This window comes from Epinephelus lanceolatus, chromosome 21, assembly GCF_041903045.1.
Source record: "Epinephelus lanceolatus isolate andai-2023 chromosome 21, ASM4190304v1, whole genome shotgun sequence".
Taxonomy (NCBI): Eukaryota; Metazoa; Chordata; class Actinopteri; order Perciformes; family Serranidae; genus Epinephelus; species Epinephelus lanceolatus.
Window position 1 is genome coordinate 565687 of NC_135754.1, and position 144179 is coordinate 709865.

Below are 144179 nucleotides of genomic sequence, written 5' to 3' on the forward strand. Positions count from 1 at the left end.
ACCTCGAACGACTTCCGGTTCAAGTAAGGAGTTAAGAGTTAGCAGTATAAAATAAGAGACTTGGGACGTACCCAGTTTCCAGCAGCCTTCAGTTTGTACAGGAAGTCACAGACACACTTACATCCTGTCTGGAATGATGTCAATTCATTAAAAAAGTGATCAGACCCATATATCAGTTTGTTCTCAGTCTCCAGTTGTTTTAATTATGATAGATTAATTTATTAAAATGCTTTACAGGTGATCTGTAGTTTATGTTCATGGTTTATCCTCCATTTGACATGAATTATCCTGTAAATCAGCATCATATCAGTTTGACCTGTCCCCTCAACTACACCAGCTAAATAAACTGCTTGACTATAAGGTTAATATTTTCAGAGAAAAAAAAAATACAAGACAACAGCTTTCATTAAGGCTCAGTCAGATACAGTCAGGGCTTCACATCTGATGTTATTTTAAGAATCCTCACATCCCACTGACCACAAGTCTCTTTGTTGCTAAATACTTCAATACTTAAGAGTCCAGTGTTAATATACAGTAGACTATGTAGCCTATAGAATGTATTTAGTCTCTGACAACTAAACTTCACAATCAGTCACACAGTTCACAGAATAAACCTTCAAATCAGACAAATACAATCTTAATCTCTAAAATTCAACAAAAATGAAAAGTTTATCTAAAACGTCATCTTGTTGAGTCAACATGTAAACCAATCAGCTGTTAGATCAGGTGAGAGCCAGACGGTGCAGTCGGTGGAGAGCAACTGCAGCGCCTGGCTCTAAAAACTGCGGGCGCCTCGCTGTCACGGCTTTATCGCCGTCCACTTTTGTAATATGTCAGAGCAAGTCGGGATGAAGTCGGACACAAAACTAACCGGCATGCATTGCGCACAGATCGCCGGTAATCGAATCTGCGCAGGCCTGGCTCATCTCAAATGAACCTATTCACTCAAATCGGCCAAGCCGTTGCGGAGATACGGGCCTCCAAAGCTCAGAATAGAAACTCAGGTTCAAATGTAGTAGGTGCATATTGGTCAGTTTGGAGTGGGAAATAGAGTAAAAAAACGAAACAGACAGTTCTGTGTGTATACCCTAAACATCAGTAGGGATTTACAGAAACAAAAAAAGATATAAGAATGTACATGACAAAAATCACATGCAAACCTGGTACAATTTTGGAGAGCTCGCCTGAATTTTCTGTACTAAAACCTCTCTTATATTGTTCTCCTTCACTTTATCAGAATCAACCTTGGCAGAGTTAATGTTCATATTGTACTATGATGTGATAGAGGTTTAGAGCTGCTGCTGCATCATTCCAAAGGGATACTCATTCTAAAAATGCTTTTTTTTTTTAGGTGAACCTCAAAATATTTCATTTGTGCTGTGTGCCATCTTCATTTACTCTTCACATATAACACATATACTGATATTTACACATCTTAACAAATCTCACAAGTGTTCCCTTTACCATGACACCAGAAGTATTCAAATAGACCTTGTGGTTGCAGAGATATATTCATTTCATTATGGATATGCAATTTTCGAGCAGAGGCGTTTTTTGACCCGTTAAAGGGTTTTTTTGGGGGAGTTTTTCCTTAACTGCTGCAAGGGTCATAAGGACAGAGGGATGTCGTATGCTGTAAAGCCCTGTGAGGCAAATTGTGATTTGTGATATTGGGCTTTATAAATAAAATTGAATTGAATTGAAAATTGAAAATAGGGTCAGGGTTTATAAGTCAGACTTTAGATGGAATTATTTTTAAATATGAGGACACATCACTGTGTCTTTTTTCATCCAGCTGTTCTGCGCTGTGCAGTTATTATCAAATAGTGATGGGCAAAAATGAACAAATAAATCTTTTTGAATGACCCTTTTAAGTGACCATTATGTGCTGGGTCAGCCTGTCCAATGTCTGAGTGCTCATCAGTCCCTGACTTTTGTCCACTTGCTGCTACTGTATGGTAGTGTTCATGCTGCCTGCTACAGTGAGTGAATAATATGTAATTGAAATGGCACTAGAACCTCTTGCTTACACTATTAGAACTAACCAATAAATAAATGGTATAGTATGGTTATGATTTCAGAATAAATGTATTTGCAAATGACATATTAACTTTATCAAATCAAGCAAACTTAGTGCCACACATATTTTGTTCTCATAAAGCAACTCCCCTCAACTGTTTGACTTTTCCAGCACATCTTGATGCAGCTCAGATAGTTTGGAAAAAGGAGGGACTAAAATATATTGGTATCATCAAAATTTCCCCTATTCAGAATATTTGAGATAAATGTTCTAAATTCCATTTTATTCCATTTTCAACTGCTTACCTGAAGCTGGGTCATGGGGGCAACAGGCTGAGCAAAGCAATCAAGATGTCCTTCTCCCCAGCAACTCTTTTCAGCCCCCCCTGGGGTATCCTGAGGCATTCCCAGGCCAGACGAGATATATAATCCCTCCAGCGTGTTCTGGGTCTGCTCCATGGCCTCCTACCATTTGGACATGCCCAGAACATCTGTAACGGGAGGCGCCCAGGAGGCATACTGATCAGATTCCTGAACCACCTCAACTGGCCCCTTTTGACATGAAGGGGCAGCGGCTCTACTCTGAGCTCTCTCAGCATGTCTGGGCTCCTTACCCTATCTCTAAGGGTGACCCCAAACATCCTACGGAGGAAACCCATTTCAGCTACTTGTAATCAGCGATCTCATTCTTTTAGTCATTACCCATAGCTCATGACCATAGGTGAGGGTTGGGATCTAGATGGACCAGTAAAGTCCAGTACAGTGCCCGCATCACTGCAGAGGCCACACCAAACGTCCAAATGTCTCACGCTCCATTCAACCCTCACTCATGAACAATACCCAAAGATACTTCCTCCACTTGGGGCAGCAACTCACTCCAAACCTGCAGGGGGCAGTCCACCGTTTTCCAACAGAGAACCATGGCCTTAGACTTGAAAGTGCTGAAAATGCCTAAAATATATTGATAGAATATGTTGGTATTGTTGGTATTAACATAATTTCTCCTATTGAAACATTAACATTAGAGATGAATGGCCCTACATGTATTAAAACTATTAAATATCTTGAAGTTTTGGTTTCTGGCTTGACCCCAAAGCAGAGACAGACACAGGTGTATGAAAACAAAAGAGTTTATTGCCAAAGGAAAAACAAATGCAGGCAGTGGAGGCAGGGTGCTGGCTGGCTAGGAGGTTATCCAACAGTGTAGAGAGCCGGTTCGCAGGAGATGACACGAGGGCTGAGCACATGGAAAACAGGGCAAAAATACAAGTGAGCACAAAAACGCACGAGGCACAAAAAACTCAAAAACCACAAAGAAGAAATCACTACTGAAGCAACACTGGAAAAGAGCACACTTGGCATTACCAAACACAGACTAAATTTTCTGGCAGAGTAGTGGAGTGAAGACCGGGTATATGTAGGCAGGTTGATGAGCTGAGTAGAAACAGGTGTGCCTCGTCAGCAGAACAGAAACAGAAAGGGAAGGGGTTAGGGAGAACACACAATAATCTACCCAAAAACCAAAACATTAACTGAATCATCAAAGATCTTATGAGATGGGGAACACTTCCACTACATTTTGGGGCAGAGCAGAGATGATTAAAATGAATGTTTTTTCCAGACTTTCTTTTAAGATTTCTTTGATTCCATCGAAATTTTCTGAGTTTTGGTTTAAAGATGTTAAAAAGTGTTTTGTAATGTTTCACTGGAGGAAAAAAAGAAACAGGAAAATGCTCTGAATAAAGAGCAAGATATAGAAGAATATTGCAAGGCTGGCAGCTGGATATGGCTGGAAAGAAAATTGTTTATGAGAGTCAAAAGCATATACCCCTTTCTCCTTTGTGGAATAGTGCAAATTCAGACAAAATTTAATCCATTGCTCACTTTTTTATCCACTGCTCATTATTATTATTATTTATTGCTGTTTCTTGTATTTTTTTTTTTTACTTTTTTGCATGCCTAGTTTTTTTTAAGTTTTTAAATTTTGAAATCTTTAATCTTACTCTTTCCCCTTTCTCAATTGTGGGATCAATAAAGGTGTATCTTATCCTATCTTATCTTTAAAACTGGAGTTATTGTTCTTGGCCCCAAACACCTCAGAAATTCTTTGTCTGATGATATAGTTTCTCTTGATGGCATTGCTCTGGCCTCTAGCACTACCGTAAGAAACCTCAGATTAATATTTGACCAAGATTTGTCTTTTAATTCCCATTTAAAACAAACCTCACGGACTGCGTTTTTTCATCTGCGTATTATTGCGGAAATTAGGCCTATCCTGTCCCAAAAAGATGCAGAAAAATTGGTCCACGCTTTTGATTACATTTCTCCTGTTTTAGCTTCTCTGCACTGGCTCCCTGTAAAATCCAGAATTGAATTTAAAATCCTACTCCTAACTTACAAAGCTTTAAAGGGCCAGTGTGTAATATTTGGCATGGTTTATTGTCAATCTGTATCTGAATCTGAATATTCTACCCATTAATATGTTTATACAAGTGTATAATCGCTATAAAATAAAATTCGTTTGGTTTTCGTAGCCTTATAATTATGCTTTTATATATATATATAGCAAGGGCCTTGCTATAAAGAGGTCGCCATCTTGTGCCGCCATGTTTGTACGGCAGACCGAGCGGACAATCCAGCCAGCCAGAGAACGTGTTTCGCGTGTATAAATGAACCAACGAAGACAGCAGAAGGAAGGAAGAAGGAGGAGGAAACAGCAGAGAGTGTTAGTAGTTCGTCGATAGAGAGTAGTGAAAAGTTTTTTTAGTTAGTTTGCGAATGGACCACACTTACCACGCAACAGGAGAGAATGAACCGGAACCGTCATCTGCGAGGAAAAGAAGACGCAACTTCACTCCTTGTGATGCACTCTCTGCGGCGCATTTCCTCCTGATGATATATCTCCCCAACGATGGTAGCAGTAGCACCGAATCCCATTCTGTGCATTCAGCCTCTCTTTTCGCCCGCTCAGCATCAAACACATGGAGTTCCTCATCTGTATGCTCCGGCTCAAACAGGTATGGCTCTGGGTCTGTGTCCGCTACAAGAAACTCTTCAAAATCGCGTTCAAAGTCGTCCATTGCAGCTACTATAGTCCAGAGATATTGCTAGGCTAAATAAACAGCTGAGCTCTGTTTACCGGCTACGCTGTCAGTCAGTGTGCAGGCTGGAGATTGGTGGAGCAGAGAGGGGAGGGGGTCCCCACTTAGAATGGTAAATGAGTATGTGTGTTTGAAGTGTGTGTTATGCTAGAAGAGTCAGAGTTTGTGACGGAGTCTTTTACCCCCTGGAGTGTTACCAGAGTTTTTGGAGTGCTCAAATAAACTAGCCTTTTTCCCGAACGCTCCTCTGGTCTCCTGCTCGTGAGGGATTCATTACAATATCGTAACATGGCTTAGATTTCTAAATAAATATTCACCTCGTCGCTAGATAGACCTACTCCTGAAAAACTTGTGCGCAAGGCTTTTTGTCCCTACGAGGCCACCATCATTTACCCAACGGGAGGGGTGAGCGAGTGAGCCCTGCAATCTAGAATTTGACCACTGATGTCACTGTTTTCAACGGTTTTCAACCCATTTTACACACTGGCCCTTTAAATGGTCAGTCTCTGTCATATCTTAGAGAGCTCATAGTGCCATATTGTCACACTAGAACACTGCACTCTGAGAATGCAGGGTTACTCGTGGTCCCTAAAGTCTCCAAAAGTAGATCAGGAGCCAGAGCCTTCAGCTATCAGGCTCCTCTTCTGTGAAATCATCTTCCTGTTTTGGTCCGGGAGGCAGACACCGTCTCCACATTTAAGACTAGACTTAAGACTTTACTTTTTGATAAGGCTTATAGTTAGGGCTGGCTCAGGCTTGCCTTGGACCAGCCCCTAGTTAGGCTGACACAGGCCTAGTCTGCTGGGGGACCTCCTATAATACACCTCCTATAATACACAGAGTACCTTCTCTTCTTCTCTCTCTCTCTCTCTCAATTTCAATAAGCTTTATTGGCATGACTGTAGATTAACAATATTGCCAAAGGCATTAAAAATTTACAAATAAAGTACAATAATAAAAGTAAGTCAGAAAAATATAAAAAAAGATTAAATATATGATATATAATACAAAACACACCAATCTACAATACAATACACCAATATATAATATAGAAAAAAAAAGAATAAAGAAAAATGTAGATTGTGAGTTACAAGGACTGTAAATATAGACAGGTGTGTCAGGTGTAGGTGTTGTGATGATTGTCCCTCAGGCTGTGGCATAACCTGACATATTTTGCTGCTGCTAAGCTGCTGACTCTGTTCTCTCCAAGGATGTGTTGCATTTTAGTTTGATCAGGCAGAGAATCAAAGTCAGTGACTTTATGTTTTATTTTTGAGAGGAAGTCGGCTCTGATGTGTTCATACTTGCTGCAGTGCAACAGGAAGTGTGTCTCTGTCTCCGCTTGTCTGTGTGGACAGAGCTCACAAAACCTGTCCTCTCTGGGCAGCCAGGTCTGCCTGTGTCTGCCCGTCTCTATGGCCAAGCTGTGGTCACTGAGTCTGTACATGGTCAAAGTCTTCCTCAGTTTCTCATCAGTCACGGTGCTCAGATATTCTGCCACCGTGTACTGTCTGTTTAGAGCCAAATAACACTGAAGTTTGCTTTGCGTTTTTGTGGTCGATGTCCAATAGTTCTTTTTGTTTCTCTATAATTTGGTGGGTCCAGATTGTGTGAGGGCTGTCCTGAGGTCTTGTGCTGTTAGAGGAGCTAAGCCTCAGGACTAGCTGGCTTCTCCATGTTCTCCTCTTGGCATTGCAGAGCTTTGTAGTGGTAGGAGTTGGGGTAACTTGTTTTAAGGTGTTTATAAAATTTGATGGCTCTTTTTTGAATTCTAATTAAAAGGGGGAATTGGCCTAGCTCAGCTCGGCACCTGTTGTTGGGGGTGTTCCTGCGCACTCTGAGGATGCTCTTGCAAATCTCTGTATGCAGGATTTTGATGGGGTGTTTGTCCCATTTTTCAAAATCTTGATTTGCAAGAGGACCCCACACCTCACTACCATACAGAATAATTGGTTCAATTATAGATTTGAATATTTTGAGCCAGATTCTAATGGGTATATTAATGTTTGAAGATTTCTTTATAGCAGAGAAAGCCCTTCTTCCCTTCTCTCTGAGATCATCAACAGCCAGGTTAAAGTTTCCCATGGACGTGATGTGTAGTCCTAAGTATGTGTAGTCGTGTGTGTGCTTCACCTCATGAGAGCCCAGGAAAAACCTGGTTTGGTTTCCCTGACCCCTGGGTCGTTTCTGGAATATCATAATTTTGGTTTTGTCCAGATTAACTGTCAGGGCCCAGGTCTGACAGAAGGTTTGCAGGTGATCCAGTTGCTGTTGTAGTGCTTCATTTGATGGAGCCAGCAATATGAGATTATCTGCAAAAAGTAGGCATTTAACCTGTGTGTCAGACAGAGTGAGACCAGGGATGTCAGATAGTTCTAGTGATTTGGCCAATTCATCGATATAAATGTTGAAGAGGGTGGGACTGAGACTGCAGCCCTGTTTTACTCCTCTACTCTGGGGGAAGAAATCTGTTTCCATGTTGTTAATTTTAACAGCACATTTCATATGTCTGTACATGGTTTTGATGATGTCATAGACCTTCCCCCCTACACCCTTCTCAATTAATTTTAAGAACAGTCCATCATGCCAAATTGAGTCAAATGCTTTTTTGAAGTCTACAAAACAAGAGAAGATTTTCCTCTTGTTTTGGTGGATGTCTTTATTAATGAGGGTGTGAAGGGCGTAGATATGGTCTGTTGTTCTATGTTTGGGTGTGAATCTGGCTCTTGCTCAGGACATCATGTTCTCTGAGGAAGTCTTGCAGTCGGCTGTTTAGGATGCTGCAGAACAACTTCCCCAGGTTGCTGCTGACACAGATGCCTCTGTAATTGTTTGGGTCGAATTTGTTTCCACTTTTAAAGATTGGTGTGATGATTCCTTCACTCCAGAGGTCAGGGAAATGTCCAACACCCAGAATAAGGTTAAATAATTTTAATATGGCAATGTTAAATTTATGGTCATCAGATTTTAGCATTTCATTTAAAATGCCATCAGGACCGCTGGCTTTCTTTGGCTGCAGTGCCTGGATTTTAGCCAGCAGCTCTGCTTCAGTAATTTGGTAGTCTAGGGGGTTCTGGTTGTCTTTAATGACTGATTCTAAAATTTGTAATTTGTTGAGGAGATTGTTTTGGGCCGAATTCAGGGGAACAGCAGTATACAGACTTTCAAAGTGATTTTTCCAGATGTCACCATTTTGAATAGCCAATTCTTCTTTTTGTGGTTTGCTGAAAGAGTGCCATTTCTTCCAGAAGTCATTGGAGTCAATGGACTCTTCAATTATTTGTAACTCACATGCTGTTCTTTTTTAGTTCTGAGTGTTTATCTGTATACTCTCAGTGTTTCCCAGTACTGGAGGCAGAGCTCAGGGTTGTCAGGTTGTCTGTGTTTTTGATTTGACACATTTCTGAGAGTTTTTCTCAGTTGTCTGCATTCTGTGTCAAACCACTCGTCATTGGTCGGGTCTTTTGGTCTGTGGTGCTGGATAAACTGGATAAGTATGCCACATGGTCAAATATGTTGTAGATGTCCTGTACAGCCTGTCTGAGGCCGTCCTGATTGAGGGGATATGAGGTGGAAAGAAAACAGTCTTAATGGGATTGAAAGATTGGATTTTTGATTGCTGTCTGGTATTCGTCTTTGCTTTTGTTTGTCCATTTATAAGGTTGTTTTCTGTAGGTCAGATTGCAGGGTTCTACTGTGTGAGGGTCGTTTGCTGTCGTTTTAATGTAGAGTGTGATTTTACTAAGGTCTGATAAGGGGGTTAAGGGGCTGACTGTAAATGCTCTCAGGTAGAAGGGGTCTAGGTCGGTGATGCCATAGTCTACTGTGCTGTTGCCAAGAGGAGAGTATGAGTGTAAAGACCGAATGAGTCCCCTCAAAGCCGACCGTTAACCATGTACAGACCCAATGTTCGGCAGAGCTGCAACAGTTGCTGCCCACTTTTATTGACGGTTTTGTCAAAGTTGTTTCTGCGGGGGTGTGAAGGGAGGGGGATGCTGACTTGACCAGGTATATGTTTGTCTCCCTGTGTGCTGATAAAATCTGGTTCTGTACCAGTCCTGGCATTCAGGTCTCCACAGATCAGTACACTTCCCTGGGCCTGAAAGTAACTAATCTCATCTTCGAGAATGGAGAAACTGTCTTCATTAAAATAAGGGGATTGTGATGGGGGGATATATGCTGCACACAGGAATACATCTTTATCTGTGGTGATAAGGTCTTTTTTGATTTTGAGCCAAATTGAAAATTCTCCTTTTTTGATTAATTCAATGTATTGTACAAGGTTTGCCTTATACCAGATCAGCATTCCCCCTGAATCCCTTCCTTGTGTTACTCCCTTTAGTTTGGTGGACGGGGACATTATCTCCATGTAGCCTGAGGGACAACCAGTGGAGACATCTCCTCTACACCAAGTCTCTTGCAATATAAACACATCTGTATTTTCTAACTCTCTAATAAAGTCTGAGGTCCTGCTCTTAAGGCCAAGAGCAGAAGATCTCAGACCCTGAACATTCAAACAAGAGATGGCAAAAGATTTAGATTTCATTTAAAACTCAAAAGGCCGCATTTGGTGATCAAAATGAGATAAACTACTAAGTCAAAGAAAATGATTTAAGAGTATCTACATGACATATTATAAAAGGTAACAAATCAATAACTGGTATATTAAATAATCAATACTTATGTACAATGTAAATGTCCTTTTTTTTTTTAAACTGTATGAGAACAAGAAATACTCTAATGATAATTCATACAGTGTTTATTGTGGTACCTGTCCAATCAGATGAGAGCAAAGCAGGCTGAGCATCTGCTGAATGTCCCTCAGTTCATTGTGTGTGGGGCTGGTTAAGGTTGGTTCTGCTGCTCTCCGGACCACCTGGGCATAACTCAGTGGGCCAGGGTGTGGCTCTTGTCGCTGTGGTTGGGGTGGGGCCCCTAGGGACAGGAGTGACTGTGGTCTGGCTTGAGGGGGATCATGGTTGCCTTGGTGGGGTCTGATTTGGACATGATGTGGGTGGGGCTGAGGGTGGTCTTGTTTCCATTGTGTTGGTCTGGATGTTGGTTGAGGATGTCTTGGTGTTCTGTGGGAGTTGTGGGCTGATGTGCTCTTTCTGCGGGCTGTGGATTGGTCTCTGTTGAGAGCGACACTTTTCAGTGTTTGGGCGAAGATGGGGACTGTGCTTTTAAACAGATGGACGTGGTCGTAGAGACAGCTGATGTCAATCAATCAATCAATCAATCAATCAATTTTATTTATAAAGCCCAATATCACAAATCACAATTTGCCTCACAGGGCTTTACAGCATACGACATCCCTCTGTCCTTAAGACCCTCACAGCGGATAAGGAAAAACTCCCCAAAAAAAACCCCTTTAACGGGGAAAAAAAATGGTAGAAACCTCAGGAAGAGCAACTGAGGAGGGATCCCTCTTCCAGGACGGACAGATAGATGTCGTACAGAACAGATCAGCATAATAAATTAACAGTAATCCATATGACACAATGAGGCAGAGAGAGAGAGAGAGAGAGACAGAGAGAGAGAGATGCAGGTAATGACAGTAGCTTACAACAACATTATTGAAAGTAATAATATTATAGTCCAGGGTGGGGTGGTGGGCTAGGTGGACATTGCGTCTCCGTGCACAGTCTCTGGACAGGCTGCTGTTGATCCTGTGGATGGTGTCAGGGTGGAAGTCTTTCCTTGGGAGCAGAGTGGATATGACCACTCTGCTGTTGGGGAAGGTGGTGGAGGCTTTCTCCATCACTCTCTTGAGTGACTCTGACACCCTCTCCTGCTGGCTCCGCAGATCATTGGTGCCAGTGTGGATGATGATGTGACTCGGAGATCCAAGCCGCTCCTCTGACAGCAGGTCTATGGCTTGGTGGGTGTGGGGTGGGGAAAAGTTTCTTTTCATTAAGGAATTTTCCATTGGAGTCGATGAGGAGGACAATGTCTGTCTTCTCTCTCTGTTGTGCTGGTCTGGTGGAATGAGGGGAGGTGCTGGTCTGTGGGCTGGATGTGGAGCTGGGGGTGGAGGTAGGTTCTTGGATTGGTGGGTCCTGGCTGCTCACAGGGTCCTGGTTGTGGTCTAGTTTTTCATCCAGGTCCTGTGTAGCTCCACCTCTCTCCTGAAGCTGTTCTGACAGAGTGGTGAGTGCTCTGCTGTGCTCCTCTCTCTCTCCTCTGAGCTCCTCCACCTCCTTTGACAGAGAGGCAAGTTCTCTCTTGTGCTCCTGTCTCTCTCCTCTGAGCTCCTCCACCTCCTTTGAGAGAGAGGTAAGTTCTCTCCTGTGCTCCTCTCTCTCTCCTCTGAGCTCCTTCACCTCCTCTGTCAAAGCTGTCAGTGCTGCTAGACGCTGCTCTCTGTCCTGATGCAGCTCTCTGATCTCAGTCCTGAGCAGGCTCAGCTCTCTCCTGCAGCTGTCCCTGTCCTGCCTCAGCATGCCCAGTTCTGTGCTGATGGTACAGGGATCAGGCTGAGCTGTGGTGGGCTGGCATGGCTGTTGGCTGATCAGCTCTCTCAGTTGTACTAGTTCTCTCTCCAGGTCTGTGAATTTCACTTTCAGTTCGGTGATGGTGCAGTTCAGCTGGGGCTCCTGGACCTGCTCTGGGCTGGTGGGCTCCTTCTCTTCAGGGGGCTGCTCAGTAGTTAGGCAGCTGGGAGCTGGGACCTGGGAACTGTCAGTGGAGCTAGATCTCTCCTGCTGGGCTCTTTCCTTTATAAGGAGGAAGTCCATCTCAAACAGTTTGAGGTTCCCCTGCACCATGATAGTCCCATTCTTGTATAAGTTTACTGTCATCATGAAAGTATCTGAATCCTCTGCTTCTTTTATTTTTATTTTCCAGCTGTTACAGATCCCCTCTTTTTTGACAGAGGGGTAGTGGGCACTGATGGCAGAGTGCCATGCTAGCGGCTGGTCTGTGAAGAGGATCAGGTTGCTGACCTCCGCGGTCTTGTAAAGATCAGAAAACAGGGTTTCTGGTCTTTCTTTTAGCAGTTTTTGTTTAAATGCCTTCCTGGCAGTCTCATTGGTTACATCAGGAGGATAGAGGAGAGGAACAGCCTCTGTGCAGCCTTTGGTGGATTCCATCAGGCTCTGCTGCTGTTGAACTGCTGCTATTTAAATTCATTGGCAACAGTTGCTAAGGGTCTTGTTTACAGCTAGCTGTGTTATGCTAGCTTAAGTGTATTTAGTGTTAAGCAATTTTTTGTTTCCTCTTTTTAAATGTTATATTTTCTCTCTGATGGTTTCACTCACTTGCGTCTTCAGCTGTTTTCCTCCTCTTTGCTTGACCTTTTTTTTTTTGTTGCTGGTTGGACAGTTAGGCTAACTGTCAGTTTGGCAGTTGGTTCGGTTGTTTTCCAGTCTATCACTGTTTTCTGAGGTTTTTGCTGTTTTTTTTTCCTTCTTGGTAGATTTTTTTTTAAAAACAACGGTTTTCTCTTCTGTTTTCTTCCAACTCTTAGAAGAATAGTAGTTTATCTCACTTTAAAACATCCAAAAAAGCAAAAATATTCAGGAGCTCATGTTCATACTCATCTTCATGCTCATGAATCTCTCTCTCTCTCTCTCTCTCTCTCTCTCTCTCTCTCTGTCTCTCCTTTGTTAACACTCATGTCCTGTTACTGCATCTCGCTAACTCGGCTCTACTGCATGTCACTAACTCGGGTTCTTCTCCGGAGCCTTTGTGCTCCATTGTCTGGCAGGTTAACTCATATCGCAGTGGTGCCTGGATGGTGTGACGTGTGTGGTTGTGCTGCTGCCGTGGTCCTGCCTGATGCCTCCTACTGCTACTGTTATCATTAGTCATACTTCTACTATGATTATACACATATGATTATTGTCACACACATATACTATCATATATTAATATATACAGTACAGGCCAAAAGTTTGGACACACCTTCTCATTCAATGCGTTTTCTTTATTTTCATGACTATTTACATTGTAGATTCTCACTGAAGGCATCAAAACTATGAATGAACACATGTGGAGTTATGTACTTAACAAAAAAAGGTGAAATAACTGAAAACATGTTTTATATTCTAGTTTCTTCAAAATAGCCACCCTTTGCTCTGCTTACTGCTTTGCACACTCTTGGCATTCTCTCGATGAGCTTCAAGAGGTAGTCACCTGAAATGGTTTCCACTTCACAGGTGTGCCTTATCAGGGTTAATTAGTGGAATTTCTTGCTTTATCAACGGGGTTGGGACCATCACTTGTGTTGTGCAGAAGTCAGGTTAATACACAGCCGACAGCCCTATTGGACAACTGTTAAAATTCATATTATGGCAAGAACCAATCAGCTAACTAAAGAAAAACCAGTGGCCATCATTACTTTAAGAAATGAAGGTCAGTCAGTCCGGAAAATTGCAAAAACTTTAAATGTGTCCCCAAGTGGAGTCGCAAAAACCATCAAGCGCTACAACGAAACTAGCACACATGAGGACCGACCCAGGAAAGGAAGACCAAGAGTCACCTCTGCTTCTGAGGATAAGTTCATCCGAGTCACCAGCCTCAGAAATCGCAAGTTAACAGCAGCTCAGATCAGAGACCAGATGAATGCCACACAGAGTTCTAGTAGCAGACCCATCTCTAGAACAACTGTTAAGAGGAGACTGCGTGAATCAGGCCTTCATGGTCAAATAGCTGCTAGGAAACCACTGCTAAGGAGAGGCAACAAGCAGAAGAGATTTGTTTGGGCCAAGAAACACAAGGAATGGACATTAGACCAGTGGAAATCTGTGCTTTGGTCTGATGAGTCCAAATTTGAGATCTTTGGTTCCAACCGCCGTGTCTTTGTGAGACGCAGAAAAGGTGGACGGATGGATTCCACATGCCTGGTTCCCACTGTGAAGCATGGAGGAGGAGGTGTGATGGTGTGGGGGTGTTTTGCTGGTGACACTGTTGGGGATTTATTCAAAATTGAAGGCACACTGAACCAGCATGGCTACCACAGCATCCTGCAGCAACATGCCATCCCATCCGGTTTGCGTTTAGTTGGACGATCATTTATTTTTCAACAGGACAATGACCCCAAACACACCTCCAGGCTGTGTAAGGGCTATTTGACCAAGAAGGAGAGTGATGGAGTGCTGCGGCAGATGACCTGGCCCCCACAGTCACCGGACCTGAACCCAATCGAGATGGTTTGGGGTGAGCTGGACCGCAGAGTGAAGGCAAAGGGGCCAACAAGTGCTAAACACCTCTGGGAACTCCTTCAAGACTGTTGGAAAACCATTTCAGGTGACTACCTCTTGAAGCTCATCGAGAGAATGCCAAGAGTGTGCAAAGCAGTAATCAGAGCAAAGGGTGGCTATTTTGAAGAAACTAGAATATAAAACATGTTTTCAGTTATTTCACCTTTTTTTGTTAAGTACATAACTCCACATGTGTTCATTCATAGTTCTGATGCCTTCAGTGAGAATCTACAATGTAAATAGTCATGAAAATAAAGAAAACGCATTGAATGAGAAGGTGTGTCCAAACTTTTGGCCTGTACTGTATGTGTATCTGCCTATTCAATATGAAATGTATTTAATGTAAAATATTTAATGTATTGTATTAATTGTATTGTAATTGGATCGTATGTCTGCATGTACGTTCTGCTTTCGGCAACAACGGTTGATACCATTCATGCCAATAAAGCTACTTTGAAACTTTGAAACTTTGAGAGAGTGAGTCTGTGTGTGTGTCTGTGTGAGAGAGAGGGAGTGAGTCTGTGTGTGTGTGTCTGTGTGAGGTGTCAGAGAGAGGGGGATAAAAAGAAAGGGATTGAAAGACAGAAATGTTTGAGCTAGTTTTTCTATTTTATTTTTTAGACCAGTGACACTGATGAAAGAGAGACAACTAGGGCCAGTGCTTCAACACCAGGGGCAGCAGCAGAGCAGGCCATGGTCATGATTGAGACAGCACAGGGAGCAGAGCAGAGCCAGGAAGAGCCAGTAGAAGGAGAAAGGCAGATGCAGGACGTGACACAGCCTCCCCCGCCAAAGAAGACAGCGCTGGAGGATCTCCTTGGGGACTCCTACACTACTCTTGAGACAGTGCAGTCCAGCAGAGGGATTGAAATGGAGATACTCTCCTACAGAAGTAGGATTCCTATCCCACTCAACAGTAGTCCACTTGAGTGGTGGAAAGTGAATGCACATGCTTACCCCATACTTGCCCCCCTTGCCAAAGCCTACCTTTGCATTCCTGCTACTTCAGTCCCGAGTGAGCGTGTCTTTTCCACCGCAGGAGACATTGTGTCTGCTCAAAGATCACTGATTACACCAGAACATGTTGATATGTTAGTTTTTCTGAAGAAGAACCAGTCGTAGGCCAGGGCCATGACCTAAGAGAGGCTGAGATAAGTTAACCTAGGGATAGAGCACTAAGGGAGTGTTCTTATTTGTGTTTGAACTGTTAGGCCTTGTGTTTCCCTGTTTGTGTGCAACTGAAACAAAAATAAATTAGTTGTAATTCTGCAGTAATATTTTTTCATCTTTTTTGATATCATATCGTGACGTATCATATTGTGACCCTGGCATATCGAGGTGCATCGTATCGTGAGTTTAAGTGTATCGTCCCATCCCTACTTTTAACGTATTCCACCGAATACCGAATGTGTGTTTTTTTTGCAATATTCGGCAGAATATATTCGGTTACCCAATATTTGGTGCATCCCTACCTCAAACTTCATTTTGTCTTGCCCTGCAAGATAAGAATTGTAACAGCCTCCTGCACTATATTACAGTATTATTATTTTAGAATGCTTATTTGAGAGTGTATGTTTTCCGGTGGTAATGTATTTCAGAGACTCGTATTTAGTTTAACTTGACAGTTGTGTTTATTTTCAGTCATGTATTATATTTTAATGTTAATTATTGTTTGAGTAAGAGATTTATTTCTTGGGGTTGAAGAAGGTTGAAGATTTGTTGAGGATGGGATGCCAGCAGCCACTGTGATAGCCAGTAGCGTTTTGTGTTTTGTGTAATAAAACGCAGTCAAGGTCTCAACCACAATCCTAAATCCTGCATCTGGTGCCTCCTTCTCTTCACAGGACACTCCACTGCAACTGTAAAGAAAAGAAGTCACAACCGGAGTCCAGGGGTAGGTGTAGAGGGAGTCTGGCAATGGATGTGCAGAGGCAGCAGGTTACATGTACATTTAGGACTTAGTATGGGATATCTCTACTGAGTTCAGGATTGCTCAAGGATATCTGAAATCATGGCCTATTTCGTGCTTAGTTCTGCCCTTGGTGATTTTTTTTTGTTGACTGCCATGTTTTCTGACTAATCTTGCTTATTTATAATAGAAATGTGTATTTCTGTCCTACAAGGGGACATACTACATTTGGTATTAGTGGAATCAAAATTTTAAAATGTCTAGTTATGCTACTGTTTTTCATATTATACAAATTAGCATCATGGGGTCTACAAGTGTTGTCGTGTTTTTGAAGAGGGCATTGAAATGTAGATGTGTCTTAAATTTGAAGTTAACCAGACTGTGATGTGTGAGGGACGTGGCCATTCAATGTTTTCACTTTTTGGGCTGCTGACTGATTAGGGCTAATTTTGTGTAGGCCCTGCCCTTTGCAAAGACTGCCCTTTACAAAGACTTTTTGACTGATGCTAGTCATTGTTTCCAACTGATCCTGCTGATTTCTAATAGAAATTTGTATGTTAGTCCTATAAGCCCCTGTAGCGAATTTGGTGATAATAGGGTCAAAATCAGAAAAGTACATGTCATATCACTGTTTTTCCCATATGCTAATTAGCAAAAAATCTTGTGGCCTTAAAGGATAACTTAAGCATTTTTCAACCTGGACCTAATTTCTCCATGTAAATTGATCATACAGACTAACAATTTTTGAAAATGGTCCAGTAGTGAGCTCTCTGCAGAAGCACCTCCACTTAGTGTTGTTTAGTTGTTTGTTTTTTAATGTTTAGAGTAGGGCTGAACGATATATCGTTATCGTATCTATATCAAGATATGAACATGCAAGATATTAATATCCCAAAAGGCAATGATATTGACGATATAATTTCCCCATGAGTTTCCCCAGCTCGACTGCATGTACAGCTCAGCCAATCACAAACATCCTTTTCACGCTTGCCCTAAATGTACAGCTAAGGCCAGCCAATCACAAACTTCATTTCCTGCTTGCCTTGGATTGACAGCGAAGCCAGCCAACCACAAACATCCCCTTGAGCAAGGGAGATGTGTTGCCGCTAGCAACTTGCTAGTACACACTACACAGCAGAAAATTTAAGATGGACGCGGAGGATGAGGTCGGTGCAGATTTGGTGGCGAAAAATAAGTCAACCTCCATTATTTGGAGGTATTTCAGTTTTAGAAAGGAGGATGTACAACAGAGCATATCATCACCTTAAACAACACCACTGAGTACTGTATGAAGAGTGCCTTGCAATAAAAGACACGGTGGGGACATCTGGGACCTCCTGTGTCACGAATTGACCTCCAGCAGACACAAAGACATTACAAACACTATAACGTACCATATATATATACATGTAAGATTCCTGTGTATTCAGTCACTAAAGAGGGCTTCCAGAAAATGGTTCGAGCTCTTGACAAATGCTACAAAATACCAAGTCCTTTGGTATTATTATGCTGTTTTGTTTTGTTTTTTAAGAATGCTTAGTTTTCACTGAACCCATAGTCATATCGTATCGTATCGAGATATCTGGCATAAATATCGAGAAATGAAATTTTGTCCACATTGTTCAGCCCTAGTTTAAAGTCCTGTCCTCCACTCTCTATACACTTTCCAGCTCCCTATGTACACAGCTCTGAAGTTTCATGCTCCTTTTATGGGGTCTTGCAGGGCATTTATCTATGCTAATTGGGGTCAACTGTCATGCGGTGTCAGCTTAGGAGGACATGGGATTTGCGACGTGTTCTTAAACTGCATAATTGTTTGCACCTGTGTTCTCACCATGATGATAAATGAACGTTGACTTTCTTAGGACTTTTCTTAAGAGCAAATTTAAGAAAAAACTAAGGAAGATATTGGTGAATAAGGCCTAATGCAGCCATCAATCAGAAAGTCTTTGCAAAGGGTGGAGACATCCTGAATGTCCTGAATGTACCCACCAAGTTCTGTTCATGTAGGTGAAAGTCCCTACATGTTACCAATCCAGACAGTACAATGTTCAAGCTATTAGGACAAACTCATTCTTCAGCCCTCTGTAGGGCTGATCAACATGACATTATGGAGATTTTCAATATCCTGCAAATGGCAACAATCAAGATAAGAAGAACCCTTCTCTCCAACATGGCCACTAAATCAGACCACTGACCCAAACCTACTTTGATCTTTCAAGATCTCCAAGACCTAGAGATGCCAAGACCCAATTCACACCCCACTGTGAACTGTTGCACCACTTGGATTAACACTGCCCCACTATTAGTCATCATAACTCACCTCCATAATTCAGTCACCCACAGACACTAGCCGTTCTACTTTGTCACTCTGATCTTTACTCAAATGCAATTTTGATTTTTTCTGAGAACAATTAATGAAGTGTATTAGTATGGGTGTTTATATAACAATACGTACTTGCCTTAGTTGTCTCTGTCTGTTTCACTCTCAAAACATTAAAGCCACTATCAGCATTGCAAAATTAGAAATAATGCAATTGTTAACTTGTAACATTTTTGATTAAAAGAGAAAAGAAATTTCCTCAGTCCTTCACTCTGGAAGGTCAGACTGGAGCTTTTAAATAATCTCTTATCTGTAATATATTTGTCTCTATGCTTTTGGCTTTTTACCGTTTTGTCCTCTGTATCAATCAGTTTTCAATTTTATTTCTAAAGCCCAATATCACAAATCACAATTTGCCTCACAAGGCTTTACAGCATACGACATCCCTCTGTCCTTACTGTGCGTTCACACCAAACGCGATGGACGCGATGAACGCCACAAGTTTCCATTCAAAATCAATGTAAATGACGCGATGACACGCGATGTCGCTTTGGGCGACGCCTGTCAGGCGATAAGAGCGACATGATGAAGCAATGCGCGTCCATCGCCTCATCACGTGTGTCGCTTGAAGTTGAAAAATTTGAACTTTTCAAGCGACATCGCGTGACGCTGTGCCGCGACATCCAATCAGCATTGATATCCAACCATTCATAAAGAAATTATAAGCAACTAACCGCAGACAGATGGACAGGCACTCTGCAGCTGGGATGGAGCACCTGTAGTTGGTGTCCAGGCGGGAGATCCTCGCACGGATACGGGCCAACAGGTCCTCAAACTGGGCCAGCTGACGCTGAAGTACCGCTGGAAACGACCATCATCCAGACGCAGCTCTTGCAGGAGGTGATGATATTCACCCAGCTGTGTGCGTTTCTGGAGGATATTGTGAACGCAGACACGGTGGCGTTTGGGTCTCCGATCCAAATCAGATGACCACAACAGATAAAGAGTAGCTAGGGTAGTTAACTCAGCCATGGTTGACGAGAAAATAGCGGGAGGTGAAGAAAATTGCGGGAGGAGGGTTGCGTCATCGCGATTGAAGCGATGATCAAAAAGGTGACATTTGTGATCAAGCGACGCGATACTCACGTTACAGGCGATGACGTCGCGTCCATCGCGTTTGGTGTGAACGCACGGTTAGGACCGTCACAGCGGATAAGGAAAAACTCCCCCAAAAAAACCCCTTTAACGGGGGAAAAAAAACGGTAGAAACCTCAGGAAGAGCAACTGAGGAGGGACAGACGTGCAATAGATGTCGTACAGAACAGATCAGCATATAAATTAACAGTAATCCGTATGACACAATGAGACATAAAGAGAGAGAGAGAGAGAGAGAGAGAGAGAGATATGCAGGTCCACGGTAATGACAGTAGCTTATAACAACATTAATGAAAGTAATAATATTATAATTATATTTCTGGCTACTGTGGTACAATATGTTGAAAGTATATATTAATGTCTGACAGTATACATATGTGACAATAATCATATGTGTATAATAACAGTAGAAGTATGACTAATGATGAGCAGTAGCAGAAGGCATCTGGCAGGACCACGGCAGCAGCACAACCACACACGTCACACTATCCAAGCACAGCTGCAATATGAGTTAACCTGAGAGACAGTGGAGCACAAAGGCTCCGGAGAAGAAGCCGAGTTTGTGACATCCAGAATGGCCAAGTAAGCAAGATGCAGTAATAAGATACGAGAGAGAGAGAGACAGAGAAGGAGAGAAGGTGCCCGGTGAATTATAGGGGGTCCTCCGGCAGACTAGGCCTAAGTCAGCCTAACTAGGGGCTGGTACAAGGCAAGCCTGAGCCAGCCCTAACTATAAGCTTTATCAAAGAGGAAAGTCTTAAGTCTAGTCTTAAATGTGGAGTTGGTGTCTGCCTACCGGATCGTAACAGGAAGATGATTCCACAGGAGAGGAGCCTGATAGCTGAAGGCTCTGGCTCCTGATCTACTTTTGGAGACTTTAGGGACCACGAGTAACCCTGCGTTCTCAGAGCGCAGTGTTCTGGTGGGATAATGTGGCACTATGACCTCTCTAAGATATGACAGAGCTTGACCATTTAGAGCTTTATAAGTTAACAGTAGGATTTTAAATTCACTTCTGGATTTTACAGGGAGCCAGTGCAGAGAAGCTAAAACAGGAGAAATATGATCTCGTTTCTTAGTTCCTGTTAGTACACGTGCTGCTGCATTCTGAATTAGCTGGAGAGTTTTTAGGACTTACTAGAGCTACCTGATAATAGAGAGTTACAGTAATCCAGCCTTGAGGTAACAAAAGCGTGGACCAATTTTTCTGCATCTTTTTGGGTCAGGATAGGCCTAATTTTCGCAATATTACAGATGCAGATGAAAAAATGCAGTCCGTGAGGTTTGTTTTAAATGAGAATTAAAAGACAAATCTTGATCAAATGTTACTCCAAGGTTTCTTACGGTAGTGCTAGAGGCCAGAGCAATGCCATCTAGAGAAGCTATGTCATCAGATAGAGAGTCTCTGAGTTGTTTGGGGCCAAGAACAATAACTTCAGTTTTGTCTGAATTTAACATCAGGAAATTGGTGATCATCCAAGTTTTTATGTCTTTAAGGCAATTATGAAGATTAGTTAATTGATTACTTTCTTCTGGCTTCAAAGATAAATACAACTGTGTACCATCCGTATAACAATAGAAATTTACAGAGTGATTTCTAATGATGTTACCTAAAGGAAGCATATATAGAGTAAATAGGATTGGTCCGAGCACAGAACCTTGCAGAACTCCAAAAAAAACTTTAGTACGTAAGGATGATTCATTATGAACGTCAACAAACTGAAAACGATCAGATAAATAAGAGTTAAACCAGCTTAGTGCAGAACCTTTTAGGCCAATTAAGTGTTCCAGTCTCTGCAGTAGAATTTGATGGTCAGTTGTGTCAAACGCCGCACTAAGATCTAATAAAACAAGTACAGAGACGAGTCCTTTGTCTGAAGCAATCAGAAGGTCATTTGTAATTTTAACTAGTGCTGTCTCAGTGCTATGATGGACTCTAAATCCTGACTGAAATTCCTCAAATAAATTATTATCATGGAGAAAATCACACAGCTGGTCTGCGACTACTTTCTCAAGCATCTTTGAAAGAAAGGGAAAATTAGATATTGGTCTGTTCACCTCTGGATCCAGGGTGGGCTTTTTTAGGAGAGGTTTGATTACAGCTTCCTTAAAAGACTGTGGTACATAGCCTGTTAATAAGGATATATTGATCATATCTAATATATGAGTGTTAACTAAAGGTAAGACCTCCTTAAGTAGCCTAGTTGGGATGGGGTCTTAGAGACACGTTGATGATTTAGATGAAGAAATCACTGTGGTCAATTCTTGAAGAGAAATTGGGGACAAGCAATATAAATATATATTAGGTCTTACAGCTGGTCTTACAGCTGGTCTTACAGGTTATATAGGTACTATCTGAGGACAGGAGGTCATGAATTTTGTCATTAAAAAAGCTAATAAAATCATTACTGCTAAGGGCTAAATGAATACAAGGCTCAGTAGAGCTTTGACTCTCAGTCAGCCTGGCTACAGTGCTGAAAAGAAACCTGGGGTTGTTCTTGTTTTCTTCTATTAATGCTGAGTAATAGTTTGCTCTGGCATTGCGGAGGCCCCTCTTATAAGTTTTGAGACTGTCTGCCCAGATTAAATGAGATTCTTCCAGTTTGGTTAATCGCCAATTCCTTTCAAATTTTCGTGATATTTGTTTCAACTTACGGGTTTGAGAGTTATACCAAGGAGCGAACTTTCTTTGCTTTGTTAACTTCTTTTTAAGAGGAGCTACAGAGTCGAGTGTTGTTCACAGCGAGCCTACGACGCTATCGACAAGATGATCAATTCGGGAGAGGTTAAAGTCGGTACGGGTAACCTCTGTTACTGAAGGACATGGTATTGAATTTAACGGAGTAATCATTTCCTTAAATTTTGTGACAGCACTATCTGATAAACATCTAGTATAGTAACTGTTGCTGAGTGGCGTGTAATTGAGTAAAAAGAAATCAAAAGTAATCAAATAATGATCCGATAGCGAGGGATTCTGTGGAAAGACTGTTAGGTTATCAATTTCAATTCCATACGTCAGAACTAGATCGAGGGTGTGGTTAAAACAGTGAGTGGGTTCATGTACACCCTGACTGAAGCCAATGGAGTCTAATAATGAGATAAACGCGGTAGCCAGGGAGTCATTATCAACGTCGACATGAATGTTAAAATCGCCTACAATAATAACTTTATCTGATTTAAGAACTAGACTGGATAAAAACTCTGAGAATTCAGATACAAATTCAGAATATGGGCCAGGAGCACGGTACACTATAACAAATAAAAGAGGTTGTGAGGTTTTCCAGATCGGATGTAAAAGACTAAGAACGAGGCTTTCAAATGAATTATAATCTAATTTAGATTTAGGGCTGATTAACAGAATAGAGTTAAAAATGGCTGCAACTCCCCCTCCTCGGCCGCTGCCTCGAGGAATGTGGGTATTATTATGACTGGGAGGAGTGGATTCATTTAGACTAACATATTCATCTTGACACAGCCAGGTTTCAGTGAGACTGAGTAAATCAATATGATTATCTGATATAAATTCAATTGTATGGTTTTATACCTCTGCTTCAGAGGAAAACATTGTACCACCACATTTACCCGACAAAGAATATGATGCATTGTTATTCATTAAACTATCCAGCATTATATAAGATTTAAAAGCTCCACCTTAAATAGACTTTAGGTCAATTTCATACATTGTGCTAATAATACCTCTCCTGACTTCAGGACTTTGACTTGAACTTTTGCTTTCTGCCAGTAAGAGTTTTACTTAAAAACAATTAAAAAGTTTTGAGTACTTCTACAGCTGCCAATAGCCTACCGACATTCTCAGGGTGAAAATAAAGCAAGGGGGGCCCCAGGCCCCCAAAACACTAAATCCACCCCTGATAATAAAAATGAAAGCACAGTGCCAGCTGAAAGGAGAGACATGGAGACATGTGTCCTCGTTCTTATAAATAAGTCCATCCAGAGTCTGAGTAAAACTCAAACTACAACAAAGTAGTTTGTAGAAGTTTAAAGAAGTCAGTGACTGTTGTTAAGAAGCTCCGCTCTTTATCTGCCTCTCTCACTGCCCTGTCAGCCTGCTGCAATCGATCCATCAAATGTGTGATTAGTAATTAGGATTGTCAAAAAATATGTTATTTTTGCTCTTAATTTTATCAGACCTACTTGTTTTTGTTAGTTGTCCCAGATATTAAAATGATTGGTGATGTGGGCTGCTTCAGTATAATCACCTGATTTGGGAGTCTGAGCTGTGAGATTTTCCCTATTCTTGCATGAAGATATGGCCCAATCAGCACCCCATTAATGAAAGACAGGAATTTATTTTAGCATTCCTTATCCAATCCACAACACCAAACCCACAAAATATGGGTTAATCAACCACCCAAACCCAACCCAACCTGCAAACCACGATGTTTACACAAATACAGTAGCACAATTGTCAGGATCAATCAATCAGAAGACTGACACACAGACAGAGACACAGACTGAACGACACAGTGTTTGGTTGTATTTGTTTGTGTATGTGGGTGTCAGGTCGACAAGGTAGAAGTTGAACTACTGCATGGAATGTATCCTATGAACATCTATGAGCAGTTCAAACACATGTGTTTGGGGTTAGTAATTTAATCCAAACAAAATTATTTCCATCTTAAAGGGCCAGTGTGTAATATTTGGTATGGTTTATTGTCAATCTGAATCTGAATCTGAATATTCTACCCATTAATATGTTTATACAAGTGTATAATCGCTATAAAGTAAAATTCGTTCGGTTTTCGTAGCCTTATAATTATGCTTTTATGTATATATATATACATATATATATATATATATAGCAAAGGCCTTGCTTTAGAGAGGTCGCCATCTTGCGCCGCCATGTATGTATGGCAGACTGAGCAGACAATCCAGCCAGCCATAGAATGCGTTTCACGTGTATAAATAAACCAACGAAGACAGCGGAAGGAAGGAAGAAGGAGGAGGAAACAGCAGAGAGTGTTAGTAGCAACAGGAGAAAATGAACCCGAATTGTCATCTGCGAGGAAAAGAAGACGCAACTTCACTCCTTGTGATGCACTCTCTGCGGCGCTTTTCCTCCTGATGATATATCTCCCCAATGATGGCAGCAGTAGCAGCGAATCCCATTCTGTGCATTCAGCCTCTCTTCTCGCCCGCTCAGCATCAAACACATGGAGTTCCTCATTTCTCAAACAGGTATGGCTCTGGGTCTGTGTCTGCTACAAGAAACTCTTCAAAATCGCATTCAAAGTCGTCCATTGCAGCTACTATGGTCCGGAGATATTACTAGGCTAAATAAACAGCTGAGCTCTGTTTACCAGCTACGCTGTCAGTCAGTGTGCGGGCTGGAGATTGGTGGAGCAGAGAGGGGAGGGGGTCCCCACTTAGAATGGTAAACGAGTATGTGTGTATGAAGTGTGTCTGTTACACTAGAAGAGTCAGAGTTTGGGACGGAGTCTTTTACCCCCTGGAGTGTTACTGGAGTTTTTGGAGTGCTCAAATAAACTGGCCTTTTTCCCGAACGCTCCTCTGGTCTCCTGAGTCTGAAAATGAAAGGTGGTCGGATTCAGAGGAGAAGGTGCTGACTGTCTTCAAGGAGAAACTGGACCTGGATCCCCACACTATTGGGATTGAAAGAGTTCAGCGTCTCAGAGGCCGTTTACACATACACGGTGATTTTGATAAACGGAGACATCTTCCTTTGTTTGTGCCCTTCGTTTACACGCAAACGGAGATTTCTCCTCTGAAAACGAGTCTTTCTGAAAACTACAGCCAGAGTGGAGATTTTGGAAAACTCCGGTTGCGCATTTGCATGTAAACGGAGATAAACAGAGTTATAGACAGCCGACATCACAGTATGCACCGGAATTTGCGCCTGTGTCAAAAGTGCGACCTATGTTGCTATGGTGACAATGGATACATGGAAGGCTTGAGCTTCTCGTTACACTGCCACCTACAGGTTTGGTATGCTCTTGTGTATATACACACGGGTAAGTGTAAACGAAGATCTTTTTGAAAACGGAGACGGTGAAATGTCCATTTATGAAAATAGCCAGCCACGTGTAAACAGCCTCTCAGAAAAGCATCTACAGCCACAGACGGTACCCATGGCAGACAACGACCTCAACCTCTAATGGTGTAGTTTCTAAGAATCAAGGACAGGGACACAATTTTGAGCAAAGCAAAAATGCTGAAAGGATCGAACATTTATATAAATGAGGACTATCCTGATTCAGTTCGCCAGAAGAGAAAAGAGCTACTGCCAAAAATGAAAGCTGCCAGAGAAAGAGGGGACATTGTCTTTTTAAGATATGACAAGCTCATCATCCACAAATGGCATTAAGGAATAAGGAACGTGAACCCACAAGGACAATACACACAAACACACACGTGATCAGTGAAAGAAATGGGACAATATGCACAGACACACACAACATATAAAGGTAAAGGTATGGTGAAAATACATTTCATGTCTCATGTCGATTGCTGCTCTCTTTCCAAAGAAACTTTGAAAATTGCACATCTGAATATTTGTAGTTTAATTCAATTTCAATTTCAGTTCAATTCAATTTTATTTATAAAGCCCAATATCACAAATCACAATTTGCCTCACAGGGCTTTACAGCATACGACATCCCTCTGTCCTTATGACCCTCGCAGCAGTTAAGGAAAAACTCCCCCAAAAAAAACCCTTTAACGAAAAAAAAAAAAAATTATTTGCTCTTTTTGAAACTCATTTAGATGAGACATTTGATGATGATGCTTTGAGCATAGAAGGATATAATCTATACAGAAAGGACAAAAATATGCATGGGGGTGGAGTTGCCTGTTATGTTCAAAATCATATTCCAGTGAAAGTTAGGGAGGATATCATGTGTAAGGAAATCTAGGTATTGTGGCTTCAGGTTAACTTGCCCCACATTAAATCAATTTTATTGGGCTGCTGCTATAGGCTACCAAACTCAAACCATAATTATTTAGAGGTTATGGGTAAGAATCTGGATAAAGTGTGTGAATTGAACATGGAAGTTGTTTTTACCGGAGATTTAAATATCGACTGGCTATCCCACAATTGTCCTTTAAAGCAACAATTGATTACCATAACTGATGCATGTTGTTTGAAACAAATGCTGACACAACCAACTAGATTAAATATCAACAACAAGGGTATCAACACTTCATCCTGTATTGATCATATCTTTTTGAGTGAAAATGATTCTTACACCAAGGCAGTATTAGTCCCAGTAGGTTGCAGTGATCATAATGTAGTAGCAATTGCAAGGAAAGGTAAGGTACCCAAGGCTAAACCAAAAATTGTGTACAAAAGATCCTACAGGGGGTTCTCTCAGGAAGCCTTCCTGGAGGATGTTAGCAACATATGTTGGTCATATATTTATGATGAAAAGGAATCTTCAACCAGTTATGGCCAAGCATGCACCTGTTAGAAAACTGGCTGTGAAAACTTATAGAGCACCATGGGTCGACAAAGAGTTAAAAGAGCATATGTCTCTGAGGGATGAGGCAAAGGAAAGGGAACAAAAACATGGTAATATAAATGATAGACAGAAATACTGTAAACTGAGGAATTATGTTACAAACCTCAACCAAAAGAAAAAGAAACAATATTATGCTTCACAGTTAAACAGAACGAGGAATGACAGTAAAAAGCTTTGGAGCACACTGAATAATATAATGAGTCGAAAGTCATCTTCACAACCAACCTATATTGACTGTGGAGGCACCTTTATTACTAAACCCAAAGAAACTGAAAATTATTTGAATGATTATTTTAGAAGTAAGGTATATAAATTAAGGAAGGAATTATCACATGGTACAGACAATAGTTTATCAGTTTCTAACATAAAAAATATATGAGAGATAAAACATGCCATTTTGAATTCAGTGAATTAAAAACAGAAACAGTTGAAAAAATTAATTAAGTTAACATGCAATGACAAACAATCAGGAATTGATTATATTATTTTTATATATATATATATATATATATATATATATATATATATTATTTTTATAATTATATAGCAAACCCTATATGTCACATAATGAATACCAGCCTGATACAATCTATCTTTCAGTCATTCCTTTGCCTAAAGATAAGAAAACATCCTTTAGGGGCCCTAACAGCCGTCCCATAAGCTTGTTACCAGCAATAAGTAAGATCTTTGAGAGAGCAATTTTTGACCAAATACAAAAATATTTTTCAGTAAATAATTTGATAACAAACTTCCAGCATGGTTATAGAAAAGGACATTCTACATGCACAGCTCTAGTTCAAATGGTGGTGAGGCGATGCAGAAAATATCTTACATCAGAATTAACTAAAATGGTAATAAACAATATTGTCCTCTCACAGCTTGACTACTTCCAAATTGTATGGGCAAATGCCACTAAAAAAGATCTAAGCAAACTCCAGCTGGTTCAGAACAAGGCGGCACGCTGGGAAAATCAGACATCTGATTTTCATGTCTTGTTACTGTACACTAGAAGGTTTCGTGTATATTTTTTGCTTGAGGATGATGATATATATGTACTGTAAAGTTTAACGTAGGTTTGTTGTTTTGTTTTGTTTTTGTCTTCTTTATGTCTTGTTTTTAAATTGTATGTTTTAAATGTATTGTTTAATGTGGACCCCAGGAAGACTAGCTCTGCTTTAGGGCACAGCTAATGGGGATCCTTATAAATAAAAACAACACCAAAAAAACTAAACAAAACGTGAGCAGAATGAAATTGTGTGTAAACTGTTCGCAAAGGGAAATTTACGGGTATTTCAGCATTCATCAGTATGTTAGCTCCAATCTTTTCGTGGGTATGAACAAAATCTACACCTGCTTCTAAATGCTTGTGTAAATATGGAATGCACATTAATATTGCTTGTAATTAATAGAAATTACAATTTTGATTTACATTGTGCTCTCTTATGTGCACAATACGCAGATGTCTTTAAAGTTAAATATGACAAAAGATGAGAAATATAACACATTAACCTAAATGAGTTGGCAATTAGCAGATGTAAGCTTCAGATAAGGTTTCTCAAAAACGTGAATGAGTTATTTATTTAAATCGACTTAATACATGTGTTTTCTACATTTCTGGCATCCCCTCCCCCCTTGAATCAATCAAATTTCTCCACAAATGTATTTTCTGTTTGAGTGGTAAGACTATGAGACCCATGTTACTGACCAAACACTAAGTTTTCAGTGATGGCTGTCAGATTGTACAGTGAACACTTACATAACAAGTACATCACCATACCCTCTGAGTTTGCTGTTGACTGTTCCAGTGGAGGAATGTCACTGTCTCCCCTGACAGAGAGGTCTTTCCGATGATGTAAGCAACACACTCATCTGAAGCAGACAGCTGTGACTTAGAGGAGCCTCCTCCTGTTGCTGTTGTGAATTTTTTGTGTACTTGTGTGGTTTTTTGCATCAAGTTTCGTGTCAAACCATTTTCATTTCACTTCTTGGATGGTTCTTACAACAGAGGACATGGAGTTGTCCCTGTCACACCACTACTAAAAGAGGAAAATAAATGTTTTAATCAACTCTACTTTACCCAAAACAACTTTAATCTCGGTGTTGGGAAAGTTTTTCTTTCTCTCTTTCTTTCTTTGCTCTAAATTCACAGGTTAACAGGATGCACCTATCCATAGTAATTATCACCTCCTTATATGGTGGTCACTGGCTATTCACGGGTGGGGATGTATGCTAATTGATGACTAGCAGGAGCGCACTGTCAATTTACCATTGATTTGCATTCATGAACATACACACAAGCTTACAATCAAATCCAAGTTTCCTGCGGGGTTCATGAATTCGGTGAAGGTTTTTTGCACCAAGGTTTTTTATGTGCAAATCCACTCAGATTTACTATCATTTTTTTAATAAAACCCATTGATTCTAACATGGTACACATACTGTATAATGGAGTGATGATTACACTGCCTCCCACACAATATGTGAATCAATTAACTGTCTTAAAAAACACACCTCATCAGGTGGTAATCCCTGCAGTCACAGTATTTACAGAGCATTTTCTCGCCATGGAAGGATCAAAGGAACGGACGGTGGAGGTGAGAACTGTGGCTTCTCCCACATAAAGATACAGGTGGGCATAGTGTAAAGAATGAGTGTCATATGGGTGAAGGATGCCTATAGGCCATGCTGAGTGCCTTAACTTACAGCTGCAGGCCTCTGATCAAACAACATGCTCTGTGCTTACCACATTTTACCAAGGGCCAGGCTGTTTCTCTAAGACCTACGTTAAAGGAAACATGTAGCAGTCTGTGCAAACTGCCAAAACTCATCAGCAAGAGGAGTGCACCTCTTTTAAAGCTCTTTGTGTAATATTAACTTGACAATAGGGTTTTTCTTATGTATTTATTTAAGTTGTATAATGAAAAACACAGACCAGAATAGTTACGTTAAGTGCAATTGAAAATGTATATTGCATACTATGTAATTTATTCATTTGTTCAATTCAAAGTGAAATGTATCATATACAATTTAAGATTTATTCTGATTCCATTTAATTTTTAGCATCCTGGGTTTCAGTATATACTGACATTGTGATTGTTGTGTCTTTGTGTGTGGATGTCAGACTTATTTACAGTGGCACTTTTTGTGTAGTGTTTGTTCATTGGTATACATTTTTTGTGGATAATTATTTGCATATATTTCTATGAATACATTTCTATGCGAAATGTATTATGTAAAGGTAAACATGGAGGGAACATCATAATAAAGAAACATCTTGTTTTTACCATGTTTTCTGTTGGACGTTTTCCCAATACTCTCAAATGATTCCTTAATTGTCCACGAGATGGCGCTGTTGTCTTCCACTGAGATTACAGAATGTCTTTTCTCTTAAAACCCAGCAAACTTTCAGTTGTCTGATGAAATCAGCTCTTTATTTTTCATCTTTAACTTAGCCATAGGCCTACACACACACACACACACACACACACACACACACACACACTCACACACAGAGTACTGGAAATACCGAAATGTATTTTGTTGTGGAATATATATAATATAAATTTTTAGTTGTAATTTACTCCTTTTAAATAAGAAATCACCCATACAAACCAACAGCATAACTCAGAAATTCTTTGAAATGTATTAATTCTACTGGCATTATTACAGGAACCATTTTTTGTCATCTAATGAACAAGGCAGCTGTTAGGCCTCTGACGTTAACACATTTGCATTTGCAAATGCCTGCACTCACATTCAACAAAAACCCAAACCATACTAACCCTTTGAACTCTGCAACAGAAATGGTCCAAATGTAACATAGCGCAATGATGTCATTACGAACGTAATGACATGATGGCATGGAAGTCAGAAGCCTTCGCTTTCTCCTGCAGTAAGAATGAATGTTCTAACTTTTATGGTTTTTATTTTAGATCAAACAACACAGGAAACAATGATGATGATGAATGATCTCATGATGGGGAAATTCACAAGAAAAGTCTGGCATAATTATGGCAAAACACTATTTGTGCACTGGACATCAGGAAAGGTAATATAAGATCAAGACATGAGGATGGGGAAGACAAGCTTTAGCTCTCTGTTACGAAAAGAATGCATTCTCTAACTATTATGTTTCTTATTTAGATATACTGAAACAAGATCATGCAAACAACAATCTCCTGCTACCATCCGCTGGGAGTCTGTTTTTAAAGGGTTAGGCTCAATGCGATCTTTTAACAGTATCTGGTGGCAAACAGTGAGGAACAAGAAGAAATATGAGAAGGATCAGCACAAAAAAACAATTGAAAGTCCTTTGCTTAAAAATAGCTTTATTCTTTATGCTTTCAAACTAGTGCAAATACTTGCAAACTGAAAACAGACAACCCTATAAGCAGACCCTCTCATATAAACACAGTAAAGCTTGAAAGCTTTTATATTCATGTTCAGAGAAATGGCCCTGGATACAGTAGGTCAACCACTTTGGTTTTTACCTAGTCTTGTTTTGGTTGTCCTCCAGTGGTCCCTCCACTCAGTCCGGTGGTTTTGCAGTCAGATGCTACCATAAGCCTATTAATGTGCCAACAGGCAAGGAGGCAAGTTATCCATACCAGTTTCCCTACATCCATTCATCCATATTCATTATTCAAGAATACAAAACCACTCAGTCAAATCTCAGCTCATATAAAGATTATCTTTGTCATCCTTATGCTGCTCGCCAGATAAAAGATTCATTCCCCTTTTTCAAAAACAATGCTTAGAGGACGATACTGCTTAATTTCTTAACCAGCGAGACTGAGGAACAAACAGAAAAAAAGAAGGTTATGGAAATTTGAGGAATTTGAAAATACATCCCCTCAGGATTAACTGTGCCCCTACAGCCTACCAACTAGAGCATCAGGATTAAACTGCAAACCAGAGACACTAAAAGCTACACTGTGTATTTCAGCATTCAACATTTTACAGCTGTAACCTATAGCGGTCACTGTCTCATGACCAACTTTACACACATACTTCATTTACCCACCTGGCAAAGGCATAAGTAAGCCTTCCAAAGAAGAAAGGTACGAGGGGACACCCTTAATTAATACCACAAAAGCACATCGTTTACTGAACAGTTATGATGGATAAAATGACGCTGCTGTCTTTCAAACACTAGAACAAGCTTATTGATTAATAGGGGTGAAGGATCTGACACTGGGTTTTTATTACTAAGTCTCTGAGATGTCCCTCTACCGGTCAGAGGCAGATAAGTGAGTCTGTCCTCTAAATGTTTTGCTCTCCATCTGTTTCAGTGAAATGGGAGATCTACTCAGGCTTCGACCCAAAGCAGTGTAATGCCAACAAAAACTTCCACACAGTCAAAGGGTCACTGCCATCCAAAGTCCTGGCCCACCATCTGATAGAAGCGCTGGTTATGTAACTTGTAGAAATCCCTCAGTCTCTGCATCACCTCAGGGTCGATGGAGACATGCGTTCTCCCTTTTGTCTTCCCCAGGCAGTGGGGTTTACTGCTGCCCTCTGGCTTCTTCAGGCAGGGGAAGCCTTTTGTTTTGTTGAAGTAAAAGTGCTTGTCTGTGATAATCCTCTGGAGCCCCAGAAAGTCCTGGACTTTACCAAGTTCTCTGGCCGGGTCGGATATGAGCCTCTCCCCACTGACCAGATGGATCTGTGTCCTGGGGAACCATGCCAGCCAGCGCTCCAGGTGCTGGGCATACAGGCCGATCCACAGCGGGCTCCACAGAGAATCGATGTGACCTAGAGACAAGCATAAGACAAACTAAAGCTCTTTATGCCAAATCATCACAACAGCCACCATCATCTCAAACCCTTAACCAACTTTTACATTTGGCTATTAGCCCAGTGCAAGATTTTTCTGTGGGTACCACCCCCGAAACAAAATGGAGTCAACTCTAACACTTTACAATGTATCTTTACTCAGTGCCGACCGCGGCATAGGCAGTACAGGCAGCTAAGGGCGTCATCAATAGGGGGTGCCACAGATGTGGGCAGAAAAACAAATCAAACGTTTATCCTTAAAAAAAAAAAAATTACTAATACTATTAATACTATTACTATTTTTTAAATATTACATAGGGCCACAACAAAATAACTACATAGCAAAGCCTACTAAATAATATAGAGGCCTTTCAGCGCTTGTATTAGTCAAGATGCTAAAAGTGAAATTTTGAATTACTTGAAAGAAAATTGATGAATCCTTCACTTTTATTACTGCTAAAACCTATTCATCGAATTGGTTATGATCCCAGCTGGCACCAGACATCAATATGACATCAGGAAGATGTTGGAACTCTTATGCTGGACAGACCTTAACTTTTGTTTGGAGTGAAAATTGGGTTGACAATATTCAGCCTTATTAGAATATCATGTCGTGGACTTCTGGTTCACCCATGCCTGGGTAAAGACATGTGTTGTGTTGCTCCTGCAGTCAAACTTTAGAAAACTTGTCTGAAACAAAATATCCCAGCCTATTACTAATGTAGGAACTGAGATAACTTCTTATATAACCATCCATCGCTGCTACATCTGATAACACGGTGAAATACGACCATGCTGAGGGGATCTCGTAAAACTAATGAGGCGGGCCTTGCTGCCTCGGACTGTCCAGAGGACGAGCCCTCAGGCGGAGACGCCCAAGACCCGGGAAACATCATGGTGCTAGAGGCGATTGCTTCCCTCCACACCGAACTACGCTCATTCAAGACGGAGACTGTGGGCATAATTGACACAAGGATTGACCAGCTCTCGACCACCATCAGGGGTGAATTAACAGCTTTTAAAAGTGAAACCAACACGGCAATTTCAGCGGTTAAAGCTGCCACTACCGAGCATGCTACTAACAAGCTCTCGGACTTGGAGCGAAGTGCGTCTAGTGCGGCTGATATAATCACGAAGTTGGAGCAGGAAGTTGGGCACTTAAACAGAGTTGTGGATTAACGAGTTGTGTCAACTCGACAAATGCACCGATCTTGAGGGGCGCAGCAGGAGAGATAACTTGCGGATCTTGTACGTAAAAGAGGGAGCCGAAGCGGGTAAGAAACCCAGAGACTTTGTTGCACAACTCCTGAAAGACGCATTGTCCCTGGGGGAGCTCCCGCTTATCGACAGGTGCCACAGAGCGCTTCGGACCCATCCCGGCGACAACGAACTGCCTCGCCCCTTCATTCTCAAAATGCACTACACTCACCAACTGGAAGAAATACTATGGAAGGCAGCTGAGATGCAGCGGATCACTTTCAACGGACAGAGGATCTGGGATCCCCCGGCGGTTGTGAAGCGGCACGCCCTGTTCAAGAGAGCAAGAGAGCTGCTCAAAGACAAACCGGGAGTGTGGTTTGGTATGGTATGGTACCCTGCAAAACTACGGGTCACTGTCAACGGCAAGGAACACTTTTTTACTGACCCAGAGAGAGCGACGGAGTTTGCAGAGCAGCACTTCGGAGCAGTTTCCACTGGTTGATACTTGGTATGTGAATCATTTGGATATATGACATGGATAAACTGATAATAATACCTATCAGATGTAAACGATTTATTCCTGTCTCTCCTGAAGATCTGCACACTTACCAGCATTAACTATACATAGAAAATGCTTGTCGAGTTCACAAGAAATTATTTTTGCTCTCTCCTACTGCGGCTGCAGTATCTGTTGACATCTCAATCCAGACATCTGGTAATCCTAAATAATCCAGTGTTCCACACTGTAAAACTGCTTACTATACCTACTACCTGATGGAAATATAAGGTCCACTTTGTTTTCTACCCACTTCTTATTTTATTAATTCATTGATTTATTTTACCCCCCCCCCCCCCCATTTATCTATTCATTTAACTTTATTAAAGGTTATTATATTACTTCATTCTCTTGCTAAACTAGCTCACATATTTTGATTCTCATTACCTAAATTGACCAACTCGATCAATATTTTACCTACTTGAAGGTTACACTGTGTCAATTTTATTTTATTTTATTTATTTTTTATTTCATCTCCTTTACTCTCAAACTCTTTGGTGTATTTTTAAAATATGGACCAAATCAGTAAGTATAAGATACTTTTTTGTGTCATCCTGTGTTGCGGTGGGCTTATCTATTTTGTTTCACAAAATTTCAATTGACTGTGGAGTTACTCTTTGTAGTATACTTACTTGAAGGCTGACAGGTCAACATATAGACTATAGAGAGGTTCCTTACACTTTTATATTACTGACGCTACATCTATACTATTTGTAAGTTTTATCAATATTATTATTATTGTTATTTGTTTTTGTTTTTTCTACTGTTCTATTGTTCTTTAGCCTCCCTTATGGAGTTGTGCCGTGCGTTCCGTTTTAGCACCGGCCAGACATTTTGGGTCTTTACTATTGTGTTGGGAGGGTGGGTACTCTGCTCTAAGATAAATAATTATTATGTTGCAATGGAAACTCAAACTCTGCCAGGCCTTTTTTTTTTCTATGCAGGACAGTGGTGTAGGCCATGGTAGTGGATAAGGAGGCCTAACTAGCACCACCTGGAACGTGAAAGGGCTGAGCCACCCAATTTAAGAGGGGTAAAGTGCTAGCCCATTTGAAATCTTTGTCCTCAGACATCATGTTTCTTCAGGAAACCCACCTAAAAACAACTCCCAAGGTAGGCTAAGGAGTAGGTGGATTGGACAAACTTACCACTCACCACTAGCTCTGCCAAAGCTAGAGGTGTAGCTATTTTAATATTTAATATTATTAATATTTCAAAGGTGTCCCATTTAGACACCAATCAACCAAAGTAGATGCGGAGGGTCGTTACCTCATTGTTACTGGGGAAATCCACTCAATCCCTATAACCTTGGTTAATGTTTATGGTCCTAATTTTGATAATCCGGCCTTTTTCAGGAAAGTGTTCTCATTATTAACAGACATTTCGCAAACTAACCTTATTATCGGAGGAGACTTAAACTGTGCCCTTGACCCTTATACGGACAGCTCCTCTAAGAAACGGGCCTCTCACTCCAACACTAGAGACTTCTTAAAGGCATACATCAACAACTCTAATCTTTCTGATGTGTGGAGATTTTTCCATCCCACAGCACGTGATTATTCCTTTCATTCGCATGTACATGATGTTTATACTCGTACTGATTATTTTTTAGTAGACTCCATACTATTGCCTCACATTCACAATCCGAGATATTGAGATATACTGATCTCCGACCACAGTCCTCTTACATTTTCACTTAATTTGAACAATTTGCACTCCTCTTGGCCATTATGGAGAATGGACCCTCAACTTGTTAATGACCCCAAGTTTTGTGAATATTTGCACGAGCAAATGAAAATATTTTTTGAATCTAATGATACCCCCGAAACCTCCCCATGTTTACTGTGGGAGACTCTAAAAGCTTTTCTCAGGGGTTGTATAATCTCTTACCAAGGCCGCAGAAACAAGCTAAATAAAGCTAGGCTTCTAGAGTTAGAAGACCAAATTCATCAGTTAGACAAAGAAAATGCACGCCACCCCTCATTGGATAAATATAAACAGATTTTGCAGCTGAGGCTCCAGTATAACCAGATTGCTTCGTCAAAGATTTCAAAATCATTCCTTTACTTAAAACAGAAACATTTCGAATTTGGGGAGAAACCGCAAAGATTGCTCGCCAGACAATTACGTAAACTAGAAAATGATCGCACAATTCATAAAGTTAAATCCAAAGATGGAGATTGTCTCACTTCAGTGAAAGATATCAACAATCACTTTAAAGAATTCTATGAAACTCTCTATTCCTCCAAAACAAATGCAGGATCCCATAGTACAGAAACCTTTTTTGAAAATATCAACCTCCCCTCTCTTACTCAAGAGGATCACACTTTCTTAAATAAAGACATTACCGTGGAAGAGCTAAAAGACACAATTAAAACTTTAAAAGGAGGCAAAACCCCAGGACCTGACGGTCTTTCTTGTGAGCTGTACAAAACATTTACGGACATGCTTACACCTTATATGCTTAAAATGTACACTCAAGCCCTCGAAAATGGGTCTCTGCCTCAAACGCTTAGTGAGGCTGTCATAAAACTCATTCCAAAAAAGGGTAAGGACCCAGAGGAGGTTGCAACATACAGACCTATTTCTTTACTCAATGTGGATCAGAAAATATTAGCTAAAGTTTTAGCAAACAGACTCAACTGATATATGAGTGTGTTGGTTCACTCAGCCCAGACCGGGTTTGTCCCCGGCAGAAACTCAGACGCCTTTTTAATATAATGTACCATACTAAGTCCAGTAGCAGCGACCTTGTAATCGTCTCTCTCGACGCCGAGAAGGCGTTTGACCAGGTAGAGTGGTCTTATTTATTTGCTGTGCTGGACAAATTTAATTTAGGAGACAAATTTATCGCCTGGATCAAACTCCTGTATAAAAATCCCAGGGCCCAAATTTTATCTAACAGAATGCTATCCTCCCACTTCAGCCTGTTTAGGGGCACGAGACAGGGGTGTCCTCTTTCACCCCTCCTGTTCGCGCTGGCCATCGAGCCCCTCGCGGTGTCTATTCGCACTGATCCAAATATCTTTGGCTCCAATGTTACAGACACACCTGATAAGATTTCCCTATATGCAGATGACGTTCTCCTGTTTATTACTAAGCCTCAATTAAGTCTTCCCACTGTTTTGGATAAAATTAACTTGTTTGGATCCTTCTCTGGTTACAGGATTAACTGGACCAGGAGTGAGTTAATGCCTGTTGGCCTGAAGGATTTATCCCTGATACAACATTTACCATTTAAGATTTCGTCTCAGACATTCACCTATCTTGGGATTCAAATCACTAAAGAATTTCCCTCTCTTTTTCAAGCCAACTACCCCCCTCTTGTGGCCAAACTCCGAACTAACATTCAGTTTTGGAGATTGCTCCCTATATCACTGATTGGCAGGATTAACACCATTAAAATGATATTTCTCCCCCAGCTGTTGTACCTTTTCCAATGCCTCCCCGTGTTTTTGCCCAAATCATTCTTTAAGAAATTAGATTCTATTATCCTCTCTTTTATTTGGGACTGTAAAAGTCACAGAATTAAAAAAGCTCACCTCTGCAAACCGAAATGAGATGGTGGGCTTGCTCTCCCCGATTTCTGTCTCTACTACTGGGCCTCTAATATAAAAATTATTTCGAGGTGGTTAGATAACTCAGCTGACCCCCCTCGCTGGCTGCAATTGGAGCAGGTGCAATGCCGCCCATATAGTCTGGGTGCAGTGATCTTGTCTCCAGTGGCTTTAGATAAATCTATCTACAGTGGAAGTGTCGCCATACATAGTATGAGCAGAATTTGGAAGCAAATTAAGACGCATTGCGGGATCAGTCAGCCCTCCTTCCTACTCCCCATTGCTAGGAACCCTTCATTCCCGCCATCCCAACTTGATAATGTATTCTTACAATGGAGGGATTTGGGTATTCGTACAATTGGCGACCTTTACCTGAACGGAACCTTTGCCTCATTTCCTCAGTTGCGAGAAAAGTATAAACTCCCTTGGAGTAATCATTTCAGGTTTATGCAAATTAGAGACTATGTGCGCACCTACTTTTCTTCTTATATAAGTGCCTCACCCTCGCTTCTAGATAGGTGCCTTCTTCAAAACGCAGGTCCTGATAGAAAGGTGTCACACTTTTATAACTCACTACAATCTGTCAAACTCCCCTCTATGTCAGCAATTAAAACTGCATGGGAGGATGAGCTGGGGATGCAGATCCCTGAAGGAGTCTGGGAAGAGAGCCTTGAACAGATCAGTACCTGCTCTATCAACTCTAGGCACTGCCTCATTCAGTTTCGGGTTCTCCACAAACTCCATTACACAAAATTAAAGCTTCACAGGTTGTTTCCAGACACTTCCCCACAATGTGATAAATGCAACATAGCTGAGGCAAACCATGTCCATAGTTTCATTTCCTGTCCCAAGTTAGAGAAATTCTGGGCAAAATTTTTTTAAAGCGTTCTCTGACATTCTCAATACCCACATTGAACCTGATCCTGTCTTTATTATACTGGGAACTTCAGATTCTATACCAGTATTTAAAAAATCACAACAGCAACTCCTTTCCTATGGTCTGATTACAGCCAAAAAATTGATACTGACTTTCTGGAAGAAAAAAGAAGTTCCCACCTTTAAGCTGTGGCTCAACGAAATGACAAATACCCTTCACCTTGAAAAAATAAAGTTTTCTTTGAATAAAAGAGAGTCACAGTTTGACAAGATTTGGCAACCCCTCGTCCATTACCTAAAAACCCACAGTGGATACTCCATATAGCCGACTGTCCAACATTATTTTTCACCTTTTTTTTTTTTTTCTTTTAATAAAAAGATTATTTTCCATTGCTACTTGTATTGTCATATATTATATGCTGAGCAGAAAAGAGAGAGGGAGGGAGGGTGGGTGTGATTAGGGGTTTTCTTTTCTATCCTGATGTGTAGGTGTCTTTATGTTGGATATTATGTTGTATCTTGTTTTGTTCTCCATTATGGAAAATGTACACTGCACTTATATCCTACATCCTGAAATGTCCTTTTTTCAATAAAATATATTTGACAAAAAAGAATATCATGTCGTGGTGACGTTTACATAATGGCATTTTGCGGCAGCGGTCCGGGGGCTCCCCAGTGATGGGAGAGTGAGATGGGCAGCCTGGCAAAGGCAGGGTGGAAAAGGAGCTCATGCCTCTTATAAAGTGCAAGTGCCCGGAGCTGCCACCCGTGGTCCCGGGCAGGGCTCGATACTTGGGATCCACTCACCTATGGTCCCACTTGGGCCTGACCTCTGTGGCCCCCCGGCCTGAACGGATGCTCATGTGCGGCTAGGAGCGGAGAGGAGCGTGGAGGTCAGGCCGGGCGGGCCGACACTGTGTATCCTAGAATGGGTGCTCAAGTGTGGGTGAGAGGAACGGAGAGGACCACAGAGGTCAAATAGTGAAATTTAAGGATGCCTTCGGTATGTTGTTAATGTGATTTTATGGGCAATTTATCAGTCGAGGTCTCCTCCTCTGCAAAGCAAACTGACCCGGTGGCTACAGGTAATAGCACAGTTTCGAAACCACTGTTTTTCCGAGATGAAGGACTGATTGTTGAGCTGCTGTTAACAGTTAATGGAGTTAACGCCGGATCCCGTTATTTAACCGTTTCAACAATAAATTAAGGAGAGTGACGGACCCAAAGCCTTTAATCTGTCTTAAATACAGCTGAAATGCTAACAAAAAAAAAATACAGTGGTGAAGTTGGGATTTTTTTTTTTTAAGTTATGTGCTCATCATCTTTTCTGTCTCTTACAGGCTGCCAGGAGAAGCGGACTGGCCATCAGATATTGTTTGTGGAAATTTGAAAATAAAGTTTGTCAAATTGACTTTTGTCTCTTCATTGTGCACATTTACACACAAAATAGTCAAGTTAGTTTTTAATGTTAGCACTGACTTCTCACATTGAACGGTGAAATATTTGTAGTTTGAAAAGTCCGACCTAAATGGATAATGGTTGTGGATAACGAAGCATATGAATACGTTTGAACGTCGCGTAGTGGTCATTTTCGATTACAGGCCAACGTCTCAGCGACGTCTTGGCAATGAGCAAACGTCCTCCCTGCTATGTGTTAACGATCTAAACTTGATACATCGGGCCAACATCGGCTATCTGGGGTGAGTGCTGATATAGAGTATAACATCACTGGGACATGTAACAGCTAAATCACTCCGCTCACAGGTGTTATAAATATAAATACAACCGTTAATTAACCAGCTGTCACACTCGTTACACTGACGCAAACTGACACTAGCGTTACACCAAGAAGATGGATATTTTCCCTAAATAACATTTGAATTAAATTATGAGTGGTCGTCAGGAGAGAACGAAGAAAAGGAAAGCCAGGACTCTTAAGTGCAGACCTCCAGGTGTGTTTGAATCCAGCCGTGCCAACATCCAGGTTTGCCAACGTTTCATCAGCCAAACTGGACGAAGTTACACAGTTGCAGATCAATGTAAATACAAAGTAGCTTGTGAGTTCCTGGCGTGTGTGCTGCGTTGCCTGGCAACAGACTGGGGGAACTGTTTTTTTTTTTCGCGGAGCTACATAACATACTTACATAATTTATTTCATCACCTTGTGGTAACATTTCCTTTCTTGGCATTGCTGTTGAACTGTTGTATAAAAGCAATATCACACTCAAGGTCGTGACGTTGTACTGTATATCGTCACATGGCTGTAATTGTCTTCAACACTCGGCCTGCGGCTTCGTGCCACAGTGCCCATGACCGAATCACAGATATACAGTATCACTCCCTCTTGTGAGATAATGCTTAATTACATATACAGTACAGGCCAAAAGTTTGGACACACCTTCTCATTCAATGCGTTTTCTTTATTTTCATGACTATTTACATTGTAGATTCTCACTGAAGGCATCAAAACTATGAATGAACACATGTGGAGTTATGTACTTAACAAAAAAAGGTGAAATAACTGAAAACATGTTTTATATTCTAGTTTCTTCAAAATAGCCACCCTTTGCTCTGATTACTGCTTTGCACACTCTTGGCATTCTCTCGATGAGCTTCAAGAGGTAGTCACCTGAAATGGTTTTCCAACAGTCTTGAAGGAGTTCCCAGAGGTGTTTAGCACTTGTTGGCCCCTTTGCCTTCACTCTGCGGTCCAGCTCACCCCAAACCATCTCGATTGGGTTCAGGTCCGGTGACTGTGGAGGCCAGGTCATCTGCCGCAGCACTCCATCACTCTCCTTCTTGGTCAAATAGCCCTTACACAGCCTGGAGGTGTGTTTGGGGTCATTGTCCTGTTGAAAAATAAATGATCGTCCAACTAAACGCAAACCGGATGGGATGGCATGTCGCTGCAGGATGCTGTGGTAGCCATGCTGGTTCAGTGTGCCTTCAATTTTGAATAAACCCCCAACAGTGTCACCAGCAAAACACCCCCACACCATCACACCTCCTCCTCCATGCTTCACAGTGGGAACCAGGCATGTGGAATCCATCCGTTCACCTTTTCTGCGTCTCACAAAGACACGGCGGTTGGAACCAAAGATCTCAAATTTGGACTCATCAGACCAAAGCACAGATTTCCACTGGTCTAATGTCCATTCCTTGTGTTTCTTGGCCCAAACAAATCTCTTCTGCTTGTTGCCTCTCCTTAGCAGTGGTTTCCTAGCAGCTATTTGACCATGAAGGCCTGATTCGCGCAGTCTCCTCTTAACAGTTGTTCTAGAGATGGGTCTGCTGCTAGAACTCTGTGTGGCATTCATCTGGTCTCTGATCTGAGCTGCTGTTAACTTGCCATTTCTGAGGCTGGTGACTCGGATGAACTTATCCTCAGAAGCAGAGGTGACTCTTGGTCTTCCTTTCCTGGGTCGGTCCTCATGTGTGCCAGTTTTGTTGTAGCGCTTGATGGTTTTTGCGACTCCACTTGGAGACACATTTAAAGTTTTTGCAATTTTCCGGACTGACTGACCTTCATTTCTTAAAGTAATGATGGCCACTGGTTTTTCTTTAGTTAGCTGATTGGTTCTTGCCATAATATGAATTTTAACAGTTGTCCAATAGGGCTGTCGGCTGTGTATTAACCTGACTTCTGCACAACACAACTGATGGTCCCAACCCCATTGATAAAGCAAGAAATTCCACTAATTAACCCTGATAAGGCACACCTGTGAAGTGGAAACCATTTCAGGTGACTACCTCTTGAAGCTCATGGAGAGAATGCCAAGAGTGTGCAAAGCAGTAATCAGAGCAAAGGGTGGCTATTTTGAAGAAACTAGAATATAAAACATGTTTTCAGTTATTTCACCTTTTTTTGTTAAGTACATAACTCCACATGTGTTCATTCATAGTTTTGATGCCTTCAGTGAGAATCTACAATGTAAATAGTCATGAAAATAAAGAAAACGCATTGAATGAGAAGGTGTGTCCAAACTTTTGGCCTGTACTGTATATATATATATATATATATATATATATATGTATATATATACATATATGTGTGTGTGTGTGTGTGTGTGTGTGTGTGTGTGTAAGGGATAATAGTGAGCCGGTGACTGTTGAAAATAACTCCCAACAGGGGAAGAGGGTGGGAGTGGATGAACCCGGTTAAAGAGTACCCGCCCACAAGGAGGCAGGGATCATTTCATTGGTCAACAGTAAATCTGGCATTTTATTGGTTGTCGGATTTTGACAGGGTTGTTACACAAAAAAAATCCAAGCGCAGGGCAGAAATCTGAGAGCAGAAATTCCACAAGCGCACAGAAACAGTTTGAGCATGAGGAGAAAAGCCGAAGCTCGAGCAGGAAATCTGTGCGAGCAAATGGTAACTGAGTGTGTGCAACATGGTATCTGAGTGCAAGCACACAGTTTGAGCAGAAACAGAGTAGATCCAAGTGCAAGCAGAGGCTATCTGAGTGCAAGGGCAGGGTTTGTGAACGTGAAATCAATCAATAATGCTCTCAAACTGATAGACCACTCTCTTGAATAAAGATAGGGATAAAGCTCCATAGAAAGCACATCAGAAACAAATTCTGCAATCTCACCTTAATCTCACCTTTAAAAAAAGCTGGTTCTATCATTTCACAAAGCCCCCTTGTTAGAAATCTCGGTATTTTATTCGATCCTAATATCTCCTTTGAAGACCATATTAATAATATAACAAAAACAGCATATTTTCACCTACGTAATATTGTCAAGATTCGTCCCATTGTCTCCATGACTGATGCAGAAACACTTGCTCACGCTTTTGTCTCATCCCGATTAGATTATTGCAATACACTTTTCTCTGGCTTACCAAATTCAACCATTAGGAAACTACAACTCGTTCAGAATACTGCTGCCAGGATATTAACCAGAACCAGAAAATTTGACCATATCACCCCTGTTCTCATTTCATTACACTGGCTCCCTGTACACACTAGATCGGACTGCAAGATTCTGCTTTTAACTTATAAAATATTACACAGACTTGCACCATCCTACTTATCATCTCTACTTACTCCACATTTATCAATCAGGCCTCCACGATCCCATAATGTCGGTCTCCTGTCCATCCCCAAAATTAATAAATCATCAGCAGGTGGTAGAGCCTTCTCATACCGAGCTCCTCTCCTTCCCATTCAAATCCGTGAAGCCAACACAGTCGATTCCTTCAAAAGTAAACTCAAAACACACCTTTTTGCATCTGCCTTTAACATCACATAGTCTCTGCGCTTACATACTACATCATGGTTATCTACTACTACTCAGTCATTGTGCGCATCAGTTTATGTTTAGTTTTTTATATATACAAGTGCCAATGTTATTTTTGTTTTTCTGTTTTTTGCTTTGTTTTCATTTTGTTTGTTTATTTTGTTCTACATAGTCATTTCACTTGTTTTTATATATTTTATTTGTTGTGTTATTTGTAATTTGCTTATGTGTTTTCATGTACAGCCCATTGAGGCATTTTTTGTGATTTTGGGCTATAATAAATTTTTTGACTTGATAACCAGATGGCATTATTCTATGCCAAGATGACGTTGGCACGAGATGTTTGGAAGATGCTGGATTTTGATTACTTAACACAACTTTAAACCAACAAAACATCAGTGTCATCTGTTGTCAGTGTTCTACGTCAAATTGATGTTGGCATTTGTCCTGATATTGAAATTTGGTCACCTGACGTCACAATCTAGATTCAAATCAAATTCCAATGTTTAACGCAGTCAGTGGCCAGCTGGGAAGATTAATTTATCAGCTGAAGCAATAAGCATAATCCTGAATATGGTGGGTTTATAGGGTGACTGTTTGCATTTGATTTGCACATTTATAAATGAATATAATCTCTTCTCTGCTGAGGTTTGTTTTTCTTTTTGTTTGCATTTAAACAATTCTCCTATTTAAATATTAAAGTATATGAGATTGGTGGTTATTAAAATGTTCTTAAGCATAATTTATTTTTAATTTGGTTAATAAGCCTTAATAAGAGAGCATCTCTATTTTCTCTTGTCTACCTACTGTAAAGTGTCTTTTTCTGTTATTGCCTTCACTTACTCTTGCTCAATAGAGAAAAATCAAATACTGAGAGGGAAAGAAAAGAGTGATAAATTCAAAAGCTCCAGGACCAAGCCAGTGTCATATATAAGTAGCCATGGAGATTCCAGGTTTGCATTTTTTATGTGGTTTTGGGCTGAGTCCCTGCTCACAAACGTTGAACTCAAAGGAGCAGTAGCCTACCTGTGGTGCGATTCTTGAAGGCCAGGTTCTCAAAGGGAGGGATGTCTGGGGTCTTGGAGATGATCTGTGTGTAGTCAGATATGGCTCTGGTAACAGGGTCACGGACAACCACAATCAGCTTGACATCCTGCGACATAGCATGGACTCGGGCTGGTGTTTCCACAGCAACAAAATAACGAGGTGTCTTTTCCATCACAATCTGGCCATCTAGGGCTTTGGGCATCATACTTCTGAAAGTACAGGGAATATATTTTTAACCACTGACAAAATGCCAGTAAAACAGCAGAAACTGGTACGTTCATTAGCAACATTTGTTTTTTTTAACCAGATCATCAGATTGCACTTGCAGTATAAGATAAGATAAGATAAGATAAGATACACCTTTATTGATCCCACAATTGAGAAATTCCAGTGTTACAGCAGTAAAGGGGAAAGAGTCAGATTATAGATTTCAAAATCTAAACTTAAACTTAAATTTAAACTTAAAACTTAAAAAACTAGGCATGCAAAATAAAGTACAATAATACAAGAAACAGTGATAAATAACAATAATAATAATAATAATAATAATAATAATAATTATGAGAAGTGGATAAAAATGAGCAGTGAATAAAAATGAGCAGTGGATTAAAGAGTGTGTCCATGGTGTCCATAAAGTGTCCATGGTGCAGTTTACTGTGAGCAGTGCTGGTTATGTAGCCTGACAGCAGCAGGCAGGAAGGACCTGCAATAGCATTCCTTCACACACTTTGGGTGAATCAATCTATCGCTGTAGGAGCTCTCCAGAGCTTTTATCTCTTCCTGCAGGGGGGATGGGAGTCATTAATCCTCAGAGATGACAGCTTGGCTGTCATCCTCCTTTCTCCCACCACCTGCACAGAGTCCAAAGAGCATCCCACAACAGAGCTGGCCTTCTTGATCAGCTTGTCCAGTCTCTTCCTATGTGCAGCCGAGACGCTGCTGCCCCAGCAGACCACTCCGTAAAAGATGGCTGATGCCGCCACAGTGTCAAAGAAGGTCTGTATGTAGGTAGATATGATATGCAAGCAGCATTAAATAGTGATGAAATAAGCCAGTTGTAAGGCAGACAGCTAACAGATTAGATTTCTAAATCGCTGAAATCAATTTAACATATTTCAATTTATGTGTTAGTGTCTTCAGCTCTACAGCCTGGTCCTTTTCTCAAAAACATCACGCAGAACCACTGAACTTTATTTCAGGACCAGGAACTTCATTTTATTTGGGATTTAGTAAAGATTCTAAAATTAAGAGAACAAAATGAAGCTGATAATACAGTTTTTTCAATAATTCGCCATATTTGCCAACACAGTATAGCAGAATTGATTTTTAAAGTAAAGTTAAACATTTTGTGAAACAAAGTTTCCCAAACTTTGTTTCACCCTAACCCTAACCAATTCCACTCCTCTTGCCTAAATCTAACTAATCATATCTTGGGATTCACAAAGTAGCCAATGGAAAACAGGCAATGCAATGCGCTCAGCGATCAGAAACATTTTACCAATTAATTAAAGAACCACATAAAAAGAACCAGTACGAAGACACAAATACTTAAGGTGCACTAGAATGCATTTGCAAAATCGTGGATTAGTGACAAAGGTTTTTACAATATCATCACATTCAGGCACACAGAAGTTGCTAATGCATTTTAGTTTACACCTGTTGAAGTAACAATGGTAATTACAACAATTGTGGTTGGTTAGATTATCAAAAAAAAAAAAAATATGGCATTCACCTGCGCTTCATGACCTGCCGCTATTTTATGCATATCCACGTATGCACACACACACACACACACACACACACACACACACACACACACACACTCTGCTAACCTCTGCTAACCTCTGCCTCCACACCAGAAGCCCAGCAGATGAAACTAATTTAGAGATAAATGGGGGCCCACAAGACTGGCTGGGCACTTGGGGACACCTGCCAACACACCTGCCACACACCTGAATGACTGACCAAACACACACAGCCTCAGCAGCATGGTCACACAAAGCTCTGAATTAGCATCTCAGCTTGTTCCAACACAGCTTAAAAGCTCATACAGGTGTGTTTACAGGTCTTATCTTTTTAACTACATGTCATGTATACTTGTATACTTGTTTTCACTGACCATTTTCAAATGAATGTTGTATAGTTTTTAAAGGTAATTCCCATTAGTTTCCATGAAGTTTACTTGCAGATTTAAAAACAAACAAACATGAATTTAACTTTGACAAAAAAAAAAAATAGATTTGGTATTTACTGCGATGGATTAAGTAATACATATTAGTGTGCTTGGATTAGCAAGATATGGTTCAGCCAATGGTTTCCATTTATTTTGAGTTTTTTTATTTTAAGGTGATATGGTTGTTTAATATGACCATAAAAATACACACAAATCTGTAAAACACAACAGCATGGTTAGAGAAATTGTTACTGTGATGTCAAGTACCAAAATTGTAGTAAATGGGATAAAACAGACAACTCCTATTGGTCATTTAGGCTTTTGGCTGATATGGATTTATGAATGTCAGATTTCAATTCCCCAAACCTCCAAACAATTACAAAAACTCTCTGTTTTACCAGAATTTGTTTGTCAATCAGAACTTCTTAACATGTACAGATTAAAAATGAAAACCTTACACCTGCAAGTAGTCAACCAACATCCTAACACTCCCTGAAAAAAGTGTCAGAAATGGTTGTTCATTTCGATAATGTGGCAATTTGCCTTCTTTTGGCACAGGCAGAGCACTCTACTGGACTCCATAGGCAATACTCCACCAATCAAGAGCACGCATTCACCCACAAAGATTTGCACAAACATAGCCTGAATAGGTGCACACCCTATAGGGGCGGCTGTGGCTCAGAGGTAGAGCGGGTTGTCCACCAGTCAGAAGATCAGTGGTTCAGTCCCCAGCTCCTCCAGTCTGCATCCTCGAGCAAGATACTGAACCCCAAATTGCTCCTGATAATGCTTCCATTGGTGTGTGTGAATGAGTTAAAAACTGAGTAGCAGGTGGCACCTTGTATGGTACCCTTAGTCACCAGTGTATGAATCTGTGTGTGAATCAATCAATCAATCAATCAATCAAATTTAGAAAGCCCAATATCACAAATCACAATTTACCTCAGAGGGCTTTACAGCATATGACATCCCTCTGTCCTTAGGACCCTCGCAGTGGATAAGGAACCCCCCCCCCCCAAAAAAAAAATTTTTTTACCGGGGAAAAGAAATGGTAGAAACCTCAGGAAGAGCAATTGAAGAGGGATCCCTCTTCCAGGATAGACAGAGGTGCAATAGATGTCATACAGAACAGATCAACATGATAAATTAACAGTATATGACACAATGAGACAGAAAGAGAGACGGAGAGAGAGAGAGATGCAGGACAGACCGTAATGACAGTAGCTTACAACAACATTAATTAAAGCAATAGTATTAATTACGGATATTGTGGTACAATATGTTGAAAGCATATATTAATGTCTGATGCTATACATATGTGACAATAATCATATGTGTATAATAACGGTAGAAGTATGACTAATGATAACAGCAGCGGGAGGCATCAGGCAGGACCACAGCAGCAGCACAACCACACACGTCACACTATCCAGGCACCCCTGCAATATAAGTTAACCTGCGAGACAGTGGAGCATAAAGGCTCTGAAGCTGAGCTAGTGACATGCAGTACAGCCGAGTTAGCGAGATGCAGTAACAGGACATGAGTGTTTGTTGGGACAATGTTGTCCTCACAGAATTGCATTATAGACGACATACAATTCTGTGAAGACAACATTGAAGACAAGACATTAAAGCCTTCTTAATTCAATTCAATTTCAATTCAATTTTATTTATAAAGCCCAATATCACAAATCACAATTTGCCTCACAGGGCTTTACAGCATACGACATCCCTCTGTCCTTAAGACCCTCACAGCGGATAAGGAAAAACTCCCCAAAAAAACCCTTTAACGGGGAAAAAAAACGGTAGAAACCTCAGGAAGAGCAACTGAGGAGGGATCCCTCTTCCAGGACGGACAGACGTGCAATAGATGTCGTACAGAACAGATCAGCATAATAAATTAACAGTAATCCATATGACACAATGAGACAGAGAGAGAGAGAGAGAGAGAGAGAGAGAGAGAGAGAGAGAAAGAGAGAGAGATGCAGGTAATGACAGTAGCTTACAACAACATTAATGAAAGTAATAATATTATAGTTATAGTTCTGGCTACTGTGGTACAATATGTTGAAAGTATATATTAATATCTGACAGTATACTTGTGTGACAATAGTCATATGTGTATAATAACAGTAGAAGTATGACTAATGACTAATGATGGCAGCAGCAGCAGGAGGCATCTGGCAGGACCACGGCAGCAGCACAACCACACACGTCACGCTGTCCAGGCACCGCTGCGATATGAGTTAATCTGAGAGACAGTGGAGCACAAAGGCTCCGGAGAAGAAGCCGAGTTAGTGACATCCAGAATGGCCGAGTTAGCAAGATGCAGTAATAGGATGAGAGAGAGAGAGAGAGAGAGAGAGGGAGCCCGGTGTATTATAGGGGGTCCTCCGGCAGACTAGGCCTAAGTCAGCCTAACTAGGGGCTGGTACAGGGCAAGCCTGAGCCAGCCCTAACTATAAGCTTTATCAAAGAGGAAAGTCTTAAGTCTAGTCTTAAATGTGGAGACGGTGTCTGCCTCCCGGACCGTAACAGGAAGATGATTCCACAGGAGAGGAGCCTGATAGCTGAAGGCTCTGGCTCCTGATCTAATTTTGGAGACTTTAGGGACCACGAGTAACCCTGCGTTCTCAGAGCGCAGTGTTCTGGTGGGATAATATGGCACTATGAGCTCACTAAGATATGACGGAGCCTGACCATTTAGAGCTTTATAAGTTAACAGTAGGATTTTAAATTCAATTCTGGATTTTACAGGGAGCCAGTGCAGAGAAGCTAAAACAGGAGAAATATGATCTCGTTTCTTAGTTCCTGTTAGTACACGTGCTGCTGCATTCTGAATTAGCTGGAGAGTTTTTAAGGACTTACTAGAGCTACCTGATAATAGAGAGTTACAGTAATCCAGCCTAGAGGTAACAAAAGCGTGGACCAATTTTTCTGCATCTTTTTGGGTCAGGATAGGCCTAATTTTCGCAATATTACGCAGATGAAAAAATGCAGTCCGTGAGGTTTGCTTTAAATGAGAATTAAAAGACAAATCTTGATCAAATATTACTCCGAGGTTTCTTACGGTAGTGCTAGAGGCCAGAGCAATGCCATCTAGAGAAACTATGTCATCAGATAAAGAGTCTCTGAGTTGTTTGGGGCCAAGAACAATAACTTCAGTTTTGTCTGAATTTAACATCAGGAAATTGGTGCTCATCCAATTTTTTATGTCTTTAAGGCAGTTATGGAGTTTAGTTAATTGATTACTTTCTTCTGGCTTCATCGATAAATACAACTGTGTATCATCCGCATAACAATGGAAATTTATAGAGTGATTTCTAATGATGTTACCTAAAGGAAGCATATATAGAGTAAATAGGATTGGTCCGAGCACAGAACCTTGCGGAACTCCAAAACAAACTTTGGTACGTAAGGATGATTCATTACGAACGTCAACAAATTGAAAACGATCAGATAAATAAGATTTAAACCAGCTTAGTGCTGAACCTTTTAGGCCAATTAAGTGATCCAGTCTCTGCAGTAGAATTTGATGGTCAATTGTGTCAAACGCCGCACTAAGATCTAATAAAACAAGAACAGAGACGAGTCCTTTGTCTGAAGCAATCAGAAGATCATTTGTAATTTTAACTAGAGCTGTCTCAGTGCTATGATGCACTCTAAATCCTGACTGAAATTCCTCAAATAAATTATTATCCTGGAGAAAATCACACAGCTGGTCTGCGACTACTTTCTCAAGGATCTTTGACATAGAGGGAAGATTAGATATTGGTCTATAGTTGGCTAACACCTCTGGATCCAGGGTGGGCTTTTTTAGGAGAGGTTTAATTACAGCTACCTTAAAAGACTGCGGTACATAGCCTGTTAATAAGGATATATTGATCATATCTAATATATGAGTGTTAACTAAAGGAAAGACCTCCTTAAGTAGCCTAGTTGGGATGGGGTCTAAGAGACACGTTGATGATTTAGATGAAGAAATCACTGCGGTCAATTCTTGAAGAGAAATTGGGGAGAAGCAATCTAAATATATATTAGATTCTACAGCTGTGTTTGAGGTTAGATAGGTAGGCCTACCATCTGAGGGCAGGAGGTCATGAATTTTGCCTCTAATAGTTAGAATTTTGTCATTAAAAAAGCTCATAAAATCATTACTGCTAAGGGCTAAAGGAATACAAGGCTCAATAGAGCTTTGACTCTCAGTCAGCCTGGCTACAGTGCTGAAAAGAATCTGGGGCGCCGTCAGCCTCCATCTTAACAGGAAGAAGAGGGTGTTCATGTCCAAGGATCACGAGGAACTCAGGGCGGTTCAGAAGGAGCTCAAGAGGAGACTGAGGGAGGCCAAAAACAGCTACAAGGAGAAGACTGAGGCCAAGATGGGACAGAACAACACAAAAGAGGTGTGGAATGAGATGAGGACGATGACAGGATGTGGGAAAGCCACACCTGGAGTCAAAGGTGGCCCAGAATCTGCAACAGAGCTAAACTTAGGCCCCATTTATATGACAACGATTTCAACTGAAAACAGTAAACTTTAGTTGTGTTTTGGCCGATCGTTTACACGACAGCAGCGTTTTGGGTGCCTGAAAACCCAACGATTCGAAAACGGGTTCCAGAGTGCAACTTTTTGGAAACGTTGTCATGTAAACTTGCAATATGCAGTTCCTCTGAAAACAGAGACTTTTCGCACATGCGCATCCAGTCACTAGGCAAACCGATCGTCACAACAACAATGCCGAGCTCTGTTTGTGCTGCTCACCCTGTTGATTTGAAGTGAAGTGTAGATCTGTTACTGTAGCAACTCCACCTCATCATCCATCCAGACAAAGTTATCTGGGCATGCTTTCGCCATCGTGTCTTCTTTGTTTTGGTTTGTAATCACCATGTTGTAGAGGAAAGCGCTTCAGCGCAGGCGTATGGCGTCATGCCGTGGTGTTGCTTTGCAAATTTACACTGCCACCCATTGCCCTGGCGTGCATACTACAGCGTTTCCAGTATATTTTGCGGCTCCGTGTGAATGGGGATCGTTTCAATAACGTCGTCATATAAACACAGAAGTTTTTTAAAATGCAAGGGACAGACTTTTCCATTTTTAGAGAAACCGTAGTCATCTAAACAGGGCCTTATTCTTCAATAGGTTTGAGACAACGACACCCCCTGTGAGCTCTGTCTGTGGATCTGAGTCCCCACCCACCATCACTGTACCCATTCACACTTCTGCTGTAGACTCTGCACCCCTCCCCAGCAGCAACCTGTCTCCCTCCCCCTCCCCCTGCTCATCGACAGCTTCAGCTGACAGCCCCCCCTCTCCCCACTGCCCCCCCATCACTCCTCAGCCTCCCCTCACCCCACTGGCCCACTTCGGACACTGACACAACCACAGAGGCCACTGCTCTCTGCCTTCCTGCACCCCCTGCAGTTCGCTTACCAGCAGCACATTGGTGTGGAGGATGCCATCATCTTCCTCACTCACAAGGTCCTGTCTCACTTGGAGAGTGCTGGAAGCACTGTAAGAGTCATGTTCTTTGACTTCTCCAGTGCCTTCAACAGCATTCAACCCAGCCTCCTGAGAGACAAGCTGCTGGATATGCATCACTGCCTGGATTTTGGATTACCTCACAGGCTGGCCACAGCACATCAGGGTGGATGGCTGCATATCTGAGGTGGTGTCAAGTAACACCGGGGTGCCCCAAGGAACTGTTCTGGCACCATTCTTCTTCACCCTCTACACCTCTGATTTACGGTTCAATTCTGGTTCCTGCCACCTCCAAAAGTTTTCTGACGACTCTATAGTCAGATGCATCAGCAACAGAGTTGGGTATAACAACATAACGCGTTAGAATACTTTGACTACTTTTTGCAGTAATGAGTAACCTAACGTGTTAGTTTGCTGTTTGAGTAATCAAATACTTAAGTACATTTTCAAACAAGACATCAGTTATTTCCGTTATTTTTAGAACGCTGGTCCTTCAGCTCCGAAACAGCAACGGCTGTCGTTTGGTTCTAATAACGGAGATAACGTTAAACCTATCAGTCTGAAAGAAGCCACGGAGCTTGTGGCTCGCTACGTGGACGGAGAAATGCTGCCGTTGTCTATGGTGGAGTCTAAATAGGTGGAGTAGGACTCGCTGACAGACATATTTCAGACTCAGGACTTGCATTATGCCTGGTACACGCTACATGCTGGTACTCACCAATTATCTCTGGTCGTCTTTCACGGCGTGTGTGATGTCATCAGGTTATTCTTATCCTATTTTTATTACTTTCACTATTATTTGAGTCACTGTGTCTGTTCATGTGCCAGCCGACATGTTGTTGTAGTCACCTAAAAGCGTCAGCAGATGGCAGGAGCTACATTTGAAGTGCTATACGTAAACTATCAAGCTACTGTATCTTCCACAGGAAGTTCTGACAAATGTTTCAGAATAAAAGCCTATTTAGAAAATGGAGGGATTCTCTCAGCCGAGGTTATAAGGGGCTTTTATTTTGAAACAAGAGTTGAGTTTGAAATGACGGAGCTATATGTTAACTTTATAAAGACAACAGAGCGGATAAAAAGTAAATATAAACACAGAGGGATTAATAAATAACGGACCATCTATAATGTAGTTTGTTTCAAATGAAGCTGGGAGCCTCTGCAGTTGTGGTGAGTAAAATCCCCGCCGCTATTTGTTAATGTTATTACTTTATGTCCGACCGTGAGCATGTACCATTGTTTGCTAGCTTGATGCTAATGACAGCAACGTTAACTCAGTGGGTTGACAAAGTGCCTCTGCTGTTTCACACCATCATTTCCCCCTTTTACTCTGTGTGGTAACATCCCTAGAGGAAATATTAAAAATGCTGGGGTGTTGTTGTCATACAGTTGTCTACGGCAGCAGATCGTTCTGTGTTTCTACTGGTCAAAGTGATGGCTGTGACGGGAGAATTGGATCTCAGTGAAGGGCTAGTGGTCCATAACTTTAATTTTGGAGACAAAAAAATGTAGGCTTAGCGCCCTGTGGTCCATTGCCCAATAGGAAATGTAGAATACTCAAAAGTACTTTAAAAGTGCTTGAGTTACTTTTCTCAGGCAGTAACGTTGGAAGTACTTTTAAAGTAATTGAGTTACTTTACTCAGGGAGTAACGCAGTAAAGTAAATGGTTACTTTTCTAAAAAGTAACACAGTAACGTACTTTGATTACTTTTAAAGTAACCCTTACCCAACACTGATCAGCAATGATGAAGAGGAGGAGTACAGAGGACTGATTGAGGGCTTTGTTGCGTGGAGCAATCGAAACCACCTTCAACTCAACATCAGCAAGACTAAGGAGGTGGTGGTGGACTACCAGAGGAACCAGAGGCAACCTGCCCCAGTCACCATCCAAGGCGAGGAGGTGAAGATGGTGGACTCATACAAGTACCTTGGGGCTTCAGATCGTTTGGTATCTGTAGTGGGCTCCTCAAGACCTTCTATCAGTCTATGGTTGCCAGTGCACTCTTCTGCTTCTTCTTCTTTGTTTTTTTTAAAGATATGTTTTTTGGGCATTTTGCCTTTAATGGATAGGACAGCCAAGTGTGAAAGGGGGTGAGAGAGAGAGGGGATGACATGAAGCAAAGGGCCACAGGCTGGACTCGAACCCGGGCTGCTGCGGCAACAGCCTTGTACATGGGGCGCCTGCTCTATCCACTAAGCCACCGACGCCCCCAGTGCACTCTTCTTTGTTGTAGTGTGCTTGTGGGGTGGAATTAAGACTGGTGAGGTCAACAGGCTCAACAAGCTTGTGAGGAAGGACCTGGACAGTCTGGAGACAGTGGCTGAGAGGAGGGTGAAGGACAAAATCTGTGCAATCCTGGACAATCCCTCTCACCCTCTGCAGGATGAGCTGTGGCTGATGGGCAGCTCATTCAGCCAGCGGATTATCCTACCCAGGTACAGAACTGAATGATTCAGGCGCTCCTTTGTGCCCACAGCCATCAGACTGTACAACAGCAGTTTGGCTTAGCTACATCTAGTTCTGAACAGACCTATCTTGCATTTGTCCAGTAATGACACTTTATCTTCCACCTGTCACTTTATTCCATTCAACACTTTGCCTGCCATTTTTTAGTCACTTTATTCATCTGATGTAGCAATTTTACTGATGTAGCAATTTAATGGATGTAGCAATTTTATTTGATCTTTTATTATCTATTATTATCTTTACTTTTTATTTTTTCTCTTTAGTCTTATTCTATTTGATGTCCTTGATTTTGTCTTGTGGTGCTGTGATACTTCAATTTCTCCCCTGGGGGATCAATAAAGTATATCTTATCTTATCTTAGCAAAGGGGAGAGAGAGAGAGAGAGAGAGAGAGAGAGAGAGAGAAGGAGAGAAGGTGCTTGGTGTATTATAGGAGGTCCCCCGGCAGACTAGGCCTAAGTCAGCCTAACTAGGGGCTGGTCCAAGGCAAGCCTGAGCCAGCCCTAACTATCAGCTTTATCAAAAAGGAAAGTCTTAAGTCTAGTCTTAAATGTAAAGATGGTGTCTGCCTCCCGGACCGCAACAGGAAGATGATTCTTTGCAAGATGGCGCCTCTAGTGCGAATGCCTGTTACAGCAGCTCCTGCTCACCGCCGAGCTTTTCTCAGTCTTTTTCTTTTTAACTATCTCACTTTGAGTTTCTTTTAAGTTTGGCTAGCTAGCACTTATGTTTTGCTTTGGTATGGAGACGAAGACTGCTCTCTTTATAGCGGTCTTTCTCCCTTTTTTTTTGCTATGGATACGATCGTGTGCAGGGATCCGGCGCCCAGCCGTGGCTCCATTGTTTACACCCGGGACCAGCTGTTAGCGCTGCGTCACACCATGGTGCGGCCCGAGGAGAGGCATGACATTCCCAGCGAGCTGCGGAGAAGGAAACGGGGATGTTGCGTTGTACAAACCCATCCTCCCATCCGTCATCATGGGGAACGTAAGACTGTCCCCAACAAGATGGACGAGCTGTCGGCGCTGACTCGCCATCAGAGGGAGTACCGTGCTGGTGTTCACTGAGAAATGGCTGAACACGGAAGCACCTTCACCTTTTATGCCAACACCAAGGAGGCATACCTCTTATCCCCCCCTGCCCCCCCTGGGAAGAGCTGATCACAACCTGGTTCATCTTCTGCCTGTCTACAGACCTCTGGTGCAGAGGGAACCAGCAACCACCCGCACTGTGAAGAGGTGGTCTGATGAGGCCGAAGAGGCCCTGAAGGACTGCTTTGAGACCACTGTGTGGGAGGTACTCAGCGATTCCCATGGGGAGGACATTGACAGTCTGACATCATGTATTACGGATTATATTAACTTCTGTGTGGAAAGCACCGTACCCACCAGGACTGTACGCTGCTTCTCCAACACCAAACCCTGGATTACTCCAGATATACACTGAACAAAAATATAAACGCAAGACTTTTGTTTTTGCTCCCATTTTTCATGAGCTGAACTCAAAGATCTAAAACTTTTTCTACATACACAAAAGACCATTTCCCTCAAATATTGTTCACAAATCTGTCTAAATCTGTGTTAGTGAGCACTTCTCCTTTGCAGAGATAATCCATCCCACCTCACAGGTGTGGCATATCAAGATGCTGATTAGACAGCATGATTATTGCACAGATGTGCCTTAGGCTGGCCACAATAAAAGGCCACTCTGAAATGTGCAGTTTTGCTTTATTGGGGGGGTCTGGAGGGGTCAGAAAACCAGTCAGTATCTGGTGTGACCACAATTTGCCTCACGCAGTGCAACACACCTCCTTCGCATAGAGTTGATCAGGTTGTTGATTGTGGCCTGTAGAATGTTGGTCCACTCCTCTTCAATGGCTGTGTGAAGTTGCTGGATATTGGCAGGAACTGGAACACGCTGTTGTATACGCCGATCCAGAGCATCCCAAAAATGCTCAATGGGTGACATGTCCAGTGAGTATGCTGGCCATGCAAGAACTGGGATGTTTTCAGCTTCCAGGAATTGTGTACAGATCCTTGCAACATGGGGCCATGCATTATCATGCTGCAACATGAGGTGATGGTCGTGGATGAAAGGCACAACAATGGGCCTCAGGATCTCGTCACGGTATCTCTGTACATTCAAAGTGCCATCAATAAAATGCACCCGGGTTCGTTGTCCATAACATACACCTGCCCATACCATAACCCCATCGCCACCATGGGCCACTCGATCAACAACGTTGACATCAGCAAACCGCTCACCCACACGACGCCACACACACTGTCTGCCATCTGCCCTGAACAGTGAAAACCGGGATTCATCCGTGAACAGAACACCTCTCCAACGTGCCAGACGCCATCGAATGTGAGCATTTGCCCACTCAGGTCGGTTACGACGACGAACTGCAGTCAGGTCGAGACCCCGATGAGGACGACGAGCAATGCAGATGAGCTTCCCTGAGACGGTTTCTGACAGTTTGTGCAGAAATTCTTTGGTTATGCAAACTGATTGTTGCAGCAGCTGTCCGGGTGGCTGGTCTCAGACGATCTTGGAGGTGAACATGCTGGATGTAGAGGTCCTGGGCTGGTGTGGTTACACATGGTCTGAGGTTGTGAGGCCGGTTGGATGTACTGCCAAATTGTCTGAAACGCCTTTGGAGACGGCTTATGGTAGAGAAATGAACATTCAATTCACAACAGCTCTGGTGGACATTCCTGCAGTCAGCATGCCAACTGCACGTTCCCCCAAAACTTGCGACATCTGTGGCATTGTGCTGTGTGATAAAACTGAACATTTTAGAGTGGCCTTTTATTGTGGCCAGCCTAAGGCACACCTGTGCAATAATCATGCTGTCTAATCAGCATCTTGATATGGCACACCTGTGAGGTGGGATGGATTATCTCGGCAAAGGAGAAGTACTCACTAACACAGATTTAGACAGATTTGTGAACAGTATTTGAGGGGAAATGCTCTTTTGTGTATGTAGAAAAAGTTTTAGATCTTTGAGTTCAGCCCATGAAAAATGGGAGCAAAAACAAAAGTGTTGCATTTATATTTTTGTTCAGTGTAAAAGCTCTCCTGAAGGAGAAGCGGAGAGCTTTTAACTCTGGAAATAAGGAGGAGCTGAAGGCCGTGCAGAAGGAGCTACGGAGAAACATCAGGCGGGGAAAGGAAGGATATAAAAAGAAGATGGAGGAACAGCTGCAGCAGAGTGACGTCAGCGGAGTCTGGAGAGGTCTGAAAACCATCTCAGGACACAAACAATCAGACTCCCAGGCCAGAAGTGATCAGAAGTGGGTGAATGATCTGAATCTGTTCTTCAATAGATTTGATCAGTCTGCCCCTCCCCTGGCCCAGACATCACGGCTGCAAACCCCCTCATCCTCACCTTCACCTTCCCCCCCACCTACACTCCTGGCACACTGCTTCGACACCTCCCCCACCCCCGCACATCTTACCACCCCCCACCTCATCACCCCCACCCCCAGCACACAGCCCCCCTGCTCCAGCTTGTCCTACACTACCTGTCAGGTGAGAGATTTGCTGAGGAAGATAAAGACGAGGAAGGCTGCGGGTCCAGACGGCATCAGCTCCAGGCTCCTGAAGTTCTACGCAGATCAACTGTGTGGGATTGTTGAAACCATCTTCAACCTGAGCCTGAGGCTGGGGAGAGTACCACAGCTGTGGAAGACATCCTGCGTGGTACCTGTGCACCTCAAGGACTTGCAACTACAGACCGGTGTCATTAACATCACACCTCATGAAGACTCCGGAGCGCCTGGTCCTGTCTCATCTCCGCCCGCAGTAGGCCCTTCAATGGACCCGCTGCAGTTTGCCTACCAGCCTGGCATTGGGGTGCACGACGCCGTCATCTTCCTCCTGCGTAGAGCTCTTTCTCACCTGGAGAAGCCCGGAAGTTAATTGATTTCTCCAGAGCTTTCAACACCATACAGCCTGCACTTCTGAGGGACAAACTGGAGCACATAGGGGTGGCTAATCACCTCACATCCTGGATCCTGGACTACCTCACAGACCGGCTGCAGTATGTCAGGACCCAGGATTGTGTATTGGACTTGGTAATCTGCAGTACGGGGGCCCCGCATGGGACGGTGCTGGCGTCATTCCTCTTCACCCTCTACACTGCAGACTTTTCATACGACACCCCCATCTGTCATCTGCAGAAGTTCTCTGACGACTCTGCCATTGTCGGCCTCATCACAGATGGGGACAACAGGGAGTACAGAGAACTGAACCAGGACTTTGTGGACTGGTGCCTGAGGAACCACCTTCAGATCAGCGCAGGTAAAACCAAAGAGCCGATGGTGGATTCCCGCAGGTGCAGACTCCTCCCCCCAACACCGGTGAACATCCAGGGAAGGACATTGAGATGGTGACATCTTATAAGTACCTGGGTGTTCATCTTAACAATAAACTGGACTGGACTGATCACATAACAGCACTATACAGGAAAGGCCAAAGCAGACTCTACCTGCTGTGGCGGCTCAGGTCTTTTGGAGTGCAGGGGGCGCTCCTGAAGACCTTCTTTGACACTGTGGTGGCATCAGCCATCTTTTACGGAGTGGTCTGCTGGGCAAGCAGCATCTCGGCTGCAGATAGGAAGAGACTGGAAAAGCTGTTCAAGAAGGCCAGCTCTGTGGTGGGATGCTCTCTGGACTCTGTGCAGGTGGTGGCAGAAAGAAGGATGACAGCCAAGCTGTCATCTCTGAGGACTGATGACTCCCATCCTCTGCAGGAGGAGATAAATGCTCTGGAGAGCTCCTTCAGCGATAGACTGATTCACCCAAAGTGTGTGAAGGAACGCTATAGCAGGTCCTTCCTGCTTGCTGCTGTCAGATTACATAACCAGCACTGCTCACAGTAAACTGCACCATGGACACTTTATTGACACTATGGACACTTTATGGACACCACAGCTGTCTGCTGTTTTGCACATACAATCACTTGCACTAGATGTGCTCCCTTTATCCACTGCTCATTTTCTTTCACTGCTGCTCATTATTATCCATTTCTCATAATAATAATTATTATTATTATTGTTATTGTTATTTATCGCCGTTTCTTGTATTTTTGTACTTATTTTGCACGCCTAGTTTTTTAAGTTTTAAGTTTTTAAGTTTAAATTTTGAAATCTTTAATATGACTCTTTCCCCTTGACTGCTGTAACACTGGAATTTCTCAATTATGAGATCAGTAAAGGTGTATCTTATCTTATCTTATCTTATCTTATCTTAATGTGTGTCAGATCGGGAAATAATCAGTCTGATTAGAGGCTGCCCTACAGACTGTACATGACACGGACTGAGGCACGTTCCGGGCACTGAGTCATGGATGTCATCGTAGAATTAGTGAATCTGTGACGGATATAATTGTGAATGACCACGATGTGCCTGCATCTGGTCCCACACCACTAGGACAGCTTCATCTGCAGGTCATGAACTGTTGAATTCTTGAGTTTATTGCTTGACACTGACTGAAATATTCTGACTTTACTTTTTTATTAGTGTATTTACGCGCCGTTTATGCCCTTTTAAATATATTAATGGTAGTGCCTGCATTTACTACGTTCCTGTTTGCGTACAGTTTGGTCATTAATGGGGGCTGTCTGATTTGAAGTATGTATAAGTTATGTAGTATTCCCTTTTAATTTATTTTATATATTATCATTATGTTTTTATTTACTTTTTTGCAATAATGTTAGAATTTCTTTAATTGTTGTTTACATGATCGCCTGTTCCCAGTGGACATGTTAATCAACCATTGTGGAGGGAGCACAAGACATGCCAAAGGCTGCTTCTGTATTACTGTGCATATGATAAATGACAACGCAGCAGGGAGATGGATTTAGGATGACACTGCAATAGAGGCTGCAAGAGTTATCCTTTGGGTAATATGAAGTCAGGCAGAGAGAACTAACCAAGAAATTCCCCCTCCGACCCAGGAAGGGCTAAACAGTTAGTAATACTGATTCAATTAGAAGTTTATCCATGAATGCCAATATTGTGATCTCAAGTATTTTAGAGGGCTGCCCGCACCCAGTATCCCTCTGTCCTTCACTCACTTTAATATGAACTCTGTTTATTCTGCTTTAACTATACACGTACTATCAATTATTGTCCATGTTATATTATCTATTTATATATATATATTTATCCTTATTTTATTTTCAATATACATATACTTTTTTATCCATTTAAAACATTAATTTCATTACTTATAGAGGCTAGCTGTACACTATAACTCAGCCAATGTAAGATATAGTTTCCTAAAAGTAGAGGATGGTGAGTTAATATGAGTATGTAAATGAGTGCGTTTTTAATTGTTTGTGCTAGAAGATAATAGTATATTCTATGGCAGTCACCTATAAGACCCATGCCGAAGAAATCGCTGAGGGGCTTTTAATTTGAAATGATACAGGAAGTGTAGTAAGATAAGGGCATGATACCCACGTGAATTTATTCATTTTAATGAATGAAGATGAAGAGAACAACTTGCTTTGCTTGAAATGAGCAAATACCATTGTGAAGCAGAGGGCATAATGTGCTTGCTTGATATGGTTACATTGCCCAATTAGCCCAATGACTACTGAAAATCAAGGCCCGCTGCTATTACAGTATTATGATAATTGTTTTCCCATTAAAACGAGGGACTACAGGAGAATGAAGTAAATCACTTCACAATAATGGTGCAGTGATAATGTTTGTCTGCAGCACTGAATGGATTAGAAGACAGATTAACTTAAACAGTGAGGGCAGCTGTTGATCGGATGGCTTGCACCACTTTTGCTGTAAGGGATCCGGGTGCACCAGGGTTGACAGGCTGGAGGCAGAATGAAGCGCTGGTGTGGAGGCCTGCGGTGATGAGGACACTGACGAGGCAGAGGCTGAGGCATATCCAGGGACTGAAGCAAGGTGTGCGTGGAAAAACAGAGTAGCTGGGGACTGCGCGTGGCAATCTGGGTGCACGTATGCAAAGTGTCCCGAAGAAACAGATCATGTTACGTGTAGTTTGGGCCCATATCTTGAATCTGTACACGTCACTGAGATCGTGACTGAACACTGAAATGATAAATGAAGTTGCGCATTGACAATACTGACTTATAATGGGCGAGATTGCCTGAACGGGAGGACATGATGAGTGAGAGATGAGTCCGCTTCTGCTGAGGAATAGCACATTGGCTTGTTACAATCAACAAGAGACTGAAAGAAAAAGGTAAGATGAGCAATTGCCAGCGTGCAGATTGTGCCTAAAATGATGGCTGACAGCAGCAGAAGAGAGAGCACATTTAAAATTTTGCAGTGGCATCCTGATTTGCTGAGAGAGATCGTGGCAAAGTTTGATTGGATAACTAGAAGAGTGAACACCCATAGTCAGCTGATTAGAGGAAGCAGTGGGAGTGGGATGGAGAAATGAGCACAAAGAAAGTCTTCCTGATTGAACTTACACTGAGCTTCATTTGTCATAGCCTGTCTACTTCTTCTACAACTTCTTTATATATTATATAAAAGAAGGGGTTGTCATGACGTCATTGGCAGCATTTGAGGGGGCAGACTATGGTGTCAGTTCTATTGGAGTCAGTGAGGCAGATACTGCAAATCATAATATAATCCATCATATCTCTGATGTTTCAACTTTGACTGAAAATCCTTCCAGATTAAAAAACACATTTTAAGTGATGCTAACTGAATGTGTGCATTCATTTTTCTTGTTATTGGTCTCCAAACAGATCATGGCTCTGTCCATCAGCTGCATATTAGCCTCTGTTGGAGAGAGCCATGAACTGTTTGGAGACTTGAATCAGAATTCCAAATTTATAGTTTTTTAATGAATCAATCAATACTTATTATTTCTGATAATAAGCTGTTGCACTTTCAACTGGTTAAATGGGTTTATTTTTGTCCATGTTCTTTTTTATTACCTGACAGCAGTGAAACAAGCTGTAAACAAAGCATTCCCTTATCATCACTAACTTTTTCATATTGAAGCTATAATGAAAATTAGAAAACAAATGTCAGTTAACAAAGCCAGTCGATATGGAGCAACATTAGTAAATATTTGTGTTTACTTGATCTTCTACTTTTGGATCTGTTTTGGTCGCCAGCAACTCATTAGAAAAATATTTGGCTCTTTAGCTGTTAAATAATAAACTATGACCTCAGCTAGTTGCTGAGGCATCTGTTTGGCCTGAGTAGGCCTACAGTACTCGATTGTTAAGGTTGAATAAGGCTACAGCTGGAAAATTATTTAAAATGATTTAATAATGCAACTTTAAGTTGGTCATTATAGATCTCTTCATAGTATTAAAAATAATAATAATAATTATTATTATTATTATGGGCGGCACGGTGGTATGGTGGTTAGCACTGTCGCCTCACAGCAAGAGGGTTGCCGGTTCGATCCTGGGCGTGGGAGCCCTTCTGTGCGGAGTTTGCATGTTCTCCCCATGTCAGCGTGGGTTCTTTCCGGGCACTCCGGCTTCCTCTCACAGGTTAACTGATAACTCTGAATTGTCTGTAGGTGTGAATGTGAGCATGAATGGTTGTTTGTCTCTATGTGTCAGCCCTGCGATAGTCTGGCGACCTGTCCAGGGTGTACCCTGCCTCTCGCCCAATGTCAGCTGGGATAGGCTCCAGCCCCAGCGACCCTCAAGAGAATGAAGCAGTTAGAAGATGAATGAATTATTATTATTGAAAAAAATATAGGCCTCTAGTCTATATATTTAGATCTGGGGCTATTTATAAAACAGTGGGCCTAACCATGTTATTGCGTACAGATACAATGCAGAAAAAATAATACACTATACTCATTATTGTTATTATTATTATTATTATTATTATTCACTCATTAATCAAGTATTTGCTATCATGTCTCTGCCCACCGAATGGACCCATCTCTCACAATTTAACACACACACACACACACACACACACACACACATACACACACACAGGTAAAATAGACATACTAAAAAAATTCCAAATTAGACTCGCACAGACACTTTGTGTCTCAGTGTATTTAGATGTTTTAAATGAAAGGGGCAGGTGACTGATGAAGTAATGATGAGAGTGGATACAAGTGGGTCTCCATTAGCAATCTGTGAATAGCTACAGTACCAAGGGCCTTATCCCATTACCTAAGCACAAAGAGTTAATTACTGCCCCAGAGAGCACCACCAAAAGAAAAAAATCTATCATAAATGCAAAGAGCTTTGCACAGACACACTAACTGACAGACAAAATAGCTGTTAGTGTTTCCTAATAACCAAGCCATATCCTACGTTTGGCATAGAAACCTTTGTTATCCTGGGGCTATAAGTCTGTAACTTCAATTCATCCCTAGACTGTGATTTTTAGTTCCGTAATGTTTTCTCATAATAAGAAACAATGTCACTGGTTGACTTTAACCTCAGTGGGAGAAGCAAAAGAATAGCAATTTTGTTATTTAAAATCATAAAACAGTATCAGTTAAGAGTTAAACAAAATAGTTTGAAAGTTTTAGATTTTTATTTTCAGACTTGGACTCTGGCTTGTGTCAATGATGACTTCCTGATAGTGTAATGTTTTGGTTTATTTTGGTGCTGAGGACCAATTCAACAGCACTCTCAGTCAGGTGCACCTTCAGTGTTGTGTAATATCTGGTACACATTACACAACATATCTGTCTGTTTGGAAAGTCACTGTGTCACATTACGTGATTGTGGAGTCATAAATCGTGCCGTGACTTGGCTGACAGACATGCCAGACTACACGATGGTCCACACCAATCACCCCTGGTCGACTTTCACGACCTGTGTGATGTCATCGGGTTATTCTTGTTTTATTTTTATTACTTTTACTATTATTTCAGTCACTGTGTCTGTTCATGTGCCAGCTGAAATGTTGTTGTAGTAATGTTAAAAAGTGCCACCAGTTGGCAGGAGCTACATTTAAAGTACTGTATGCAAACATACAAGTCACTGAATCCTCCGCAACAAATTCCTGCAAATGTTTCACAATAAAAGCCTTTTTAGAAAATGAAGGAATTCTCTCCACCGAAGTTATAAGGGGCTTTTAATTTGAAACAGATACAGGAAGTGCTAAGTTTGAAATGACGGGGCAATGCATTAACTTTATCAAGGCAAACGGGAGCGGATAAAAAGTAAAAATAAAAAATACAGAGGGAATAATAACGGCCCGTTTATAATGTAGTCTGTTTCGAATGAAGCTGGTAGCCTCTGCAATTGTGGTAAGTAAAAGCCCTGCCACTGTTTTTTCATTTTCTTACTTTATGTCCGTCTCCATTATGAAGAAGTAACATTGTTTGCTAGCTTGATGCTAATGGCACAACTCACCGGGTTGATAAAGTGCCTCTCCTGTTTATTTTTCCTTTTTACTCTGTCGTGGTAACATCCCTACAGGAAATTTCTAAAAGCCTGAGGTGTTGTTGTCATACAGTTGTCTACGGTAGCAGATCGCTCTGTGTTCCTATTGGTCAAAGTGACGGCTGTGACGGGAGCAGTCGTGAATGACAAAAAGAAAATCAAACACGCTAGACTTTCTGTCGGAACGTCATGAGGCGTCCCAGATGTGGCATCGGTTGTTGTTTGACACACCACACAAGATAAAACGATGGATACCGACACAGTATGTCACTGCGTCGGGCTAGAATTGGGCTGATAGCAAGCATAAGGCTGGTAAATATAGAATTTTATTACACTAGATTTCCACTGTTTCATATTGTGAGGGATTTCTGTAGGTGTAATTCTAGTTCTCTATCGTGTCGAGACCACCGTCTCTCCACCCTACAGCTGTCCCCCACAGGGACAGCTGATGTGGATACTCTTTAAGACACACCACCTGTGGTGGCCATGGAGTGATTGGCCAGCCGTGGCTATAAGCCACCCACTGCATGGCCTCATTAATTCTTTGATTTCCATGGAAGCAAGCAGCAAAGGCATGCGTGTGCCTGTAAGACATCAGCGTTACTGTCCATTTACTTGGTGAGTAAAAGAGCTGGTCTTTGAGTCCCTCTCGAGACTGCTGCGTTACGGCACAAGCTGGTGAAAGCGTGTTGGCTCACAGCATCGGTTTGCCTACCCGTGGCCACTGTCCGCCACGTAATCTGACCTAGTTGGAGGAAGAGTGCTAGCAATTACACCTCACCTACAGCCTGCCTAAACTTAGCGTCAAGCGCTTTGTTTGTATGAGGGGTGATTAGTGCCACGAAGCAGGCTAGTATCACCACCGAATTTCCTTGGGTATAGAGTGTGATTAGTGCCACATACACAGGCCATTTTAAACTGAAATAGTTATTTGTTAAGAAGAAACAGAGAAGATGTCTGGCAGAGGACATAATTGTTTGGGCTGTGGGGTAACTATGCCTATGGAAGATGGTCATGATCAGTGTGTGGATTGTTTGGGGCTGGACCATGCACACATGGCTGCCCAGGATCCATCATCCTGCATGAATTGTTTTATTCTGCCTGCCAGGGTTAGGGAGGCTAGGGCTCTAGTGTTCCCTCGCAAACGCCCTGCCTCTGTCACTGGACAGGGGCAGCAGGCAAAGCGGCAAAGGATTGTGGTCTGGAATAACCTCATACAAAGGGAGGATTCTGAATCACTTTCCTATATCATTAGAAATGCAGCAGGGGGATCAAAGCCCTTGTCGCAGTGACAGCCCCACCCCCCAACCCTGCCTCAGAAGGGCAGGAGGTGGTTTATCCACAGAGTCCCTTGATAGAGGATGTTGAGGTGGACATTTTGGGATATAGCTCAGAGGGGGAAGACCTGCCTCCAGGTCAGAGGTGTGTGGAGGCACAGCAGGTAGAGGGGGAGCAAGAGCATTCACCTCCTTTCTACCAGCATGTCATCCGTCAGGCTGCTCAGGCTTTGGACATTGAAATGCCAGCTGAGCAGGGTCAGGTCTCCCGGTTTGATGAGGTGCAGGAGGGCAAGCCACGCTCCTTTTCCATACCTCTTTTTCCAGATTTAGAGGAACTGGTACAATTTGTCAAACCCGCTGAGGCCCATCGCTGGTCAGGGCAGTGTAGAAGGCTAGCATGTGTGAATGGTCGCAAGAGGATCGGGTGTGGGCTGCCACCTCTCATGGACCAATCTCTGGGGGCCTTGGTATCCCAACCAAGCTGCCCCAGTAAGAATACAAAGATGATGGATGACATGCCCGCTCGACTGCATGGAGCCATGGCAATCCAAGGGCAGCTGGTAAATACAGGAGCCATTCTAGCCCTGTATCAGCGTCAGCTGACAAATCAGTTAGAGCAGGGAGACTCCAACCCTGCAGCTGAAATGCAGCGAGTGTCCTCAGTCCTGGCTAAACTGATGAAGGAGCAGGCTGTGGTTACTGGCAGAGCTATGGCCTCCCTCAGGATGGTGAGACGCCACCTCTGGCTGTGTCACTCTTGGCTACAGGGGGATGATCGGGCCTGTCTGCTCAGGCTACCAGTCGTTCCGTCTGCCATGATTGGATCAGATGCCAATAAGATGATCCAGCAAGCCCAAGATGCACGCCGTAGCACTCACCAGATGTCAGGCATGCTCCATCCAAAGGCCGACTTCCATGGCGCCGCTAGTTGAGCCAACCCAGTCGGCTTCTGTGCCCCCAGGTGACCTTGGGACTCGGTTGGAGGCCAACCGGCAGGGTCAGACCAAACATTGTCGGTTCAAGGGGCAAGGCCGGGGCCAGGGGCCCCCCAAGGCCCCCCCTCAGTCCTAACAGCCTTTGGAACCCAGCCTCCCCAGGCTGTCTCTCTGGGAGACATCTGTCCTGGGAGACTCTTGTGGGGGATCCCTGGGTAATTTCCACCATGACGCAGGGTTATCGCCTACAATTTCTGCACCCTCCTCCACTAAAGAGGTCAGCTACATTTTCAGTGATAGCAGACCCACAGCGCAGGGAGATTGTGGCTGGAGAGATCAGCACTCTCCTAGTGAAAAAAGCCATCAGGGAGGACAACCAGCAGGCTGGGTTCTACTCAAGCTACTTCCTCATCCCAAAAAAGGATGGGAGACTGAGACCGGTATTGGATTTAAGGGGGCTCAACAAGTTTTTGAGGCCTCTATGCTGTAAAATGCTGACTGTGCCACAGGGTCTGGCAGGCCATCCTCCCAGGCAACTGGTTCGCAAATATCGACCTAGAGGACACATATTTTCAGATCCCGATTTGGGAGAGACACAGACGCTTCCTCAGGTTTGCTTTCGAGGGGAAAACCTTCGAGTTCTGTGTCCTCCCATTCGGAATATCCCTGGCTCCTCGCACATTTACGAGGTGAATGGACGCAGTCCTCACTCCCTTGAGGCGGGAAGGTCTTCGCATCCTCAACTACCGCGACGACTGGCTGATATGTGACTGCTCGAAGGAGCAGTGTCGCAGCCATGTGACCAGGGTACTGCAGCACTTGAAGCACCTAGGTCTGCACCAACAAAAAGAGCAGGTTGCAGCCCTCACAGGTGACAGAGTTCCTGGGCATGTGTTTGGATGCCAGAGCAGGTACTCTCTCTCTGACAGCAGGGAGACAGGCCACTCTCAGTGCTTGCCTCTCCCAGTTTCGTCTAGGAGCAGGTGTAACCTGGAGGTTATGCCTCAGACTCCTGGGATTGATGGCAGCCACAGTGCACATTGTGCCCCTGGCCCTCTTGAAAATGCGCCCAGTGCAGCACTGCCTTCTGGGTCTGGGACTATGTCCCCAGAGAGACCTGCATGTCAGAGTGCTGGTGACACGCCGTCTGCGCTTGGCTCTCTGCTGGTGGGAGAAACGAGCCAACCTGGCACGGGGCAGCATGTTGGGTCCTGTACTGTGTTGCCAGATGGTGTCGTCAGACGCCTCCCTGGTAGGCTGGGGAGCTGTGCACGAGGGTCTATGGCCAATGGCACAGTTCTTGGCGGACCCAACACATCAGTCTGTTGGAACTGAGGGCTATTCATCTGGCCTTTCTGCACTTCCTAGTAGAGCTGAGGAATTGCCATGTGCTGGTCCGCACGGACAGTAAGGCAGCAGCTGCATACATAAACAGACAGGGAGGCCTGGGCTCCCCGCGCCTGTGCAGACTGGCCCAGTCAAAATGGGAGTGGGCATATCCACAGTTCAACTCTGTAAGAGCAATGCACGTACCAGGTCAGGTGAATCTTGCAGCAGATCAGCTCTCCCAGAGAGGACCTCTTCCCTGAGAATGGAAGCTCCATCTAGAGGTTGTAAGCTTTGGTACAGCCGTAGCCAATCTTTTTGCCTCCAGGGAAACAGCTCACTGTCCCATCTTTTTTTCCATAGGAAGAGACAGTCCTCGCCTGGGCACGGATGCAATGGCACACCAGTGGCCTCAAGGCCTACTATAGGCCTCCCCTTCTTTTAGCCTCCTGCACCAATTTCTGCAGAGAGTTCGGTTGGAAGAAGTGAGTCTCATTCTGGTGGCCCCCAACTGGCCCCAGATGATTTGGTTCTCGGAGATTGCACCCCTCCTGCAGTCCATGTAAGCTCCCGGTTCGGAGGGACCTTCTGTCCCAGGCCCACGGGATTCTTCTCCATCCGTTTCCCCAGGGGCCTCAGGCTCTGGGTGTGGCCCCTGAGAGGACCGAGTTTCTAGCCATGGGGTTACCCCAATCTGTGGTTAGCACTCTGCAGAAAGCCCGGGCACCATCAACCAGTGCTGCATATTCGTAACGTTGGGGAGTTTTTCAAGCATGGTGCAACTTGAGGCAGGCTGACCCCCTCTCTTGCACGGCCCATACCATCCTCCAGTTCCTTCAGGACATGTTGGAGATGGGCAAGTCACCCTCAACCTTGAGGGGCATGGTAGCAGCCATAAAGGCAGCTTGGGTTGGATCTCGGAAACTGGCAGAATAGTGTTGCGACCTCATTGCTCAGTTCCTCAAAGGGGCCCATAGGGTTACACCATGCCGAAGAAGGCCAGCTGTCCCCCAATGGGATTTGGAGGTGTTGCTGTCTGCCTTACAGAATGAGCCATTTCAGTCCCTGGAGGAAGTCGAGCTGATATGGCTTTCCTTAAAGACTGCACTCTTGCTTGTAATCGTGTCAGCTAAAAGAATAGGCGAACTCCATGCCCTTTCAGTCCATGAAGGGTGCTGTCGCTTTTTACCTGGTAGTGCTTGGGTGTTGTTGCATCCAAACCCTGCATTTCACCCTAAGGTATGGCCCGACTCCCACACTGGTCAGCCCTTCGAGCTGCTCCCTACCACCCTCCTCAGGATGGTGAAGCAGCAGGGGATAGCCAGACACTGTTGTGCCCCGTCAGGGCTCTGACAGTGTATCTTCAGCAGACAGGGATCCATAGGAAGACAGACCAGCTTTTTGTCAGCTTTAAACCTAGCTGCCTCGGGCAACCAGTCTTCAAGTGGAGACTCTCCCACTGGATTGTGGATGCAATCCAGAGGGCGTATGAGAAGTCCGGCAGGCCGACCCTAACGGGTCCGTGCGCATTCTACCCCGGCTATGGCCACATCATGGGCCTTATGGACCACTACCGCAGGAGCAGCTGTGTCTGCTTGGTTTCCTTGCGGTGTGTCTTACAGAGTCCCCGTACAATATGTATGTAGAGTGGAGGGATAGTCTCGATAGAGAATGGATGGTTACTTTGTAACCCAGGTTCTCTGAGTGGAGAGACTCTCTCTAGCTAAAAGGCTGCTCAGAAACACGTTCCAATGAAATTAACCAATGAGGCCATGCAGTGGGTGGCTTATATAGCCACAGCTGGCCAATCACTGCATGGCCACCACAGGTGGTGTGTCTTAAAGAGTATCCATGTCAGCTGTCCCCATGGGAGTCAGTCCCCTTACATGTGGAATATGTAGGGTGGAGAACCTGGGTTACAAAGTAACCATCCGTTCAGTTTACTCTTAACTGAGCACACTCACTGAAACACTTAAAGCTAACTGACTGCACTTGCCTTTTTTACCTTTGCTATCTGTCTGAATGCTGCTTAGTGTTGAAAATTTCAAAATGACTATCTCTGCTTGACCACTAGATGACTCCAAACCTAAAGTATTACATAAAATATCTTATGCCCATCTAATAGAAGAAAAAGAAAAGCCACTGTCTGATAGCTGAATTTCATGTGTGTAGTCAAGTTTTCATATAAAACCAACAAATGGACTGCTTGTCAGTGTTTTCCTTAAATGCCCATATGGCAGTTCCAAAAACAAGTTAAGATCTGCTGTCTAAATATTAAAGCTCTATTCAGTGCTGAACTACAGGCAACTGAACCCATTTGGTTGAGGTCAGGGAAGGCTTTTGGTCATGGACATGGGTAGGAATACATAATTGTAACAGTTAAAAGTAACCAGTGTTGATTTTTTGGTAGGAGATGTGACACAAACCACAGTTTCTCCAATCAAAGTCACTTGATATGTCAACCCAACTTTGCACTCCATTTGCCTCCCAAATATGTTTTGCAACAATATCACAAATATCATGCTACTTCCACCTTAGCTATTTTAGAGAGCAGTAAATTACTGCCACTTAACATGAACAATACATGTTAAGTGGCATGTACTGTTAAGAACATGTTATTTACCCCCCACCACAACCACTACCAAAAAAAAAATATAGCTCAATTGAGTGGCAGTTTAAAAGCCCTATTTTAGCATAACATCCTTACACCGCTCATTTCCCACTGAGTGTAAGATCAAATATCCAGTATGATGAACACAGGGATAATCCAGCAGCTCAAAATAAGCCTCCGTTTGCCTTTGAGGAACCTCTCTTTTGTCATCCATTTCCCAATTTTTCAGCAAGCCTCCCTGATGAATACCCTTGGGCCAGCCAAGGCCACTGGCTACTGATCCTATGGGGGCTTAGGGTAGCTATGCGTAGGTGGGTGTAGATGGTGTACAACAGTGGGGATTGTGTGTAAATGTAAGGGGATGGACTGAGAATGGTAATGCAGCGCTGGGTCTCAGCTGGGAACAAGAGCGGCAGGTGGAGACTGGGGGAGCCAGGACCCTCTAGAGCCCCATCAGTAGCATGCTGTGTGACTGTGTGACTGTGTGTGTGTGTGTGTGTGTGTGCAGCATTTGAAATGTTCATCACATGTACAACAGGAAAAATGTAGCAAAGGACTGGGGATTTGAGAGAGTGATGGATCAAACATGTAAAATCTGGTCTGTTTATCTTTGATGGAGGATCCAAGAAGGAAACCAATCAAAGAGCAGAGTACTGACAATGTTCATCATAAACACGTGACTGCTTCTTTATGAGTCACATATGAAATTTGAGTGTGTATTTGTGTCTGTATGCATGCATGACTGTGTTATTGTGTGTGTTATTGGGGAACCGCTCATCCATTTTCTTATTAAGGCGTCGACCCATTGCTGTGCCCTGTCCACTTCCAGGGGACATCCATCATAGAGCCCCCCCAACGCTTCCCAAGCCCCAAGGGAGGGCCTTAATGAGAGCCAGATAGCCCCACCCGTCTGGACCTTATGGTGATCACCTCCAGTACAGTGCAGGAACAGGACAGACTACATCTGAACCCCTGTTACACACATAACAGACAAAGCTCAGCTTGGCAGCCAAAATTGAATCTGCTCTCATAGCTGTAATCACTTTACACTTCAGCATGTTTTGTAGAGTAAAATCATGTCAAAAAATATTAAAAATATAATCCCCCCTCTGCAGATTAATAACTCTAATTCATCAGGAAATCTGCCTACCAGTGTTTGCTGCAAATTACAGTACATTGAAAATTAAATCCATTGGCAGCGATGTTGTGATTTGCATGGTAATTATATCCATTGTACAAACACAAAAATAAAAGTAACACCATGTGCTGTGTCTCGGCAGGACAAACTACCACTGTATGGGTAAGAATTTAAAAGCCTCTCTTAACAAGTTGAATACGAATTGCAAATGAATCAGTGCCATCAAAGCAGCTAAGACTGAAAAGATGGAGTCATTTCAGCCGTCTCTTTGTGTTAAAACAGTAATTACATGGATGGAGAGGAAGAGAGACACAGAGAGAGAGAGAGAGAGAGAGAGAGAGAGAGGTGGTAAATAGTGTGAACTTTTGATGTTGCTGTTTTTTTACTTTTGCTTAGCCTTTCTTTGTGTTGTACACTATTGTTGTTTGATGTTCATCGTTATCCATATCTGCAGAAGTGCAGTAGTTTCTTCCGAGGACCATATATATATATATGTTATATATATATATACAGTACAGGCCAAAAGTTTGGACACACCTTCTCATTCAATGCGTTTTCTTTATTTTCATGACTATTTACATTGTAGATTCTCACTGAAGGCATCAAAACTATGAATGAACACATGTGGAGTTATGTACTTAACAAAAAAAGGTGAAATAACTGAAAACATGTTTTATATTCTAGTTTCTTCAAAATAGCCACCCTTTGCTCTGATTACTGCTTTGCACACTCTTGGCATTCTCTCCATGAGCTTCAAGAGGAGCTTCAACTTTTGGCCTGTACTGTATATATATATATATATATATATATATATATATATATATATATATATACATATGTCAATTTAAATTTTTTTAGTTTACACTCCAGCAGTTTGAGCCCAACTTGGTTATTAACCCCTATATTAGCTGAAGTCCTTGGTTATTCCTCATCCTTCTTTATTCCTAGCCTTCAGTCTTTTAGTCTTTTTTATCATGTAGCCAATGTATTTTTAACATGTTCACAGAGATTTAGTGCTAGTATAAGCTCACCAGCTATCTACAGCTAATAAAATTAGCCAGAGACAGCCGTCATTTCAGCCGACAAAACAGACAGCTGATGGCTAGAAATGAGAAGCTGCTTTTGTTTAGGGTACGTTGATGTAAAAATTCAAAATACATGAATAAATAAAACTAATTAAAATTACTTTAAAAATTGTTTCATTCAGCTTAATGAACTGTACCGTGTCGAATAATAAATTTGTAAATAGGCCTACTTGTTGAATGAACATATATATAACTGTCCACCACCAAAACTAAAATAAAGCTTTTGACTGCCTTGTTTCATACGTGTGCTGTTGTTCTCTATCAAGGGACTTCTTGGAATTGAACAGGAGCAACAACACTGACAATGCAACCCACTGTATCAGGTTAAGGCCATTCCAGAAAGTTGGAGTCAATAATATATTAATAAATATTGCTGCTGTCTGCTTCAAGAACAAAATACAACCTGCCCTTCTGTCTGCAGGACATAATGGTCTCCATCATGACAGAACTGAAGAAGTCAGCCTTTACACAGAAGCACACACACAAGCTCAGCTCCGATGGGTTAGAGCAAAGGTCAGAAGAGATGTCAGATTACAGTAACACTACCCCTAATCACTAAAAACACTCACCTCTACTTTATCTCCCCATTTTTTTTACCATCCACCTGGCATGCCATCTTTCAGCAAAAAGCTGAGCAATTCATAAGGGGACACGGGGCAGGGAAAATAAAACATGAGTGAAAAAAAAAAGAAATATGTCCATGCGAAACTTTTGCTTTTACTTTTCTCCTGAGGAAGATGTTCAGTCTCCATTCACACCTTCTGCAGTATCGCACCTTGCAAAGGGCTTGCTGAAGGTTAATACAGTGTAGATGAGCAAGTATATGCTGATTAGTAACTCCTCTGTCAGTCAGTCACTCACTGGTCTCATAGCTTGGAAACAGCTGTGCCACCATTAAAACGTGATAACGATCTCTGCGAACAGAAAGCTTTACCTCAGGAAATGTTTGGTTGGTTCAGAGTGTCACGACATGAACACAAATCACCACAAATCTGCATACAAAGACAGACGGACAGAGTATAGTAGCAATGATTCTGATGTAATGTGTTTCAAGAATGAAGGTATAACTGACTGGTCTGATGTGTATAGAGGTCATTAGCTGTCTGGTGTCCCATCATAAACTATACAGAGTCTACTGTACTATATTAATATTGGACGGTTTAATTATTGAAGTATTTGGCAACACAGAGACTTGTGGTCAGTGGGATGTGAGGATTCTTAAAATAACATCAGATGTGAAGCCCTGACTGTATCTGACTGAGCCTTAATGAAAGCTGTTGTCTTGTATTTTTTTTCCTCTGAAAATATTAACCTTATAGTCAAACACAGTTTATTCAGCCTGTGTAGTTGAGGGGACAGGTCAAACTGATATCATGCTGATTTACAGGAGAATTCATATCAAATAGAGGATAAACCATGAACATAAACTACAGATCACCTGTAAAGCATTTTAATAAATTAATCTAGCCTATCATAATTAAAACAACTGGAGACTGAAAACAAACTGATAGTCTATATGGGTCTGATCACTTTTTTTAATGAATTGACATCATTCCAGACAGGATATGTGTGTGTCTGTGACTTCCTGTATGGATTGAAGGCTGCTGGAAACTGTTGGGAAACTGTCCGACGTCACCGCAGCTTTTTGTCACCGCCCCCCGCTGCGGCCGCCTGCTCTCGTCTACTTTTCAGGCGAGGCGCAGTTCATCTCTAATGAGCCTATTGTCTATGGTCTATGGATCAAGGCGAGCGCTTCTTCCTACGTGCTCAAAAATGTAGGTGCTGATTGGCCGAAGAGGAGTCCTGTGTATCTGCGCTCGATTGCTCTTCCTTCATCCTTAAACTACCCGGATGCCTGTCACAGTAAATTGAAACTGAATTTTGAGAACTGAATTTGAATTGTGAGAACTGAATGTGAAGATATATAGAAATAAATTCAATTCAAATTATACTATTCAGATTCAGTTTTTCAATGCAATGGTTCAAATTAAACAATACAATTTCAAATTATGTAATTCAAATTAAGTTTTTCAATGCAATTATTCAAGTTTAGAAATTCAAATTCAAATATAAATGATTCAATTTCAAATTATGTGATTCAAATTCAGTTTCTGGTGGCACATATTTCAGCCCATAATATCAGTCCTGCTGCCTTTCGATGCTGTTTTAATAAACTGAAGGAGAAGAATTTAATATGGTATGAAGCGATGGTGGACCGCAGATACTGTAAGAATCACCCACATTCATTCATTCATAGATCAATGCAGACTGATTAACTGACTTTCCTGCTATAACCACATTAGATGTTATTAGGGGGTTCAAGGCTGAAGGGCTGACACCCTGTTATTTTTTCTCTGACTTATTTTTTTCTCTCTTTTTTTTCAGAAATGTTTTTACAAATTCCTGTGAGATGGTAAATGGCACATGGAATTTTTACCATTGGCTGGAAGATGTGTACAAATACTGCTCAAGGAAAATGACACCAATTGGCCAGATGGGGGCGCTACAATTAAGGCCCAAATGCTCAACTTTGAAAGGCCACGCCTCTCACTCTGTAAGTCTGATTGACTTGAAAATTGTCACACAAGTGCAGCTCAATATGCTCTAATAAACAGCCACAGGTACCACAGGTCCCACAGGTCCCACTACGATTTTTTTCTGCCATTTTGAATTTTTTCAAGAACACATTTTGACTAGGACTGGGTATCAGTACTCAATACCTTTAAGGTATCGACTGAAATAATCCAATACCAAGTAGTATTGAAACTGCTCTATTCAAACGAATACTTCATTCGATCCTTTTTGTACACAGATATAGAAGAATTCTGTGACGATTTCCAAGTCAGGGAGCATGTTGTCGAGATGCATCCAGAACAGTCCAAAGTATGGCTCAACTACATGCTGGAGGCTTCTGACAAAGGCAAGTGCTTAAAATGTGGAACAATTATTTTGGGAAAAACAGGTGACACATAGCATTATGAAAAAGCATCTAATCAAACAAGGAGACAACTTGAGGGTGAATAGCTGCACTGTGTTCAAGCTGCGTCTCGAGAGCATAAACCGTCCAGTACACAAGCACAGCGATGGACTACTTCAGGTAGCCTAATGGTTAGCTACTAACATTACTCATCTAGGTAGCAAATGAAGTCATTTTTGAAATGATACCCAGTCCTAATTTTCACATCTCCTAAACTGTAAGTCCAATTTGTACCATATTTTCTGTGGATCATTCTAAAAAGATATGGAAAGCTTGTTGATATCTCATTGCATCCTACTATTAAATGGAGAAACCTCTGTCCCTCCATCCGTCTGTCCGTCTTCCTGCTCACTGCTTTGACCTGCTTCTCTGAACTTGCACATAGGCTTTCATCTTGGTCATGTGCAGACAGCCATGATGCCGTTTTTGCATTTTTCCCACATTTCTACTGTTAATATTCACGTTTTTGTCCACTACCCATTCATACTGTGAGCACCATTAGCAGTGCGAGCTGCGCATGCGCGTGGGACCACAGTTTGGCTGGGAAGCCTTTATCTCCAACACTTGCAGATCGAAACCTGTATGTGTGTGTACTTGTGTGCCCATGCATGGCCCCGCGCATGCACATGCCTCCGTGCTGACAGCCAAAACTATGCTCCATGTATTTTGCCATAAAGCATATTTATTACACAGTGCATTTACAGTGCTCTCATTTTGCATCTCCTCTATCATACTGTTTTTGATTTCTTATTCCTCTATACGTAACACATCGCCAGGTATGGACTAGTTATAAAGATATTGACCAATGAACTTCAGAGAGAGCATGGCTCAGCACATTAATGGTACTAACTCCATACGTTTGAGTCAATCATCACATAACTTGCAAGAAATGCCTAAATAATACCATTAAGTCAAATTTAAAACTGCTGGCTAAAGCTAAACATAGATTCACTAAGATTGTTATTCACGTCGGCGGCAATGACACCCGGTTACGCCAATCGGAGGTCACTAAAATTAATATTGCCTCGGTGTGTGAATATGCAAAAACGATGTCGGACTCCATAGTTTTCTCTGGACCCCTCCCAAATCTGACCAGTGATGACATGTTTAGCCGCATGTCATCATTTAATCGCTGGCTGTCCAGGTGGTGTCCAGCAAACGATGTGGGTTTCGTTAATAATTGGCAAACTTTCTGGGGAAAACCTGGTCTTATTAGGAGAGACGGCATTCATCCCACTTTGGATGGAGCTGCTCTCATTTCTAGGAACCTGGCAAACTTTATTAGTAAATCAAATCCCTGACAACCCAGAGTTGAGACCAGGACTCGGAGACGCAGTCCTATACGCCTCTCTGAGCTTCTAGTTCAGTTACCCAGCCATAGTTTTCATAGCCATAGTTTCATAGTTATACAAACGGTGTCTGTCCCCCGACCACCTAAATTATTTAAATCTAAAATTGAACAAAGAGGAGCTGTGCATAACAACCTCATAAAAATTAAAACCTCTTCTGTGACAGAAAGACAAAACAGGAGAATTAAATGCGGACTGTTAAATATCAGGTCTCTATCGTCTAAAGCAGTGTTAGTAAATGAATTAATATCAGATAATCATATTGATTTACTCAGTCTCACAGAAACCTGGCTGTGTCAAGATGGCCCGTATTCTGAATTTGTATCTGAATTCTCAGAGTTTTTATCCAGTTCAGTTCTTAAATCAGATAAAGTTATTATTGTAGGCGATTTTAACATTCATGTCGACGTTGATAATGACTCCCTGGCTACCGCGTTTATCTCATTATTAGACTCCATTGGCTTCAGTCAGGGTGTACATGAACCCACTCATTGTTTTAACCATACCCTCGATCTAGTTCTGACGTATGGAATTGAAATTGATAACCTAAAAGTCTTTCCACAGAATCCCTCGCTATCGGATCATTATCTGATTACTTTTGATTTCTTTTTACCCGATTACACGCCACTCAGCAACAGTTACTATACTAGATGTTTATCAGATAGTGCTGTCGCAAAATTTAAGGAGAAGATTACTCCGTTGTTAAATTCAATACCAAGTCCCTCAGTAACAGAGGTTTCCTGTACCGACTTTGATCATTTTGTCGATAGCGCAGTAGGCTCACTGCAAACAACACTTGACTCTGTAGCTCCTCTTAAAAAGAAGTTAACAAAGCAAAGAAAGTTCGCTCCTTGGTATAACTCTCAAACCCGTAAGTTAAAACAAATATCGCGAAAATTTGAAAGGAATTGGCGATTGACCAAACTGGAAGAATCTCGTTTAATCTGGACAGACAGTCTCAAAACTTATAAGAGGGGCCTCCGCAATGCCAGAGCAAACTATTACTCAGCATTAATAGAAGAAAACAAGAACAACCCCAGGTTTCTTTTCAGCACTGTAGCCAGGCTGACTGAGAGTCAAAGCTCTATTGAGCCTTGTATTCCTTTAGCCCTTAGCAGTAATGATTTTATGAGCTTTTTTAATAACAAAATTCTAACTATTAGAGGCAAAATTCATGACCTCCTGTCCTCAGATAGTACCTATCTAACCTCAAACACAGCTGTAAGACCTAATATATATTTAGATTGCTTCTCCCCAATTTCTCTTCAAGAATTGAGAGCAGGGATTTCTTCATCTAAATCATCAACGTGTCTCTTAGACCCCATCCCAACTAGGCTACTTAAGGAGGTCTTTCCTGTAGTTAACACTCATATATTAGATATGATCAATATATCTTTATTAACAGGCTATGTATCACAGTCTTTTAAGGTAGCTGTAATTAAACCTCTACTAAAAAAGCCCACCCTGGATCCAGAGGTGTTAGCCAACTATAGACCAATATCTAATCTTCCCTTTATGTCAAAGATCCTTGAGAAAGTAGTCGCAGACCAGCTGTGTGATTTTCTCCAGGATAATAATTTATTTGAGGAATTTCAGTCAGGATTTAGAGTGCATCATAGCACTGAGACAGCACTAGTTAAAATTACAAATGACCTTCTGATTGCTTCAGACAAAGGACTTGTCTCTGTACTTGTTTTATTAGATCTTAGTGCGGCGTTTGACACAATTGACCATCAAATTCTACTGCAGAGACTGGATCACTTAATTGGCCTATAAGGTTCAGCACTAAGCTGGTTTAAATCTTATTTATCTGATCGTTTTCAGTTTGTTGACGTTCATAATGAATCATCCTTATGTACCAAAGTTTGTTTTGGAGTTCCGCAAGGTTCTGTGCTCGGATCAATCCTATTTACTCTATATATGCTTCCTTTAGGTAACATCATTAGAAATCACTCAGTAAATTTCCATTGTTATGCGGATGATACACAGTTGTATTTATCGATAAAGCCAGAAGAAAGTAATCAATTAACTAAACTCCATAACTGCCTTAAAGACATAAAAACTTGGAGGAGCACCAATTTCCTGATGTTAAATTCAGACAAAACTGAAGTTATTGTTCTTGGCCCCAAACAACTCAGAGACTCTCTGTCTGATGACATAGTTTCTCTAGATGGCATTGCTCTGGCCTCTAGCACTACTGTAAGAAACCTCGGAGTAATATTTGATCAAGATTTGTCTTTTAATTCTCATTTAAAACAAACCTCACGGACTGCATTTTTTCATCTGCGTAATATTGCAAAAATTAGGCCTATCCTGACCCGAAAAGATGCAGAAAAATTGGTCCACGCTTTTGTTACCTCTAGGCTGGATTACTGTAACTCTCTATTATCAGGTAGCTCTAGTAAGTCCTTAAAAACTCTCCAGCTAACTCAGAATGCAGCAGCATGTGTACTAACAGGAACTAAGAAACGAGATCATATTTCTCCTGTTTTAGCTTCTCCGCACTGGCTCCCTGTAAAATCCAGAATTGAATTTAAAATCCTACTGTTAACTTATAAAGCTCTAAATGGTCAAGCTCCGTCATATCTTAGTGAGCTCATAGTGCCATATTATCCCACCAGAACACTGCGCTCTGAGAACGCAGGGTTACTCGTGGTCACTAAAGTCTCCAAAAGTAGATCAGGAGCTAGAGCCTTCAGCTATCAGGCTCCTCTCCTGTGGAATCATCTTCCTCTTACGGTCCGGGAGGCAGACACCGTCTCCACATTTAAGACTAGACTTAAGACTTTCCTCTTTGATAAAGCTTATTAGTTAGGCTTATAAGCTTATAAGCTAGTTAGGGCTGGCTCAGGCTTGCCCTGTACCAGCCCCTAGTTAGGCTGACTTAGGCCTAGTCTTCCGGATGACCCCCCTATAATACACCAGGCACCTTCTCTCCTTCTCTCTCTCTCTCTCTCGTATTCTATTACTGCATCTTGCTAACTCGGCCATTCTGGATGTCACTAACTCGGCTTCTTCTCCGGAGCCTTTGTGCTCCACTGTCTCTCAGATTAACTCATATCGCAGCGGTGCCTGGACAGCGTGACGTGTGTGGTTGTGCTGCTGCCGTGGTCCTGCCAGATGCCTCCTGCTGCTGCTGCCATCATTAGTCATTAGTCATACTTCTACTGTTATTATACACATATGACTATTGTCACACATGTATGCTGCCAGATATTAATACATACTTTCAACATATTGTACCACAGTAGCCAGAACTATAACTATAATATTATTACTTTCAATAATGTTGTTGTAAGCTACTGTTATTACCTGCATCTCTCTCTCTGTCTCTCTCTCTGTCTCATTGTGTCATACGGATTACTGTTAATTTATTATGCTGATCTGTTCTGTACGACATCTATTGCACGTCTGTCCATCCTGGAAGAGGGATCCCTCCTCAGTTGCTCTTCCTGAGGTTTCTACCGTTTTTTTTCCCCGTTAAAGGGGTTTTTTGGGGAGTTTTTCCTTATCCGCTGCGAGGGTGATAAGGACAGAGGGATGTCGTATGCTGTAAAGCCCTGTGAGGCAAATTGTGATTTGTGATATTGGGCTTTATAAATAAAATTGATTGATTGATTGACAGGTACCAGCAACATACCCTGAAATTTTCATTTAAATCAACTACTACGGGGCACCAAAAATGCAAAAAATGGACAGGTTAGACTAGAAATCAGAAATTGTTTGTCCAGTCATTACAAAACTTGCATTATATATGTTAAATAATAATGTTGAACCACATGTGTAAAATCATTTAGAAATTGGTCAAGGGGTTGTGCCAACAGATCCAAACAGCTGAATTGGCATTTTGCAAAATTTGGCCATAAATCATCACCATTTGTACAATTTTTTTGACTGAGCTTGCCCATAAAAACCTGGTGTTTATATTTAATTCAGGCATCCTAAACTGTCAAAGGTCTTGATCCTAGCAGCTTTCAAGTTTTAACTCTTTATGCTGGCTTGAACCCTCGAATCTTGGACTTCTTTCTTTTGTATTAATATATATCGTATATGTATTTTTAACATTAATACATTTTGGCAGGAAAACAAATACACATTTGGGACCACCATAGTAGTATTCATAAATTCATAAATGATTCTGAAAAGTGAATGTAAAAGTATTTCTATTTATTTCACGCATTTATTTTTTTTCTCACGTATGCTGTTTGTCACCTCATCTATTTGTTTCTAAGCCCCAACTCCCCTGAGATGTGGATTTTCAGCTGACCAATGGATTAATGGATTCCTCTCAAGCTATATACAGAGATAAAAGGCTGTGTGTAACATGACCCCTGTGGTTCTATGAGGAGGATTATGCCAATGTCGAATAAAGCTTCCTGCTAATTGTAACAGAAGCTGAGCTGACCAACACTAACAGCTCTTATGCTGGAATCAACCCAAGGTCAGGGTGAGGAGATAGAGCTACCGATCCCAGACAACACAGTAAGGAGGAAACTTCCTGTCCATCTCAGGGCTCATCACAGCATTGTTACGGATCTAATCTCCACTTCAAATGCCATTAGTGGATCTCTGTTAGGGGCAAATCTCAATTGCCCCAGTGAAGCTAAATGTTATTTCACACTAAGAGAGACAAGGAAGGATTTGAAGGAAGATACACTACATCTCATCCTCTTTTATTGATCATGATAAGGTTGGAGAGAAAAAAAACATCTCCAGATACATGTCATGTTGATTGTGTAAGCACTATAACTGATCTTCCACAGACTGCATGATATCAAAGTGAACTGTTGTCTTGAAGGATAATTCAGTATAACCTTGGTCTTATTTTCATATACTCTGCCATAATTCATAACAGTTATATTGACATAGTACTTACTACGGTAACTGCTGAAATCTGTGAATGTGGTGAAGTCACTTAAAAGAATGGTCAAGAAAAACAAGCAGTCAGATGAACACACTGTTTTTACACAATACCCAAGGTTAGCTGAACTTTCTGGATGTGAAAAGGAAGGAAACAGTGAAATTATAACTCAAACTGTTGTAAACACCTACCCACAGTTTGGTGAAGGTCACAAGACTTGTCTACTTGCTTACTTGTACCGTGAGAAATTAATCAGTGAAGATTAACACTTGAAATATTTGTAAAAGTCTTTACAGCAAAGGGAAAAAAACACTCTACAGTGTGTTTGTTGTGTGTTTTTTTTATATTCTTCCACTATTAAGGCTTGACAAAGCTGTTCAGTGCTTTTTTATTACAGTCCAAATAGAAACCACTTAAAAAGCTAAAATAAAATAAAATAAATTAGGAATGTATCAAATGTTTTTTTCTTTGTTTTTTTACATTTTAAGATTCTATTGAGGTTTTTGAATGAAGCTTGTAATTGTCGTCATTTTTTTAGTCATTGCTACCAAATAAATCCTCCAGCTAAATCCTCAATTTGAATAAAGTGATCCGTTAATTAAACTATTTAGTCCTTTTTTATTAAATTAAATCAATTTTCTTAAATGAATATAACTCATCACTTTCATCAACATAAATACGTAGATAAGTAGTCAGCAGGATAATCCACTCCGATCGTAAAAGAATAATTAGATAATTATAACCTTAAGCTTAAAGTAACATTTTACAACAGAAACAGCAATAAAATGATCACATTTCAAATTGGTATTTTCATTTTTTTTAAAAATCTGAACAATCTGGTGCAGAAGTTTGGTATATCTGACACTTGTTGGGCAAAGGACAGGGGCTGTAATTTATAGGTAACAATGCCCCAGTGTGAGAAAAAAGTTTTTTGACAGCAGTAAAAATGTTTGGCTTTTTTTTTTTTGAAAGGCCAAACATCAACGAATATGGACTAAAGAAAAATATTTGGTTTGATAAAGATATGTTGTAAATTTTGGAGCAAATACATCTTTTTTTTCCCATTAAATTTTAACTTTTGGACTTAACAACGCACTGGAGTTACTGGATGTATTTGACTGTCACACAAGCCAGAAACAATTCTACCCAGCCGCCACCGGAATCTAATTCTACAAACAGTATAATACTAATGATATTACGGTAGCCTAATCTTTATCTGCAACTGTGCAGGAATACTGGATTTAAACAGAATAAAAAGACATACAAAAACAAAAAATAAAAAGTTGCACATCATGTTAACTTAGAATTTAAATATCAATGTTATAAATAAACTGTGAACTATTTGGTGCAGCCCTAAAATATGACTGAAAACGTGTTGCAAGCTAACCTCCCTCAAAAATATGACATTAGACAACACATTCTCAGTCCGACCTTGTCACATATCAACGTTTGATCATGGACTGTCCACATCAAGATATGATGTGCAAGGTAGCCTGGGTGTATGAGGTGCCTCCAGGGACATTATTCAGAATTACCTCTCACACATACACGTGAAATGCTCTTACATACACTACTGAAACACTCGCACACAAACTGAAAAATTATTTGATCACATACACTACTGAAATGCTCTCACACACACTACTGAAATGTTCTTACATACACTACTGAAATGCTCTCACATACACTGAAACACTCACACACTTCTGAAACGCTCTTACATACACTACGGAAACACTCTTACACACACAACTGAAACGCTCTTAAATACACTACTGCAATGCTCTCACACACACTATTGAAACACTCTTACATACACTACTGAAACACTCACACACACTACTTAAATGCTCTTATATACACTACTGAAAGACTGTCACACACACTACTGAAACGCTCTTACATACACTACTGAAACACTCTCAAATGTGCGTACTGAACGGTCTACTCGAATGGTCTCCGTTGACGCCAGTATATTCTGAAGTAATGTCGCTGCTTCGGTTAGGCCACTTGCAGGCTGTTGGGCAGACATTAGTGTGACAGACCATGTGGCTGACGATCAACAGCCATTCACCTTCTTATTCTTCGTCTTCTTTTTTTGGCAGTTGGCTTAGGTGCATTACTGCCACCTTCTGCAGCCCTTCACCTGTGTGAATAGGCTCTATACACGGCAGCTGATGACGTGTTTTCCAGTAAAACATAAGGCTGCCTGACAACTTCCACTGAGTGTAGAGCCCTTTGCTAATATAGGAATGCTCGTCATATTGTAGTTTAAAATGGCGTTAAAACTAGATTACTTATTTTCCAATACATTTTTGTGTATTTTGTTGTTTAAGTGTCGATGTTTACCTTGTGGCATGACCGCAAAATGAGGTAAATTGTCTTTTCAAAGAAGGGAGGACAGCACATCAGGACACCACTGCCGCGCACCGCTGTGTACAGCTTCGGCTAAGTTTAATTCTGTTCTTAGTGTCCACACATTTCCCCAAGACACTGAACTACAAAAGAGGTGGGTGGTCCAAATAAGATGCTACAACTTCACCATTACGAATCACACCAGAGTCTGCAGCCGACATTTTCAAAGTACAGACCTGATTGAGCTTTCAACTGCAGCTGGACGCTGAAAAATGGAGCTGCCCCATTACTTTTTCAGTGGAACAACTTTACTCTGCCTGCCCAGGGCCGGGAGTTTGGCAAAGAACAGAGTGACCAGACACAGATATAGACATAATCCAAACTGAGGACCCTCCCATGGGTGTACATTACCCAGACCACGACGACTGCTCCACTACTGAGCCTGCTGCACTTCACCTCGCCCTGGACCATAGTGAAATCTTTCGAGCAGAAATCGCGAGCCTACGTTAACAAATGGAGGAAATGGCTCTCAGCAACAAGTTTGGGCTGGAGCAGTTTGCTGCCTCAGATGATGACATAAGATTTTACACAAGGTAAGCTAAAATGTCAGCAGTGTTTGTCAGATTTATATGAAAGTATTTATTCTGGAAACATTGGCATTAAATAGGCAATTTTGTGTTTACCCTCTTGAAATGTTTTATGTACTGTCATAATATGTTTTATTGTGATATAAATTACAACTGTGATGCTATCATTATGCAATAAATAATCAGAAAGGCTATTGTGCCATGAGGGAGCATACCAGTCAGCTTAAAGGTGCTGTGGGATTTGCAGGTAGAGAACACCTCACTCTTGAGTAGAAGAGAGTTTGGTGCCGCAGCACCACTTGAGTATCAGAGTAGTTCTGAGAAACATCTGGTAGGTGAGCCGTCATTGTCTCCTCAGACAGCCAAATGCCTACAGCTCCAAGTACAGTATACAGAAAGTTAGCAGAAGGAAATAAAGTACAATTAATGTTGTTGTAAGCTACTGTCATTAGCGTCTGTCTTGCATCTCTCTCTGTCTCTGTCTCTATTTCTGTCTCATTGTGTCATACGCGGATTACTGTTAATTTATAATGTTGAACTGTTCAGTACGACATCTATTGCACGTGTGTCCGTCCTGGAAGAGGGATCCCTCTTCAGTTGCCCTTCCTGAGGTTTCTACCATTTTTTTCCCCTGTTTCCCCACACTGCCAGTGCAACAGTAAATTTATTCTTCTCTTGTCCTTATGGAGTGATAAATATAATTCTCAAGATTTGGCATTGTTTTGGTTTGCAATACAGCATTAACTTTCAGTGATTCCTTTTACTAGGATTAAATCAATCACAGATTTTCCGGGAGAATGGTCAAAGACCACCTATGGGCCTTGGAAAGAGGCTACCAAGAGATCTCTCTATCTTAAGCTTGATAAGCCATATTAAAGATTTCTTGCCTCTAAAACTTGATGTAGGTTTTAAACATTGGACACATATGAATTTAAACTTGTAGGAGGAACACCCCTTCTGAACTCTCCCAAAACCTAAAAGAAAAAGGGGTGAGATGGGTCAATTGCTTTGGCTGTTTCACCTCAGTCCTAAGGAACTCTTTCACAGTCATACTGGCATCAAGGGTTGCAAAGGTGTCAATTGGAAATGACCCAGACCTAAGTTGTTGTTTTTTTTTGATAATGTCTTGAAAAATCCAGGGTTGTTTCAACACAGCAACAATTTTTTTTTTTATATGCGTTAATAATAACTTTGATGATAATATTGAATGGCCGACGAGATTGTTTTCAACTTTATTATAAGCAACAGCCATAGCTAAATAGATGAGTTTCTGTTCGGCCTGCAACTCCGTCAAAGATTCATTGAATCCAGCGGCTGCCAGCCACTTGTCAAAGTGTCCGCAGTGCAGGGGCTCTTCAGCTGAACCAAGAGACTTTCCGCTGCCTCAAATCACCGACATGTGAGGACCACCTAAAGTACACCGCCTTCAGGCTCCGCCACCCCTCACCGCTGCGTTCCAGTTTGTATCACCCTGCTGGAAGGCTGTGAAGTGAAGCCAGGAGTCGCCAGCGGCAGTCCAGGGTCCCCGAAAAACGTCCGGCTGAGTCATCTCTTCTCAAAGTAGGCCAAATCCCCCTCAGCTGATGCAGCCGCTGTGTTGTGATAAGAGTTGATGATGAATAGGAGACTTAGTTATTCTGATCTTAACTATTCATTTACTCAGTTGTTAAAACATTTAGCCCTAAATAAATCTTTATTTATTGCCAAGTTGTTGTCTGTGAATATTTCTTTTGAGTGGGAACGAATATTACTGTATAGAGAATTCATAACCCAGATATTGAGATTGATTCATTATTGATAAGTGTACTAACAAATTAATAATTGGTTTCCAGAGTTATTAATTTGATTAGTCGCTTTCCTCCATAGGAGGATGGTGCCCCAAATTTTATTACGAGTGCAAATATTTTCTAAAGGTATTGCTCCTACAAACTTTACGCATCAATTATTTAGTAATAATGACTTTAAATCATTCGATCAATTAAGGGCAGATTTTAAAACAGAACTATATAGACACCAACAGTTAAGAAGTTTTATATTTGAACAACCAAATAGGAGCATATTAACAGAGCCCTCTCTCATAGAACAATATTTATCAGAAATTCAGGAAGGTAATCATATACATAAACCAATAATTGTTATATATAGAATCCTGGCTTCAATGACTATGGATAATACTTGTCATGTGAAAGAAAAGTGGGACAACAGGAAAATAGTGAAGATTAGTGGCTAAAGATCTGTGCTCAGATATATACAGTTACTAATGCCAATTTGTGGTGGGAGTTTGAGTGGAAGATAGTCAATAGATTTTTTAGAACACCTCAAAGTGTGGCAATGAATTCAAATCAGACAAGTATGTGCTGGAGTGGTGAGACCATAACTACTCATTTGCATATATTTTGGCAATGCCCACTGTTAGATCATTTCTGGAAATCAATCTTTACCACTGTGAGTATTAGATGTAGAACTGGTAAGAGACCCTCTGATAGCAGAAAGAGAGACAGAGAGACAGAGACAGAGACAGAGACAGAGAGAGATGCAGGACAGACGGTAACAGACGGTTGTTGTAAGACAGTAGCTTACAACAACATTAATGAAAGTAATAATATTATAGTTATAATTCTGGCTATTGTGGTACAATATACTGAAAGTATATATTAATATCTGATAGTATACATATATGACAATAATCATGTGTATAATAACAGTAGAAGTATGACTAATGATAACAGCAGCAGGAGGCATCTGGCAGGACCACGGCAGCAGCACAACCACACATGTCACACTATCCAGGCACCGCTGCGATATGAGTTAACAGTCTCTGGCTTTTGTTTGATAATGAGTGTCAGCAAAAAAAAATTGTTGCACATTTTGTAACACTGAACGTCCAGCTGAACTCTGTTCAAACTTTAATGCTATATATGAAAAAAATAAAAAATAAATAAAAATCAATTGTCAAATATTGAACATTGAACAGCCAAATTGGTTTCGTCTGACATAGTTCTGAGTCATGTACAGCCCTAATATCAATATAGCGATGTCACTGTGTTCCCGCATGTCATCAATTACTTTGGTGAGAACAATGTTACCATAACTGATGGAAATGATTGACAAAGTTTGGATAAATCAGGACAGCCTCTAAGATACAATAAAATGTACTGAGAAGTGATAAAGAAGAACATACACTTTAATTTAAAAAAAAAAAATTCAGCTACTGGTTTTTTTCAGTTTGAGCAGCCAAAACAAAGATATGTTTTCTGTTGTCGATTTTGTGTACTCTGGGTTTGTGCTGTCTGTCATGAAGTGGTGTGAACACATCATTAACTGCATTAACCTGCATAAAGTGACCTGGAGTCAAAGGTTAATTGACAAAGCTGACAGTGATGTCAAGTGGCCCAACATGCATGAGTGTGACATTCCCATCACCTGGTGTGACACACACACACAGCAGACAGGCTGCACATGCTGGCAGACAGGATAGGCTACAGAGGCTTTTCCACTACCTTTAGATTTGAAAAAAAATTTCTGGCTCTGTTTACATCCCACAGCTTTGACATATTGGTGTGTTTTTTGCATCACACCAGCATAAAAACACCATAATGGGTGGAAATGTATCCTTTCACTTTATCTCTTCATCTGTCATCATAGGTTAGGTTAGGTTGTTGCTGATATGCAAAAGAGGCCCCCAGAGCTGAGCCAACATCATTATTGAGTCCCAGTAATATACCATAAGCTGGTTAACAGCACGCCACACACGAGAGATATAGATGCATTTTTAATCTGGCATTTTTTAAGCAGTTTTTGGGTTTATATGTGCCTGCACTTACAGAACAGACAATGAGAAAAAGAAAAATTAAGCCTAGAAATCTGAAATCCTGGGTGTGGTTTTATTTCGTTTAGCTTCCCAAAATCCTCACTAAAAATGTTTAACCATGCTAGAATTTCACATTGTGTGGACATTTACATTATGACATTTTGCAGATGTTGGCTTTGTTCACCTGATCGGTATTACACTGACGCATGGAGACAAACAGGAGGAAACACCATCATTCTACTTACGAACAACTCATTAAACCTGTCAGCATGCCACCACCCACCTCTCCATCTGAGTGTGCAAGCTGTCTCACTCTTGGCCAGAAAATTGCTGAGAAAGATATCCATCCTCTTTTGGATTAAAGGAGATGAACAACTCCGCGTTTTCCTGATTAGCATTGACCCTGCTAACACTATAGTGACTGGTGGGGAACTTGACTCCATGGTGCCTTGCTCAGAACCAGCTCCTGCCCAGATTGGAGGTCCCTGGTTAGCTCTACCCCCCAGCAAATGGAGCCCTGTGGACCACTGTTCATAAGAGCACACATAACAAAAAGAGCCCCCAATCCATCTTGTCATACCAGGACATCCTGCTGGCCAACTGATTTAACGCCCTGGATGAGCAGGATTTCCCTCCACTGAACGGGGGCCTCTGGTCCCCCTCATCGCAGCAGCTGGACCTGCTTCCCGCAGGAAGCCTGTCTTTCCCCCGGCAGTCACGCTGGCTCAGCGAGGGAAATCTGTCTCTACTGCAGCAGTTACATCGGCTCCGCCAAGGAAGCCTACTTTTCCCTCAGCAGTCAGAATTGGTTACTTCTCCACATCCTGTGGCACATCACACTTTGCCCACACAGTCCCACTTCACAACTGCGATCATAGGAGACTCCATTGTCTGGAATGTCCGAATAAAGTAAGTGAAGACGTCCTGTTTTCTGGGTGTGAGGGTCCAGGAAATAGCCAGCATAATCCTAGAGATTACATGGGAACTTCAGAGGTTGGAGCAGATTATTGTCCATGTGGGAACTAATGACATCCCAAATTAACAGTCTGAATGGCTCAAACTGGACGTCATCCACTTGTCAAGGATCCTGGAGCCTTTGAAGTGCTGCGCTTACATCTCTGGCCCAATTCCTTTTTTTTTTTTTTTATTGGTGATTTCAGGTTTTTCCAACAACAATAAAGAAATAAAAATAAAAATTTAAAAAAAAAGAACAAACAGGTTGACTTAGGGTATACATTAGTACAAGACAGGATTTTATATTCACACAGTCAGTGAGTTACATTTCACAGAATATGAAGTCCACCTTTCCCAGTATTTTGTATACTGCTCAGACTGTAATCTTAAGGTGAAGGTTAGTTTTTCCATACGATGTATATCATCAACAATTGTGGTCCAGTCATCCCTTGATGGCAGCTTTGTTTGCAGCCATTTCCATGTAATGGCCTTCTTGCTCGCAGCCAAGAGTACTTTATAAAGATACTTATCCTGGGCAATGAGTCCATCTGGGATTTTACCCAGATACATTGCAATAAAGGAAAACTCTAGTTCTAGTCCGAAAATTGTCTTTATTTCTTCAGCAATCTCTTGCCAGTATGGTTGAATAAGGGGGCAGGCCCAGAATACATGATAGTGGTCTGCCATTGACTTTCCACACTGCCTCCAGCATATATCCTGACCCCGGAAACCCTGCTGTTTAAATTTCAGTTTTGGAGTGATAATAAAATCTTATTATGTTCTTCCAGCAGAATTCTCGCCAGGCTCTGGAATTGGTGGTCCTGGCCTGACCTTCCCAAATATCCCTCCAGTCATCCTCAGATATCTCCAGGCCAGACTCCCTCTCCCATTTCTGCTTAACCTGGAAAGTGGAATGGCTTTTGGAGTTTTGTAGTCTTTTATAAATTTGTGATATTAAGTGTTTGCTGTCTTTAGCCTTATATGCATCAGTAAATATATTAATCAAATTGGATTCAATATTGTCTAATTGTTCGATTTCTTTATTGAAATAGTCTCTGACCTGGAAATATCTGAACATATCTTCTCTTCCCAGTCTGTATTTATTTGAGATGTAGGTAAAAGACTCTAAGCCATTCTCACCTGCTATAGTGCAGTACGCTGTTATACCGTTATGTGCCCACTGCCTAAATCGCATATCTAAACCCAATGGTATAAACTCTAAATCATATGCCACCCACTTCAGTATTCTTGCATGTTTCTCAAGGTGGAGCCTTTTACAGGTTTTAAACCACACCTTAAGGGCGACTCTGGTCCATTGGTTTAACTTGTCCAAGTAAGGGTAATGATGTTGACAATCACCTAATATTGACTGTGCTGGTGATTCGAATTGTATTAATTCCAAATCTTTCCATTTGGCTGAATAGTTTGGATTACACCAGCATACCAGTGGTCTCAGCTGGGCGATCTCTGGCCCAATTCCCACTCTTCGCAGAGGTGGGTAATTTCAGTCGCCTTCTTAGTTATATACCTGGCTGTCAATGGCATGCAGCAATTACAATGTGACCGTCATGGACAATGTTTATTTGTTTTGAGAGTGTAGACAATTTTTCTGGAGGGATGGACTCCACCTAAATAGAGCCTGCTCCCGCATGCTAACGACAAACATATCTTACTGATTATACACTCTCTAGCCCCTATCTAACCATTCTCATGCACCTGTCCACTTCTGTCCAAGCCCCTCGCTTTCCTCAGGTGAATGGTCCTGCAGTGTTTGATATCCTTTGGTTCCCAGCCACTGCCAGATTAGTTCTGCTGATTTAATTACTGTATATAACAGGCATGGACCCCCAAATATACAGTACAGGCCAAAAGTTTGGACACACCTTCTCATTCAATGCGTTTTCTTTATTTTCATGACTATTTACATTGTAGATTCTCACTGAAGGCATCAAAACTATGAATGAACACGTGGAGTTATGTACTTAACAAAAAAAGGTGAAATAACTGAAAACATGTTTTATATTCTAGTTTCTTCAAAATAGCCACCCTTTGCTCTGATTACTGCTTTGCACACTCTTGGCATTCTCTCGATGAGCTTCAAGAGGTAGTCACCTGAAATGGTTTCCACTTCACAGGTGTGCCTTATCAGGGTTAATTAGTAGAATTTCTTGCTTTATCAATGGGGTTGGGACCATCAGTTGTGTTGTGCAGAAGTCAGGTTAATACACAGCCGACAGCCCTATTGGACAACTGTTAAAATTCATATTATGGCAAGAACCAATCAGCTAACTAAAGAAAAACGAGTGGCCATCATTACTTTAAGAAATGAAGGTCAGTCAGTCCGGAAAATTGCAAAAACTTTAAATGTGTCCCCAAGTGGAGTCGCAAAAACCATCAAGCGCTACAATGAAACTGGCACACATGAGGACTGACCCAGGAAAGGAAGACCAAGAGTCACCTCTGCTTCTGAGGATAAGTTCATCAGAGTCACCAGCCTCAGAAATGGCAAGTTAACAGCAGCTCAGATCAGAGACCAGATGAATGCCACACAGAGTTCTAGCAGCAGACCCATCTCTAGAACAACTGTTAAGAGGAGACTGCGCGAATCAGGCCTTCATGGTCAAATAGCTGCTAGGAAACCACTGCTAAGGAGAGGCAACAAGCAGAAGAGATTTGTTTGGGCCAAGAAACACAAGGAATGGACATTAGACCAGTGGAAATCTGTGCTTTGGTCTGATGAGTCCAAATTTGAGATCTTTGGCTCCAACCGCCGTGTCTTTGTGAGATGCAGAAAAGGTGAACGGATGGATTCCACATGCCTGGTTCCCACTGTGAAGCATGGAGGAGGAGGTGTGACGGTGTGGGGGTGTTTTGCTGGTGACACTGTTGGGGATTTATTCAAAATTGAAGGCACACTGAACCAGCATGGCTACCACAGCATCCTGCAGCGACATGCCATCCCATCCGGTTTGCGTTTAGTTGGACGATCATTTATTTTTCAACAGGACAATGACCCCAAACACACCTCCTGGCTGTGTAAGGGCTATTTGACCAAGAAGGAGAGTGATGGAGTGCTGCGGCAGATGACCTGGCCTCCACAGTCACCGGACCTGAACCCAATCGAGATGGTTTGGGGTGAGCTGGACCGCAGAGTGAAGGCAAAGGGGCCAACAAGTGCTAAAAACCTCTGGGAACTCCTTCAAGACTGTTGGAAAACCATTTCAGATGACTACCTCTTGAAGCTCATGGAGAGAATGCCAAGAGTGTGCAAAGCAGTAATCAGAGCAAAGGGTGGCTATTTTGAAGAAACTAGAATATAAAACATGTTTTCAGTTATTTCACCTTTTTTTGTTAAGTACATAACTCCACATGTGTTCATTCATAGTTTTGATGCCTTCAGTGAGAATCTACAATGTAAATAGTCATGAAAATAAAGAAAACGCATTGAATGAAAAGGTGTGTCCAAACTTTTGGCCTGTACTGTAGCTTCTTCCCCTATTTCCCCTCGTTCAATTTCTTTAGATGCCAAGTCTGCACATTATAATCCTCAGAATGGAGGTGGGGTTTTGGCCCTTGGACAGATGTAGTTGATGACCCCTGCTATACAGCAAGGCTGTCCAAAAAACTAATATCTTTAGGCATAACAGGGTTCCATCCAACCTCATCACCATAAAACCTAAGTCTGCCAGTTGTTGTAATAATTCATTGGTAAAGGGTTGGTTAAAAGGTCTGTTGAGATCTTTTATTTTTAATGATTTTATTTCTTCCTGTGATTTAGATTTTATTTTTCTGGTGGAAACTTGGTCAGACACTGCTGCTCCTCTCACTGAGGCATGTCCCCATGAATATACATTTTGGAACTGCCAAAGGTTACTTGGATGAGGGGGAGGACTAGCCATCATCTATAAGGCCAACCAAAAATGTACACCCATTGCTGGTAGTAATTATAGCTCTTTTGAAGGTTCTCTCATTCACTACCTCACACCCCACTGTCTTTTTTGTTTTGTTATATTGCCCTCCTAAATCAGTGGGTGACTTTTAAGCTGACTTTGGTCTCTTCTTGTCCATTATTACCACTACTCATTAGAAAAAAAAGTTTTACTATTAGGTGACGTAAATATCCACATCAACATCCAGAATGACAAGCTTGCATCTGAGCTTCTCGATCTTATCCATACTTTTGACTGTAGTCAGCATGTCTCTGGCCCTAACCATCAACATGGTCATTCTCTCAATTTAATCATTACTTATGAGTTAAATTCTATAAAAGTCCAGACTATATGCATGTTTCGACCCATCACATCACAGACCACTGAAAAATTCTGTAACACCTATAAGGCATCCCAACAGCTTGATCTGCTAGAATTTTCATGTTCTGTGGAGAAGCTGGCTACTACATTTATTCAGTGATGTGTTGCCACACTGGACACTGTAGCTCCCTTTAAAATAGCTAAACCAAGTCTTGCCTCAAAGAAACCCCCTCCATGGTTTAATGACAGGCTTAAGGGCATTAGTAGGGCATGCAGATGTGCTGAACAGAAATGGAAAGCATCTAAATTATGTAGCAATTTCAATTCCATGAAAGAGCTTCAAAAATAATTTAATAAAACTGTAAAAGAAGAAAGAATGAAAGATGGGAGACATTTCAGTCTTTCTTTGTCGATAAAGTCTCCAGCATCAGAGCCCAAATCATACCATCACTGTCCATCTCACCACACAGTGAGGTGCATCAGACTTTTGACACATTTTATTTGATATCCCAGTCAGATCTACTGAGGATGATTAATGGCATTAAATCTTTCACCTCCCCTTTGAATGTGTTAGCAACCAATTTTTTAAGAGCGGTCTCTGCCTTTTAATCTTCAGATATTTTAACAATATTTAATAAGTCCTTATCTTCACAAGTTGTTCCTCCAATTTTTAAATCAGCAGTTGTTCAACCCCTTTTTAAAAAATCTAACCTTGATGCCGATAATCTTAATCATTTTAGACGCATATCCAAATGACCATTTCTTGCTAAAGTACAGGAGAAAGTAATATACTCTCAGATATTATCCTTCATGAATGAACACTCACTTTTTGAGAAGTTTTAGTCTGATTTTCAGTCTGAAGTCATCATAGTACAGACACTGTACTTATAAAAGTTATGAATGATATTAGGAGCAATTCAGATGCTGGCTGTTATACTGCTTTCATGATGCTTGACTTATCTGTTGCTTTTGAGACTGTAGATCATGGCATGGCACTGTGTAGGCATTACTGGGGATGCTTTAAACATACAAAATATGTAAGTATTTGTTTAATTGAATCGTGTTTTATAGTTTATTTATAGTTTGACTAGAGCAAGCTTATATTTAATAACTTATTTTGTCAAATTGCAAAGAAAGTTCGCTCCTTGGTACAACTCTCAAACCCGAAAATTAAAACAAATATCACGAAAATTTGAAAGGAATTGGCAATTAACAAAACTGGAAGAATCTCGTTTAGTCTGGGAACACAGTCTCAAAACGTGTGAGAGGGGCCTCTGCAATGCCAGAGCAAACTATTACTCAGCATTAATAGAAGAAAATAACAACAACCTCAGGTTTCTTTTCAGCACTGTAGCCAGGCTGACAGAAAGTCACAGCTCTATTGAGCTTTGTATTCCTTTAGCTCTTAGCAGTAATGATTTTATGAGCTTTTTTAATGACAAAATTCTAACTATTAGAGGCAAAATTCATGACCTCCTGCCCACAAATGGAACCAATATGCCCTTAAACACAGCTGTAAGACCTAATATATATCTAGATAGCTTCTCCCCGATTTCTCTTCAACAACTGACCGCAGTGATTTCTTCATCTAAATCATCAACGTGTCTCTTAGACCCCATCCCAACTAGGCTACTTAAGGAAGTCTTACCTTTAGTTAACACTCATATTAGACATGATCAATATATCTTTATTAACAGGCTATGTACCACAGTCCTTTTAAGGTAGCTGTAATTAAACCTCTACTAAAAAAGCCCACCCTGTGTCCTGAGGTGTGAGCCAACTAGACCAATATCTAATCTTCCCTTTATGTCAAAGATCCTTGAGAAAGTAGTCACAGACCAGCTGTGTGATTTTCTCCATGATAATTTACAGTATTTGAAGAATTTCAGTCAGGATTTAGAGTGCATCATAGCACTGAGACAGCACTAGTTAAAATTACAAATGATCCCCTGATTGCTTCAGACAAAGGACTCCTCTCTGTACTTGTTTAGTGCGGCATTTGACACAACTGACCATCAAATTCTGCTACAGAGACTGGAACATTTAATCGGCCTATAAGGTTCTGCACTAAGCTGGTTTAAATCTTATTTATCTGATCGTTTTCAGTTTGTTCATGTTAATGATGAATCATCTCTATGTAGTAAAGTTTGTTTTAGAGTGCCACAAGGTTCTGTGCTCGGACCAATCCTATTCACTCTATATATGCTTCCTTTATGTAACATCATTAGAAATCACTCAGTAAATTTCCATTGTTATGCGGATGATGTACAATTGTATTTATCGATAAAGCCAGAAGAAACTGATCAATTAACTAAACTTCAAAAATGCCTTAAAGACATAAAAACCTGGATGAGCACCAATTTCCTGATGTTAAATTCAGACAAAACTTAAGTTATTGTTCCTTGGCCCCAAACAACTCAGAGACTCTTTGTCTGATGATATAGTTTCCCTGGATGGCATTGCTCTGGCCTCTGGCACTATCGTAAGAAACCTCGGAATAATATTTGACCAAGATTTGTCTTTTAATTCCCATTTAAAACAAACCCCATGGACTGCGTTTTTTCATCTGCATAATATTGCGAAAATTAGGCCTTTCCTGACCCGAAAAGATACAGAAAAATTGGTCCACGCTTTTGTTACCTCAAGGCTGGATTACTGTAACTCCCTATTATCAGGTAGCTCTAATAAGTCTTTAAAAACTCTCCAGCTAATCCAGAACCCAGTGGCATGTGTACTAACAGGAACTAAGAAACAAGATCATATTTCTTCTGTTTTAGCTTCTCTGCACTGGCTCCCTGAAAAATCAAGAATTGAAATTAAAATCCTACTGTTAACTTACAAAGCTTTAAATTGTCAGGCTCCATCAAATCTTAGAGAGCTCATAGTGCCCTATTATCCCACCAGAACACTGCGCTCTGAGAATGCAGGGTTACTCGTGGTCCCTAAAGTCTCCAAAAGTAGATCAGGAGCCAGAGCCTTCAGCTATCAGGCTCCTCTCCTGTGGAATCATCTTCCTGTTGCGGTCCGGGAGGCAGACACCGTCTCCACATTTAAGACTAGACTTAAGACTTGCCTTCTTGATAAAGCTTATAGTTAGGGCTGGCTCAGGCTTGCCTTGTACCAGCCCCTAGTTAGGCTGACATAGGCCTAGTCTGCTGGGGGACCTCCTATAATACACCGAGCACCTTCTCTTCCTCTCTCTCTCTCTCCCTCCTTTGCTAACATTCATGTTGAAGACTGTTTCCTGGTCAAAATGTGTTTCCCCTTACATAAACCTGAGCCAAACCCTTAGCCCTACAGCTATCCACCGAGGGGAGCACTATCCATTAACAGAGGGAAAACACTATTTAACAGGGGAACACATTTTGATACAACACTGGCACAAATCATGGCTAGCTTGCTAATATTAGTTACCATTTTTAACCTTCTTTTGTACAGCAATTGCAAAATCATTTGCAGATTTATTTTGATCTCTTCGGAGACCGACAACTACACATTAAATTGACAACTTGCCAAAGACAAAAAGGTAAAACAAAATTCAACATGTCATCAAAAGGTAAACATGTACAACAGGTTGCAATCTCACTCTCCTTTTGTCTGTCCCTGTGTACGTCCCATACATTGGTCAGTTCGTTCAGCGCAATGTATGATGGGATATAGTGCTTGCTTAGTTACCATTGGTTGTACACCATGGATGCATTAGCAGAACTAGAAACAGCATTTGTGGCAGGGCCCTATTCATTCCACATGAACTCAAAAGGGTTCATCTGCCACGTATAAAATTACCCGAACACTACTTCCACATTGCGCGGACCTAGAGACTTACAGTGGCCAAGAGTGACTAAGTGCAACTGAGCATCTATTTCCACCAGCTGTTGGGATTCACTTGACCACAGATGATTTGTCTTTTGTTAAAATCCAAACTGGACATGTGAATGCTTTTCCCTCTGCGTCTTGCCATCTGAGATAGTGATTGAGACTGCATGTTATTTGTTCTTCAAGCAAAGGACAGCCGTCTCCACAGGGTGCCTCAGTGTCACACCTAAGAGACCAGTCGGCAAACTCGATTGGACAGTACTTTCACATCGACATGCGACTCTGTGATGTCACCAAGCAAACTTTACGAAAAGTTCTGCTCTCTTCACGGTCTCTGTCCGCTCTCTCCTGAGCCACTGACTGGATCAGACTCTTGCTCTTGCCCCTGAACCTTTGAAGGGGGCACTTGCTTCTAGACTGTTGCTCTTTCTCCTGAGCCACTGACCGGCTCTTGCTCCTAAGACTCTTGTTCTTTCTCCTGGACCATGACCATATTAGGATGTACGCAGGAGGACCTGCTACGCCCTTCCCCCATTCTCTCCTCTACATTCAACAGAAGAAGCAGAACCTGGAGACCAGAGAAAAATAGTGTGCCAAACACAAGGTTTGCAACTAACTTTCCAGCAACAAGGAGAATCAAGTTGAGTTAACACCCCAACGTCTAACTCTGCAAAGACACGAGCGACCGGCCTCCTCGGATCTGCATCTTCTGAACAAGGACACAGCAAAGACTGTATCTGGCACCACAGCTCTTTCCAGCCTTCCCCTGCCGGCTAACAAAAGCAGCACACCACAAACCGACTCTTTCTTCCATCCATTCAAGAAGTGGTAATGTAACAACTGGGCAAAGCATTATTACAGTTGTATAGGCTAAGCAAGACCGTTTAACTTTGTCAGTTGTGATCTAATGCAGATATCAAATTATTGTTGCAATTGTTTTCAGTAAGGTTATTGGTTAGTTGGCTTCACCAAAGCTAAGTGATGTTAGTTTGCAAATGCTTTTTCACAGACAGCCTTGCATGCAACTAAACATCCTCTGTACTCACCCAGAACCTTCGCAACACATATCGTATACACTCGCTCACAAGTTGGCTTTCAACATAGCTACATCCAAAGAGGCAATTCAAAGTTCCTGCTTCTTTTCCTTTGTCTTTGTTCTGACAGACCACACAGTCAGGCAAAACCTCCCCTGATTTTGGTTATAGTTATAAATTTAGCTATTAAGCAAAGTTCCAAATTGATAGTTTAGTGAATTTATGAGACTGACATCATTGACCAGCTATCATTTTTCCCTTTTCAGGAATGGTGCCCCATGAGGAGATTTAATATAAATGAAGTCACATTTTTTAACATAATTAATAATTATCATTAATAATTATTAAGTATTACCGATAGCCATTTTGATACTTAAATTGGAGATCTATTACAAGGCTTAGATCCCAACACAGCAAAATGGCTAACTTCCTGTTTAGCGCTTCGCTAAGTTGAATGTGTGAAGATTTTTGGGCAGCTGTGGCTCAGAAGGTAGAACGGGTTGCCCACAATCCCCAGCTCCTCCAGTCCGGGTGTCCAAGTATTCTTGATAGGTGAATGTGACGAGCAGTGTTAAAAGAGTTTGAGTGGTCAGAAGACTACAAAGGCATTATACAAGTGCAGGTCCATTTACCATTTAACTCTGCAGCTCTTCTAGACTTTTGAGATGTTATCAGACCAAATGGATAGAATCCTGATAGTGAAACGTGTCATTTCCGGAGGTTGTGTCGCTAAAATAAATGCATCTACTAATTTACTGACGTCTCTTTCACAATGTAAGTCTTTGGGAAAAAAGTATTTTTTGGCTGCAGGGCATCTTGTGACGGAACCCAATAATTGCAGTACCACTGTCTGGCCACTATGAAAATTGGCTTCAAAGCCTGGTGCAAGTTCTGGGGGCCTGTTCTTCACTACTTTTCATGAAGCTTTCTGTGATACTTTGAGTTGACTATAAAGGTTATATGAATTACATACATATAGTACATTTAGACAGCATTACAAAATGGCAAACTCACTCTATAGTGGACTATACGGTGAGTACTAAGGGATTCTGGACATTGTCTAAATGTTGTTTTTCTATGTCAAGCTGATGTTGGCATGTGATGTTTGGAAGATGTTGGATTTTGCTTACTTAACAACACAACTTAAAACCAACAAAATATCAATCTCATCTGTCATCAGTATTGACATTGGCACGTTGCACTGACATTGAATTTTGGCGACCCAATGTCACAACCTGAATTCAACCAAATATCAATACCAGTTTGGTTTGAGTGACTTGAATCTGGTTCCCCTGAATCTCATTCATGAGTGCATGGGTTCCAAGTTTTCATAGAACAGGCTGAGAACAAAGCCACATGACAACAGTAACATCTGGCTCAGGCTCCAGAGATGATTACTGTGCTGATCTGTAAGAACTTATCCTGCAAGGCCTCTCTCCCTATTGTACACACACATGCACGAACACACACAACAAGCACTGTGGGCACATGCATGTACACATGCACAGATTGGCATAGCCAGATGGCAGAGTCTCTTTGACTGTCACCTAAATCTTGGCAGAATAGCTGTTGGTATGTTTGGGATTGCAAACACACAAAGACCTTCATTTCTTCCATTTAAAGTTGGAGGGTCCTATGTGGCTCTGTGACTTGGGTAGTTTGCAATAATATTATAACTTCCTTCTTGTACAAACACACAAAAAGCAGGACTTGAGCAAAAGTCCATCATTTAAATAACAAGGAGAGTCAGTCAGTTCTTTAGTTGAGCATTGAGTTACAGTTGGTGAATGTGGAAAAAAAGCAAAATGGAGTGAGAAAATATTTCTTGCTTTTAGGAGAGTACACTTCAGACAGAATAAGGCAGATCCTTCCTTAACTACAGAAGTAAACATAAAAATAGGACACTAGGTGATACTGTCAATGACTTTTCTACTCAGCGGAATATGTGCGTACCTGTACCACTCCAGTCCCCGTGCGTAATGCCGGTCGAAGAAGTGCGGCTCTGAGCCCAGGGCACGGATGTCTGGGTGGAGTCGGAGAAACTCCAGCAGAGCCCTGGTGCCTCCCTTTTTAACCCCTATGATCAGAGCCTGGGGTAACCTCCGGGTGGCTGTCCAGTCTTTCGCCGAGCTGTTCGCCTCCAGCCTGGGATAACCGCTGAGCGCGCCTTCGCCAACCGCGACTGTAAACTCCTTGGTCACACTGGATCCGTTTCTCTCGTACGGCCATCCTGACCCTGACACAAGGAATTCATGTGTGGATGGCTTGATTTCCGACTTTTCTATTAGCTCCGACTCGCAGCATCCGGTGAGGAGATAAACCAAGGAGAAGCACAGGATGCTCAGAGAGGACGCGATGGTGAGCCGATGGAAGAGCCGCCGCAGGTCCGCGCTCGGATGGTGGTGATGATGGTGGTGGTGAAAAGCTGCCATCCCTCAGAGATCCAGGTGAGATAGGGTGCCATTCTACCCCAAGTGCAGCTCACACCCCTTCATACTCTAACGCCGTCAACACAGCGCTTACTCTTGGAGAGTCTCTCTCAGTGCGCTCCGCTGCCTCCCTCCTCCTTCATGTTGCGCGTCCGGAGCGCACCGAACACCCCCCCCCCCCCCATCATGTTAGCCTTAGTAAATGAGAACTAGTTTTTGCGTGACATGCCGTGTGTGAGCCCACTTAATTAAGCTCTAATGCCTGAGCCGGACTACTGCCGCTATTGTTCTCTCTTTCCACTCCACGGGATTACTCTGCTGCTCTCTCTACCACGGCTCATCCCACAGGGGTTCCATCCAGCCAGGGATCTCTCTGTCTGTGTCTCTCTCTCTCTCTCTCTTTCCCCCTCACACACTCTCTCTCTCTCTGTCTTTCTCTCTAGATGACTTGGATGGCCTGTGGTGTGTATAATTCCAGTACTATTTATTGGGGGATGAGACAGATCCAGTGGGTAGACGGTGGTGTCCTATACACTCATATGTGTCATTATCACTCTCATCTAGAGTGACTGATCTCGATTCTGTCACATATTACGATGTATGCTCTGCAGCTATGTGCCATTATCTCTTGTGTCTTACAGACACTTTTAGAAATTCTCTGATCAGTGGATCCAGAAATGGATCTATGAGCAGGTAAACAGGGTTCACTGGTGCCATTTGAAACTGGGTTTATCACACACTCAGCTGACACTGCGCTCTAAGACCAATCACATAATTGGCTTAGTGGTCAGACGGCATTACTGTATGGTGCAGCTGCCAGTAGTCAGCTGATCCCGACCTCAAAGGGCAAGACCCACATCATGTAGAAGTGTCTTACGATCTTAGAATCAAATTAACAATGTGAGTTGCAGTAATTCCACTTGAGTCCCTATCACATTTTCACCCACTTCAACAAAAACAACGTTATAATTATAGAATTTTAAACAACTGACACGTTCTGGAAAAAAAAAAAACAATCTGCTGATATACTGTTTTTAATCAAAGAAAAGGTTTGACTTCATTAGTGGATGCATTAGCAGAGGTGTGTGTTGTGTGTTGCAGTCTCCTGTTAGGGAGCTCTACAATGTTGGCTTTTATTATTGCAGAGTGCGAAGCTAAGGTATGGATAATAGCTCATAGGAGACTCATTAGTTCCCCCTTCCAACCACACATGCACATGCACATGCACGTACTTGCACACACACACACACACACATTCATTCACACACACACACACATAATTCATGTTCCATTTGGCTTACCCCTGTCATTATCCCATGGCAGATGTGACCCGTGCCATAAAACCACTGCAGTGTCCTGCAATGAGAGACTAAAAGATCTGCCATCCAGTTTCAACAACAAGATAAAACTTTGTTTCCTGTATCTATAACAAGCAGACAAGGCAGTCCAACAACACACTCACCAGATATGACAGAATAAACTGTATCCCTATGAATATAATATGTGAGCTATATTATGATTTTATGACAATGTAATTACATTTGTATGCCATTATTTTTTATTAGTTTTCATCTAGGCTAAATAAAAGAGTAGATATAATCTAGTCTGATAAATATGTAGAGTACTATTAGCTAGGGATGCATGATATTGAATTTTTTGCTGATATCCGATATGCCAAGACATAATAACTCATTTGGCTGATAGGTAATATCAATATTGAAATATCCACTTTTGTTTCCCCAATTAACATCATATTAGGCATGCATGCTCTTATTGTGATGGCCCGCCAGCAGATTGGGACATGAAATACAATGCTTTTCGGTGAATGTAATATTCATTTTCTTCTATTCATAGATAAGTTATCCGTATATTACATAATTGTATAATATATGTTATAATATTTATTATGTATTATATATATATATATATATATATATATATATATATAATATTGTAAATATTATATTATATAATATTTTCTCACTTTTTTCTTATTATATTTATACGTAATTGTATTAAATCTTCTAATTTATAACACAATTATATTATATATATACTATTACTATACTATTATTTGAATACATACCATTATATAGATATATGTGTATATATATATATATATATATATATATATATATATATACTATTTCATAAATATAGGATTTATATATATACTATTCCATGTATATATATTATTCCATAAATATAGGATTTGAGTGTGTGAAATTTATAGTTATTTTGTACAGATAATTTATTTTATTTTTTTTACTTTGTGTATTAAAAATATGATTGCATTATTTAAGAATACAGATTAGGGGGTAGAATTATAAAAGTTTTTACTTCATTCTACTCCTTTTCGAGCATGTTGACTTATGTTGGATGTAACTTTTCTTTTTAATTGTTTGTCGTTTGTTTTGTTCTTTTTATTATTATTTTCTATTATTAATAGTATTATTTTCTTCTTCACTTACTTTTTTGACTGATTTCAGTGCTGTATGGTTCACATGTTCGAAATTAAAAAAAAAAAAAAAATTGTGCATTGTGATGCATTTACAGTTCATTTAAAAGCTGATATCGGCGGATACCACTGACATGCCGATATTCTCAGCATGTTGGATGGTCCAGATAATTTTAAAGCCAATATCAGCTGATACTGATGACATACAGTAGCTGACATTATGACATAAATGATAAATGGTAAATCGGGCTAATGTAGCAGCTAAGATGCCACTAGCATGCGGGGCTCCAGCTAATATACTGACTGAAGTATCTTCTATTGTTCTATTTCATTAGCTGTCACTATACAGCACTCATTCAACATATCTGAGTTTTCATCCACAAACAGTAGACAAAGACTGGTTGAGAGATTTTGGTTTCAAATGTGAGCAACAACAGATAATATGGGGTTACATCTATTGATTTTATGTTGATTAGAGACTCCTTGGTTTTGGAGTTTTTGTTCTGTATGTGTTATGTTTAAGTGACTTGTTGTTCAGGCAGGTTAAAGGTACATCTTTACATCCCACGATGAGTACTCCTTTCAAAAGTAGAAGCTATGGCTAGTGGTTTAGAAGTCCAATTTACATCTTGGAACTGCAGAGGATTGCGAAAACTTAAAGTAAACCAAGCAATAGGAAGATTAAAAGATAAACAGTCTAAAATAAATTTTCTACATGAGACGCATTTAGCAATGAATGAAAACACTAGAGTTAGGCGGAGGTGGCAAGGGGAAATATTTTCTGCACCGTTTACAACACAGTCTAGGGGGGTTATGCCACTTGTGCATAAGTCCATCCCACTGAAAGTTACCAACGTAATAGCAGATAAAAGGGGCAGATACCTGATAATTCAGGGCAATCTATACACAGAATATTTAAATTTGGTCAACATTTACGCACCTAACAATGATGACACCAGCTTTTTCAGAAACTTTCAGAAACTTTCTTCTTACTCTGTCAGCTAAGCGTGTACGTCATCCCGTGTATTGTTCTGATTGGTCATAGTGTTATCCAATTGCGTACAGTGATATTTACAAATGCATGCTTGGTGCCGCCCCTCGAGTTGGGCCATTTTCATTACTCATGGCCAGACCCCAAATCTTTCTAGATTTGGGTCTGGATTTCCAGGCTACCGTTATCCCTGGGGATAACGGTAGCCTGAGGAGCTGGTTGGTAAATTCGGTGTCCCCCATAAACATTTTTTTAAATATCTTCAATTAAGGAGTTATGTTAAGGGTAACATGAACCAATCCTTGAATTGTCCCCTTAGAAAAAGTTCTTAATGCTTTTGGAAGGGGTATAATTTCAGTTTTACAACATGTTAACAGAACATTCCCGGGATTCCTCAGATTCTAAACTTAAAGCATGGAAGTCAGACCTACAGGAGGACCTAACAGTGGAACAGTGGCGTAGGATATGTAAGGCAGCTCATACTCAAACAGGTAATACATACCTAAAACTTCTACAATTCAACTGATAACACCAGAAAAATTAAACAAATTTAACAGCAACATTTCTGACTTATGCACCTGATGTGGTGAAGATAAAGGTACGCTTTTCCACTGTTTATGGTTGTGCCCAAGAATCAGGGAGTTTTGGAAAGAAGTTGATTTAACTATCCAGGAGATTCTTTCAATAAAATTAGATCGGGAATCTAAACTTTTCTAATTAGGCCTTTACCCAGAGAGGCACAACATAAAACAACATGAACAACTCTTTCTCAACATGTGTTTATGTATCATAGTTAAAAAAAGTTCAGGTTAAATCCAGCTAAATGGGACAACTACGCCACCTGCTGTCACAAAGTTTTACCTGCATGAGTACTAATAGCAAAGGATTATGGGTAATCCTCAAAGCAACATGAGGTAACGTGTCTGTGAATGTCCGTGGGCAAAACAATGTTAACTAACTTGATAACTATGTAAAAGTTTAGCTGGCTTCACTTGGTTAGATATTGTGTGTGCTAGAATATTTTCACCATGTTTTTCTTAAGTTGACTATACGTTTTTTATGTGTTTTATCGTTACTAAAAAGCTCCACTGTGTAGCTAGTAATCGTTAACACGATGCCGTCTTTCCAGACAGAACAGGTGCTGGTTGCCCACGAGATGACGATTCTACTCTACATTGTCCTTTGTTATGAATGCAGGTATGTTACAGTATGTCGCTCTATAATGTTATATTTGAAATATGCAAATGCGTTACGTTTTGCGGGTTGTTTGCTAACAGTGTTTTGTACTGTATTTGTTATTTCTGAAGATGTGAAATACTGAAAAAGAGGTAATAATAATAATAATAGATTTTATTTGTAATGCACTTCTCATCCTTGGATCTCAAAGTGCTACAGGTTTAAAATATAAAAACATATGAAAACCCCCCCTATAATTAGCTTAAATTAACAGTCAAGGCCTTTTTGAATAAAAAGGTTTTCAGGCTTTCTCTAAATGAGTACAGTGGGGTAACAGTCCAGTGTTATAAATTTGCATTATTGTAATATTGTAATATTTTCTTGTATCTTATCCTCACATAAATTAAAAGGGGGACAGTTTGTTTTCTTAGATTTATTTTATTGACTAAATCCACTATACGATCACAATATTATATTGTACTGAGTGTATAAGATGTATGGATGGGTAATCCTCAAGCAACGGAGGATTTACGATGAGACAGAGCATGCGTTGGTTGTCCACAAGATGACGATTCTACTATACTTCATTGTCCTTTGTTATGAATGCAGATGTGGAACAAACCTGCTGTTACCACACGCCTGACCAGCTCCCGAAGAGTCATTTTAGACAGAAGACATCTCACAAGCGTCACATTTACTGCAAGCAAAGAGAATGATTGCTTTAACATGGAAAAGCATGGGTAAACCAAGTATTGCTCAATGGTTTAAAGAATTAACTTTATGTCTCTCTCTGCAAAGGATTACATATACCCTCAAGGACAAACAAGATGTGTTTCAGAAAGTATGGGGACGATTTATACACTATATTGAGAACAATGATCTGTCACATTTAATGCACGAATAATGTTTCAACCCTCTGCATAAATAAGTCCTTCTTCACAATCATGGACTTTTTAAATTCTGAATGGACTCACATGGACTAATGATCTTAATGGATATGACCCTTAACTGCCATGTTTATGTTTGTTATTTATAAGTTTATTGTAATTAAATATATTGTTTTTATAATACTAAAAATCAATGCAAATATTGTTAGAAAAAAAAGAAGGTAAATGGTAAATGAACCTGCATTTATATTTCTAGTCATCCGACCACTCAAAGTGCTTTTTACACTACGAGTCACACACACATTCATACACTGGTGGCCGAGGCAACCATACAAGGTGCAACCTGCTACTCTGTTTTAACAAACTCACACACCGATGGACAGCCATCTGGAGCAATTTGGGGTTCAGTATCTTGCTCAAGGATACTTCGACATGCAGACTGGATGATCGAACTGCTCATCTTTCGATTGTTGGACGACCCGCTCTACCTCTGAGCCACAGCCGCCCCTCGTACGTAGAACACTCACAACTACCAGAATGCACTGGACCGTACCAAGCTCACGTAATCTGAGTCTGAAAAGAGTATGGCAGCCAGCTGGTGACAAACAATCTCATATTACAGTTACGGTAAACTAAAATAATTTCTGAAAATATTTGAGGTGAGAAACACGCAGGTCTGAGAAATTGGTCTTTCTCTTGAACTGCCTCTATACTCTTTGTGTCTGTGGAGGTGGTGATACCAAAATGTGGAAGTACAATCTATAGTTTGCGCAACAGTCCTGGAGCCAACGTCAATGAGATCTGGGCTGTGGTAAGGTGGATTTAAGTTTACCACAGTTTATTTACACAGACAACACATTCTCACTCTGACCTTGTCACATATCGACATTTGGTCATGAACTTTCCACGTCGAAATAAGACATGCCAGGTACCCTGGGTGAGTTGGTTGTTGACATTCTGGGATGCCTTGTCAACTTCAGCCTGTTACATAAATTGATTTCAAAATACATTTCCATATTCATAGAAAATATACAGTTTGCATACAGTCTCTTTAACTTTTGAACTTTACAACAAATGGAGTTACTGGAAGTGTTTGACTTTCACACAAGCCAGAAACAATTCTACGCAGCCGCCAGTGGAATCCAATTCTAAAAACAGTATAATACTATTAAGGTAGCCTTATCTTTATCTGCAGCTGTGCTGGAATACTAGGTTTAAACAGAATAAATAGACATGCAAAAAAAATGTGCACCTCATGTTAACTTAGAATTTTAATATAAATAATATATATAAGCTGTGAACTATTTGGTGCAGCCCTAAAATATGAATGGAAGAACTTGTTTCAAGCTAACCTCTCTCAAAAATATGACATTAGACAACACACTCAGTCCGACCTCGTCCCATATCGACGTTTGATCATGGACTTTCCACGTCGAAATATGACATGCCAGGTACCCTGGGTGCGCTGGTTGTTGACATTCTGGGATGCTATGTCAACTTCAGCCTGTTACGCAGCCTGTTAATTGTCTGATTTCAAAATACACGTCCATTTTCACAGAAAATGTACAGTTTGCATACAGTCTCTTTAAAGATAAATGCACTGCGACAGTACAACACCGCAAATTGATGTTTTTGTTCCTTCAACAACACACGTACATGGCTGGGTTTAGGAGAAAAAAATGGGATTTGGCTTTACAATCACACAGGAAGCAAACACTGTCCTCCAAGGTGAAAATCACTGTTTGTTGGACCCAGTGGTGTAGTGGAGGGTATAGTCAGGTGTACGGGGTATATCCACTTGTTTTTCTATACAGTGACAGTATACCCACCTATCAGCTAAACAGCCATTGTAATATATAGGACAGTATGCCCACTTCCTCATCGGTAACCTACCTATCTACCTAGTAGTACACCCACCTCATCAACTACCACTACACCACTGGTTCAACCTGATCTCACAGAAATACGTGAAATGACCACGACCTCTTAACACCGCATTCTGTGGTGGCAGCACGTAATGGGTTGAAATTACGTGCTGCCACCACGAAAACAATGCCAATGTAAAGTCAATTAGGATCCTCTCCCGTGGTGGACACACGGATTCCCTGATTCAATTACGTCACGTCAACCTCGTTTTCCTCAATGATATCTTTAACATTCCTGTATACACACAAAACGCGGAAGTGTTCTTGATATTAAAACGGCAAATATATTCCTCTGTTATAATTTCCCACCAATAATAATAATAATGATAATAACATGATAGTTCGACTGTACTAGATATTTGTTATAGCCTATTCAAATATTCAGTCCCAAAAATGCTGTTTCTTGAGAACTTGCTAAAATATCTGAAATTAACCATCATGCCTACTTTTTCTTAACATATTTCATCTAGGTGCAGTGTCATTACTAGTTCAGCTTTACTAGACATTTGATATATTCAGTAGATCTATCTAAAATAACTACGATTAGCCAACATCCTTGCTTCTTTTCTTAACATAGTTCATCTAGATGCAGTGTAATAACCAGTTTGGCTTTACTAGATATTAGATATATTCAGTAGATCTATCTTTTTACGACCCTATTTTACAGCAAGCCACAAACAAACCTACTGTCCCAAAAACGCTGTTTCTAGCGTATGAGCTAAAATATCGAAAATTAGCCGACATCTTTACTTTCTAGTAGTTTCTAGTTCGGCTTTACTAGATATTAGATATATTCAGTAGATATATCTTTTTAGAACCCTATTTAGAGCCCTACTTTGCAAATCAGAAGAACTACAACTATGTTGCTGATATGTATCAAGCTGCATGGTGCGGTCCCAGGGAATTGTAGTTTTTAAGAAATCGAAGTGTTTTTCCTAGATTTGGAAGTTGTAAACACTGAATTGAGAGTACACTGTGGACTTTAAGGGGATGGTAAACACACTAGTAATAAATATCTAATTTCTAAATGGGTGGAAATTAATTTTATCCATATTTTACCCATATCTGACAGCACCCCCAGTTGTTGACTACACTCACATGATAGTTAAGGTCAAGAGCTCTCTATAACAGTTGGTCCCATGTCTGTACCCCCTTTAGTTGCAGAGTTATAAGCCCTCAAACATGCACTGAGGTCAAGGTTCAAAGGTGAATGGCTGAAAGCAGGAGCCATGTAGAATCATCATACAGACATATGTTACTCTCCAGACCTTTCCAATGATGTATTTGGTTTAGCTCTACGACAAAGTTTTGATTTTTTCATTTTTTGGACACAAGCCATGCCAGGTGTAGTTTCATAGAGCACTGTGAAGGCCCAGTGTATAAAATGAGTTTTGTTTGTTTCTTTGCTTTTTTTTTTTTAATCTTTTTTACTGTCGATAGTTACTAAAATGAGTCGTCCTCAGATAATACAATACTACTAAAAAGTAAAACCAATAATAACAATAATGAAATAAGCAAAAATAATATTAAAATTATATTGAAATTTTAAAATCTATTTACAGAGTGGAATGGCAGCCTAATAGATAACTTAGATAATATTTATTATTGTTTAAACACTTTATTATTGCTTAGATACTATTTAGCCTATTATTGTATTTACTTGTTCTACTTTTGAGTAATTTTCCGAAAAGATACGATAAAATAAAAAAAAAAATATTACAGACTATAGAATAGGAGACAACCTCTCCAATGTCTCATGTCAATTAATTAACACTATTTGTCGGCTTTTTATAATGCCTTTTTTTTTTTTTTTTTTTTTTTTTGCTGCTGTCTCCAGTTGAGAGTGGTGATTTGCTAAATACGTTCTACAATAATGATTAGATTAACATTTGGTCTATAATATTGTTGGCTATATTACGCATTTTAATTAAAAAAAACAGAAGAATAAAAGAAATAAACTGAAATAATTACTGGAAACTTTTCTTTTATTGATACTCACACACATTGAACACGTGATTGAATGAATGAATGATGAATGAATGAATGAATGAATGAACATTGGAAGTGGTTCAGCCACAGTCCCGTCGGCTGGCGCGGTCACATTGAGATTACATTTGTTTTTTATTACTAACAAAATGTTTTTTATTGACCGTATGAATGGTTTCGTTTTCAAATAAATATATGGAAACGAAAATATGCTTTGATGTACTTTTACAGAGTTTTGCAATTTGTATATAGCCTACCTGTATCAAAATGTCTAATTTTCAGCAGCGGTTTGTGACAGCTGCCACGGTTGGAGGTATAACCAGAGGGGCAGCTGTGTCTGTGGCGCTGGCTTGGGGTCCGCTCTCCCCTGGTGGAGTGGAGGGTGGCCGGGTTGCCGGGGGCGGACGGCTCTCTGGTTCTTCCATGCTCAGCCTTATTTTTCTCTTCTTATTTATTTATTTATTAGTGGTGTTTGGATTCGGTTACGGCAGACGGACGGCAATCTGAAATGGAATGAAGCCCACAGACGGCAGACAGTAGCTACAAAACAGTAGTGGAACGCGCCCCATCTGCCCACAGCACAATTCTCTTAAAGCCCTACGCTATCAAATGCTGGCAAAATACATTTATTTTATTTTATGGCCTTGACATTAACCTGCTATATTGTTGAGTTATCAAGGACACTTCCACGTTTTTGTGTGTATACAGGAATGTTAAAGATATCATTGAGGAAAACGAGGTTGACGTGATGTGATTGAATCAGGGAATCCGTGTGTCCACCATGGGAGAGGATCCTAATTGACTTTACATTGGCATTGTTTTCGTGGTAGCAGCACGTAATTTCAACCCATTACGTGCTGCCACCACGGAATGCGGTGTTAAGAGGTCATGGTCATTTCACGTATTTCTGTGAGATCAGGTTGCACTGGTTGGACCCATCCACCACCCTACCCACCCACCCTACCCAGCCTTAACTTAGATTGCTGTTCAACTGCGTTTCCCCGTGACACTGCCAGCTGCCATTACACAATAACGCTGACCGGCTGATTATCATGTTGAAGTAATAGGACTTTTTTTTTTTTTTTTTTTTTTTGGTCAGTGTCTGACACCGGAAGTCACTGACCAAGCGACGGTTTTCGATGACTTCAGAGTAAGACCAGGTTGACAGATATGTCCCACATTGTTATGTTACAAAGCTGATTGAAAATAAAAAAGTATCGCTTTAACTCCACCTGACTGAGACATCTTTAATAGTCATTGGAAATAAGAAAGGCCCAAAAACTTCAGTGAGGTAACAGTGGCAGAAGAAAAATAATTCTTGACATGTGGTCTGTTCATGGTGTTTTTAATAACAAGGACAGATAGACAGACAGATAGACAGGCAAAACAGACATATAGATAGTGTGGGTGTAACGGTTCACTAAGTCTTTTGTTTTTCATACAAAGCAGTAACTACTGTCAAGCTGAAATGGGCTCGTTAAAGTCTGGGTAAGGCAAAATTAGTGATTTCTTTCTAAACACATTATACATGTTAGAAAATATGCTACTTGTTGAAAATGCAAAAAGACTGAACTGTGTAGTACTGAACTATGGAGTTAGATGATTAAAATGTTTTTCATCATTTCTATGTCCAGGATTTTTTGGGTAAGCCTATAAGCTTGCTTGATGACGCACTATAGCCATCTTTAACATGACCCTCCTCTGTAGTGTCAGTGTCATTTTTACCACCCACTGTGCTAGTTCTCTGAGGTATTTCGGTCTAATAAACACATGAATACACCCCAAACACCAGACCTGTAAGTTATTAGAGGATCTTCTATTTATGGCGTAATGGCGTTCCCAACTATCTTGTAACGAGCTAGCTTAGTGTAGCTGCCTCCTAGTGTGTCTCACTGCAGTAGAATGTTCTGGTTTAGGGGTGGGAGGGGCAGACAGCATGTTGGCTGTTCCATCCTTTGGGCTGCCTTGACGAGCACACTGGCAGTATATTAAACACAGTTTAAGCTGTACATTTTATTTTCCAAAGGTAATCCATAAATGTAAGCCCTCTGCTCTTTGTTTCCCTCTGCTCTGTTATCAGGCTGACGTGCTGACGTATTGCGGTAAGCGTGTTGTGTCATTTCCGGTGTTTGTGTGAGAACATCTCTGTGCTGCTCTAGTGAACTCTACTAGCCTGCTTTCTGCTTTCCTCACTTCAGTTGCTTAACATCTAATTCAAGTCTTAACCCACACTAGTGGGACTTTCTTGCTAATCTCTTATCAATCAATCAATCAATCTGAAGAAACATAAATTTAAGGTCTGGAGCTGGGCCAGAAAGCTTGCGACCTCGTTCCCTACCTCTTGAACAAACTTTCTTTGTTTTCTATCAGATATCAAAAACTCAAATACTCAGAGGTCAAAAAATTACTGGAGACACGTAGAATCAGGTACAACAGAGTTTAATGTGCACGCAGACATCAGCACATCAACTCAATGAGTCATGCTCCGGAGCAAGACTGGAATTTCTTTGTCTGTGCACTCGCTTTTATTGTGAAGATTTCCGCTGAGTCGTCTTTTTCTTTAACCCTACCCACTTGGGACTGACCATAACAGTATCACATTTCTGCTGAGTCTCCACTTTTTTCTTTCATCCTACCCACCATAATGGTGTCACATTTCTCCGTTCTTCCCCTGAAGCCAGCCTATCTACTTGCACTCGTAAAGCTTTCCTGGGCAGTCTAGGACCGCCTCCTCTAGAGTCATATCAGGACAAGCTGGAATTCCCCCAACTTTCTACCAATGTTTCTGAGCCCATCCTCATGCTATTTTTAAAAAATGATGCACAGTAAATCCTAGGTACTTCTCCACCACAATACTTAAGTGCTCAATGAGTGTATGTGTGTCATAGGAATACATGAAATAATAAACCGGTGTGTGACTTGTCAGTGCACAGAGTACATTGCTTCAACACGTATATTTAAAGGTCAACTTAAAGGTACAGTATAAACACTACAGTAAATCAGTACATTACACTACAAATCAATCAATCAATCAATCAATCAATTTTATTTATAAAGCCCAATATCACAAATCACAATTTGCCTCACAGGGCTTTACAGCATACGACACCCCTCTGTCCTTAGGACCCTCGCAGCGGATAAGGAAAAACTCCCCCCAAAAAAACCTTTATCGGGGGAGAAAAAAGCTGTTGTTTGCATGTTATTAGCCTTGTTAGCTACATTAGCTTAACAGTTAACAATGGCTTTTCCTTCTGCTCTTTCTTGCTCGGTCTGCCAGATGTTTAGTTATGCCTCTACCTCCTTTAGCGACAGTGGTAATTGTAACAAGTGTAGTTTATTTGCGTTGGAGGCAAGGCTCAGTGAATTAGAAGCGCGGCTCCGCACCATGGAAAATCACTCGGTAGCTGCGGTAGTTAGCCAGCCCCCTGTAGCCGGTGCGGAGCCACATAGCATAGCCTCTGCTAGCGGTCCCCCGGTAACCCCCGTGCAGCTGGGAGGCTGGGTGACTGTCCCGGAGAAGCGTAGTTCCAAGCCGAAGCCCACGATTCACCACCAGCCTCTTCATGTTTCTAACCGCTTTTCCCCACTCAGCGACACACCCGCTGAGGAGAAAACTCTGATCATTGGCAGCTCTATTCTGAGAAACGTTAAGTTTCAACACCAGCGGCCATAGTCAAATGTATCCCTGGGGCCAGAGCGGGCGACATTGAATCAAATTGCTGCTGGCTAAAAGTATATGTAGATTTAGTAAGAGCATTATTCACATCGGCAGCAATGACACCCGGTTATGTTAATCGGAGGTCACTAAAATTAATGTTGCCTCGGTGTGTGAATATGCGAAAACTATGTCTGACTCCGTAGTTTTCTCTGGACCCCTCCCAAATCTGACCACTGATGACATGTTAAGCCACATGTCATCATTTAATCGCTGGCTGTCCATGTGGTGTCCAGCAAACAATGTGGGTTTCGTTAAAACTTTCTGGGGAAAACCTGGTCTTATTAGGAGAGACGGCATTCATCCCACTTTGGATAGAGCTGCTCTCATATCTAGGAACCTGGCCAAGTTTATTAGTAATTCAAAACCCTGACAACCCAGAGTTGAGACAAGGACTCAGAGTCGCAGGCCTACATGCTTCTCTGAGCTTCTAGTGCAGTTAGCCACCCATAGTTTTATACAAACGGTGTCTGTCCTCCGACCACCTAAATTATCTAAATCTAAAATTAAACAAAGAGGAGTTGTGCATAACAACCTCATAAAAATTAAAACCTCTTCCGTGACAGAAAGACAAAACAGGAGAATTAAATGCGGACTGTTAAATATCAGGTCTCAAACATCTAAAGCAGTGTTAGTAAAGGAATATATGGGGCATTCTACCGATTTTGTGCAAAGTGCTGTCCCTTAACAAAAAAACAACAAAAATAATAAAATTGAGTATTCAGACATAGATATTTACAAAGATTATGTTATGACCTATTTAAACCCAGGACATTAAACGCAAAGGGAAAAGCTAAATATATACAAAATCACCATTTATAGGGTACTTTCTATTGGGAAGTAGCTGTCCCAAACCCTGACCTCTAAAATTCAATTCATGTAAATAACACTTAAAACATTTTTCATATTTTTTCCAAAAGTGTAATTCAAAACATCTTTGTGATCAAGTTTAAACAGAAGTTGAAAGATTTAGATGTATGATGGGATTAATTTTTAAATTAAGAAACTATGCTAAAAAAATAGTGTCCCTTGTTTTCATGTCACCACCGAAACACAAGAGTTTTAATGCACTGGTTGAGTCTGGATTTTAGCCACACCCCTGAATTTCTGAGAAGGGGGGTAGTGCTGCACGCCCGTCCCACATGGCTGCATGGTAAATCGCTGACTCCCTTAATTTTTTAAATAAATGTCTTCCAAAGTCTGAAAATCAGTGTGTAACTTTTAAAACTGTCACTACCAAACACATGTTCTCTTCAATTTTCTAAAAATTTGGGGGTCTTATGCAAAATATTATGTTTTTCTGTGTGAACAACTCTTCAAACATGTGCTTGTTAGCCATGTGACTGCTAGCATTCTTCAGTTATCTTGAAAAATAGCTAGGATTGTCACTACCGAAACAGTCACTACCAAAACCTATGGTAAAGTTTCGGTAGTGACATGATAATTTCGGTAGTGACAAAATGGAATGGTCAGTAGTTAAACCCCATAATTTTGTGGTCCAAAGTCTTGCTCTTCTCTGCTCTGCTCTACTCTACTCTACCCTGGTCTACTCTACTCTGCTTTACTCTATACTCTACTCTTCTCTACTCTGCTTTAACTCTATTCTGCTCTACTCTGCTCTGTTCTGCTCTACTATACTCTACTTTGCTCTACTCTGCTATGTTCTACTCTTCTCTGCTCTGTTCTACTCTGCTCTACTCTACTCTGTTCTACTCTGCTCTACTTTGCACTTCTCTGCTCTACTATACTCTGCTCTACTCTGCTCTACTCTACTATACTCTGCTCTACTCTACTATGCTCTGCTATACTCTATACTTTGTTCTACTTTGCTCTACTCTGCTCTACTTTGCACTACTCTACTCTATTATACTCTTCTCTACTCTGCTCTACTCTATTCTGCTCTGCTCTGCTTTGCTCTACTCTGTTCTGCTCTGCTCTACTTTGCACTACTCTGCTCTACTATATTCTACTCTGCTCTGCTCTACTATACCCTACTCTGCTCTACTCTACTCTACTATACTCTGCTTTACTCTGCTCTAATCTATTCTGCTCTGCTTTGCTCTACTCTACTATGCTCTGCTATACTCTATACTCAGCTTTACTCTGTTCTACTCTACTCTGGTCTACTCTACTCTACTCAGGTCTACTCTATAATCTACTCTACTCTTCTCTACTCTGCTGTACTCTATACTCTACTCTATTCTGCTCTACTCTGCTCTATTTTACTCTGCTCTACTTTGTTGTACTCTGCTCTGCTCTACTCTGCTCTAGTTTGCTCTACTCTGATATACTCCGCTCTACTTTACTCTGCTCTACTATACTGTGCTCTGCTTTACTCTGCTCTACTTTGCTCTACTCTACTATACACATATTCAGATTTAGAGAAGAATAGGATAGTAGGTTTCCCACCCGATATCCCTCCATTAGAAGGGATAGAATATGAGATGGATGTCAGACCACCTAGGTGGAAGGAAGTTCAGGAGGTGGTCAGGCGTGCAAAGGCTTCTTCAGCCCCAGGGCCTAATGGAGTCCCCTACCGGGTTTATAAAAGTGCGCCTGATACCCTTAAATTTTTATGGAAACAGCTAAGAATAGTTTGGGAGAAGCAAGTTATACCAAGAGCATGGTGTAGGGCAGGGGGTGTCCTCATTCCTAAGGAGAAGGCATCTGTCAGATTTTCTTTAGTGTAGTTGCGCAGAGATTAGCTAGCTACTTAGAAAGGAATAGCTTAATAGCTACCATGGTGCAGAAGGCAGGAATACCAGGTTTTTCAGGGTGTTTAGAGCATATTAGCATGATCTGGCACCAGATTCAGGCAGCGAAGATTAAGAAAAGGGACCTGCATGTAGTATTTTTAGATCTTGCAAATGCGTTTGGTTCAGTACCGCATAGCCTCATTTGGAGTGCGTTTGACTACTTCAGAGTGCCACAGGTAGTTGTTAACTTAGTGAAAGCATATTTTCAGGATATTAGGTTGTGTCTAAGTACAGCAGGTTTCACAACAGGTTGGCAGAGGCTAGAAAATAGGCATCATGGCAGGGTGTACAATTTCTCCATTAGCATTTACTATGGCAATGGAAGTAATCATCAGGGCTTCTAAGTGGGTGGTAGGTGGAGAGAGATGACAGAACGGGTTGCGTTTTCCACCAGTTAGGGCTTACATGGATGACATGACACTGGTGACCACAACAATGCCATGTACAAAGAGGCTACTAGAGAAGGTAAATAAGAACCTCAAGTGGGCCAGCATGAAGATCAAGCCTAGTAAATCTAGAAGCATCTCGATACATAGAGGGAAGTTAAGTGATAGGAAGTTTGTCATAGATGATGAGGACATCCCAACAATTAGGGAAAAGCCAGTAAAGAGCTTAGGTAGGTGGTACAATGTGGAGTTGAATGATGAGGAACAGGTGGTGAAATTTAGGAAAGATGTGGCAGAAGGATTGGATAGAACAGATAAATCCGAACTTCCAGGAAAGTTGAAGTTGTGGTGTTTGCAATTTGGGCTGTATCCTAGGTTAATGTGGCCAATGTCAATTTATGAAATTTCAATATCCGTAGCGGAGAGAATTGAAAGGTCGGTTAGCTCCTATATTAGGAAGTGGTTGGGTGCTCCTAGGTGCCTAAGTAGTGTTGCATTGTATGGAAAAGGGATACTTCAGCTGCCAGTATCTAGTTTAACCGAGGAATTTAAATGTACCAAGGTCAGGACAGAGCTGTTGTTATCTGGGAGTAAGGACGTGGTAGTTAGGAGTGTGGTTCCAAATCCAACCAAGGGGAGGAAGTGGAACCCAAGATCGGCAGTTCAGGAGGCAGAGGCAGCTCTCAGGCATGCAGAGATTGTAGGTAATGTTCAGTTTGGCCGGGGAGGCCTGGGGCTTGGCTCAGGCAAACCGGTATGGAATAAAGCAGGTCTCAAAGATAAAAGAAAGCTGGTTGTAGAACAGATACGTAGACAGGAAGAGATGCTAAGGGGTGCAAAGGTAGTGGCCCAGGCTAAACAGGGACAGTGGTTGAATTGGGAAAGTGTAGAGAAGAGGAAGCTCAGTTGGAGGGACCTGTGGAGTATGGAGGAGAATCGTATTAGATTCCTGGTAGGGGCTACATACGATGTGTTACCAACCCCCCAGAACCTAAAACTGTGGGTAAATGAGGACCCATCATGCCCATTGTGTTCACGTACCGCAATCTTAAAGCATATTTTGTCAGGCTGTAAAGTTAGCTTGTCACAAGGCCGATATACATGGCGACATAATAAGGTGTTGAAATGTTTAGCTGCAGGCATCGAAGGGAAACGAAGACAGGTGAATTCAGAAGGTGTTAAGGATAGGAGTTTAGTAATTCAGTTTGTCCGTGAGGGAGAGAAACGCAGACGAGATAAGTTAGTGAGGAGGCAAGGGTGTGGCCGCCTAGAAGGTGCTTGTGATTGGGAAATGCAAGTAGATTTAGGGGGAAAGCTTGTTGTTCCCCAGGACATAGTTTGTATCAGGCAGAGGCCTGACTTAATGTTGTGGTCAGTGAGTCAACGAATAGTTTATGTCATTGAGCTGACAGTTCCTTGGGAAGACTCAGTGGAAGAAGCCTATGAAAGAAAAAAGCTTAGATATGCAGACTTAGGAGCAGAAGCTGAGCAGCGAGGATGGAAGACTAGAATTTGTCCAGTGGAAGTGGGGTGCAGGGGATTCATAGCAAGATCAGCTGTGAGAGGCTGCTTGATTGGGGTTAGTGTGATACCAAACTTTCAGTTGGAGGTAATGGTGGAATTTAAATAAATCCACTTTTGTTTGGAAATCACTAGCTATATTAGTGGGGGCGAAAGTGAGACCTTTAGAAAGAACAGAGATGTGGCTGCTTGAAAGTGGGATGCCTGAGATGTTAATCACCTGTTCATTCTGGACTTGCTCCTGGTGTATTGGCCATGGCTTGGGGTTTCTGAGTGACCTGCCTCTGCCTCGTCTGGTCTTCCTCTTTGTCTTCTTCTTATTCTGTTGTCCTTCTTGGGTCTGGTGTCTAAAAAAATCAGTAGAGGGAAAGTCCTCCATCTCAGATTGGTCCTCATCAGTGCTTGGAAGTTGAAAAGAAACTGCTCTCCTCCTTTGTGGCTGGGCTTTGTGGCTGTATCTTCGCTGCCATGTGTAGACTTTGTCTTCTTTATAGTCAGACTGATCTCTCTTGAATTTAGTCAGTTTCACTTGTTTGACCTCAGACTGAGTCTGTGAACACCTATGAAGAGCAGGGTGTGATCAGTAGCCAGGTATCATGTCAGGGAGAGGAAGAGATGGAGTATGGGTCTGATTTGGAGTCAGTATCAGATACTGCATCTCTCTGTGAAGCAAACAGAAATATGGATTTATATTCTCTAGAGGACATAAATAATTTTCTGGATGCTACATACAAAAAGTCCTGTAATGTGAGTGATTTTTTCAGTAACATTGATAAATTCATAAAATCTGTTAGCATGCTGCAGAGATTAGTAGGTTTTGACATGTTGGATGAAAAGAAATGCTTCCGCCTTAAAAAGCATGTGACGGAAGAACAGGGAAAAGGTAAAAAAAACATGTAAGACAGGTAGGAAGAACAAAAAGTAAAATGATCATGTGTCACCATGGTTTTCCTCTATTTACTGTCTCTTGTTTGTTTCATTCTGTCTGTCTCTCCTCTCTGACCTTTTTATGCAGAGCCTTAAAATAGGGTCTTTGAATATTAATGGTGGGAGGGACAGACATAAAAGGGCGTTAATTTCAGAGGTCTCCACTCAGAAAAGGCTTGATGTGCTATTTTTGCAGGAGACACATACAAGTCCAGCAGATGAGACAAATTGGAGTTTATGGTGGGAGGGCTCCTATATCCCCAGCCATGGCAGTAACATTAGTGCAGGTGTAGCTGTGTTGTTTAGAGCCACTACAAATGCTACCATTTTGTCCTTTGCTGAGGTGGTGAAGGGGCGGCTGTTAATTGTTAGGGCAGAAATAGGGGGCTCTGTTTTCTGTTTTATCAATGTATATGCCCCAATCAAGGCCCTGAAAGAGTAGCTCTTTTTACCCTGCTGAACAACAAGTTAAGGAATGACCATCAGGAGCAGTTGATCTTAGGTGGTGACTTTAACTGCACTATTTTTACTGCACAGGAGAAAGGGTCGAGTCTTGCTGGTCATTTAACAATAAGCTCCTCCAAGATGGGACCTTCTGTCAGAGTTTTGAGCTTTTTTGGCAGCAGTGGAAAAACAGAAAGCACAAGTTTAGTTCCTTGAAGCTGTGGTGGGAGCTTGGGAAGGCACAGATTCATGTCTTCTGTCAACAATATACCTCCCATTCCACTGCTAAGATCAAGGCAACAGTCCAACAACCTGATGCCAGTATTAGGAACATTGAGGAGGGGCTACGGAGGGACTCTGACCCCATTTCTGGTGACCTACTACAGGAGAAGAAGCAGGAGTTACGTTCCGTCTTGAATGAGAGAGTGAAGGGAGCTCTTGTCAGGGCCTGCTTCGTCCAGCTTAAGGACATGGATGCTCCGACTTCTTTCTTTTTCAACCTGGAGAGGTCGGTGGCACAGAGGAAGCAAATGACTAGCGTTAAGCTTCCAGGAGGCAGAGTAACCACCAGCCCGGGCAAGATGAGGCGTCATGCGATGGATTTTTATGCTGATCTCTTTGGGGCAGAGCCATGCAGCATGGAGTGCTGTGAGGAGCTCTTGGACAACCTTCCCCAACTCAGCTTGGATGAGAAAGTGGCTCTGGACTGTGATCTGACTCTGGAGGAGCTGACAGGCGCATTTAATCAGATGTCATCAGGACGGGCACCAGGGATCGATGGCCTCTCTGCTGACTTCTTTAAGGGTTTCTGGAATACTCTTGGTTCTGATTTTCATTCTGTTCTGATGGAGTCTTTCAAAGAGGGAACACTTCCTGTCTCCTGTCAATGGGCAGTGCTTCCTCTGCTGCCTGAGAAAGGAGATCTGGCCTTACTCAAGAACTGGAGGCCAGTTGCTCTACCTTGCACAGATTACGAGGTGCTTTCTAGAGCCTTATCCAATAGGCTTAAAGGCGTCTTGGACATCATTGTGCATGCAGATCAGACCTACTGTGTACAGGACAGGGCTATCATGGACAACATCTTTCTCATGCGTGATGTTATTGATTTGTGCAGGACTCATAGTAATGTTAATTTTGGTATTGTCTCTCTAGATCAGGAGAAAGCCTTTGATCGAGTGGACCACTCTTTTTTGTTTTCTGGACTTAGGGCTTTTGGTTTTGGTGATGTTTTTTTGAGTTGGATTGGTTTATTGTATAATGGTGCACAATATATGGTTAAGATGGGGGCCGGGCTGAGTCGACCAGTCCCTGTGCAGTGAGGGATCAGACAAGGCTGTCCAATTTCAGGACAATTAGCCATCGAGCCCTTGCTGTGCAGGTTGAGAGGTCGGCTCAGTGGTCTCTCCCTGCCTGGGTCCATAAACCCTGATCATCATCCTATTGTCTCTGCCTATGCTGATGATGTCAACGTTTTTGTCACAAGTCAGGAGGATGTTCAGTGTTTACAGGATAGCCTGTCCCTCTATGAAAGAGCCTCGTCTGCACGGGTGAACTGGGCTAAAAGTGAGGCTTTGTTGGTGGGACAGTGGAGGGATCAGGCATTTTGGACACTGAGGGTTTCCAAGCAAAGAACTGGGAAGGAGTGAAGGAAAAGGTGTGTGCTCCGTTGTCTAAATGGAAATGATTGCTGCCCCAATTGTCGTAAAGGGGAAGAATTCTGGTTGCTAATAACTTGGTCGCCTCGACTCGTTGGCACAGACTCATTGCTTTGACACCACCAGCAGGCCTGATAGAGGATATTCAAAAAAAACATTTTGGACTTCTTCTGGTCCGGTAAACACTGGGTCCGGGCAGCAGCCCTCTACCTGCCTGTGGCTGAAGGGGGGCAGGGGCTTATTAACATCCAGGCCAAAATCGCTGCCTTTGGACTACAGACTGCACAGAGGCTACTTTACAAGTGTGGCCCCACCTGACTCAATACAGCTCGTCTGCTGTTGAGGAGAGCTGGGCGTTTAGGGTATGATAAACAGCTTTTCCTGCTACAGCCTAAAGGTATGGATACTGCTGGGCTTACACCTTTTTACAGTTCTGTGCTGCAGGTATGGCAGATTTATAACACCACACGTGCCACCAGTGTGACTCCGGGAATGTGGGTGTTTGAGGAGCCTCTGTCTTTTAATAACTTTCTGAAGACTCAGACACTGCAGTCTGCCAGTCTGCGAGCCAGTCTCAGAGTGGCTGGCTGCACCAAACTGGGCCATCTGATGAGGATGACGGCAACATCAATGGATGCCTTGAGAGAGAGTAGCGGCATCACCTCTGTCAGGCTCATCAGCAGAGTGGTGGAGGAGGTCTGTGCTACCCTGCCACAGCCCCTCAGGGAGTTTGTGGAAGACCGGCCTCTGTGTGGCCAGTGGAGTGAGGAGTCAGAGTACAGTTTCCCCACTCTGTTCATCTCCCCAGCTGTGGGGGGGGGGGGGCAGCTGTTGTCCTTCACAACACCTCACCTGGACACGTTTCAGGATGCGGGGAAGAAGGACATCTACCACACCCGTGTCAAGGTCCTGAATCTGCGGTCGTTGGATGGAGTGAGAGAGTCGAGGTGGGCTGAGTTTTTTGGTCCAGATGATTCCCCGAAAGGCAGCTGGCGGTCCCTGTACAAGCTGCTTGTTGAAAAGTGGACAGCAGAGGATTGTACACGGTGCAATAGCTACGAACAGATACAGAGCGCACCTTGATCCGGAGCTGGGGGAGGGCTGTCACTTCTGTAATGTAACAGAGACTTTGGCACATTTATTTGTGGAGTGTTCACGGTTGTCAGCTCTGTTTGACCTTTTGAGAGGGTGGTTTTGGGGTTTTGGGGAGGTCTTTTCTTTTGCTCTGTTTATTTTTGGCCCTAGGTATTCAGTCAAAAAGACATGTGTTCATGTAATGCTGAACTTCATCTGTGGTTCTGCTAAGTTGACTATCTGGCTGACACTCAAGAACCAGCTTCAAGATGCCGGCTGCTTGGAGCCAGTGCTGGTTCTAATGGGACTACTGAAAGCCCGATTGAGAGTTGAGCATTCATACTATAAGATGATGGACAATATGCTGGCCTTCAATAATACATGGACTGTTGGGAGGGTTTTGTGCTCTGTGGGGGATGATGAAGAGCTGGTTGTAAATTTCTGATCGCACAACACTTTTCTGTGTATAATGGTTAGATTTATGCTGTATTAGGTCCTGCAATGGTCTAATAAAGGGTTTTTGAAAACCAAAACTATATTCTGCTCTGCTCTGCTCTACTATACTCTGCTCTACTCTACTTTGCTCTTCTCTGCTCTACGCTATTCTGCTCTTCTCTGCTCTACTCTGCTATACTCTGCTCTATTTTGCTCTATTCTACTATACTCTTCTCCACTATACTCTACTATGCTCTATTCTGCTCTACTCTACTCTACTCTACTCTGCTCTCTCAAAAATTATATTGTTTTATTGACCACAAAACATCTGTCTTTGAATTTGTAATTCCCACCATAAGGCATACATTTGAGGAAATATGATGCAACCTTAAAAACAGAATAATGGTCACTACTGAAACAGGACAGTCACTACCGAAACACTGGGTGTTTTGTAAAAAATAAAGTATATTGAGTTATCAGCTAAAGTATTATGATGCTAATCAGTGACATTTATGTTCTGTTTCATCAATTATTAACTCTGAAATCAATCTGATCAGTGTTATACATTTTACAAAGAAAGATTGCATTTAGATTTTGAAGATATAATTCTATAATTTGAACTTCAAAACTTGTTAAAATATTAATTTTTATAGATTTAATTGTGAAAACCTTAAGTAAAAATTTGTAAAAATTTAAATCTTTAGACAAGGGAAGGAACAAGCATAACAGGTTGATATATATTTTTTTGTATAAAATAATACTATATGTTTCGATAGTGACAAATTTTGGGAGAGGAAAAGCATTCCACACAAACAGTCTGAAAATACAATATAAAAATTTACAGTCATTTTACTAGATATGTGACCTTTACATATGATACAATATATATATAGGGACAAAGTTTTGGAAATAAAACATACAAAATTTAAAAATATTTCCAGCCTAACTTTATACACATTAGGTAGAATGCCCCATATATGAGATAATCATATTGATTTACTCAGCCTCACTGGAACCTGGCTGTGTCAAGATGAATATGTTAGTCTAAATGAATCCACTCCTCTCAGTCATAATAATACCCACATTCCTCGAGGCAGCGGCTGAGGAGGGGGAGTTACAGCCATTTTTAACTCTAGTCTGTTAATCAGCCCTAAACCTAAACTAGATTATAATTCATTTGAAGTCCTTGTTCTTAGTCTTTTGCATCCGACCTGGAAAACCTCACAGTCACTTTTATTTGTTATAGTGTACCTTGCTCCTGGCCCGTATTCTGAATTCTCAGAGTTTTATCCAGTTTAGTTCTTAAATCAGATAAAGTTATTATTGTAAGCGATTTTAACATTCATGTTGACGCTGATAATGACTCCCTGGCTACCATGTTTATCTCATTATTAGACTCCATTGGCTTCAGTCAGGGTGTACATGAACCCACTCACTGTTTTAACCATACCCTCGATCTAGTTCTGACGTATGGAATTGAAATTGATAACCTAACAGTCTTTCCACAGAATCCCTCGCTGTCGGATCATTATTTGATTACTTTTGATTTTTTTTTACTCGATTACACGCCACTCAGCAACAGTTACTATACTAGATGTTTATCAGATAGTGCTGTCGCAAAATTTAAGGAAATGATTCCATCGTCGTTAAATTTACTACTATGTCCTTCAGTACCAGAGGTTTCCCATACCGACTTTAAACTCTCTTGAATTGATGATGTTGTCGATAGCACTGTAGACTCACTGCGAAAAACACTTTACTCCGTACCACCTCTTAAAAAGAAGTTAACAAAGCAAAGAAAGTTCGCTCCTTGGTATAACTCTCAAACCCGTAAGTTAAAACAAATATCGCGAAAATTTGAAAGAAATTGGCGATTAACCAAACTGGAAGAATCTCGTTCAGTCTGGGCAGACAGTCTCAAAACGTATAAGAGGGGCCTCCGCAATGCCAGAGCACACTATTACTCAGCTTTAATAGAAGAAAATAAGAACAACCCCAGGTTTCTTTTCAGCATTGTAGCCAGACTGACTGAGAGTCACAGCTCTACTGAGCCTTGTATTCCTTTAGCCCTTAGCAGCAATGATTTTATGAGCTTTTTTAATGACAAAATTCTAACTATTAGAGGCAAAATTCATGACCTCCTGCCCTCAGATAGTACCTATCTGCCATCAAACACAGCTGTAAGACCTAATATATATCTAGATAGCTTCTCCCTGATTTCTCCTCAGCAATTGACCGCAGTGATTTCTTCATCTAAATCATCGTGTCTCTTAGACCCCATCCCAACTAGGCTACTTAAGGAAGTCTTACCTTTAGTTAACACTCATTTATTAGACATGATCAATATATCTTTATTAACAGGCTATGTACCACAGTCTTTTAATAATGTAATTAAACCCCTCCTAAAAAAGCCCACCCTGGGTCCAGAGGTGTTAGCCAACTATAGACCAATATCTAATCTTCCCTTTCTTTCAAAGATCTTTGAGAAAGGATTCGCAGACCAGCTGTGTGATTTTTCTCCATGATAATAATTTATTTGAAGAATTTCAGTCAGGATTTAGAGTGCACCATAGCACTGAGAAAGCACTAGTTAAAATTACAAATGATTTTTTGATTGCTTCAGACAAAGGACTCTTCTCTGTATTTGTTACACTAGATCTTAGTGTGGCATTTGACACAATTGACCATCAAATTCTGCTACAGAGACTGGAACATTTAATTGGCCTAAAAGGTTCTGCACTAAGCTGGTTTAAATCTTATTTATCTGATCGTTTTCAGTTTGTTAATGTTCCAATGAATCATCCTTACGTACTAAAGTTTGTTTTGGAGGTCCATAATCCTATTCACTCTTTATATGCTTCCTTTAGGTAACATCATTAGAAATCACTCTGTAAATTTCCATTGTTATGCATATGATACACAAGTGTATTTATTATGTATGTATCAATTAACTAAACTTCATAATTGCCTTAAAGACATTAAAACCTGGATGAGAACCATTTTCCTTATGTTAAATTCAGACAAGACTGAAGTTATTGTTCTTGGCCCCAAACAACTCAGAGTCTCTTTATCTGATGACATAGTTTCTCTGGATGGCATTGCTCTGGCCTCTAGCGCTACCGTAAGAAACCTCGGAGTAACATTTGATCAAGATTTGTCTTTTAATTCTCATTTAAAACAAATCTCATGGACTGCATTTTTTCATCTGCGTAATGTAGAAAATTAGGCCCGTCCTGACCCGAAAAGATGCAGAAAAATTGGTCCACGCTTTTGTTACCTCTAGACTGGAGTACTGTAACTCCCTATTATCAGGTAGCTCTAGTAAGTCTTTATAAACTCTCCAGCTAATTCAGAATGCAGCGGCATGTGTACAAAGAGGAACTAAGAAACAAGATCATATTTCTCCTGTTTTAGCTTCTCTGCACTGGCTCCCTGTAAAATCCAGAATTGAATTTAAAATCCTCCTGTTAACTTATAAAGCTCTAACTGGTCAGTGGTCATATGGTCATATCTTAGAGAGCTCATAGTGCCATATTATACCACCAGAACACTGCGCTCTGAGAATGCAGGGTTACTCGTGGTCCCTAAAGTCTCCAAAAGTAGATCAGGAGCCAGAGCTATCAGGCTCCTCTCCTGTGGAATCATCTTCCTGTTGCGGTCCGGGAGGCAGACACTGTCTCCACATTTAAGACTAGACTTAAGACTTTCCTCTTTGATAAAGCTTATAGTTAGGGCTGGCTCAGGCTTGCCTTGTACCAGCCCCTAGTTAGGCTGACTTAGGCCTAGTCTGCCTGGGGACCTCCTATAATACACCGGGCACCTTCTCTCCTTGTCTCCTCTCTCTCTCTCTCTCTCTCTCTCTCTTCTTCCCCGGAGCCTTTGTGCTCCACTGTCTCGCAGGTTAACTTATATTGCAGCGGTGCCTGGATAGTGTCACGTGTGTGGTTGTGCTGCTGCTGTGGTCCTGCCAGATGCCTCCTGCTGCTGCTGTTATCATTAGTCATACTTCTACTGTTATTATACACATATGATTATTGTCACATATGTATACTATCAGATAGATAGATAGATAGATAGATAGATAGATAGACAGATAGATTCAGAGGGCTTACTGAACTGAATGTTGCAAATAAATACCCCTAAAACAGTTAACTGTTAAGTAATAAGTAATTATGTAATAATGTACGCACATTGCTCCGTGATGAAGTGGTCGTCTATAAAAGCGTTACCCTGGGGTCAGGACCAGAGCCCAGGCAGTAATTCATCATCTGAAACAGGGTGTGAACAAGCTGATTAATACACTCCTGCATCACAGTGTTTGAATAGAGGGGGTTATAGAAATGTGTATATTTTTAAACCTAACATGAGTCAGGGTGTAATTCGCTTGTTCTTTACTCTGATAATGTTTTGGATGTGTGTGACTTTACATTTCAATGACATGTCGTCAATATTTGGATGCTTCTATGTTTTAATCCACTGGGATCGTCTTTAATTAACCTATATGTCATCAACCCTGGGCCTATGAATCCCTTACAGCCAGTTTGTGTGCATCTTTCATCCATCCCCTGAGTGACAGCCTAATTAAAGTTAAGGTAAGGGTGTATATTATCAAGGCTACAGCTATAAGTCACCCAGTGGAGAGTTAGGCCTTCTTTACACGGATACCGATACAAATAAAAATGGATTTTTATTTATCCCGTATAAAAAAAAATCCCGGGTTTACACAACCAGTTGTGAAAATGATATCCCTGTTTACACGATAATGCAGAAACGGCAGCTTTTTGCTGCAATTACCATGTCAGGCTAGTATGTGGCAAAACGCCATATGTCAAACACCATAGAAAAACATTCTGCGCATGCACAGTGATTTGTTTTATTCTTGGCGCTAGTGATAAAAACAATGATAAACTACATTTTAACCTTATGTAGCATAGTTAGCTTCTATGTACTTACTAACATTGGGCACAGCAGACGTCTTTGTGCACTGATGTAGCGGTGATGTTGATGCAGCAGTGCTAAATTCATTTGTAAGCTCGTACGTAGTCCCAAAAGTGCTAACAAAACATAAAGAATCCGGCATATATCCGCCATTGTTGTTGTGGTTTCCGGGCGCCTAATGTGCATGCGTGAACTGGGTTGCAATGTTATCATTTTCCAAAATCTCCGTCCCTCCTGTTTACACACGTCTCCATAGACACGGATATTTTTAAAAACTTTCACCTTGGAAGCCGTTTTTGAAAATCGCTTTTGTCAAGAAAAAAAAACACCGGTTATGTGTAAATTATAGGTGCAAACAGAACAGAACCATATAGACAGGCCTTTATACCTGCAAGCCAATCACTGACACAAACTAATGAACCACACTCAATGACCACTGATCTCACTATCCATTTCAAACACAAGGACCTGGTATTAACTTCTCTGAGTACTACAGGCCACATCAAAGGTTTTTTTGGTGCTCTTATTTCACCCAAATAACAAATAAGAAGCACATTTTCCTACCAAAGTTGAGAGGAATTTTTTGGGGATCTGGGTTAAATAACCCTTTAATCCCGATTGGCTGCAACATGTGTCATGGCATTTTTTTTCATCAATAAAGTTTTAAATGACCTAGGTTAAAATGCTGTAATCCTTCTGTTGGAACTATATGAGAAAATTAGCAGGCAGTTATCAAAAATACCTAATAACAGTGCACCTGGATTTATGTGAACATATCATCAAGTTTCTCAGTGGCAGTATCAGTGAGACACTGCACTGTGGGTGCAAGATGCAAGAATGACTGAGTGCTGATGAGAAGATCAATCATAGGTGTTGTTTTTGTACCATAGTACCATAGTTCAATTTTTACTCTACAGATAGGGACTATAGCCCTGTTTCCACGAAGCATTACAGTACAATGCGATTCAGTACGCTTTTTTTTTTCATTTTCATTGCGAAAAGTTGTGGATGGTACCAATGGAATCATTCTGTACCATTACCATTTTTGGTCCCACTCGGTTGGGGTACCTAGCACACAGATCTGGCACTAAAAGGTGGAGCTGTGAACACTGCAGTCCGTTGATTGGTGAGTCGCAGACGGTCACTCTGCTCAGGGCTGAGTTGTAGCTGGTTTTGAGGCAGAAGCCACTGTTCATATCGTGGAGAGTTTAGTAGACTAACAATAAAACATAAGGATGTTTTGCTGCCTCTAGCAGCAACCAGAGTCGGGGAAAAAAATAGCTTAATTCACTGGGTCGACTGCCAGGATTTTTAAGGTAGAACATTAACTTATAATGTTATCCAATGCACGAACTGACGACATGACTCAGTCAACACACCTTAAATATTCCATGACAACTCTGACCATTACTTAACTTATTAAGTAATATACACATTACTTATGACATACACCTTTAGTAATGAGTGGATCTTCAAGCGTTTATATATGTTAGTTTTGGCCCGGTTAATCATTATAATAATAATAATAATAATAATAATAATAATACATTTTATTTGGAGGTGCCTTTCAAGTCACCCAAGGTCACCTTACAGAGCATAGAGGATAAAATATATCATTAAAACAAAACATAAACATAAAAACAAGTGTAGTGCACAGTGTCCAGTTAGAGTGAATATGCCAGTTTGAACAGGTGGGTTTTGAGTTGGGATTTGAATGATGTGATGGAGTCTGACTGTCTTATGTGTGGGGGGGAGGGAGTTCCAGAGTCTGGGTGCTGAGCAGCTTAAGGCTCGGGCACCCATGGTACTGAGGCATGAGGTGGGGATGGTGAGAAGTCCAGCAGAGGTTGAGCAGAGGGTACAGAAGGGGGTGTATTCCTGAGGGAGGTCACAGAGGTCACAGGCGGACACCATGTACCGGAGAGGGGGCGTCCTCCGCGTTGACAGCGATCCACGGGCACAGGTAAGTGCCCAGGAGAGCTGGCAGGGTGGCAGCGGACCGGTATGAAGAGGTGTGCTTCGTGGAGCACACCAGAGCAGGCTATCCAGGCACGCGCATGCACTCTGCTCAGACACACTCGCAATGTCCGAATAGGCCTATACGGAACTGCGAGCAGACATCCACGGGCTGATGATGTATAGCCTGTAAAATGAACTTGTCTTTCCCAATTGAATTGTGATGTAAATCACAAAATCAAAGATGTGAAAACGTTTGATAAACTTTATTATGACATAAACTTATAGCCCTACAAGTAGGCTACAAATGTATATGTAAAAAAAAGCTTTTAGAATGTAAAACTGAAGATCATCTTGTCAGGACGAGGAGGAGGAGGAGGGTGACACCAGCTCCACAGCCAGCACGCAGCCAGACCAGACGGGCCGGGGTGCAGCCACGGGACCAGCCCTTCCTGCACCTTCAGGCGGGAGGGTTCAGGATGCTGGAGAGGGAGCTGGGCTCTCTAACCTCTTGGGTTAAAATAAAATAAATTGAATAACTTACAATTTGTTGACAGCGTTTCTCTCGTGCACGCGCGCGTGCTCTCTCTTTCTCTCTCGCAGTCTCACTCTGTTTCTTTTCTTTTGACTTTTCCAAGATGACAGATGCTGAATGTATACTCCCTATCTGATGCTGTGGCTGTTTGTGGCTGGCTGAGAGGGATGTGAACTTATTAGATTGCAGCTGTGTTAATCAAATCAGGTTGGGTTTCCATTACGCGAGCCAAGCGTGCCAAACGTGCCAAACGGTGCCAATCCCCTTTGATCTGACATCAGATGTGACGGGACAGTCGATACAGAGATACAGTCAGGTCCATAATTATTTGGACAATGATACAGTTGTCGTCATTTTGGCTCTGTACACCACCACAATGGGTTTTAAATGAAACAATGAACACCTGCTTAAAGTGCAGACTCTCAGCTTTCATTTAAGGCTTTTTTCAAAAATGTAGTATGAACCGTGTAGGAATTACAACCATTTCTTCACACAGTCCCCCAACTTTAAGGGCTCATAAGTATTTGGACAAACTAACATAATCATCAATTAAACAGTCAGTTTTAATACTTGGTTGCAAATCCTTTACAGTCAATGACTGCCTGAAGTGTTGGACACATAGGCATCATCAGATGCTGGGCTTCTTCCCTGGTGATGCTCTGCCAGCCCTTTACTGTAGCTGTCTGCACTTCCTGCTTGTGTTTTGGGTGTTTTGCCCTCAGTTTTGGCTTCAGCAAGGGAAACACATGCTCAGTTGGATTCAGGTCAGATGATATGACTTGGCTGTTGCAGAACATTCCACTTCTTTGCCTTAAAAATGTCTTTGGTTGCTTTTGCAATATGCTTCAGGTCAATGTCCATCTGCACTGTGAAGCATCATCCAATGAGTTTTGAAGCATTTGGTTGAATCTGAGCAGATAATGGTGCCCCAAACACTTCAGCTTTCATCCTGCTGCTCTTGTAAGCAGTCACATCATCAATAAATACAAGAGAACCAGTTCCACTGGCAGCCATACATGGCCATGACATAACAGTACCTCCACCATGCTTCACTGATGAGGTGGTGTGCTTTGGATCATGAGCAGTTCCTTCCCTTCTTCCTTCTCTTGTCTTCCCATCATTCTGGTAGTTGATCTTTGTTTTATCTGTCCATAGTATGCTGTTCCACAACTGTACAGGCTTTTTAGATGGTTTTTGACAAACTCTAATCTGGCCTTCCATTTTTAAGGCTAACCAATGGTTTGCATCTTGTGATAAACCCTCTGTATTTATTCTAGTGAAGTCTTGTCTTGCTTACAAGAGCAGCAGGATGAAAGCTGAAGTGTTTGGGGCACCATTATCTGCTCAGATTCAACCAAATGCTTCAAAACTCATTGGACGATGCTTCACAGTGCAGATGGACATTGACCTGAAGCATATTGCAAAAGCAACCAAAGACATTTTTAAGGCAAAGAAGTGGAATGTTCTGCAACGGCCAAGTCATATCATCTGACCTGAATCCAACTGAGCATGCGTTTCTCTTGCTAAAGCCAAAACTGAGGGCAAAACACCCAATACACAAGCAGGAAGTGCAGACGGTTGCAGTAAAGGGCTGGCAGAGCATCACCAGGGAAGAAACCCAGCATCTGATGATGTCTATGGGTCCAACACTTCAGGCAGTCATTGACTGTAAAGGATTTGCAACCAAGTTTTAAAACTGACTGTTTAATTGATGATTATGTTAGTTTGTCCAAATACTTATGAGCCCTTAAAGTCGGGGGACTGTGTGAAGAAATGGTTGTAATTCCTACACGGTTCATACTACATTTTTGAAAAAAGCCTTAAATGAAAGCTGAGAGTCTGCACTTTAAGCAGGTATTCATTGTTTCATTTAAAACCCATTGTGGTGGTGTACAGAGCCAAAATGACGACAACTGTATCATTGTCCAAATAATTATGGACCTGACTGCACATTTATCATCTCCTCAGCTGTAAAACGCTCCCTCTTTCCAGTTGGTAGGTCCGCCATCTAACTAGCTCTCTGCTGTGCGCCTCTTTTAAAGGGAATGAGAGGTGACACTCTGATTGGCTTATTGAATGATACGCCCAAATGACTAATTCACAGAGTAAGTCCAACCCTTTTAGACTCTCCGCCAGTCTGCAAACACACTGTCTAACTAGCAAGTGACTGGGCAATCGGCAATGTTAAAGGGCCAGTGTGTAAAATGGGTTGAAAACAGTGACATCAGTGGTCAAATTCTAGATTGCAGGGCTCACTCGCTCACCCCTCCCGTCGGGTAAATGACGGTGGCCTTGTAGGGACAAAAAGCCTTGTGCATGAGTTTTTCAGGAGTAGGTCTATCTAGTGACGAGGTGTTTATTATTTAGAAATCTTGTATTTAGAAACCAATCTTGTATTTAGAAACCATGTTACGATATTGTAATAAATCCCTCACGAGCAGGAGACCAGAGGAGCGTTCGGGAAAAAGGCCAGTTTATTTGAGCACTCCAAAAACTCCAGTAACACTCCAGTCGGGTAAAAGACTCCGTCCCAAACTCTGACTCTTCTAGCGTAACAGACACACTTCATACACACATACTCGTTTACCATTCTAAGTGGGGACCCCCTCCCCTCTCTGCTCCGCCAATCTCCAGCCCGCACACTGACTGACAGCGTAGCCTGTAAACAGAGCTCAGCTGTTTATTTAGCCTAGCAATATCTCCGGACTATAGTAGCTGCAATGGACGACTTTGAACGCGATTTTGAAGAGTTTCTTGTAGCGGACACAGACCCAGAGCCATACCTGTTTGAGCCGGAGCATACAGATGAGGAACTCCATGTGTTTGATGCTGAGCGGGTGAGAAGAGAGGCTGAATGCACAGAATGGGATTCGGTGCTACTGCTGCCATCGCTGGGGAGATATATCATCAGGAGGAAAAGCGCCGCAGAGAGTGCATCACAAGGAGTGAAGTTGCGTCTTCTTTTCCTCGCAGATGACGGTTCGGGTTCATTTTCTCCTGTTGCGTGGTAAGTGTGGTCCATTCGCAAACTTTATAACTAAAAAAACTTTTCACTACTCTCTATCGACGAACTACTAACACTCTCTGCTGTTTCCTCCTCCTTCTTCCTTCCTTCCGCTGTCTTCGTTGGTTTATTTATACACGTGAAACGCGTTCTCTGGCTGGCTGGATTGTCCGCTTGGTCTGCCGTACATACATGGCGGTGCAAGATGGCGACCTCTCTAAAGCAAGACCCTTGCTCTATATATACAGTACAGGCCAAAAGTTTGGACACACCTTCTCATTCAATGCGTTTTCATTATTTTCATGACTATTTACATTGTAGATTCTCACTGAAGGCATCAAAACTATGAATAAACACATGTGGAGTTATGTACTTAACAAAAAAAGGTGAAATAACTGAAAACATGTTTTATATTCTAGTTTCTTCAAAATAGCCACCCTTTGCTCTGATTACTGCTTTGCACACTCTTGGGGTTGGGACCATCAGTTGTGTTGTGCAGAAGTCAGGTTAATACACAGCCGACAGCCCTATTGGACAACTGTTAAAATTCATATTATGGCAAGAACCAATCAGCTAACTAAAGAAAAACCAGTGGCCATCATTACTTTAAGAAATGAAGGTCAGTCAGTCCGGAAAATTGCAAAAACTTTAAATGTGTCCCCAAGTGGAGTCGCAAAAACCATCAAGCGCTACAACCAAACTGGCACACATGAGGACCGACCCAGGAAAGGAAGACCAAGAGTCACCTCTGCTTCTGAGGATAAGTTCATCCGAGTCACCAGCCTCAGAAATCGCAAGTTAACAGCAGCTCAGATCAGAGACCAGATGAATGCCACACAGAGTTCTAGCAGCAGACCCATCTCTAGAACAACTGTTAAGAGGAGACTGCGCGAATCAGGCCTTCATGGTCGAATAGCTGCTAGGAAACCACTGCTAAGGAGAGGCAACAAGCAGAAGAGATTTGTTTGGGCCAAGAAACACAAGGAATGGACATTAGACCAGTGGAAATCTGTGCTTTGGTCTGATGAGTCCAAATTTGAGATCTTTGGTTCCAACCGCCGTGTCTTTGTGAGACGCAGAAAAGGTGAACGGATGGATTCCACATGCCTGGTTCCCACTGTGAAGCATGGAGGAGGAGGTGTGATGGTGTGGGGGTGTTTTGCTGGTGACACTGTTGGGGATTTATTCAAAATTGAAGGCACACTGAACCAGCATGGCTACCACAGCATCCTGCAGCGACATGCCATCCCATCCGGTTTGCATTTAGTTGGACGATCATTTATTTTTCAACAGGACAATGACCCCAAACACACTTCCAGGCTGTGTAAGGGCTATTTGACCAAGAAGGAGAGTGATGGAGTGCTGCGGCAGATGACCTGGCCTCCACAGTCACCGGACCTGAACCCAATCGAGATGGTTTGGGGTGAGCTGGACCGCAGAGTGAAGGCAAAGGGGCCAACAAGTGCTAAACACCTCTGGGAACTCCTTCAAGACTGTTGGAAAACCATTTCAGGTGACTACCTCTTGAAGCTCATCGAGAGAATGCCAAGAGTGTGCAAAGCAGTAATCAGAGCAAAGGGTGGCTATTTTGAAGAAACTAGAATATAAAACATGTTTTCAGTTATTTCACCTTTTTTTGTTAAGTACATAACTCCACATGTGTTCATTCATAGTTTTGATGCCTTCAGTGAGAATCTACAATGTAAATAGTCATGAAAATAAAGAAAACGCATTGAATGAGAAGGTGTGTCCAAACTTTTGGCCTGTACTGTATGTATGAGTGATGTCACAGTATGCAAATTAGATGAGTTAATTTACTCCCATCTGATTCCTGTTCCTTTATTTTGAGGATGAGATGACAAAAACAACACAAAACAAAAGAAATCTACTGTGTAAATATGTTCAAAATGTTGTTTTACTGAGATTTATTAAATCCAATATGGCCGCCGCCTACTGACGCCACAATATGCAAATTAGATGAGTTAATTTACTCCCATCTGATTCCCCTCCCTTTTTTTGAGGATGAGATGACAAAAACAATACAAAAGAAAAGAAATCTACTGTGTAAATATGTTCAAAATGTTCTTTTACTGAGATTTATGAAATCCAATATGGCCGCCACCTAATGACGACCACAATATGCAAATTAGATGAGTTAATTTACTCCCATGACAAACTTTGGGTCATGATGAATATTTTTGTCATTTACAGTATGCCTTTATCTCTCACCACTTTCAAGCCACAGTCTTTTGAAATGTTGAAATGAAAATGGAATATTTTCCTCAATAAACTCTGGCACCTAAAGGGTTAAAAGGGGGTTATGTCTACATGTAAGATGTAGACACGCACACACATCATGTTTCTGTGAGTTTGTGTGACAGCGGTTGCCATGTGCACCTGGCAGAAGAGCAGAGACAGACAGAGACAGAACACAGAGAAGAGACCTGTTTTAGTGGAGATTTAACTCCTCGAACAAGTTCTTCCCATTCCCAAACCGTTGATAAAGTTATACAGAAGATCTGTTTAGCAGCAGTTGAGGTGGCATGTGTGCGTCTTTAAAGCCGATACAATAAACGGTGTAGGAGGAGATGTTTTTTTTAAGAGCATGTTTGAGGGGAAATCTTACTTTGAAAGGTCAAACAGCTCACTTCCTTTTGGAATTAGGTCATGGGTGTCCGCGTGTGATTTGTAAGTCAAACACACCAGTTGCGGTTTGATATTTCTATGACATTCCTACAGGCTACAGTGGCCAGTTTAGTGTGCCTAGGTGGCGCTAGAGAGCCCATTTTGGCACTTTAGGGGTTAATAATGTGTATTTGCTGTTTCAAATGAAGATTCTGCTGCTGTAATCTGTCCTTTAAAGATTGTGAGACACACAGACAGAGAGAGCCGTGTGTGCGTATCTGTGTGCAGCTGTTGTCATGGCGATTAATGACTTGCCTGCACCTGAGGTGCACACAGAGAGCAGATCAGCAAAGGCTGTTTAATATGTGTTTTAACTCCTCGAACAAGTTCTTCCCATACCCAAACCGTTGGTCCAAGCAAGAAAATAAAGTGATGGTGAGAGAGAGCCACTTCTCGTGAACGGACGTGTCGTGTTTTATATGTCTAGAATCAAAAATGTGGTCAGAGGAGCGAGTTTAAAATGTGTTGCACCTCAGCTGTTTCCAGAAATTTCTCCTCTTAGTTTACATGGGAGTGAATGAGAAAAAAATCGGCGCTCCCTTCGCTTTGGAGCCACTCAGCAAAAATGTGTACGTGTGAGAGATTCCATGTCAACATATCTGTGACCAGGACAAATTTTCCTACGTTTTTTGGTATAAATTGTGTATGTACAGTGAAAATTGTGGCCATGGCAGCGAGTTAAAGACAAAAGTTTTAGACGATTTTTAGAGCCCTCTCCACTCTAGCTCACAGCATTTCGTGCAATACACACCTATTATAAATTGACAATTTCTCCAGATTTGCTCATGGTACTTTGAGAGGCACAGATTAAAAACGGTAAAAGATATGAAAAAGATGAAAACTTGAGTGAATAGATGAGACCTGTGGCAACATTTGAGAGTTGGAATGGAGTCTGTAGTACAAAGTATGGAGACGCTGTAAAGGCTAGAAAAAGCCCTAGGATTGGTCCCTTACTCCCCCTGCTGCCATTCATTTCCTATGGGGCAGCTTTTGAAGATCGTCAGGCCGTTTTGTGACATGTCACCTTATGGAGCCAATAAAATCCAGACCGTTCGAGTAATGAAAAAGTTATATAGAAGATCTGATTAGCACGAGTTGATCTGTAATGTGTGCAAGTTTGAAGCCAATATGACATGCGTGCCAATTTTGGTGAGTTTTGGAGCATGTTTAGGGGGTCAAATTCCAGTTTAAAGAGACGGCGGGAGAAAGAAAGAAAGAAAGAAAGAAAGAAAGAAAGAAAGAAAGAAAGAAAGAATAATAAACGATACAAAAACAATAGGGTCCTCGCCCTGCAGCCGAGGTCCCTAATAATAATAATTAAAGCTGCAAGTAGCTGTGACCGGGCCTTCGCTCTCCCGCGTCTACGCGGGGGGGCAGCAGTGTGTATCACTGAAGCGGTTATGTGAAAACTCAGAATAACTTAACCATGACGTGGTATGACGTTTCATCTTCGTACTCCAAGAAAATCCCTATGGGGAGGGTTTTTTGAAAATTTCAAGGGGGACTATAGAGGCATTTTGTCCCCCCCATGGGCAACGGCCCTATCAGGTGTAAAAGCTCGCCATTCTTGACCTGTGTATCAATTTCGTGAGGATATGAGGTCGCTGAAGCCATCAAAAAGCCAACTGATTTGGTGGCGAGGGTGGCGTCATAGCCGCCACACCCCTTGACATAGAGAAAAGCTTTTAATAACTTTTGATCAGCATGGTCTCAGGGGCTGAGGCTGCCGAGCAACCAGGGGCTGCGGGGAGACACAGAGCAGGCATGGATTGGTGGTGTAAATATGGGGCTTACTGGCCACTTTATTAGGTACACTTGTGCAATCTAATACAAGTCAATACAACAGCTTTGCCACACATTCTACGTTTACAAAGCTTTTACTTTTTCAGCTTTTGTCAGAAAGGTGATTATTCTACTTTATTATTGAGGTCGTAGTGGGTGGTGTTGGTGTACTAGAGTGCAATATATTTAAAAGTGTTTCTAATATTTTGTCCTCCTCAATTAGACAAAATTAGGAGGCCACCTCAGTACACCACCACCATTCACTATGACCTCAATAATAAACAAAGTAGAGTCATCACTTTCTAGATGATGTCAACAATAACCGAAAATTTATAAGCTTCAGGGAAAAAATCATGGTATAGTCGTTCTACTGGATTGCATTAGATTACACAGGTGCACACAAAGTGGCCAGTGACTGTATGTTACATACATACAGATTTCCTCAAATAGTAGCCGGGGCCACTATTAACAAAAAAATAGTTTGGAACTAGGCTACAAATAGGGGCAGGCTACTATTTGAAGGAGGCTTTCAATTAAAATTTAAAAAAAAAAAAAAAAAAATCACAGCCAAATTTGAAAATACAAATACTGTATTTTTTTAATTTAAACAGCAGAAATATTTATGTAAACCTGTCTTTACAGTAAAAATGAATATTTTCTATATAGTATTACAAAGAAAGTACAGTATTATTTATAGTAACAACGTTTACATTAACAAAAAAAATAGTTTTTGGTGTTTTTGTAAATCACCAATATTTACTATTGACTACACCACAGTGTACTAGTTGTCCTGCCTTGAAACAGCGAATCATCTCATTCTCTGTCCCATCTGCAGCCACCGTGATGCCACACACCTTACAAGACAACAAGCCACAAATTAATTTTAAAACTAGGCTACATTCGTAATAATAACTTTTTATCTTACAATTTTGATTAGGAATAGCAATTTCTTTTTTTCCATTACTGGCGAAAATGGGCTTCCATAGATAAAAGATGGTTACACACCCTAAGCAGGCGTCATATGCCAGCTGTTTCCACTTGCCACACAATAAATAGAACATAAGTCTTTAAGCTGGTTAATATTTTCTCCATCAGCTATCATTCTAAACAAGACTGTTGCCATATATATAACATGAATCTACCTACACATTATTTACATATTTAACAATGTCAAACACAACACAGAAGACCCAAAGCAACCACATTGACTACATCTCCCAAAAAGCCCAGCGCTCTGGGAGCATGCGCAAAGCAGTCTCAAGACGGCAGCGCGGACATGTGGAGACACGGCCTGTGTTTATATACTGCACTAGCCTTGGACTAATACGTCCATTGCATGAACGTCTTGAAAACAAACCCTGTTTTTTGTTTGGGGGTTCCCGGTCTCGACCAATTCATGTCTCCATAAACGTTCAAATCAAACTGTACTAACCGCATAGTCACAGATTTCACACTTACTACCAATGTGCAATACACCTCCCAACCGCTAAAGTGGCGCTGTGGCGCAGGTGAAAGCCAGTGCACTCATTCATTGCAGGACGAAGAAGGGGTGAAGAAAATTTCAAGACATCCCGAGATAAAATGCATGTTTATTGAACAATAACGGATATACAAACACACGGCAACCCCCATACACCTCGGGCGTGTATCTCGAAGCAGGATTAATGTCTTAGCGAGGTAACTTCAGGGTAAACCCTGGGTTTTCGGTCTCAGCAAAGCTGGTTCAGTTCTTATCGGGGTAGATCACCATGGTAACTTACTCTGAACGGCTATCCTGCTCCGGAGCAGGGTAAGTTCAGGGTTGAATCTAATCCTATAAAAAGCACCACCCACTGGCCAATCAGCTGTTCGGAAATAAAAAGACTCCGCTGACAGAAATGCAGCCCAATCATGACGGGAAGTTTAATTCATTTGATTGATTTTGATTTGAAAGTTTATTTTGAACATTAAAGAAAAGAAAGCAACAACAACAGACAATGAAAAGATTGTTCAAAAAGGAGTGGAAAGAAGTCGAAATTTCATCCCACCCCTTCATAAGAAAGAAACTGATCACTTGCGGACACTTAATAGCACCATTAATTAGTGCCAACATTTTGTTTTGTTGGAGGAAATGATCCCTGTTAAAGATAATGGGCCTAATTGACAGCTTTGCTGCTGGAAATGTGGAAAGTAGCCTATCATGTCTACACTTCATGGTGTTTGAGGGATTTTCCTTTTTGTTTTTTAAAGAGGGACACTAGGTATATTTTTGCGCAGCTGTTGATTTCTAACACAGCTCAATATCAGGATGATTGTATTCAGACTATCAATTTGGCGTTGGTATGATTTAATTGTGACGTCAGCTTTAAGCTTTATTGTAGCATATATAACGTTATGACAAAGAAGACCAATTTATCAGATGCAATGATGTTAGACGATATTGTAATACACGCAATTCATCTGCACAGCATTGATTTCATGGGATTCAAGGGTGTGATCAGTGTCAGATGTACAAGTACAGGTACTGTAGCTACTTGAACCAGTGATGAGTAATTTAACCTACACATCATTTTATTTGCTACCTTGTTTTGTCTTTTTTTTTACCCTCTCTCCTCCTCTATTTCTTCTTTCCTCACCCGTTTTTTTCTTCTCTATTATGTGATTTCATTGATGTTTTGACAGGGGAATTTCTTTGATAAGCTTTTAGTGGCTTCTAACCTCTCCGGCACTTTTCTTTTTTTAATCTTGTAAATTTTATACTGTCTGTTTTTAACATTATGTGCAAATAAACTAATCTAAACTAAAACTAAACATTATTCATCCCGTTATGCGTTGCCACGCATGTTTCCTCCTCCTGCAGCTGCCACGGTGTTGGCCTTTTCTCTAATGTTGTTTTCCTCCTCATATTTTAGTAGAATTAATCTCTGAGCCTCACGAGAAATACTTTTTTTTTCCTCACATACGGTGCTCTGTGAGGACACTCAGTGACGCTCAGTGACGCTGCGCTTCTCTCATGATTGTGATTGGTTCGCTGCGTGCGCGTTCACGGCTCTTGATAAAGCAACCCTGGGTTGTTACCGAGTTGATATCCAGCGTCGTGATACCAATTATCCTGATTGCCACTGTTAGGGTTAGTCAACCCAGAATAGGTCTGGGTAACCCAGGAAAGGTTGATCTCGCTTCGTGATACAGGCCCGTGCACGTGCACGAAACACAACACAATGCTCTACAACAGACCACGGAGTCAAACATTAGTCCACATTAGCTCAGCGAATGTTCAACCACCGGCATGTCTCGGCTAACATCGACCACCGAGAATGCTCCCGGGAGTTAGCCGAGTGCTAACCGAGTGAGATGCGCTATACACACATTAGAGGCTGAACGCTTATAACGCTAATAAACCGCAAATTATAAGTTACCTAAAGCACGTCGGGATAGCGTGGTGAACGTCAACACACAACCATTTATTAATAATTCAGCCGTAACAACTGTGTGGCACAAACTCAGTGCTTTGGTTATAAATAATGTCGGGCTCAGTTTGGGTTCGAACAGAAATATGCGGTCGTGCCACACTCTAACACACACACACAAACACACGGAAAACCGGACATTATCAGTTTATAAAAAAAACCCGGACGCCCCGGACGCCCCGGACAGGACGTGAAAACAGGACATGTCCGGGCAAAACAGGACATTTGGTCAGCCTAATGCCGTTAACGTTACCTAACACAAAGAGAAATGTTAACGGCTCGTTTCTCCTCTGACACACCACATACCTATGTACTGCCACGGCTCGGTTGTCCAGGTACTGGGCAGTCATGACACCAACCAAAGAGGAAATTACTGGACCTGGAGACGGTAAGCCATTATCTTGCGTTTGTCAGCTGCTCTCATGTTCCCTCCTTTTGTGAAGGTCTTGTTGCCTTCCTCTGCATACCAGGCATCATATGCCCCGCGGCATATTCCCCCGACATTTGTTCGGAATATTTCAAAATGTCTAGCTTTAAATGAACACTGAAGTTGCGTCTTGTCGTCATCTTATCTGTTTACAATCAGCTGAGAGTGCGCAACTGCGCATGTGCGGTCTCTTGTTTTTATGACGGTAGCGTCAGGAACAGCCAAAGACCACCTGGTGGCAAGATAGTTATCGACCAGTGTTCATAAACAAAAGAATATTGGTCATGGCCGAAATAAAGATAAAG

At 41.5% G+C, this 144179-nt stretch overlaps 1 protein-coding gene across 1 annotated transcript; it reads right to left on the reverse strand.

Moving 5' to 3' along the window:
* Positions 1–31520: 31520 nt before the first annotated feature.
* Positions 31521–103080, reverse strand: hs3st3l (heparan sulfate (glucosamine) 3-O-sulfotransferase 3-like). Its single transcript, XM_033610787.2, has 3 exons — positions 102287–103080; positions 45444–45673; positions 31521–32963 (listed from the first exon to the last, which is right to left on the reverse strand). The coding sequence occupies exons 1-3, from the start codon at positions 102763–102765 to the stop codon at positions 32575–32577; spliced, it is 1098 nt and encodes a 365-aa protein (XP_033466678.2). The 5' UTR covers positions 102766–103080; the 3' UTR covers positions 31521–32574.
* Positions 103081–144179: the final 41099 nt, after the last annotated feature.

What these genes read in the sequence shown, in the direction of transcription:
- hs3st3l (XM_033610787.2), bottom strand. Translation starts at nt 102,765, where the DNA reads ATGGCAGCTTTTCACCACCACCATCATCACCACCATCCGAGCGCGGAC. An exon ending in CGGGGACTGGAGTGGTACAG is followed by an intron (nt 45,674 to 102,286) that starts GTACGCACATAT and finishes CTGTACTTTCAG; the next exon opens with AAGTATGATGCCCAAAGCCC. An exon ending in CTTCAAGAATCGCACCACAG is followed by an intron (nt 32,964 to 45,443) that starts GTAGGCTACTGC and finishes GCTTGTCTCTAG; the next exon opens with GTCACATCGATTCTCTGTGG.